Source organism: Lynx canadensis, chromosome B4, assembly GCF_007474595.2.
Source record: "Lynx canadensis isolate LIC74 chromosome B4, mLynCan4.pri.v2, whole genome shotgun sequence".
Classification (NCBI taxonomy): domain Eukaryota; kingdom Metazoa; phylum Chordata; class Mammalia; order Carnivora; family Felidae; genus Lynx; species Lynx canadensis.
The window spans coordinates 115705582-115827477 of NC_044309.1; the positions used below are offsets into that span (position 1 = coordinate 115705582).

The 121896-nt window shown below is 39.2% G+C and overlaps 2 protein-coding genes across 9 annotated transcripts; both read right to left on the reverse strand.

Annotated features, from left to right (window-relative positions):
* Nucleotides 1–28114: 28114 nt before the first annotated feature.
* On the reverse strand, nucleotides 28115–58188 carry NDUFA12 (NADH:ubiquinone oxidoreductase subunit A12). Its single transcript, XM_030323427.1, has 4 exons — nucleotides 58058–58188; nucleotides 56850–56932; nucleotides 53209–53296; nucleotides 28115–28384 (listed from the first exon to the last, which is right to left on the reverse strand). Exons 1-4 carry the CDS (start codon nucleotides 58141–58143, stop codon nucleotides 28204–28206), a joined length of 438 nt encoding a protein of 145 aa, XP_030179287.1. The 5' UTR covers nucleotides 58144–58188; the 3' UTR covers nucleotides 28115–28203.
* Nucleotides 58189–71368: 13180 nt separating this feature from the next.
* Nucleotides 71369–118682, reverse strand: NR2C1 (nuclear receptor subfamily 2 group C member 1). 8 transcript variants are annotated; one of them, XM_030323424.1, is made up of 14 exons: nucleotides 118445–118681; nucleotides 107982–108055; nucleotides 105080–105310; nucleotides 101960–102041; nucleotides 99134–99313; nucleotides 97962–98109; nucleotides 97731–97821; nucleotides 94328–94512; nucleotides 92434–92599; nucleotides 85835–85956; nucleotides 79785–79924; nucleotides 77600–77722; nucleotides 76164–76269; nucleotides 71369–73265 (listed from the first exon to the last, which is right to left on the reverse strand). In XM_030323424.1, exons 2-14 carry the CDS (start codon nucleotides 108033–108035, stop codon nucleotides 73091–73093), a joined length of 1803 nt encoding a protein of 600 aa, XP_030179284.1. In that variant the 5' UTR covers nucleotides 108036–108055; nucleotides 118445–118681; the 3' UTR covers nucleotides 71369–73090. The 8 variants fall into 8 exon arrangements, with proteins under 8 accessions (XP_030179284.1, XP_030179279.1, XP_030179280.1 ...); XM_030323419.1 differs by having other exon boundaries at nucleotides 77600–77737; XM_030323420.1 differs by lacking the exon at nucleotides 118445–118681 and adding an exon at nucleotides 117709–117965 and having other exon boundaries at nucleotides 77600–77737.
* Between the last annotated feature and the right edge of the window lie 3214 nt (nucleotides 118683–121896).

Sequence of the window (121896 nt, forward strand, 5' to 3'; positions counted from 1 at the left end):
GAAGAGTGAAAAAATACAGGGAAAAAAATTTGCCTAACAGGGAATTGAGGAGAATCTCCGAAGACTTCCTTTAATCAGGTTTAAATTAATCTACATTTTGTATTTATAGTGATATTAAATTAACAGAATGTGTTTTGATAATAATGTATTCTGAAGGGTGGAATTGATTGTATTAATTTGAATGCTATATTTTTATTCAGTAAAGGAAAGTTAAGCATTTCTTCTGCTCATTTTATAAACTTGGGTGAGTCTCGTTATAAAATAAAATAGTTTATTAATTAAAAAGTTACTTATGGGGGCTCCTGGCTGGTTCAGTCAATAGAGCACGCAACTCTTGATCTTGGGGTTGTGACTTAGAGTCCCATGTTGGGTGCAGCGATTACTTAAAAATAAAATCTTGGGGCCCCGTTGGTCAAGTGTGACTCTTGATTTAGGCTCAAGGCATGATCTCACAGCTCGTGAGTTTGAACCCCATGTTAGGCTCTGCACTGTCGGCACAGACGATGCTCTGTCTCCCTCTCTCTCTGCTTGGGATTCTCTGTCTCCTTCTCTCTCTGTGTCCCTCCCCCACTTGCTCTCTATCACTCTCTCTCAAAAATAAACATTAAAAAATTTTTGTTTTAATCTTTAAAGAAGAAAAAGAAAAACTAAACAGTTATTTATGAAAACTCTAAAGGTCTGGACTGAAACAGTGGGGCAGTGTGATGGTCAAGTTTATGTGTCAAGTGGACTGAGCTAAGAGATGCCCAGGTAGGCAGTAAAACATTATCTCTGGGTATGTCTATGAGGGTGCTTCTGGAAGAGATTAGTACTTGAATCAGTAGACTGAGTAAAGCAGTCACCAAAGCAGGTGGCATCCAATCCATTGAGGGTCCAAGTAAAACAGAAAGGCAGAGGAAGGGCAAATTTGCTCTTTGCTCGAGCTGGGATGTCTATCTTCTCCTGCCCTCGGACACTGAGGCTCCTGGTTCTTGGGCCTTTGGACTCTGCCCACTGGCTTTCATGGTTCTGTAGCTTGCAGACAGCAGATTAGGGGATTTCTCAGCCTCCATAACTGCATAAACCAATTCCAACAACAAATCTTCTTTTATATATAGGTATCTTTATACATATCCTATTTTTTTCTGTTTCTCTGGAGAACTCTGACTAATACATATGGGAGATGAAAATTTCCAGAATCCATGGGAAGGTGGCAGAGAAATTATCACTGACAGATTTGAACAGAAAAGAAAAAGGAAAAGAAGTTCATACTTTGGGGAGGCATTACTCAATCTAACCAAGAAAACAGAAGCCATTTTGAGTGTTTACACAGGGGGGATTTAATACAGGGAATTGATCACACAAAAAGGAAGAGCTAAGCACCAAACGGCACAATGAAGCAAACCTGAAATTAACAACCGAAGGAGCCACTACTGCCTTAGGCTGGAGCAGGTTTCTCCATATGGGCTCTATTGACAATTTGGGACAGATAATCCTGTTGTGGAGACCTGTCCTGTGCATCATAGAATGTTTAGCCTTCATCTCTGGCCTTTACCCACAAGATGCTTAGAAGCCTTGCCTACACAAGCTGTAACAACCAAAAAGGTTTCTGGACATCGCTAAAGGTCCCTTGAGTTGGGGGAGGGGGGAAGAGAGAGGAGGGGTAGACAGAAATGTTCCTGGTTGAGAACCACTGAGCTAAAGGGACAAAAGGAGGAGGTGGTGTCACCAGAACCTGGGGTCATCCAGCATCACCCAGGAAAAGCTGGAACCATGAGGCAGAGAGGTGTGTCCAATAAGAGAGGCAGGGAAAAGAGGCCCCAAGCAGGAAAGGAAAGGGACAAATACCCTGGCTTCTCTCTTGCCCCCTCGATCTCCTGCAGGCTGGTGCTGCCTTCCTGACATGGAGAGCAAAGGAGAGGCATGGAATGGTTTTGAGAATGCAGGCCCAGGATCAGCACAGGGTCTGACTTTCAAACTGTAGCTCTCAATGAGGACAAGATTTTAAATCTGAGGTCGAACTCTGAGATTAGTGCTCATTCAATGTGCCAGATCACCAAATGATTGCTGCACACTGTCCAGACGCAGCTTATTTGTGACACCAAGAAATCCCTCACTTGTGCTGGTAACTTCCAAGGCCTCGGAAGGGCCCTAGGAAAGTGTTCAACATTCTCTCACTTTTTTGTAAAATTTGTATCATGCTTCCCCTCATGTTGGGTGGAACTGGAGTGGGTGTGGATATTTTGAAGAGCTGGTTAAAGAAAAGTTGAGGTGGGTATCAACCCTACCCTTGGGCTTGGACAACAGGGGCTCCTATCCCGGGCCCGTACTTCAGAGGGCCTCAGTCTGGTTCTTCTGCTGTACCCTTCCCTGGAAATGAGAAGTCTGCAGGGTCAAGGGGATATGTCCACTCAGAATTTATGCCCTCCCATTCTTGCCCATACTTTGAGTACCTAGGACCCTAGAATTTCCTGCCCAAATGGCCCTGAACCTGCTTCCAGAATCTACATGGGCCTCTCTCCTCAGTCCAGCCTTCTGAGAATGGGCCATGATGTAGGAATGCATGCCTCTAGGCCCAAGAGGAGGCTAAGACATGGCTGATTGCTGGAGGTTATGGATAAATCTTGGATGTGTGGACTAGAGTGTCCACAGAAGTTTGTGAGAGGTCTCTCATGGTATGGAATGAAGTTAGGAATGGGAACAGAAGGGGGGGGGTCATAAATAAACAATGATAACATCAATAGAAGACACTCTGACATTGAGACACACATTGTAAGTCAAAATAATAAATTGTTTCAAATTATATCCAAAGTAGGAATTCAATTAAGAGGAAAAAACACATTTTGAGTAGAAGTAAAAAATGGACGTTTATTTTGTTTGATAATCTATTTCTTCTTGATCTAACATGAAATAGTGACATCATAATCCACCATCACAATGGGATTACATTGACAAACTGGTTAATAAGAGTCATCAGTTCAAAAAGTATCTAAGATTAGTTCTTGTGCAAGAAAACATGAAACGTGCATGAAATCTTAACAGCTCATATATGAAAGAAACTCAATATAGGGCTTCCCAAATTTGACAATTTTAAAAAATTAACAAGACTTACCAATAACCAGTTCTGAAGCTGAAAACCCTTTTCTAATATAACAACAATTTCAAAAAATTAGTCAATCATTCTAAGGGAAAAAAGTGATTTATCTTTCTATAGAAAATGCTATTACAAAATCACTGTCATGTAAAGGAGTGTATACAGGTATGTCACCAAAAAATATAGAGATAATGATATTCAAGAGATACGTCAGGCTGTCAAATAATAAAAATATTACTTTTCTAGATTTTTGTAGCATTTGTGAGCTTTTCAAATTCTGTAATTTGCTATCATTTCTCTTTCCATTTTAAGTATATATTCCATTTCATACTTAATTTTATATTCACAATTTTCCATTCTCTTCCCTAAGGAAGGAACCCACCTGTTCCCAAGTTGTATAAGCTTTAGTTTCCACAAAACCCGGAACTTGTCCTGGCGTCTGATTTATCATGTGGTGTTTGGGCGTGGACAGGTAAATCAAGAGTTGTTGCAAAATGACCTCTGTGCTTTTCGGAGCCAAAGACAGTTTGGGATAAAGAGGAACAATAGCTTTATTGCTTTGCCGGGCAAAGGAGGCTGAGCAGGCTAAGGACTTCAAAAACTGCAAGCCAGCGCAGAGGGAGAGGCAGGGGTGGGGTGGGGGTGGGGGGGTTATAGGGAAATACGTGATCAAGCCGGTTTGAACAGGAATTGTGTAAGTGCTGCCAGCCTTGTTAGTCGTTTTCAGGGTGGTCCCGGGTTCCTGAAATAAAAGGTTAAGGGTGGGGGGGCGGGGAGGTTTGTGTTTGTGGAAGAGAGCAAAAAGGTTACTTTAAAATGAAGATTTGGGGCACCTGGATGGTGCAGTTGGCTCAGGGCATGATCTCACAGTTTGTGAGTTCGAGCCCCATGTTGGGCTCTGCCCTGGTGGCTTGGAGCCTGCTTGGAATTCTGTTTCTACTACTCTCTTCCCCTCCCCCTTCTTGTTCTCTCTTTCTCTCTCTCTCTATCTCTCTCTCTCTCTCTCTCTCTCTTTCTCCCTCCCTCTCTCTCTTTCAAAATAAATAATAAAGATAAACTTAAAAAAGTAAAATCAAATGGAGCTTTGCCTTTTGATTTTTGTTCAACTTTATGCTTGTAAGCATAAAGGTTGTAAGGTTTCCAGAGGGGCTTGGTGGTTACGCCAGGAGAAATGTCTAGAAAATTATCCGAGTGGGCAGCTCATCCTAACCCCCAAAATGTCAAGATGTATTATCTTAAGGTAAACGAGTCAGCAACTGGCACTTCCTGAATGCCATTTTCAGATGACTGAATTATGTCCTCGTTTCTCCTTGTTTCTGTTCTGTAGTCTCGGAGGCAGCTGATACAGGAGGGAGAACTGGGCAAGGGGCAGGTGACTGTTGGGCTGTGACGGCACAGCTTCTCTCAAGGTACAGAGCAAAGAAAGACAGTGGTTAAAAAACAAAGCCAAAAAAGTAACCCACAGTCTATCAGAACACGCCATCAATCCTGACAAAGAGCTGGTATGTTTGGGAGTCCCGAGAACAATCCCCAAAGCAGACAAAGGAGTGGGTAGGAGGCACCAGGAGCCACAGCAAACAGGTTTCATTTGCAAGACTATAGGCTGTGGGGCCAGACCCTTCTTCTCCTTGAACAAAGCACAGGGATTAATTCTTACTATGGAATTTATTATTTCCTTTAAAGTAAAGACATTTATGGGGCGCCTGGGTGGCGCAGTCGGTTGAGCGTCCGACTTCAGCCAGGTCACGATCTCGCGGTCCGTGAGTTCGAGCCCCGCGTCGGGCTCCGGGCTGATGGCTCGGAGCCTGGAGCCTGCTTCCGATTCTGTGTCTCCCTCTCTCTCTGCCCCTCCCCCGTTCATGCTCTGTCTCTCTCTGTCCCAAAAATAAATAAACATTTAAAAAAAAAAATTAAAAAAAAAAAAAAAAAAAAAACGTTGAAAAAAAATAAAGTAAAAATATTTAAATCTGAAGTGTGTTAGGTTTCTGAGTGTTCACATTTCCTCAAAAATAGATATCAGGATTTGAGGATGTAACTTCTACCCACATTGGTGTCCTTTAGGGACTGGTAAAAGCCAGGCTGCTCGGGGCAATGCTGCTTGTCCATTTTCCAGCAAAGTTCTTTTAATTCCTCAAAAACCTTATGATTAAATAAAGTGGGTTGAACACAGGCTTTTTATCTCTTCCCCCTTCTGAAATCCCAATAACACGACTGTAAAAGAATAAACTAGGTGTAAGTCCACAAGGACAAAAAGAATGAGAGAGGAGCTGACAGCCAGCTAACGATTCAACAACATCTGGAAGCTGTCGTCCTGAGAAGTGGGACTCGGCAGGACAGAGGGAGCTGGATCAGAAATCCTGGCTCGGCTCCTATCACTTCAAAGCAGAGCAGACAGCTTTCACAAGTTAATCTTGACTTTATTTATTATGGGAGTAATTTTCTTCTATAAAGTGGATCACTTAAATTATAAAATGAGCTTTGAGGGGCCCCTGGGTGGCTCAGTCCGTTAAGCATCTGACTTTGGCTCAAGTCATGACCTCAGGGTTTGTGAGTTCGAGCCCAGCATCTCTGCTATCAGCACGGAGCCTGCATCTGATCCTCTCTGCCCCTGCCTCTCCCCCGCTCGTGTTCTCTCTCTCTCTCTCAAAAATAAATAAACATTAAAAAATAAAATAAAATAAAATAAAATGAGCTTTGATTTACTAAACAGTGGCAGTTAACCAAAGGCAAGTCAACTGGTACCCTGGATCCACTCCCTGGCCAAGTTTTCTTCCCGGGGAGATTGGGCCAGCAAATCCCCCGCTCAGGCAGGGCCCGGGTGCCAGACGGCAGGCCAGGCCGAGGTAAAAGTGAAGCAGCTCTCTCTGAATCACATAGGCTGAGGAAAGAAGGGAAGAGCGGTTTCTCCAGGGGAAAATGGGGGTAACAGTAAGAACAGCTCATACATAAACTGTGTGTCAAGCAGTGTTCAAAACACTTTATACACATTAACTCAGTTAATTCTCATAACAATCATGTGCTGGAGGTACACATATCCCTTCACTTTACGTGTAAAGACCTGAGACACAGCGTTTAGGTACATTCCCCAAGGTCAGTTAGTGAGTGGCAGAGCTGGGGATGAACCCAGTCTGGCTACGGTGAGAAGGAGACGTGGACCCCGGGTGGCAAAACCATAACAGGTCTACCACAGACGGAGCCATGAATTATGTTCCAAAATTTTCATTAAATTGTGTGCACTGTATACAGCGTTATCATATTGCCAACAGTTACAGTGTGGGACAAGAAAATGACATAATGCTAAGCCTGTTCTTCCTGAGCAGCAGCAGGACACCTGCAGACACAAGTCTGTGACAGTCTGAATAATGGCCCCCAAAGATGTGTCCCAATCCCTGGAACCTATTCTCTTATATGATAAAAGGGACTCTGCAGTGTGATTAATTAAGCGTCTTGAGATGGGGATTCTCTCATCCTCACAGAAGACTCTGGGCCCCTTGCACCTTCTACAGCACAGACCACGAGGAGCTCACAGACTAAGACACACTCTTCTGAAAATGCTGCATCACTATTCCAATCACTAGTGAGAACTTGTTCACAAAGGTGAGGGGGACCTCAAACAAATCTGTCCCTGAGCTGTGATACTAAGTGAAAGTTGGCACTCATCATACACTACGTTGGATACCCATATGAGAAATAGTTTATAATCACAAGACAAAGTTCTCCCATTAAAAACAGAACAAATATAGTAAGGCATTTGTAGGGTTCAAACGCCAATAAAAATTGATTTTGTTCAGGGATCAGAATTTCTACACTGCCAAAGACTTTGCTGTGGTTTTGAAGAAAGAATCATGAATAACGTCTGGGTCGGTTATGCCTAGAAAAAGGATGAATCTTGATTAGTCATGGATGGGGGTTGGTGTGTGATAAACAGTCCACATGTTCTCTTGGTGGAAATCATGTCTATTTGTGCTTAAGCTATTTTTATATTGTAAGTTTATAATTCTAAGATGAACTTCGTAGCTGGGAGAAAAGGGGAGGAACCCCACTGGAACACTTGAATGAGCCACCAGGCACTTGAGCAGATGGAAGGAGCAAATAATACAAACCAGGAAGGGTTTGCCTTCGGAAAGGTCAATCATTTCAGTCTGCAAGAGGACTGTGAACTCAAAGTGTTCCTTAGGCAAGGAGCAAAAGCTTATTGGGTGCACCCATAAGAGTCACGAACCCGGAAAGGACACATTTAATCACTGAGAGGCCATGTGACTACTAGAAGAGGAAAACTCAAACCTTGACTAAGAACAGTGATACCCAGGGGCATCCGGGTGGCCCAGTCAGTTGAGCATCCGATTCCTGATATCGGCTCAGGTCGTGATCTCAAGGTTGTGAGATTGAGCCCCTCAACAGGCTCTGCGCTGACAGTGTGGAGCCTGCTTAGGATTCTCTCTCTCTGTCTCTCTCTCTCTCTGTCTCTCTCTCTCCATCTCTCTGTACCCCTCCCCGGATCATGTATGCTCTCTCTCTCAAGAATAAATAAATAAACATTTTTTAAAAAAAGAACAGTGATAGCAAAAATATGAGGTATACATGGTCACTCTCCATTCCACTCACGTGGCAGACATTACTAAGTGATCATCATACCTTTTCTTGCTGAAGCCAGAAGCATCCTCACAATCTTTCTCAGCACAGATCCCAGAGAACGAATACTTATGGATCAGGACCCACGTGATAAAACCTATTTGCTATCCCTGGTTTAGAATAAGAGGTAAAGGAACCAAACGTTAGGCAGAATAGAATCTGCATTAATATCTGTCTTGAGAAAGCACTAGAGGCACACTGAGTAGGACAGAGAGAGATCTGGACATGAAAATAAGGGAGGACTTCCAGGGGCTGAAGTAAAGTTGCATCTGTAAAGTTGCAAGAGTTGATAAAGAACTTCAGCAAATATTTCCTCATGTCTCTTTGGCCTTAATAGGGTCATGCGCCCATCCTGAACCAACCACTGTAGTCCGACGTGTGGGCTTTACTGATTAGTTTAAGTTAATCAGAGCCCACCTATAGAGCTAAGGGCTTTCTTGCCCAAAGCACATGAGTGCACGTTGGAGAGAGGTGTCTCCAGCCGGGTACTCTCACCTTGAAGGAAGAAACTTAAGGCCGAGGAATAAACAATAGGTGTTATTTACACTAGGGTAGGATTTCCAAGGGCCAGAGCTGGAGAGCTCTCCAGAGGGCCGATGAGGTATCTATAATGTAGGTGAAGAGCATGGGGAGGAGGTCGGAAGTGCTTCCGTCCTCTAAGGAGACCTAGAAATCCACACCTGCTGCAAAAATGAGGAGGCAAGTTTAGGTTGCAACTTAATATGTCCCCAGAACTAGTAAAGGCACAAGCTTCCATTATCCTGAACTAATCCATTTAGGACAATTATCTGTTGTCATATAAGGGGAAAAGCTTGGAACCAGCCAGGAACTAGGTCCTACAGCCCAAAGACAAAAATAGCCAAGTGCTTTCTGCAACCCATGCAAACACCCCGTGTTTACAATTTTGTTTCCCCAAATGTTTTCCCCCAGCGGTTAGCAACAAACTCGACTCAGAAAGATCCTGAGTGCTTGCCTTCTAAGGAAAGAAGAAGGAAACTGGGGGATTGTGTCCCATTTCTTTGTTACTTCTGGAAACAGAAGATCTCCCAGGGAGAAGGAGCTGGGGGCTTTGAAAAGAAAAGGAGGCTGGCTGGTTGCTTGGGATGTATGGAAAAAAAGGAGAGGTGCATAAAGGCAGTGATGAGAAGCAGCTCTGTAGGCTTAAGGGGCGGAACCCCATGGGTTACTGAGGAGGAAGAATTTGTAAATAAGAAGAGAGTCAACGGAAAGAAAGCTGGAAACTATACCACCTATAGTTTCTTCACAAATGGCATCAGCTAGTTTAGGGATCTTTCAGCTGTAAACATTTCTAGAAAATCTTTCCCAAACTGGCTTAGACAGAAAAAGAATTTATTGGCTCACAGACTTGAAAGGGACAAATGTAATGTGGACTTGGGGAAGATTTGATCCAGCAGCCCAAAGGAGGAGATGCTTTCTCATTACAGTCTCCTCTTATCAGGAGGGGATATGTTCAGAGACCCCCAGAGGAATGCCTGAAACTGCAGGTGGTGCTGAACCCCTACATATGCTATGTTTTTCCATATACGTACACCCCGTGATAAAGTTTGACTTATAAATTAGGCACCATAAGAGATTAGCAATAATAACCAATAATAAAATAGAACAATTACAACAACATACTGTAATAAAAGCTGTGTGAATGTGGTCCCTCTTTCTCTCAAAATAGCTTACTTTTCTGTGCTCACCCTTCCCCTTGTGATGACGGGAGGTGATAAAAATGCCTATGTGGTAAGATCAGGTGAGGTGAATGACGTAGGTACCATGTTATGTGTGTTATGTTTGGCTACCACTGACCTTATGACAATCCATCAGAAGGAGGATCCTCTACTCTGGGACTGCAGTCTGGAGTAACTGAAACCTGTGAAAGGGAAACCATGGACAAGAGGGGGGACTACTGAACTATCAAATAGGAGAGAATGGACTCTGTACCCCAGAACCCCAGAATCCCAGTCAAAGGACCTCTGATTGGACTAGCTTAGGTGTTGTGACCAACTCTGAGCCAATCACTGTGTCCGGGGGGAAGGAAATCAGGTTCTAATCAGAGGTGGCTGTGGAGTCCCTCACATAAATTCTCCGTGGCTGAGGATGGTGGGGGTGATGGTTTCCTAAGGTAAATAGGATATTATTACTATGAAGGAGGGGGAATAATGGCTGGATAGCCAATAATAGGTCACTGAACATCAGATGTTCAGGAAAAGGAGAAATGTGTGTAATATACATTCTCAATCAAAGAGAAAGGCAAATAGGGAAAGTCTCTCTCCTGAACGTGGCTTTTGCTTAAAAAAAGGGTGAGGTGGGGGGGAGGTGTACTGGAACGGATGACTGGAAGAGAAGGCATGCTCAGCTGGCTAGCAGCTGCTCCATCACATGAAATGAGACATAGGAAAACAACCCCCATGAATAATCTCTGAAGATGGATCTTGATACATATACTTTACCCGGTGTTCTTGGAAGGACTCATGGGGCACACCCCAAAGAGCAAGTTAATGTTCTGTTAAGTTCTTGCTTTATTTATCATCAAGGATGGTTGCTTCCTGAAACCCAGCACTATATTAGCATTCTGCGTGTCACTGTGGTTCAAGTATGCCATGGGAAAATGGATCGCAAATCAAAACCACACTCAGGTATCACCACACGCCAGTCAGAGTGGCCAAAATGAACAAATCAGGAGACTATAGATGCTGGAGAGGATGTGGAGAAACGGGAACCCTCTTGCACTGTTGGTGGGAATGCAAATTGGTGCAGCCGCTCTGGAAAGCAGTGTGGAGGTTCCTCAGAAAATTAAAAATAGACCTACCCTATGACCCAGCAATAGCACTGCTAGGAATTTACCCAAGGGATACAGGAGTACTGATGCATAGGGGCACTTGTACCCCAATGTTCATAGCAGCACTCTCAACAATAGCCAAATTATGGAAAGAGCCTAAATGTCCATCAACTGATGAATGGATAAAGAAATTGTGGTTTATACACACAATGGAATACTACGTGGCAATGAGAAAAAATGAAATATGGCCTTTTGTAGCAACGTGGATGGAACTGGAGAGTGTGATGCTAAGTGAAATAAGCCATACAGAGAAAGACAGATACCATATGGTTTCACTCTTATGTGGATCCTGAGAGACTTAACAGGAACCCATGGGGGAGGGGAAGGAAAAAAAAAAAAAAAAGAGGTTAGAGTGGGAGAGAGCCAAAGCATAAGAGACTGTTAAAAACTGAGAACAAACTGAGGGTTGATGGGGGGTGGGAGGGAGGGGAGGGTGGGTGATGGGTATTGAGGAGGGCACCTTTTGGGATGAGCACTGGGTGTTGTATGGAAACCAATTTGTCAATAAATTTCATATATATAAAAAATAAAAATAAAAATAAAACTATCAAAAAAAAAAAAAAAAAAGAAAATGGATCGCCATTCATTCACTGAAGAATTTCCCAAGTTAGAGATACAATTAATAATGTTAGCATAGCTCAGTTCAAAACTCTAATGTTACATAATATGGAAGATAGAAAATAATGAGAACAATCATTCCTTTGTGCTTGGAAGAGAAAAGTAAAATAGGTTTGGTAGTATGATTGTTCAATAGATTTCTTCTTACTTCCTGAGCTATGTTCTTGATTCATGCCAGGGGTCTGCCAGGCTGACAGAGCCAATATATTTATCTGAAATAAAAGTCTCCAACTAGTATGTCAGAACATAGCAGATTTCAAAATCTTGTCTGGTAATCAGGTTAACGGTTTAAATAAATTATGATATATCTCTATAATAGAATTATTATAATTAATTAATTAATTAATTAATTTTTAAAGTAGGCTCTACACTGGGCTTGAACTCATGACTCTGAGATCAAGACCTGAGCTAAGATCAAGAGCCAGACGCTTGGGGCACCTGGGTGGCTCAGTTGGTTAAGCTTCTGACTCTTGATTTCCGGTCAGGCTGTGAGATTGAACCCTGCAACACACTGAGCGGGGAGCCTGCTTAAGATTTTCTCTCTGACACTCCCCTCCTCACTCTCTCTCAAAAAATAAAAAAATTAAATAAAAAGAGTCGGATGCTTAACCAACTGAGCAACCCAGGTGCCCCTCTATAATAATGGAATATATAATGGAATTCTATTCAGTCATTTAAAATGATGCTGTAGGGGTACCTGGGTGGCTCAGTTGATTAAGTGCCCAACTCTCGATTTTGGCTCAGGTCATGATCTCACAGTTCGTGAAATCGAGCCCACGTCAGGCTCTGTTCTGAGCATGGAGCCTGCTTGGGATTCTCTCTCTCCCTCTCTCTCTGCCCCTCCCTCCTTTGTGCTCTCTCTCTCTAAGATAAATAAATATTAAAAATAAATAAAATAAAACAAAACGATGCTGTAGATGAAAATGTATTTGCATAATGTTCATAATAAATTGTTGAATGAAAAAAGTTATAAAACAACATGGAGGTTATAATTACACTTATAAAATACTAAAATATTTACATTTTTTGCACCAAAAGCATCCCATAAAGTGCTTCTAGTGGTTTTCTCCGGGTGGTGGGATAATGCATATTCTTTTTTTTATTTTTTTATTTTTTATGAATATTCTTTTCGAATATTTCTCTTGTTATATTATCTAAGTTTTATACAACACTCATTTATTGCCTTTGTAATAAGAAAAATACAGTAGAGATATTTTTAATTAAAAAATTATACCCACTGCATCTGTAAACCCTAAGTGTACTTATATTTTACTCCTTAAAAATTTTGGTATTCTTCTTGTAAGCAGCCACAAATCCTCTGTGAAACGAGGTAAGGGAAGAAATGCATACATGCATGTAAAAATGAGTGAATGAATAAACACAGCACCAATTAGATCAGTAAAGGGAACTCTGGGGACTCCCAAGGCTGACTGGTTTTTCCCTTACTTCACATCTAAATGAGATCCCATTGTAGGAGAACAGTCCCAGGCCCAGCCATGTGGGGCATTTTCATGTTTCTGGGTCTGGAGATGGAGTTTCCTTGCTCTCAGGAGTGGCATCTCAAGAGTCTAGGCTCTCCTACTCTAGTAAGGGGGCAGTCACCTTCCCCCTTCACCCCATGTGGAATTTTTCTTCCCACAATCCCTAGATCCTTCCAGTCCTCAACCCCCACCAGGAGGGAATGCTACGCTGAGCTCAGGGGCTCCTTGACCACTCATGCCAGGGTTTCAGGTGCTGTCCATTGCTTCAACCACCTTCTCCAGAACTGCCACCCCTACACAGCCCACATTAGTGGCCACCATCACTGCAGCCACCATGCCCCAGATGTGTTAGAGATCACTCCCTTCTTGAGTTCAGAGCAAAACAGACAAAGAAACTCCCTCTCAACAGACTCCAGAGTGTAGAAATGCAAAGGTCCCCATCACAGGGCTTTTCCCAAGTAGGGAAGGAGGTAAACACATCAAGCTTCTAGCTCAGTCCCCCAATGCCTCTCCTTTCTGCTCACCAGCCTGCTGGACTGGGGGACAAAAAGTAACAAAACGGAGGTGAAAGAGGCTCAAAAGCCTGTAAGTAACACAAATTAGTTATCCACCAGTGGTCGGGCTGTAGCAGATTGTCACCAAGGGTAATATAGGCCCGGGGTTGATAGGTTTGTTTCTCAAGAGAAAGCAGAAATCTAGATTATTATGTATAACCACCCAATTTTTAAATACTGGCAAATAGTTTATTTTTTTAATCCCAGTAGAGGTTAGGAATTCTGTTAGGGATTCCTGGTTAGGAATAGGTTAGGAATTCTGTTCCGCTGCTAGTAAAAGAGATGAGAAATAATATAGCTTAAGACAGAGCCTTGGTACTCTATCTTGGTGAGAACCTGAAAGTAGTTCAAAGGTGGAGAGTCCAGGGCTATGTGCAGCTCCATGAGGCCGTCATGTTCAAATCATGTTTCTTTCTAGTGGTTGCTAGAATGCCCTGGAACTTGAATTCAAAATCAACTAGCTGAGTGTCCCTGGGCACAGCCATTTACCTTGCTATGCCTCTGTTGCCTCATTTTGTGAGATAAGCACCTTGCCTCACAGGGTGGTTTTGAGAATTGAATGAGATACGCAGGGAAAAAGCACTCAGCACAGAGCCTTACAGAACACTTAGCACAGCAAGCTCCCAAAATGTTGACGTGAGACGAAATGAACGCAAACCTGGGCCTTTATACACTCTAATGACAAAGCAAAATTCTTAGATATGCAAAGAGAGTTGGATATAGGATAGATGAAGACTGAATTGCTCTGTATTATGTAAATGAGAACTCATTTTCCTTTTTTTTTTTTTTTTTTTTAGCTCCTCACAGAGCAGGAAATAACAGGAGAAGAGGAAAAGCAAGCAACACAACAGATTTGAGGGGGACATTTACAAATACCTGATGTTAATGTTGAGATTGATAATCTTTTTGAAGAATAAGACCATCGGTCACCCCAAATCGTCTTTTTGAAGTCTGCTGGGCAGAAAAATATCTATTGTGAGTAATTTTTTATGGAAATTAGGAGAAGGGGCTGAGGTCTATATCCATGTTGTTGTAGAATTGCAATGGATAGCATATATAGGACTCTATATTCTATTGAATGGACTAATTCTGAATGGATTAGTTCAACAGAAATAGGAATCTGGAGTCAGAGCTTAATCTGTATGAACATAAACTGTACCCTTATGGATAGATTACTGAATCTTTGGATAGATTACTGGATTTTGTTCAAATGTGAAAGGAACAGGGAGGGTTTAAGTCCATTTTTTTTCAAGTCTGAAGGACCAGGAAGATCCTACCCAACGTTTGAGTCTCAGGGCTAGAGCACCTGCCCTCCCCAAGGCCCCAACAACATTCCTAATGACCCTTCACAAAATCAAAAGGGAATCTTCTGACATTGCCTCTGCTTTTGCAATACTGAGAAGTCAGGAAAAGCCTGAGTTGGCTGTAATTCTAAAGGATGAATGGATGCTGATGGTGTATCCTAGCAACGGCTGAAAAGAAATCAACGTCGAGTGATACAAGCTCCATGAGTGGAAGCAAAAGATCCACTGCAACAGTTACAGTCAGAAGTAACATGGCCTAGGTAGTGACTGTCAGTCCCATACTGGCATTTGGAAGCTGACCTGTCGTTAGGAGGCTGCAAAGATAAAGCAAGAGCAAAAGGCTGAGTTGGGCTAATGGAGGCCTCATACAAATGACCCAAAATAACAATGCTCAATCAAAGTCCAGGTTTGGAGTGACAACTTAGCCAGAGAAAGCCATCTGTAGAAAACTGAAGGTCAGTGAAGGCTGTCAAACACATCCCTTTAATCTAATTACAAATGACATTTATTCCTTTAAAGCCACATAGCATTAAATAAGACACTAATAATCCTATCTCACAAGAATGAAAATAAAAATTACTCTCTTCCATAACCCGCTTTATAAGCTTGGAAAGCACTGATTGTTACCCAAGTACCACTGAAGACTACTAATGCCCTCTTTTATTTGTCAGGGCTGTTTTTCCTGCCAGTAAAAGAAATTCAGCTGGAACTTCATTTGGGCAAAAAGGGACTTGTGGGAAGGAGAAAGTCATAGAATCAAAGGAAGACATCCAGGAATTGGGCAGCCCTAAGGCTCTCCAGAGCTAGGAATCAGGGACTTAACACACCTGGGACTCTTTTCATTCTTTCTTTCTTTAATTTTTTAAACTATTTTTTAAAAAATTGAAGCATAATTGACATACAATACCTTCTTCACTTTAGGTATACATCATAGTGATTCAACATTTTTATACATTATGAAATGACCCCCACCACCTGTCGCCATACAAAATAATTACAAATTATTGATTATATTCCTTATGCTGTACATCACATCCCCATGACTTATTTATTTTATAAGTGGAAGTTTATACCTTTTAATCCCCTTCACCTATTTTGCCTGCTCCCTAACCCCTCCCTGCTCTAGTAACCAACAGTTTATTTCCTGTATCTATGAGTCTGTTTCTGTTTTGTTTTGTTTGTTTTTTGGTTTCGTTTGGATTTTAGATTCCACATATAAGTGAAATCATATGATATTTGTCTTTCTCTGTCTGACTTATTTCACTTAGCAAAATGCCCTCTAGTTTCATCCATGTTGTTGCAAATGGCAAGATTTCACTCTTTTCTATAGCTGAGTAATACTCCATCATATATATATAGTAAATATATATATGTAAATATATACATATATATGTATATATATACATATGTGTTTGTGACCGTGGTCGGACAGAGTAATTTCTCTACCAGTTTCACTTAGAAAAATTCCTAGAGAAGGATTTGATTAGCCTGGTATGGGTCACATGCTTATTTCTGGGCCACTAATTGAGGATGGTCCTAGGATTGGCCCGGCCTCAGTCATATACTCACTCCTGGTGTAAGGATAGGAGGTGGGGTACTCTGGGACTGGGATGGGAAGAACTTCCTCAAAGGAAGGAGATACTATTTTCAAAGAGAAAAAACTGGTGCTGAGCGGATAAAGAACAAATGTACACCACTTTCATTGAATTAGTTATTAAAGTCATTTTCATAACCTGCTACTATCCTAAGCTGGTCTAAGTTGTCTTGGCAAAAGCAAAACATTACAGAATTACAGCTGTCTGGAATGTACTATGGATTTGGTTTGATCTTCCTAAAGCATTTAATTAGCCCCCGAAGGAGGTGGGAAATTAACTGTACATTACTGAAAATATCAAATATAAATTTCCCATAAATTAAAGGAGATACTAAAAGGATAAAAGCTAATATCATAGCTATATTTTGATCTTTATTTCCAAATATAGGTTACATTTATTACGGATTTTTTAATCAGTAAAATAATAATTCAAAATTAAGTTTTTATTAAAACTTAAAGGAGGGGTGCCTGGGTGGTTCTGTTGGTTGGCTGAGTGACAGACTCTTGATTTCAGCTCAGATCGTGACCTCATGGTTGGTGGGTTTGAGCCTGTGTGGGGCTCTGTGCTGCTGGTGCGGAGCCTGCTTGGGATTCTCTCTCTCTCTCTCTCTCTCTCTCTCTCTCTCTTTCCCCCACCCTGTCTGCCCCTCCCCGACTCATGTACAAGCGTGCATGCACACGTTGTCTACCTCTCAAAAGAAATAAAATAAACTTAAAAAAATACTTAAAGGAATATTGCATGAAAAAACTTTCAAAAGTATCTCTAAGTCATTCTTGTATAGGTGACCCATACTTTTTTATTAAGTTTAAAATTTTAATTCCAGGAGAGTTAACCTACAGTGTTATATTAATTTCAGGCGTACAATATAGTGATTCTATACATTACTCAGTGCCATCATGGTAAGTGTACTGCCTAGTGACCTATATTGACAGCTAATATAAGGTTTCGTTGAACTAGTTAGTGTTTATATGATTCTATTTATTAAAAATAAGTAATAGTAAAAAGGCCTAAAATTGGTCATACTTTTGAGAACTATTCATCAGTAAACCAAATTATCATTATTCTAGAATTTTTGTTAGGTGTTTGGATCTTTAGCCTGTGAGCCTATTTTTTTTTTTAACATTGTTTTAGACGTTCATTTATTTTTGAGAAAAAGAGAGTGTGAGAAGGGGAGGGGCAAGAGAGAGGGGGACAGAGGATCTGAGGCGGGCTCTGTGCTGACAGCAGGGTTTAAACTCATGAACCACGAGATCATGACCTGAGCCAGAGCCAGGAGTCGGAGACTTAACCAACTGAGCCACCCAGGCGTCCCTGCCTGTGAGCCGTTTACAATAATTAAGGTATGCCCTCTGGAGATTCACTATACAGCATAATGCCTGTAGCTAACAACGCTAGATTGCATACTTAAAATTTGTTATGAAAGTACATCTTGGGGTACCTGGGTGGCTTGGATGAGCATCTGACTTTGGCTCAGGTCATGATCTCACGGTTCAGTTCATGAGTTTGAGCCCCACCACGGGCTCTGTGCTGACAGCTCAGAGCCTGTTGCCTGCTTCAGACTCTGTGTCTCCCTCTCTCTCTGCCTCTACCCCTCTCTCACTCTATCTCTCTCTCTCTCAAAAACTAAATAAACATTAAAAAAAAACTTAAAAAAAAAGAAAGTACATTCTATGTTAAGCATTGTTACCACAGAAAATTATAATAATAACAATAAAGAGTTGGGAGGTGATGGATATGTTTATAGCCTTGATGATGATGATGGTTTCACGGGTGTATACTTATTGCTAAGTTCATCGAGTAGTATACAATAAATATGTACAGCTTTTTATCTGTCAATCCAACCTCAATAAAGTGGTTTAAAAACAAATAAAATTAAATTACCAAAAAAAAAAAAAAAGGTATGATAATAGCAGTAATGGCTACCATATATCAGGTACTTTACCTGACAACTCCGTGAGGAGGGTTTTATTATTCATGTGTTGTAAATGAGGAAACTGAGTTCCTAGAAGTTAATTGTTCAAAGCTACATGGCTAGTAACCTCTAGGGTGGTCTTAGGTCCACTCTAGAACCGATCGTCCCTCTAATCTGTCACCTTGCTTCCCGGACTAAGCAATGCTGGAGAGAAGAACAAAACCGTGCAGGGTGCTTGTTAATAAAACAGGAATCTAACAACCAAGTGTTCTAAAATAATCATTGAATCATTAATTGTATAAATATGCTATAAAGTTGGGCAAAGAAGTTTATTTCTTAGATTCCAAGATGTTCTCCATAATACGGTGTGCAAAATGAAAGAGTGGTTAATTCTAGGACCCTAAAAGAAATTTCAACATCAAACTCAATCAGCAAACACAGATGAACAAGAAACAAGAAGGCAAGGCAGCCATTACTCAGTCAAAAGTCAGGGAGAAACTGCTCTAAGGGACCATGAGGGAAAATATGAGATCTTTGCTCTTCTTCAACAATGGAAAATTAGTTAAGGGTTTTAATTTACTGTGTGAGGACAATAAGGAACTGGAGCAAGCACAGTCATATGACAGTATTAATGGCCATCTCAATTCTCAAACTGAAACATATCCAGGTCAGCCTGCAGGGCAAGCTGTCTCCAAATGCAACCGCCTTGAGATTCTCTGGTAAAGCCGACCTAAGTAAGGGAGGTCGTCTGAGGTCACCTATAAGTACATAGTTCAAAATAAAAAGGTTTTTGTCAAAAAAGCTTTACATTTTTGGACAAAGCCCCAGAAAAATAGTATTTTTTCCAGCAGACAAGGCTGCTTTTCTCCATTATGACACCACGAGAGCCAGTAGGGCACCACCAAGCTCAGATTAGGATTCTCCATGACAGATATCATTAGAGCAAACCAAGAGTTATTCCTTCAGCCTTTGCTAACAGAACCTTAATTTTGTTTGCCTTTCATGTCTTTCAACAAAGCTGAGTCCTTGTCTGGCCTCTGGGGATGACTGTTGATTAATAAATCAGACTTGGTCATCTCATGATCCTTGTCCAGTGACTGACTGACATGGGCAAGAGGTGCAATTCCGACCAAGAGAATGCTGGAAGTTTCTGGGAAGATTTTTTTGTCCTTTCAAAAAAGGGTAGAAGACATGGGCATCCCCCTTCTTCTGCCTCTGGATGTTGTCATCTGCATGTGACATCCAGAACTGCAGTAGTTAGGACTATGAAAGGAGCCAAACTAAGAGAAGACATCACCATAGTGAGGATGGGTAGAGATGGGAAAAACCAGAGTCCTTGATAATGGTATTAAGCCACTGAACTTAGAAACTACCTATTTGCTAAAGTCTAACTATAGATTCTTTAATATGTGTATTATTAAATATTATTATTATTATTATTAATGGGTTTTTTTTTGAGAGACAGAGTGCGAGTGGGGGAGGGGCAGAGAGAGGGGGGGGGGACACAGAATCTGAAGCAGGCTCCAGGCTCCGAGCTGTCAGCACAGAGCCTGATGCGGGGCTCTAACTCAAGAACCACAAGATCATGACCTGAGCCAAAGTCTGACACTTAACTGTCTGAGCCACCCAGGTGCCCCTAAATGCCTTATTACTGAAGGCACTTTTCAATTGGTTTTCTTTTTTAGCCAAAGTTTCCTGAGAGTCTCTCCTAGCCAGAGGTATCAAAATCTAATATCAGGACATCCTGGTCAGATCAGCATCCAGCCCTCCCCAGTGGCTATCCAACTTCTATATGGTCTTATAATGCTTAGGCATTTGGCATCCTTACTTACCTTTTTCTCGTTCCCTTCCTTTCCGTTCCCCTCCCACACCTTTACTCCATACCTTATCCGGCCCCAAGTCACATTGCACTTGCCTTCAGGTAAGGGAATTTGCAGAAGACTAAACTCAACCTATTGCCAGAAGATGGAATAATCATATGTCTCCTGTCTGCCCTGGAGACAAGTTGATTTTAAGAAGATCTACAGTAGGAGGTGCCTGGGTGGCTCAGTCAGTTAAGCGTCTGACTCTTGATTTCGGCTTGGGTCATGACCTCACTATTCGTGGGATTTGAGCCCCACGCGTCCAGCTCCATGCTGTCAGCGTGGATCCTTCTCGGGATTCTCTCTCTCCTTCTCTCTCTGTCCCTCCCCTGCTCTCTCTCTCAAAATAAATAAACTTTAAAAACATTTCTAAAAAAGAAGATCTATAGTCAGGTAAACATCACTTTTTTTGTGTGCTGAAGATCCTGGATCACTGTCAATAGTCTATTAGAACTAAGTTTCTTACGGGGTGTCTGGGTGGCTCAGTCAGTTAAGCCTCCGACTTCAGCTCAGGTCATGATCTCACAGTTTGTGAGTTCGAGCCCTGCGTCGGGTTCTGTGCTGACAGCTCAGAGCCTGGAGCCTCCTTCGGATTCTGTGTCTACCTCTCTCTCTGCCCCTCCCCCACTCACACTCTGTCTCTCTCCTTCAAAAATAAATAAACATTAAAAAAATTTTAAGAACTAAGTTTCTTAGACCTTTTTTTAAAAATCACATGGCATAAATTTTAAAGTGTATAACTCAGTAGTTCTTAGTATATTCACAATGCTGTGCAACCATTATCACTAACTGATTTTAGGATATTTCCATCACCTTGGAAAGAAACCCTATACCTATTAGCAGTTGATCCTAATTCTCAATTTTCTTTTTAACTCACATGTCTGAACAGCCACGAATTTGACTGAGTTTTATTCCTTGCAAGTTTGTATCATGAAAATAATACGGTGGATTGTTTTATTCATTTTACCAATGCAAAATTATGTTTTAATATTATATATTCATCTTTAAAATATAGATTCCTCCCAGATTCTGAAAACCAACACCCTCCCCCATAGGCATCCTCTCTTAGCCCTTATTGCTGTTTGATTAGATAATACTTGTGAGATAGCATATTTTGTGTGGATGCCTTTTATATAGCAAACTGCTTCTTCTATGAGTAATTTTTGACATTAACATTGTAAATTTATTAATCCTACCTGCAAACAGACAGCTTTTCATGAATGAGAAAATAATTTTTTATGGCAACTTAATTTAAATTTCAAATTAGGATGCAGATTTTCTGGTACATAATTTTTCATCCTCCCATTGCTTTGAAAAGAGCATTATAAATCACTTAAAATTGTGGGGCTGATGCTTAGCCTTATTTAGTGACATAAAAATGATTGTGCATTTAAAAAAATTTTTTTTTACTGTTTATTTATTTTTGAGAGAGTGAGAGAGAGACAGAGCACGAATGGGGAAGGGGCAGAGAGAGAGGGAGACACAGAATCCGAAGCAGGCTCCAGGCTCCGAGCTGTCAGCACAGAGCCCGACGTGGGGCTCCGACCCACCGACTGCGAGATCATGACCTGAGCTGAAGTCGGACACTTCACTGACTGAGCCACCCAGGTGCCCCATGATCGTCCATTTTTTAGCGATTTTATTGTGGCTCAAAGTTCCAATTCCAGACTACATGTAGCTGAATCTGCAAATCCACAGACCTCTCCAACTGGAATCATCCAGTTGAGCCATGACATACAGGAATTTCAAAGACCTGGATATATCCTCAAACGCATATGCAGGAGCCTCACGGAATGTACGTACCCACCTCAGCACAAATTTTAGAAATCTTAAAGCTATTAGTTTACAGTAATAAATCCTAACAACCACTGGCCCACGATATACCCACATTTACGAGTCAGAAAATTCATACTCAGGGCCATATCTGACAAGAAAGACGGTGCATACCAATAACAAATTTCATGACTATAGAGAAGTAATAAAGTCATACAGATGTCATGTCAGTGAGGACAGTCAGTTGCAAGCGGAAGAACCCTACGTCATCTAGATTCAGGAGAAAAGGTTAGGGAAATTTCTTGGTCCACTTTCCTGAGAAGTCTAAGTGAGTTCTAGCTTCAGGCTCATCTGGAGCCAGGTGCTGAACAGTCATCAGGAATCTGTCTCGTTCCTTCTCTTGGCTCCACTTTCCTTCACACTGACTTTCCTTTCAGGCTGCCTTCCTTAGTGGAGTGCCTCCCGGCCCCACCTGGCACATATCTTCAAACCTAGCTTCAAATCTTATAGAATGAAGAATTCTATTTTCCAGTATTTCCAACTAATGTCATGTACTTGAGTTTCATTGGCATGTCTTGGGTCGTGTATTCTTTCCTGAATCAATCACTGAAGCCAGTGGGATACATACAATATTTTGAGAATTGGAGAGTGGGTAAAAATCCACTGATTCATATAGACTAAAAGTAGGGGAAGGATGGTCCCCACGAGAAATCAGGATTCTATGACAGAAGACAAGAAAAGCAATGCTGGGCAAGCACAAACAACAGATGCCCAGACATATGCTTTCCAGGAACTGGATTCTCTCTCTGACACATCCTGGTGAGTAACCCAGAACTAATGCATTGTGCATGCAGGGGGCACCATTCACACCCTATGCACGTAGGTGAGACATGCACGGTGTCCCTTGCTCTGGCACAGGAGGGTTGGACATCAGCCCGGGAAACAACTTTCCTTTCTCATTATTTTTTTTAATGTTTATTTATTTTTGAGAGGATGAGAGCGTGAGCAGGGGAGGGGCAGAGAGAGAGGGAGACACAGAATCTGAAGCCGTCTCCAGCCTCTGAGCGGTCAGCGCAGAGCCGGATGTGGGGTTTGAAACTCACAAGCTGCGAGATCCATGACCTGAGCCGAAGTCGGATGCCCAGCCAACTGAGCCACCCAGGTGCCCCGGGAAACAACTTTTCTAAGGCCTGTTCTATCCCAGCGGATTTGTTAAACAATCCACCACAGGTCCACTTCTGTCATTTCGTTATTTGCTTCAATCTTAGACATTGCCTTGCTGGAGCCAGAGCTGGCAAATGTGGCTTGATTACTGTGCACTTAGGATGCAACAGCATTTCGTACTAGTGCACAGCAGGGTATGGATTCCATTGCATGTGAGGAGAATATTATAGATGGGGTTTCTCCCCATGTAGGAGTGAGATTTAAAGCTGTGAAGCAGGCCTAGAGGTCTTTGCAGGCCGATCACACGAGTGACCACAAATCCTGAAAATAATTACCAGTCTTTCTGGAAATGCGGCACATCATGGCAATGAGTGTACTTTTTTCTTTCTCTTATAAACATTGGTCGATGCGAGTTTTTTGGTTTCCTATTTGTAACTATTTGCATGCTCTGCTGTTATTCTCCACAAGGGTTTTTACCTCCTGAAATCACAGAATTAGCATGCTGTTCAAGGCTGCTGCTACTTAATTTCAGTTGTTATCTCTCCTGTAGCAAACTTATTAAATCTGATCAGTACTAGATTACTTTATTATGTCTATATGTATAGTGCCTTCACAGGTGTATTCAGTAAATGCTTAACACACAGAGTATTTACTGGAATTCTTTACTGGATTTACAGATTATTTACTGGGATAATTTTATTCATGCCTTTTCTCAAAAAGAAACAGTAAGTACTATGAAGAAGGTAAAGCAAGCAAATGTATATAACTGAAACTAAAATAATAGGATGTTTCACGGGAGCTCCTTTAGGTTAGGCAGACCCAGAACATCTTGTTGAGGCGATATAGGTAAACTGAGACATCAATGATAAAAAGGAGGAAGCAGTACAAAGATGTTACTGTTCCAGGCAGGAGGAAGAGCAAAGGCAAAGGCCCTGAGACCAGAGTGAACCTGGCTGTTTTCAGAATAGAAAGGCTGATGTGGCATACAAAATGGGTGATAGAGGGAGAATAGAGAAAGAGGAGGTCTGAGAAAGAGACGAGGGCACCTCATGAACACAAGCGGGGACTCCAGCAGACACGGGTTCATTGCCTCTCGTCTTTTCTGTGAAGAGAGTTTCTTGGCCAGGGGCACTCTCCTGTGTATGATGAAACAGAAGGCTTTTTTTTTGTTTTTTGTTTTGAAGGTTTATTTACTTTGAGAGAGAGAGAGAGAGAGTGCACACATGTGCACGTGTGGGGGAGGGGCAGAGAGAGAGGGCGAGAATCCCAAGACTCTGAGCTAAGCACAGAGCCTGACATAGGACCTGAACTCACAAACTCTTGAGATCATGACCTGAACCGAAATCACGAGTTGGTTGCTTAACCAGCTGAGCCACCAGGCGTCCCAAACAGAAGGCTTTCTAAGCCAAAGAATGTTGGTGCTGACCCAGATATACCAGACAAGGAAAGCAGATCCTCATTTAGAGTAAGTGCCTATTTCCTTGGAAACAAATCAAGCTCCCTCCAAAATGGAAGCAGTCCAATGAAATGAACTTGCCGTGATGAGGCTGCTGGTCTTAGATGTGTGTTTTATGTTGGCTTTCCCCAGAAGCTGGCATAGAGGCAAGGGTTTGTGCTCAGGAGGTGATCCCTATAAACACTTAGCTGCTTTGCTCTAATCTTCCTGGACTGTGGGTCCAATTCTGAAGGTCCATTTGCAAAGCTTGTCCCAAAACCTTCACACCGATTTTCAATGTTGCTTTTTTCAAGTCTTTGACCATATAATCGGTGATTGGTTATGTAACCGGACTCAGATCATGTTTCCTTCAAGTCAAAGTACATGATACAAGGCATTGCTTGAAATCCTGCCTACTGAGTGAGATTTGCCTTCTGCTGTCCTTCGAGATAACTGCTCACAGGGGCTGTGGTATACCAGAGTATGCTTGCAGCTGGCAGTAAATATTGTTCCACAATACCTATAAGCCAGGCTTGACTTTCTGCATTCTCAATTAGCCAACAACTCTCCACAAGAGCAAAGGGACAGATCGGTAGCAGCAGGTGTGGGAATAGGGTGGTTAAAGGCACAGAGTGGGGAGAATTCTGCTCCCACAAACTAGAAGTGCCTTCCTGGCCTGCTCTGTTACCATATGAGGTGACACAGTGCTATGGTAACTTAATCAGTAGGTGGATTAGAGCATACATGGTGTCCCATGGTCTCTAACATACCAGAACAAATGGAAGCTGTTTCTCAAAGGGAAAAGAGTAATCTTCCAAAATGGGGTCATGGCCTTGCTCCGCAGTCCTGTGGGCTTCCACTGTGACTCTTGCGGTTTCTGACTTCAGTGAGCATCCCGATCATCCCAATACTTGGAGAGCTGAGCAGCAGAGCTGCTTGGACTAAAGCCACCGAGAGAGATTATTTTTGCACTGCCAGGTTCTCAGGTCACCCGGTAAATAAGTAAGTGCAAGACACCTGTGTGCTATACGCTGTCCCTAAATTCCAGGGCGCCACAAAGTACCATGCCTTTCTTAGTTGTAGCAATTTGTCCTTAACACTGGAGGGGCCATCTCAACATGTGCCAGGCTACTGAATCCCTGAGGATTTTACTAAGGAGTCAAGTCCCTGCATTTCTGGAAGAATCAGATTCATCTTTTGGTATATGTGTGTCTCACCGAGGCTTTAGGGTTTCCGGTATTGTCTGTTCTGCATCAACACAGTAGACTAACGTAACATCTTATGGTTCGGTGAGGCATTATGTGTCCTTGTGTAGCAGATGGCTGGACTTGACATCCGTGGGACAGATTTATAAAGCTATTTCTGTCCCTGCCATGTAAAAGCAAACAGCTGCTGATGGATTCTACAAACCAAAATGGATAAAAATGCAGTGGTTAGACCCATAGTTACCTCTCCAATGCCAGAGGCTATATTAAGCTGCTCCAATAAAGAAACCATTTCAGGAACAGCAGCTACAGTTTAGATCATCTTAAGATTAGTTTTATCGTACAGCCCACTGTCATTCTCCAAGACGATCACTCTTACTTACCAGTCAAATGGAAGTACACTGTCCCTTTGGGGGTATGACAGGAATGATCCGCATCTTTCTACCCTCTGATGGTTGTACTGACGTTGCACCCCAAAGAGATTCTGCTTTTTCACTTATTCTGGCAGGGAAGGAACAACGCAATGGCTTCTCCTTGTCCTTCTGCCACTGGAGCACTTACTCCTCAGGGCAGAGACCTAATGCTGAGGTTCTGCAAAGGGTGTCCAGCCCATCTACACTTAGGAACTGAGGAAATGAACCAAGGGATGGATGGGGTGAAGACAGAAGAGTTCATGTTCCGGTGAAATGAGGGTCCCATCTGCCTCCCATGGTCTCTATTCTGACCAGTGAGTGGGCTATAGTGTTCTCTCTTCCCCCTAAAGTTGGGGCTAACTTGGAGCAAGTATCCGCGGATCCCTGAAAACTTTAGATATTTCTCCATTCCAAGTATACATCACCTGAAGAAGCAGCTGGGCAGAAGGTTCATAGCACACATATCTACTATTAGGGCACGGCTCTTAAGTCGAGGGTTCTGGTCCTAAGAATTACCTCACGTCTAGGAGTTAAGGGAGAAACTGTGATCTTCTAGTTTGACTCAAGCGCTCCTTACCTAGATCTGTAAAGTTGTTTACACACACACACAAATCAGGTTAAGACCTAAGGTGGCTGCCTGGTGCTCTCCTACTGGGAAGTCCTAAGATTACTTAAACATAGCCAGAGATTGCTGCAGCTCAGGTCATTTCCCAATTATCACCTCTTTCTACCTTTCCCCTCCCCATAAGTACTACACCCATTTTTCTCTAACAGGTGAACCTCCAGCATATCTGATCCATAAAGAATAGCAGCCAGGACAGAATTTCTAATTGCTCACAAGTCTGATGTGTCCCTAATGGCATTAGAAAACAATGTTTTGGGCCCTGACGGAACAGTTAGTGAAGTGGCAGACGGACAGAGCGTAGGAAATCCAATCTAGCACAGGCCAGCTTTTAGTGTTTGGTTCTGCTCTTCATTAATCGGCAAACTGCCCAACATAGCACAATGAATACAGTATCTCCTGAGGGCACCAAATGTAATCTGATCCAGCTAAGTAAGGGATATTGAACAGTGAGGCTGTGAGCAACCTCTAGTGTCTTATGATCGAGAATGTTTCAGAAGAATGTTTGGTGTATTGATTTCTTTAGCTTAGTAATTCACAACCTTGGCTGCAAATGGATTCATCAGGTGGGGGAACACTGTGGGGAATGTTAAAAAATACTGGTGCCTGGATCCCATCTTCAGAGATGATTTAGTAACTTGGATCTCTGTATTAAAAAAAACAAAACCAGAACCAAAACCACCCCAGGTAACCCTAATGTGTAGCCAATGATATCCTAACTTCTTCCAGATGTCCCTATATCAACAGTCAGTCCGTTCTATCCCTTCATTTTCATATAAGAACCTGAGGAGGTTAGCAAGGTCATGTAATTGCCCTGAGTTTTACTCAATGCCTGGAGTTGTGATTTGGGAATTGAGGTTCACTTTCTCCTGTAAGTTCTCCAGTGCTCTTGCAAGCAACCATCTGGTTTCAAATTCCTAGCATTTTTCTCCTCTCACTGTTAAATTGTTCCATGGTGGCTGCTAACCAATATCCAAAGGCCTTCTTAGGGAGCTCATGGAAACTGGTGACTAAAGGCAATAATCTGATAGGCTGTCTGATCACCGAAGCTGCTAGCTTTGCATCCAGAATACAGAAGGGTGTTGCACTGCCTTTCCTAGTACCCAGAGACGACCAATTCCGAAGATTCCACATTTCCCTGAAGGTCTTTTGTCTACAGCCCATTCTCTGGAACCAATCTGGATATTAGCTAAAGTTCTTTTATGTGCAAACAACAAGAAAATCAATGATGCCAGTTAGCTTAAGGAAATCAGAATATATTGGAATGGATCCTGTGATAGTTCACAGGTCCAAATAAACAGTGAAAGAACCAAAACTCAGGAAATAGGAAATCCCTGATAACCTTCCCCTTAGAGAGCTACCATCAAAGCCATTCAGCTCTGGTGACTCAGCCTGTGTCCCACCATGTTTCAGATTCCCACAATAAAGTCTGTTGGACTCAGCTCAGCTTTAGGCCTTCCCCTGTCGGTCAACTATGTGAGGCAATGTCCTGAAGCACAGCCATGCCCGCGGCAGCAAGGGGGTAATACACCCCAACAGAGGTCTACTTCGATTACACATGTTTGTAAGCTTCTATTTTGCAGTTCATGAATGACAAAGGTAAGGGCAAAAAGGCATAAAAGACATTGCTTAATCAAACAATTTTAATCAGTAAAAGTGCAATTACATGAAGAGCCCCATATTATACATGTTTAAATTATTTTCCATCGTCTTTACTTGTAAGGTGTTGAAGGTGGGACCCACTCTTGAATCTTCTTTCTAGTGGTAGAATAAGGTACATATTGTTCTGGAGTGCCACTCACATTGAACTTATGGTTTGTCCAAATGAATTTACAAGCGGTAGGTGGTTTTGTTGTTGGAGGATCATCAGTCATAGAGTGAAGCCAACGATGCCTTGAAGAGGAAAAGAAAGACAGTTATGAAGAGGCAGGATGGTGTGGTGGCAGGCGAGCTAAGCGGGCAGCTCTGGGGCTATTCTGTGGCTTGAGCTCAAATCTCAGCTCCCTCACTTACTAGCTGCACTTCTATGCCTTAGCTTTCTCAACTGAGCATCCTGACTTCTGAAAGATGGCATAAGGATGAAATGAGATAATACACTAAAGCCCCTAGAAAAATTCTTGTGCACAGTAGGTACTCAAAAGATGTTAGCTATTGCTTTTATTGTTACTATATTTCATCGTATCTACGACACTATCAATTTTCAAATATACACCATTATATATGTTATCTCTAACAAGCATGATTTTTTTTTTAATTTTTTTTTTCAACGTTTATTTATTTATTTGGGACAGAGAGAGACAGAGCATGAACGGGGGAGGGGCAGAGAGAGAGGGAGACACAGAATCGGAAACAGGCTCCAGGCCCTGAGCCATCAGCCCAGAGCCCGACGCGGGGCTCGAACTCCCGGACCGCGAGATCGTGACCTGGCTGAAGTCGGATGCTTAACCGACTGCGCCACCCAGGCGCCCCTGTTATCTCTAACAAAAACATGCTGCCAGTTAACTCATGATACTATTGATTATAATATGTACCCTAATTTTAGAGGTAAAAATGTATTTCAGAATTGATGAAATACAGCACTGCTATTAGATGCTAGAGGCTGATCTGGAGTTTCGGTATGCTCAGGCTGCTCTGGCTGATGAAGCTCTAGTTTAAAACTGAGAGGCTCTTGCTGAAGAAGAGATCTCTGCAAGCACCTTAAATTCAAGCTTCAGATGAATACTACAGAACATACAATTTGTTATATTAAAAACATTAAATCACAGCCTAAAGTTCACAAGTATTTCAGTTTTTAAGTGTTTAACAATTTAATTTTAAAGGAAGCTGGGTGCATGGAGTAGAAAGGAAAAAGACAGTGAAGCTGTCGCTAAGGGCAGAAAAGGGAGGGATCAAAGTCCAAGGGACAAATAGAAGAACTGAGCAGGAAGCCACACTGAGTTTATATGGGACAGGAAGTGGAAAGAGGATTCGTACCAGATTCCCCAAGGCTGGAAGCTCACAAGAAAGGATGATGTTATGGGAAAAGGGAATGAGGGGAGGGAACAGGCAGAGAAAGGCAGCTCCAAGAAAAAAAAAAGGGAGGGGGGATTTCCTAGCTATAGAGAAAAGGACAAGTAGAGGAGGTTTCAGTAAAATAAGACTACATTAATGAGAAAAGTTTATGACGCTACTTATGTTTAAGAATATCTGTTAGTAGTAATTGATAGATATAGCTAGGTTTTGGCTAAAACCAAAAAGAGAGGAGATAAATTATTATTACTATTGCTATATTTGTGTCTAAAGACATTGTATCATGATCAGCTAACACAATAAAGAATGAAGACATCTGTACACACTGGGTTGGTGTCTCTCTCACATCCTCCAACAGAAACTGGGGATTAGGGAAAATGACGTGGACCAGTAAACTGCGACTATGAACATGAGCCCCAACTGAGATGCTGGCAGGCAGTGAGACAGGCTCTACTAGCCACTCAAAGGAGGGATTAGTTGTCAAAACTAAGGCTGATACTTGTCAAGGGGCTTTATGTAAGCTTAAGGCACAACAGAAATATTTAACTTTTACCTTGTTGAGGCAGCTTAAGTAACTAATTTATGTGAACAAAATAACAGAAAAATTTTATTTAAATAATTGCTGTCAAGACTCTTGAAGGTTAAAATGATATTTAAGAAAACAGAGTCCAAATCTGATATATGTCTATCCAGTTACTTAAATGAAGGACTGAAGATCTCAGGGAGAAATAGAAAATGCTCAAGAAAACTAAAAAATATTTTTACCACAATACATAAAATCTGAAAATGTTTATCCAGCAAGCCTACAGGCAAGAATCAAGGAATGAGTGAGCAACAATTTATTCTCATGATGGCAGTATAAAGAGCTATAAGAAACAAGAAATGTTTATAATCTGCTAGATTGATGTAACCTTTCTGTTGTTGTTGGTATAGTATTATTAAATAAAGGCTAAATAAATCATACATTCTACATTTCCACACCAAACAGTTTTTGCAAAGCAGATTTTCAGCTGGGTCATTAATTTTTTTTTAGTATTTGTTTGTTCATGCATTCATTTTTTAGAGAAAGAGAGAGAGCACACAAGTGAGGGAGAGGGGGAGAGACAGAGAGAATCCTAAGCAGACTCTGCTGTCAGCACAGAGCCAGACGTGAGGCTCGAACTCCTGAAACGTGAGATCATGACCTGAGCCAAAATCAAGAGTCAGACACTCAACTGACTAAGCCACCCAGGCATTAAATAATGTTTTTTTTTTAATGGATATGAAAGACTAAAGAAAACCATGATTGTTTTTTGAGGTAAAAATGTTCATCATACTAAAACTAGTATTCTCTCCCACTTTAGTTTATGAAGCATATCCACACATACCATTCAGTTACTTACTTCATACTAATCTAAGTATCTCATATTTCAAAACTGAGTAAACAGAATTGAAATGACTTTCCCAAGGTCCCAAAGCACATATGCCACCAAGCTGAGGCTTGAACACAGCTTCTCAATGGTTGAAGAGAACCCTTTGGTCAAGAGACTTAAATTACAATCAAGAGATGAAATAGGGTTAGGATTATGATAGCATCTAAGTATCTGCCAAAATCCTGAGAGCTATCTAAATAACCCCAGGATGGGAATGATAAATCTAACATTTACAAGACAAAAATAGTTCATCACAAGATAGCCAACTCAAACCTTGTTGGCTCAGTAACTGTTATTTCTAAATGCAAGCTGAATCAAAATCCCAACGGGGTTTGACAATTATATTTCTATGGATCAGCTGAAAGCCTACCCAAGAAAATTTTGAAAACCCCTAACAATCAGGAAGATTGGCATTATCAGACATTAAAGTTTGCAAACATTAGAATGGTATAAAAACTGGTAAAAAAAGAACAATAGTATGGAATAAAATTCTCCAAACAGACTAAAGTGTATATATAAGGTAAGGCTGGCATTTCAAATTATTGGGGCAACTAAATATTTTTCAACAAATTATGCTAGAATAATGAATTTTGTTGAAAAGAAATCAAGTTAGATTTCCCTAGGCATACATCAAAATAGATTCCAGACAGATTAATAATGCTCAGATACAACATGAGTGAATATTTATATTCATAAAATATTGGTATCTATAGAATGTGAAGAACCATTTCTAAGATTAACATTAAAAGCAAAAAGGCATAAAGAAAAAGTGTTAATTCTACTACATAAAAACTGAAATGTCTATGTCAAACAAGATTAAAGGATAAAACAAATGGGGAAATATTTGTCATATACAGAAAAGTAGTTCACCTATCATTACAAATCAGAAAGAAAAAGTCAAATGTCCAAAGGAAAAATGGACGAAAGCCATTAAAGGATGAATCATAAAAGAAAAAAGTAAAAATGGCAAACACAAAAAGCTAGCTCAATCAAGGCAATGCAAAATAAAGTCAGATATAGTTATATTTTTATTTGCTGAACTGGCAAAGATTTTAAAAAGTAATAATACCCAACACTGGTGAAATTATAGAGACTAACACTCACATACAACTGAATGTATATACACTAAGAATATAAATCGAGGGCAATTTGGCAAGAAGTACCGAACACTTTCAAAACATGTTCATTCATGGATGCAACAATTTTACCCACAGAAATGTGCCTTAAGGAAATGGAGACGTGTGGGTAAATGTTTAAGAACAAGGTCACTGACCACAGCTTTATTTATATTAGTGAAAAAAATGGAAAGAATAAAACCAAGAATGAAACGGAATACTTAAATAATTCATGACATAGGGGCGCCTGGGTGGCTCAGTCAGTTGAGCATCCAACTTTGGCTCAGGTCACGATCTCACAGTTCCTGAGTTCGAGCCCTGCATCGGGTTCTGTGCTGACAGCTCAGAGCCTGGAGCCTGCTTCGGATTCTGTATCACCCTCTCTCTCAGCCCCACCCCTACTTGTGCTCTGTCTCTCTCTCTCTCTCTGTCTTTCAAAAATGAATAAACATAAAAAAAATTTTTTTTAATAATTCATGACATATACATGACAGAAGACTAAAACATTATTAAAAATTGTATTACAGAGAATATTTTATGACTTTGAGAAAATATTCACCATATGTTAAGTTTAAATGGCAGATCATTCACTTAATTTATTTAACAGTATTTACATAGCATTTATAAGTCATGGATACCATTCTAAATACTTTTTTTTTTTTTTTAATGTTTTATTTATTTTTGAGACAGGGAGAGACAGAGCATGAACAGGGGAGGGTCAGAGAGAGGGAGACATAGAATCTGAAACAGGCTCCAGGTTCTGAGCTGTCAGCACAGAGCCTGACACGGGGCCCGAACTCACGGACCGTGAGATCATGACCTGAGCCAAAGTCGGCCGCTCAACCGACTGAGCCACCCAGGCGCCCGTCTAAATACTTTACAAATATTAACTCCTTTAATCCTTATAACAACTCTATGAGATAGATATTATCCCAATTTAATTAATGAGGAAACTGGGGTACATTATTAAAAACTTGCCCAAGGTAGTAGACCTAGAATTTAAACCCAGGCTACCTCTTCAAAAGTCCTACTTAACATTAAAAACAAAAACAAAAGGATTTGTATGAATAGAAAAAGAGATCAGAAGAATATATATCAAAATGTTGAGGTGCCTGGGTGGCTCAGTCGGTTAAGCTCCAACTCTTGATTTCAACTCAGGTCATGATCTCATGGTTCATGAGCTTGAACCCTGTGTCAGGCTCTGTGCTGACAATGTGGAGCCTGCTTGGGATTCTCTCTTTCCCTCTCTCTCTCTGCCCCTCCCCCACTCATGCTCACTCACTCTGTCTCTCAAAATAAATACTTTAAAAAATATGTCAAGGGGCGCCTGGGTGGCGCAGTCGGTTAAGCGTCCGACTTCAGCCAGGTCACGATCTCGCGGTCCGTGAGTTCGAGCCCCGCGTCAGGCTCTGGGCTGATGGCTCAGGGCCTGGAGCCTGTTTCCGATTCTGTGTCTCCCTCTCTCTCTGCCCCTCCCCCGTTCATGCTCTGTCTCTCTCTGTCCCAAAAATAAATAAACATTGAAAAAAAAAATTAAAAAAAAAAACGTCAAAATGTTAACAGTGATTTGTCTGTGTGAATGGTTTGTCTGTGTGATAGGATAATAGGTTATTTTTGTTTCCTTTGTTACTTTCTGAATTTCCTATAATGAACATGTACTACTTTATAAGAAGAAATTAAGCTATTAAAAAGAAAAATCCTTCTTCTAATTCAGACCAATTAGAGGCAGTTTTAAAATCTTCCCCAAGTCATTTGTCTTTTATTTTGAGACCATAAATAGGTCCTGTCCATTTCTAATCTAACTCCATTTCATACCACTTAAGCCACCATTTCTTTTGTTAAAAAATCACTCAATCTAGGGGCACTTGGGTGGCTCGGTCAGTTAAACATCCAACTTCAGCTCAGGTTATGATCTCACATTTCGTGGATTCAAGCTCCACATCCAGGTCTGTGATGACAGCTCAGAGCCTGGAGCCTGCTTCACATTCTGTGTCCCCTTCTCTCTCTCTGCTCCTTCCCACTCGCACTTTGTCTCTCTCTCCCCCTCAAAAATAATAAACATTAAAAAAAATTTTTTTAATCACTCAATCTAAAGTATTCCCAGATGTTTCAGTGGCAGACAGACTTTCTCTCAGTCTACCCTAATGGAATTTTTTTCTAAGCCAACTCCATCATGCAAAGTCATTCACTGAAATTACATGGGAAAAGTTCAAATAATGAACTTTTAATCTAGAAACCTCAAATTTTCTACATGAGACTATCTCTAGCATGTACTATATACACTGACAACCTTTGAACACAATAAAGATTTATTCTGGAAACTGAAATTAAGAGCAGTTCCTTCTGCCCCAAGACTAATAGGTAGTTTATTTCCTTATTTCCAGCTATGGAAATTGCCAACAACTCATCTTTGAAAAATGTTAGAATCACCAAAAACCATAAAATACCTAGGAATAAATCAAACCAGGAAGGTGAAAAATCTATACACTGAAAACTACTGAAAGCTTATGAAAGAAATTGAATAAGACACAAAAAAAATGGAAAAAAGATTCCATGCTCCTGGATAGGAAGAACAAATATTGTTAAAATGTTGATACTACCCAAAGCAATCTACATATTCAATGCAATCCCTATCAAAATAACACCAGCATTCTTCACAGAACTAGAACAATCCTAAAATTTGTATGGAACCAGAAAAGACCCCAAATAGCCAAAGCAATCTTGAAAAACAAAACCAAAGCAGGAGGCATCACAATCCCGTAATTCAAGCTATACTACAAAGCTGTAATCATCAAGATGGTATAGAACTGGCACAAAAACAGACACTCAGATCATTGGAACAGAACAGAGAACTCAGAAATGGACCCACAAATGTATGGCCAGCTAATCTTTGACAAAGCAGGAAAGAATACCCAATGGAAAAAGACGGTCTCTTCAGCAAGTGACGCTGGGAAAACTGGACAGCAACATACAGAAAAATGAATCTGGACCACTTTCTTACACCATATACAAAAATAAACTCAAAATGGATTAAAGACCTCAATGTAAGACAGGAAGCCATCAAAATCCTCAAGGAGAAAGCAGGCAAAAACCTCTTTGATCTTGGCCGCAGCAACTTCTTACTCAACACGTCTCCAGAGGCAAGGGAAACAAAAGCAAAAATGAAGTACTGGGACCTCATCAAAATAAAAAGCTTCTGCACAGTGAAGGAAACAATCAGCAAAACTAAAAGGCAACCGACGGAATGGGAGAAGATAGTTACAAACAACATATCAGATAAAGGCTTAGTATCTAAAATCTATAAAGAACTTATCCAACTCAACACCCAAAACACAAATAATCCAGCGAAGAAATGGGCAAAAGACATGAATAGACACTTCTCCAAAGACATCCAGATGGCCAACCGACACATGAAAAAATGCTCCACATCACTCATCACCAGGGAAATACAAATCAAAAACACAATGAGATACCACCTCACACCTGTCAGAAGGGCTAACATTAACAACTCAGGCAATGACAGATGTTGGCGAGGATGCAGAGAAAGATCTCTTTTGCATTGTTGGTGGGAATGCAAACTGGTGCAGCCACTCTGGAAAACAGTACAGAGGTTCCTCAAACAATTAAAAATAGAACTACCCTATGACCCAGCAATTGCACTACCAGGTATTTATCCAAGGGACACAGGTATGCTGTTTCGAAGGGACACATGCACCCCAATGTTTATAGCAGCACTATCAACAATAGCCAAAGTATGGGAAGAGCCCACATGTCCATCGATGGATAAATGGATAAAGAAGATGTGGTACACACACACACACACACACACACACACACACACACACACACACAATGGAGTATTATTCGGCAATCAAAAAGAATGAAATCTTGCCATTTGCAGCTAACTATGTGGATGGAACTAGAGGGTATTACGCTAAGCAAAATTAGAGAAAGATAAATATCATATGACTTCACTCATATGAGGACTTTAAGATACAAAACAGATGAACATATGAACATAAGGGAAGGGAGGCAAAAATAATATAAAAACAGGGAGGGGTACAAAACATAAGAGAGTCTTAAATACTGAGAACAAACAGAGGGTTATTGGAGGGGTTGTGGGAGGGGGATGGGCTAAATGGGTAAGTGGCATTAAGGAATCTCTTCCTGAAATCATTGTTGCACTATATGATAACTTGGATGTAAATTAAAAAAATAAATTAAATTTAAAAAAAGTGAGAATTGACCTTAAATGAAGCACTGAATAATAAGTGAAATGTATTCAACAAAAGCTGAACTTTAAAAATCAAAATCTTGTCTTCTGCATATAATTAATACACTTTGACAGAGAAATGTTATAGAGTAACATTCTGTAACACAGGAAAATCTACCTAAGCAGGCAGTCTGCAGTTCTTAGAGCACAGTGGCTTAATATTCTGATTTTCTGGAGCAGAAAATAAAACACTAGGAAGGATCTGTTTTGAAAAGAATCTCGCAGCACAGTGTACTGAATAACACTCATTTTGGTTCAGGTCAAGTAGTATTTTACACAACACCCCTGACCCGAAAGAGGCTAGATTAAGCAGATGTACCCAAAGGAAGACATCCTCTGCTGCTGATAGCTGGCAACTTATTCAGGGGAATATTTTTAAAAGACTATAACAAAACAAATGATTCAGTGGGAAAAGGTATTAGAAAGGTCAGGTTGGGGCACCTGGGTGGCTCAGTTGGTTAAGTGTCTGTCTCTTGATTTTTGGCTCAGATCATGATCTCATGGTTTGTGAGTTCGAGCCCTGCATCAGGCTCCACACTTACAGTGCAACAGCCTGCTTGGGATTCTCTCTCCCTTTAACTCTGCCTCTCCCCTAATCACCTGCAGGCTCATGCAAAGACAGGTTAAAGTCAGAATAGAATTCATATGTAAATCTACCTTCAAATTCAAATACAAGTTGTAAAAGAAGTGACAGACATAGCATTTCTGGATCAACTAGAAGAAGCAAAGACAATTACTGTATTCAAATTACAAAATTAGGGGCGTCTGGGTGGCTCAGCTGGTTAAGTGTCCAACCCTTGATTGCAGCTCAGGTCTTGATAACAGGGTCATGAGTTCAAGCCCTGCATTGGGCTCTGCGCTGGGTGTGAAGTGTACTTTAAAAAAAAAAAACAAAAAACAAAGGTTGTTTCAAGTAAGACAGTATATCTACATTCATTCAACAATTTTTTTTAAATTCTTGAAATGTTTTTATTTATTTTTGGGAGACAGAGAGAGACAGAGACAGAGTGCCGGCAGGGGAGGAGCAGAGAAAGAGGGAGACACAGAATTTCAACCAGGCTCCAGCGTCTGAGATGTTAGCACAGAGCCTGACGCGGGGCTTGAACCCACAAACTGTGAGATCATGACCTGAGCCAAAGTTGAACACTTAACCGAATGAGCCAGCCAGGCACCCCTCATTCAACAAATATTTATTGAGCATCCACTATGTATTAAACACCATTTTAGGCATTAGCAACACAGCAGTGAACAAAGTTGCTATGATCAAGAAGCATGGTAGCTGGGGAAACAATAAATTAAATACTCTATAACAAAACACCAGGCAGAGATAAGTGCTACCAAGGAAAACACTAGAGCAGGGGAAGAGGACACAGTGTGAAAGGAAAGGGCTCTTCTGGATAGGGTAGACTGAGGAGCCACCAGAGGACGCACTTGTATAAGGTAAAGGTGTGACCCATGTTGCATCTGGGAAAACAGCTGGTACAGAGCGACTGAGGTGGGTACGCTCACCATTCAAGGGAAAGTGAGGACAAAGGGGCTACGTCAAGAGTTGGCAGGGCAGTGAGCAGGGCAGTGAACAGGACAGTGTATGCAGAGCCTGGCAGGGCCAACAGCACACAAGGCCTTGTAAGGAGTTGGGGTTTTCACTGTCATCATGACAGGAAACTAATGTAGAGTTCTGAGCAGGGATTTGTAAAATAACCACTCCAATCACTGAGTATGTGGAGAATACTAGTGCGCTGCAAGAATGTAATCAGACCAGTTGGAAGGTTGTGGTAGAAGTTTCCAGCAAGAGTTAACTGTGGTTTGGACCAGGGCAATAATGACAGAAGTAGTGATCAGATGTGGGACATATTCACAAAGTAATCACATGGAACCTGCTGATTGACTGGATATTAGAGAAAAAAGAGCTGGGAGGACGACCCTTAAGTTTCTAGCGTGACTAAACATGAGTCATTTAAGGGCTTAAGAACATTTTGCTTGATAGGTCTGTTCATCTACCTACGTTGGGCATTTGAAGATATTGAAAAAATATATATCCTACATTTATAATTATGACCTAAAATGTTGAAAGGAATGTAATTAACTAAACTGGAAAAAGGAGATAATTGTTTAGGAGATTTTAATCCTTTCCATTTGAGTTTATCAAACAAGAGAAAATAATTGTTCTTTATTTTTATGCAAAAATGTTCAATTTACTAATCTTGTTATCCTATTTATAAATTGGACCTCAAGGCTGAAGAACAAGTAGGTTTTAAAAATTGCAGCTGTAACTCTTAATTACAGAGAACAATCGGATGGTTACCAGAGGGGAGTTGGTCGGGGGATGTGTTGAACAGGTGATGAGGATTAAGGAGTGCATTTGTGATGAGCACAGGCTGGTGCAGGGAGGAGCTGAATCACTGTACTGTGCCCCTGAAACTAACAGTTCACCGTATGCTAACTATACTGGAACTAAAATAAAAAATGATAATAGATTGCAGCTGTAATAAACAGTATATTCATTTTAAATCCAAATTTCCATTGATCTTTATACATCAAAAGCCCCTTAGACGCTAAAAATCTCAAACTGACAAGCAGAATATTTAGTAAAATGGGGAAAATGTTTGTGATTTATTAAGTGAGAAAAGGAGGCCAGCAAACAAAATACTGTTACACACACATATCTATATATAGTTATTTATAATCACAAACCTTCTTCTAAAGAGGGTATGATCAACAAATCGTAATCTGTTCTCCACACTGTGATCCATTTGAAATATTCCTTCTCTTTAAATGCAGATCCTCAGGGGTGCCTGGGTGGCTCAGTGAGTTAAACGTCTGACTTCAGCTCAGGTCATGATCTCATGGCTCATGGGTTCGAGCCCCGTGTTGAGCTCTGTGCTGACAGCTCAGAGCCTGGAGCCTGCTTTGGATTCTGTGTCTCCCTCTTTCTCTGCCCCTCCCCCGTTCATGCTCTGTATCTCTCTCTGTCAAAAATAAATAAACATTAAAAAAAAAAAAAAAATAAAATAAAAAAAAAAGAAATGTTAACAGTGTTTATTTCTAGGCCAAGGAGTTTATTTTTATTTCCACTGCGTGTATCTCTGGGTTTTCCAAGTTTTCTATAACAATTACACATTTTTATAATTAGAAAAAAATTAACAGTAATTGTACTGATTGTTTTAATAACCTGGAAATTTGCTTATAATATTAAGAGAAAAAAAAACTGAATATGATTATGGACACAACAATGACATAAAAAATTATTTAAAAGGACTAAAGGAAATATGCCAAATGTCGACAGTTGTCTCTCAGGGGTTATGTAGATTATCCCTGGCCCCTGCCAGATTCTTTAAACTTTTCTGGTCTCTCACATTCTTAAGAACAGATTCCATTTAGACTCAATGAACTTCATACTGCCAAATCAAATGGATGCTTCTTTGTCCTTACTTATCTCAAGGAATCTCTCAGCATCAATCAATTCAGCTAGCCTTCTCATCTTTGTTGAAACACTAGTCTCTCTTGCCTTCCCTCTTACCTTGCTAGGTACTTCTCATTTTTCTTTGCCAGCTCAACCTCTGTCCTAAACTCCAGATTTATATACCAGCTGGTCACCTGACACATCTATTCTCTTGGATTTCTGATAGGTTATCTCAAATTTACTATATCCAAAGAGAATCTGACCGCAATCCTCCACTCCCCATCCTACTCTTCTCCCAGTCTTCCCATCCCAGTGAATGGTGACACCATCCAACCTCTCAAACCTAAACCTATGAAGCAACTTTGATTCCTATCATGCTCAGTCTCCCTAACTTGCACCCTATTTTTCTACAAAGGCATCTAGAACATCATATGCTAACTGAAAAAAAGCTGACCACAAGGAAAAGGGATCCTCACAAGAGTAAAAACATGTGTTAATTACGCTATGGCTATGGAAAAATCTTCAAGGCAAAAATAATTTTCTGTTAAAAATAGGAAATTTTCAACATACACTATTATTTGGAAAATAGTGTATTTATTGTATTACTTCAGTAATTTAACCATTAATCTTAATAAGAAAAATCAATATACAAGGAGAGACTGGCTGTACTACATTGAGGGAGAAAAGATGTTACTTAGAAATGAACAGAAGGTGCCACCAAGTGGGGAAAAAAGTATACACATAGTAGAGAAAAATCTAGGTAAGCCATATTTGTTTAACTTGATTTAAAGGATTTCAGGGTTCCAACACTTCAAAAAACTCTTGATAGAAGTAGAAACAGTAATTTTATACTATTATGCATAAAAGAGCCCAAATTTTCCACCATTTTACTCTCAACATTTTCCTTTGTCAAATTTTATACAGATACTAACTACTTTCTTGGTTTATCTGTCACTAATTCTTTTGTTTTTAATTTTTTTTAACGTTTATTTATTATTGAGAGACAGAGAGACACACAGCATGAGCAGGGGAGGGGTACAGAGAGGGGGAGACACAGAATCTAAAATAGGCTCCAGGTTCTGAGCTGTCAGCACAGAGCCCGATGTGGGGCTCAAACTCACAAACTGTGAGATCATGACCTGAGCAGAAGTCAGTCACCCAACCAACTGAGCCACCCAGGCACCCCAATCTGTCACTAATTCTATGCAAAAGCTAACAAGCATAAAAATGAAAATAAAGGGGGCACCTGGTGCTCAGTCAGTTGAGTGTTCCACACTTGATTTCAGCTCAGGTCACGATCTCAGGGTCATGGGATCAAGCCCCATGGCTCCGTGCTGAGTGTGGAAGCTGCTTAAGATTTTCTCTGTCTCAAAATAGGAAGGAAGGAAGGAAATGAAGGAAGGATGGAAGGGAGGAAGGAAGAAGGAAGGAAATAAAGACTTTGGTGCATTACTGTATAGCTGGTGGCTATAGAGATAAAATTAAGGATAATCAAAATGGTGTAAGAGTATAATGGCATAAAAGACTATTTGTGATCTACTGAAATACTTTGAGTATTCTGTTCAGTCAGGTTAAGCTCATATAAACTCCTGAAAAAGAAATTAAAATCTCACTGCTGATTCTATAAGAGAATAGAACTTACATAAGAAAATAAACGTATTATAAGGGGCACCTGGGTGGCTCAATCGGTTGAGCATCCAACTTCAGCTCAGGTCATGTTCTCACGGTTCGTGGGTTCAAGCCCTGCATTGGGCTCTGTGCTGACAGCTCGGAGCCGGGAGCCTGCTTCAAATTCTGTGTCTCTCTGTCTGTCCCTCCCCTGCTCATGCTCTTCTGTCTCTCTCTCTCTCAAAAATGAATAAACATTAAAAAAGATTTTTTTAAGAAAATAAAAGTACTGTAACAAAGAAAAATAACAGACACTCAGTTATAGTACAGTCTACCAGCTAGCATTCATTAAATGACTATCAACTCCAAGATAGCAAGGACCATCTATTTTGTTTACCACTGTGAATGTGTAAATCTATAAGTGCATGATACATACTGGGATGCTTAACATTTGTTGAATAGTGATTTGTAAGCTGAGTACTGTGCTAGGTTCTAGGCATTCAGTTTTTTATTTTCAAGGTACATGGAGCTCCACTGCCTATCCAGACATTCACATCAGCACATACACTTTTTGTTTATCTACTGGTAGACCCTACAGCCTCACTAGCTGCTGACAGTGAAAGAAATGAAGGCCTTGCGATGAGATAAAGTGAACTCTTTTTCCCACAAGATTTCTAATGTTCCCACTAGATTAGGGAAAGTATGTGAACCACAGAAGTTTATTGAAGAAATTCCCTGTTTCTAGGATAAACACTTGACCCTTCAGGAGGGAATCCTTCTCTAGTTGAGATTATGCAGCTACCCTACAGATTCATATACTATCACAGGCCATCTCCAGCACCAGACGTCTCAGAAAGAGGACAGAACTACAGCTCACCCCGTAGGCAATATCAGGTGTTCCTCTCATTGGGAGACTTTGCGATAGTTCGTGCAGGTGACAGCTGCTCACCCTGCTGTTCAGGACCCATTTTCTTGGACTCCCTAGGCTCAAGTGAGAGGAGAGCCACATCAGGTGCAGGAGCTGCCGTGACTTAAAGGCTTCATGCTCTACAAAAACTAACACTTCTAATAACAACAACTCCACAGGCGCAGCTTCAGGATTCCCATTCTCACAAGGGACATCCCAGATCTAAGAGCAGCAATACACAAGGAAACTCAAACAGCTAACTCACCAGGCATTTATAATTGCTCTCATCCAGATGCAATGTACCAATCAAGGATCAATTTTGTCTAGCAGTATATAGTAGTCCCCCTCCTTGTTTGCAGGGGTTAAGTTCTAAGATCCCCAGTGCATGCCTGAAACTGTGGATAGTACCAACCCTTATAAATACTATGCTTTTTCCTACATTTACACACCTGGGATAAAGATTAATTTATAAATTAGTCACAGTAAGAGACTAACAACAATAACTAATAGTAAAATAGAACAACTGTAATATAGTAAGTTATGTGAATATAGTTCCCTCCTCTCAAAATATTATTGTACCATTCTCACCCTTCCTCTTGTGATGTGAGATGATAAAACACTTTTCTGATGAGAGGAAGTGCAGTAAATGACGCAGGCATTGTGACATAGTGTTAGGCTACTACTGACCTTCTGACCATACATCAGGAGATCACCTGCTTCTAAACCATGGGTGACCAGGGGTGACTGAAACCATGGAAAGCAAAACCGTGGATAAGAGGGGACTCCTGTAGTTGCTACAATCAAATCTGGTTTCCAGGGAAACAAAGCTAGGCATTTAACTGAAGATCAGATTCACTTAACCCTTTTACCTACAATTCACTAAGTTCCATTGTATACTACACTAGGTAAAATGACAATGAAGTCCTATCTCCATCACCAACCTCTATCCTGACCTAAAGACTAGTGTTTAACTGTCTACCACCATTCCCACTTGGTTTCCTAATAGGCATCTCCTACTTGACATAGACAAAGTAGAATTCTTCATTACCTCTTCCAGTTCTGCTTCCCCCACCCTACCCAATCTTCCTCACCTCAGTTACCACCAGTAGTTCAGGCCAAAAATCTTGAAGTCATCCTTGACTTTTTTCTCTCAAAATTCACTCCATCAGCAAATCCTCCATTTTACTTCAAAATATACCCCTGTGGTAGGCAGTCTCTAGGATGGCCTCTGTGACCACAGCCTCTGGGTATACATACCCTTGTGTAATCCTCTATGGATAACAGAAAATATATATACTGGTCTCTGTACCCAACTCCTGGCACAAAGCTCCTGAGACTTTTGTAACTTCCTGATGATAACACTAGGAGCATCTATTGTTTTAATATTTGTCTTTTTTTTTTTTTTTTTTAAAGATTTTATTTTTTTTGGCTCAGTTGGTTAAGTGTCTGACTTCGGTTCAGGTCATGACCTCTCTGTGAGTTCGAGCCCTGCATCAGGCTCTCTGCTGTCAGCATAGGGCCCACTTTGGATGCTTTGTCTCCCTCTCTCTGCCCCTGCCCCTCTGCCTTGCACAAGTTCTCTCTCTCAAACATAAATATTAAAAAAATATTTTTTTAAACATTTTATTTTTTAAGTAATCTCCACACCTAACATGGGGCTGGAACCCACGACCCTGAAATCAAGAATCACATATTCCACCGACTGAGCCAGCCAGGCGCCCCTTAATATCTGTCTTTGATCTGACCCTGACACAGGGCTCCCAACACTCTCATAAATTCCTGAGTAATAAGAGCAGTAGGAGCATCTCTTGTTCTAATGAGGTGACTCTAGATAGGCTTCAAGACGGTCCTGGATGAGGGTAGTCACCCGGAAGACCAAGCCATGATCAAAAGCTTGGAATTTCCAGCTTCACCCCCTTAACCTCCTGACCAATCTATAGCTGGCTGCTCAGAAGCACTGGGCTTGTGAGTGGCATCAGAGCAAGAGGTAGAGGGGGCAGTCTTGTGGGACTGAAACCTTACCTGTTGTGGGATCTGACACTATCTCCAGATAGACAGGGTCAAAAATGAGTTAAACTGTAGGACACCCAGCTGCTGTCAGAGACTTTCTTGTTGTTGGGGGGGGGGGGGAGTCCCTACACATTTGGTAACCAGAAGTGTCAGAAGTGAAGTGTCTGGTATGTAAAGGAGACTCACAAGAGAAACACACAGCAGGGAAGAGTTTTTCCCTACTAGGGAAGAAAGAAACTGAGGTTTTTTTCCCCCACTTTCATCCACTTTCCATGAGTATGGGCTGTATTTATTGACTCATTTCTAATAAAAAGAACGCAGCATTAAGTGTAGGATGTTACTTCTGAGATTAGGTTTTAAAAGACGGGCCTAATGTAACACCATGTTAACTATACTTCCAAAAAAAAAAAAAAAGGAAAAATACACACGCACACACGCACACGACTGTGGCTTCCATCTCAGGTGTTCTCTTCACTTGCTCTTAAGAAGCCAGCTGCCACAAGAGATGGCCTTGTGGAGAGGCCCACATGAGTGAGCGTGGAAGCAAATCTCTGAAGTCTGTCTACAGCCATGTGAATGAATTTGGCTATGGAGGTGACTGCAGCCTCAAACGATATCTCGAGTGCAGCCTCGTGAAAGACCCTAAACCAGAGGCATCTAGCTAAGTTGCATTCAATTCCTTACCCATAGAAATCATGAGAGATACTGTTTATTGTTTTAAGCTAAATTTAAGATAATCTGTTAACACAGTAATGGATAACTGGTACAGTCCCCAAACTCACAACTCGCAGCACTAGCACGTTAGTCCAGCAATCAGCCTGCTCCAACACTGTCCCCCGCCTTCCTCATTCTTCACAGCAATGACACAGATGCTTTAAAAATGTAAATCACAGGGGGCTCTTGGGTGGCTCAGTCGGTTAAGTGTCTGACTTTGGCTCAGGTCACGATCACCCGGTTCATGGGTTCGAGCCCTGTGTCGGGCTCTGTGTTGACAGCTCAGAGCCTAGAGCCTGCTTTGGATTCTGAGTCTCCCTTTCTCTGCTCCTTCCCCACTCATGCTTTGTCTCTCCCTCTCAAAAATAAAATAAAATGGTCAACAGACACACAAAAAGATGCCCAACATCATTAATCATCAGGAAAATGCAAATCAAAACCAAATGAGATATCATCTTAGAGCTGTCAGAATGGCTAGCAACAAAAAGATGAGAAATAACAAGTGTTAGCGAGGATATGGAGAAAAAGGAACTCTTGTGCACTGTTGGTAGAAATAAAATTGGTACAACTACAGTGGAAAACAGTATGGAGCTTCCTCAAAAAATTAAAAATTAAATTACCATATGATCCAGTAATTCCACTACTGGATACTCACCCAACAAAAACAAAAACACTAAATTGAAAAAGATATATGTACCCCTACGTTAAGTGCAGCATCATTTACAATAGCCAAGACATGGAAGCAACTCAAGTGCCCATCCAAAGATGAATGGATAGGGGCGCCTGGGTGGCGCAGTCGGTTAAGCGTCCGACTTCAGCCAGGTCACGATCTCACGGTCCGTGAGTTCGAGCCCCGCGTCGGGCTCTGGGCTGATGGCTCAGAGCCTGGAGGCTGTTTCCGATTCTGTGTCTCCCTCTCTCTCTGCCCCTCCCCCGTTCATGCTCTGTCTCTCTCTGTCCCAAAAATAAATAAACGTGGAAAAAAAAAATTAAAAAAAAAAAAAAACAAAGATGAATGGATAAAAAAGATGTGGTGTACAAATGCAGTAGAATATTACTCAGTCATAAAAAAAGGAATGTGATTTTACCATCTGTGACAACAGATGGGACGGACCCAGAGGGTATTATGTTCAGCAAAATAAGTCAGACTGGAAAAGACAAATACCATATGATTTCACATATAAGTAACTAAAATATACAAAACATACAAAAAACAAAACAAACAAAAAGCAGAAATGGACCCATAAATACAGAGAACAAACTGATGGTTGCCAGAGAGTATGGGGGTAGGACGATAAGCGACATAGGTGAAGAAGAGCAGGAAAATAAGTTAAGTCAGTAAATAAATAAACAAATGGAACAAGCATAGTAATGAATTATAACTCATTGATTATAACAGGAGTTCATACTGATACAATAAACGAGTAGACTGAAAGTTTGATGAGTAATGGGATACTTAAATAACTTCAAAGTACCTCTACATAAAATGCTAATTAATTGCAAAGGGAAAACTTTAGAAAGGAGAAACTTCACAGATATACCCTATTCAAGTGAGAAGATATCATCAGTAATGGGACTAATCAAAATAGGGTGCCACCTAATGGGACACTGCTTCTGTGAAATTTCTGCCAAAGACATAGTCTGAATCTAGTCATGAGAAAACACTTGACAAACCCACACTGAAGGACTTTCTACAATATAACTGGCCTGTAGGGGCGCCTGGGTAGCTCAGTTGGTTAAGCGTCCAACTTTGGCTCAGGTCACGATCTCAGAGTTCGTATGTTCCAGCCCTGCATCGGGCTTTGTGCTGACAGCTCAGAGCCTGGAGCCTGCTTCGGATTCTGTGTCTCCCTCTCTCTCTGCTCCTCCCCCACTCATGCTCTGTCTCTCTCTCTCTCCTTCAAAAATAAATAAAAACATTAAAAAAATAATAACTGGCCTGTAACTTTCAAAAGTGTGAAGGTCATGAAAATTAAGGAAAAGCAAAGGAACAAATCCAGTGTTAATGAGACTAGAGAGAAATGAGATCCACATGAAATGCACAATTAGACCCTCTGGCTATAAAAGACATTTGTTGGCACAACTGATGAAAACTAAATGGGATCTGAAGATGATACGACTCTTAATTTCCCGACTTTGACAGTTAAATTGTGGTTACATAGGAGAATATCCTTGTTTGTAGGAATTACACACTGGAGTATTCAGGACATCCTTTGGGAACTTACTTTGAAATGATTCATATACTTCCAACTCTTCAGGAAGTTTAGGATTGTTCCCAATTAAAAAAAAATTATAAAACAGATCACATCCTACTTTACCTTCCAGTGACTTTCAAAGAAATTTAGGGAAAAAAAGCCAAAAAAGCATGGCTTACCACATCTACATGATCCAGGCCCTAGCTATTTCTCCTAGTTACCTAAAATCTTCCCTGTGGTCATTCCATTCCAGCCAAACTGGCCACAATGCTGTTCTTTGAATACATGCAAATATATCTCAACAGACAGGCTTTTGCACTGTGGTTTCTACTGCCTGGAGCTCTTTGTCCCCTTCCCTGGTTTGCTCCCTCCCCTCTTCAAATGTCATTTCCTCAAGGAAGCCTTTTCTAACTTCCAGAGAAGACAGCCACTCCATTACTCTTTATCCTTTTATGAATGCCAGCTTCATATTATCTTCCTTGCATTTACCATTACCTAAAATATAGAATACATTTGTTCTTCTGTCTCCATTCAATGAGAGCAAGAACTCTCATTATTTACTATTGTATTCCCAGTGTCTATAACAGTTCTAGGCATCTGGTAGGCATGCAATAGTTATTTGAAGGTCGCCTGGGTGGCTCCGTTGGTTGAGCATCCAAATGCAGCTCAGGTCATGACCTCACAGTTCGTAAGTTCAAGCCTCCGGTCGGGCTCTGTGCTGACAGCTCAGAGCGTGGAGCCTGATTTGGAGTCTGTGTCTCCCATTCTTTCTGCCTCTCCCCTGCTCACACTCTCTCTCTCTCTCTCTCCCTCTCTCAAAAATAAGTAAACATTAAAAACCAAACAAACAAAAATAGTTATTTGAATAACAATGATAAACTGTTTGCTATTCGCTACTTTGTATATAATACCTGTCTCTCTAATTACAACTGAATCGGGGCACCTGGGAGGCTCAGTCAGTTAGGCTCCAACTTTGGCTCAGGTCATGATCTCATGGTTGGTGAGAGCCCACATTGGGCTCTCTAATGTCAGCATAGAGCCTGCTTCAGATCCTCTGTCCCCCTCTCTTTCTGCCCCTCCCCTGCTTGCGCTATTTCTCTTTCAAAAATAAACAAACATTAAAAATTAAAAAAAAAAAATCAACCCAACTATAAATTTACTCATGGATCAAATCAAAGGTAAGACTCCACAAATTTAGAATTCCACAATGTATTACACTTAGCAAAGAGGGGGTCTTCTTGAGAAACAAACAGCTAAACTTGTCCGACAACACTTCTCCCTACATCATAAGCCTTTAAGCTTCCCTTATAAACAAGGGTCATCAAAGGTACTCAGCCATTAGGAGGCTGCTCTCCACAATGAAATTCAGCTTTATATCCTCAATTGTCCTCAGGCACCTGCTGGAATGATGTTATCTTCTACAGCTTTCTACCTCTTTTTCATGTGATCTCAGATCATACAAAAGAACTTGCTTGGCAGAATAGTACCTTTATCTTTTCATAGTTTTTACCACGTTATCATTTCAAATATGTTTCATCACATAATTTAAATCAGTTCCCTCCCACACCTCCCCTCACATCCTCCCAAAATATAGACCATGAGCGCTGAGTAAAGATGAGTGCTTTGAAGGAAATAGATCTCAATCTATCTGAGATCTGAAAGAGATAGCCCACAGGTCTTCTGCATCCTCCTAGGACCAATTCCACCCTGAAACAATCAACCAAACAAATAACCTGGACACCTTACCTCCTAAAGCCAAATTCCACTTTTGAGTCCTGGGTCTCAAATAGTGCCCCTAACATATAAAATGCCCCTCAGTGAAAGTAGACAGCTCTTGATCTAAAATCACAGTCCCTTGGATCGTAAAAGAATGATACGCTATGGTAACATGTAATATCACTGCTGCTTTCTCACAATCAGAGCCAATGAGTATAAAGACAATTCATTACAAGCATACCTTGGAGATATTGCAGGCTTGGTTCCAAACTAACACAATTAAGTAAATATTGCAATAAAACAAGTCAAACGAAGTTTTGTTTTCCAGTGCATATAAAAGTTATGTTTATACTACACTATAGTCTATTAAGTGTACAACAGCAGTATATCTAAAAAAAAACCACAACATATGCCTTGATTAAAAAATACTTTATTGCTTGCTGAAAATACTAACCACCATCTGAGCTTTTAGGGAGTTTTTAATTTTTTGGCTCATGGAGGGTTCTTGCCTTGACGTTGATGGCTGCTGACTGACCAGAGTGGTGGGGGACAGTGGCGATTTTTTAAAATAAGACAACAATGAAGTTTATCACACTGATCCACTCTTCCTTCTCATTAAGGATTTCTCTGTAGCCATATAATGCTATTTGATAGCCTTTACCCACAGTAAAACTTCTTTCAAAATTGGAGTCAATCCTCTCAAGCCTGCGACTACCGTATCAACTAAGTTTATATTATATTCTAAATCCTTTGTCATTTCAACAATCTTCACAGCATCTCTGCCAGGAGTAGATTCTAGATCAACAAACCACTTTCTTTGCTCATCCATGAGAAGGAACTCCTCATCCATTCAAGTTTGATCATAAAACTGCAACAATTCAGTCACGTCTTCAGGCTCCACTTCTCGTTCTCTTGCAATTTCTACATTTACTTCCATAATTACTTTATCCACTGAAGTGATAAACCCCTCAAAATCATCCATGATCAATGGGTTGGAATCAACTTCTTCTAAACTCCTGTTAATGACGGTATTTTGACCTCTTCCCATGAAATCACAAATGTTTTTAATGGCATCTAGAATGATTGAATCCTTTTGAGAGGATTTTCCATTTACTTTGCCCAGATCCAGCAGAGGCAGCTATAGCCTTATGCAAGGTCTCTCTTAAATAACACTTGAAAATCAAAATTACTCCTTCATCTGTGGGCTAAAGATATTGTGTTAGCAGGTATGAAACATGAATCTCACTGTACATCTCCATCAGAGCTGCTGGGTAACCAGGTGCATTGACAATGAGCACTAATATTTTGAAAGGAATCTTTTTTTCGGAGCAGTAGGTCCCAACAGCAGGCTTAAAATATCCAGTAAGCCATGCTGTAAACAGATGTGTGGTCACTCAGGCTTTGTTGTTCCATTGGTAGAGCATAAGATTTAGCATAATTCTTAAGGGCCATGGGATTTTCTGAACAGTGAATGAATATAGGCCTCGATTGAAAATCACCGGCTGCATTAGCCCCTAACAAGAGAGTCAGCCTGTCCTTTGAAGCTCTGAAGCCAGGCACGGACTTTTCTCTAGCTATGAAAGTCCTAGATGGCATCTTCTTCCAATAGAGTGCTGTTTCGTCTACATTGAAAATCTGTTGTTTAGTGTAGCCACCTTCACTAACTATCTTCGCTAGATCTTCTGAATAACTTGCTGCAACTTTCATATCAGCACTTGCTGCTTTACCTTGCACTCTTATGTTATGGAAACAGTGTCTTTCCTTAAACTTTATGAACCAAACTCTGCTAGCTTCACTTTTCTTTTGCAGCTTCCTCACCTCTCAGCCTTCACAGAATTGAAGAGGTAGGGATTTGCTCTAGACTAAGTTTTGGCTTAGGAAATGCTGTGGTTGGTTTGATCTTCTGTCCAGAACACAAAAACTTTCTCCGTATCAGCAATAAGGCTGTTTCACTTTCTCATCATTCTTGTGTTCACTGGAGTAGCACTTTTAACTTCCTTCAAGAACTTTTCTTTTGCATTCACAATGTGGCTAACTGTTTGACACAAGAGGCCTAGCATTCAGCCTATCTTGGCTTTCAACATGCCTTCCTCACTAAGCTTTATCACTTTTAGCTTTTGATTTAAAGTGACAGATGTGTGCTCACTTCAGCAGCACATGTAATAAAGTGACAGATGTGCAACTCTTCCTTTCTCTTGAACACTCAAAGGCCTTTGAAGGGTTATTGATTGGCCTAATTTCAATATTGTGTTTCAGGGAACAGGGAGGCCTGGGGAGAGGAAGACAGGGGAATGGCCAGTTGGTGGAGCAGTCTGAACATAACATTTATTAAGTTCACCACCTTATATAGGTGTGGTTCATGGCACCCCAAAAGAATTACAACAGTAAGCTCAAAGATCACTTGATTACGGGTCACCATAACAAACATAACAACAATGAAAAGTTTGAAATATTGTTGAGAATTACCAAAATGTGATACACAGACACAATGTGAGCATATGGTGTTGGAAAAATGGCGCCAACAGACTTGCTCATGGCAGGGTTGCCTCAAACCTTCAATTTGTAAAAAACTTCTCTGATTTGGGCAGCACAGTAAAGCAAAGCATAATGAAACTAGGTATGTCTGCATCGTGGCCTTCAAACTACATCACTGATATAGGTCAATGCTCCTAATTTGTCCAAGTAGTAGAAGCTGAGAACTGGTTGTAGGTGAAATGTGATATATGTGCTTAATTCACAATATATATATTTTTAAAATTTACTTAAATTCAAGTTAGTTAACAACTCAGTGCAGTACTGGTTTCAGTAGTTCACAATATACTCTTAAAACACCGTTCTGTTCAATCAAGTAGCCTATTTAATTTAAATAAAATAAAAACTTTAATTCGGTCACATTAGCTAAATTTCACAGTGTCCTGGGCCAGATGTGACTAGTGGCTACCTTATTGGACAGCACAAACATATAACATTTCTATGATCATGAAAAGTTCTACTGGATAGTGCCGTATTTAGGGTGACAAATATTTTAAATTAACATTTAAAAAACAAGAAATCTCACCATTGAAATACACATTTCCACTTTCTCTTGAAAAATCCTATCTAGAAACCGCTGACCAAATTCTCAGCTGATGGAACCAGGGAGTGATGAATAGCACTGCCACACTCTTTGATGGAATGTGTGCTTTTCAGTCCTTTACAGTCCCCACTACTCCCTACTGTCTCACACTGTACTTCATTAACTTACGTTATATGCCTGGATTTCTAATTGAGTCTTTATGAATACCCTTGAGATTATTCCAGTTCCTACACAACAGAGCCTCAAGCAGTTTCTGATGATCAAGTTCAATTAAATAAAATGTCACAGGTACCTAATACACTTATTTCTAGTTTTCTGGTGAAATTTTCTAGACAAACTATAACAGATACCTAGAGTTTAATTATGTATCAAACAAGTGGTATTATTTTAGCAATCTATGAAACAGATAGGAGTACTTTGCTTTGAAATATTTTACACAAAATTTGATAATCCACGTAAGACCATTTAGAATTTCATTTCAAAACAGATATATTATAAAATTACTTTTTAGAGACCTAAGGAATTTGAGGGCTCTCATTTTACAGATGAAAAAACTAAGCCCCAGAGAAGTTAAGGAACTTGCTTAAAGTCCAATTGCCAAATATTCAGAGTCAGAATTAGTTTTGCTTTTCCCTTCACCCATAGCCACGTGATAATGTGGCATACTGTTCCTCCCCAAAGACAGCCACACCATCATATACGCCAATGTGTAATGTGATCTTGACATGCCTCCATTAAGACACAGGGTTTATGTTCTCTTTCATTAAGCTTGGGCAGAGTTTTCAAATTGCCTCAACCAACGGAATGCAGAAACGATACAGGATAATTTCCAAGACTAAGTCAGTTAAGGCCACATGGCTTTCTGCCTGGTGCTTTCTCTTAGAGCACTTGCCTGAAGCAGTGCAGGCCACCGGAGGGTGTACCAGCCCAAAGCCCCAGCTGTGCTCCCTGGTGACATCCAGCACCCGCTGCCAGATACCGAATGAACAAGTCTTCAGATGATTCTGGTATCCAGCTTTGAGTCTTCGACCTGACATTCTAGAGCCGAGATAAGCTAGTCTGACTATGACTTGCCTAAACTCCTGACCCATAAGAACTGAGAAATAAATGCTTGTTGTTTTAAGACCCTAAGTTTTAGGGTTATTTGTTACACAGTCACCGTAACTAGGACAGACGCTTTCAGATCACTGACTGGTTTACAAACAGATATTCAATAAATATTTGTGTAATGAAACAAATATTGCCAAGCCAAATAAAATAACATGTTGACTTAGCTTACCATTCAGGGGGGACCATGCTTCCATCCACATCCCAAAACGTGTTCTTGCCATTCATTTCAGTTGTATATATAACCCATCGGTGACGACCTGGGTGGAAAGATCAACATTTATAAAGATGTGAGGAAATAAACACAACCTTAAAAAAAAAAAAAAAATATATATATATATATATATATATATATATATAATTCTATATCAAAGAAGACTTTTTTTTTTTTTTTTAATAAGAGACTTTTATGTGCTTTCACATAAAAGAAACATTAAAGGAATAGCACCCCGGGTTTATCAGTGAGGACAAGCCTCAGGAAGTGTATCGCAAGCTTTCAACAATAGCCCGGCAGCTGCCAGAGCAAAATCCCTACACTGGGACTCAGCCTCACTCTATGGGTGGGACTCAGGCATTTCCCACAGTGGAGAACTCTTGCTTCTCCCCCTGTAACCGCTGCCAAGGGAGTAGAGGAGAAAGTAAAGGAGTGTGTTTCCAACTGTTAAGGGTATTCAGGAAATAAAGTGTTCTTCCTGAGACTGGGGCAGGAGAAATGTATTCACAGCAATCATACTTGAATTATATGTTTCCATATAAATATTTTTAAATGACCACCAGAGATCCTCTTGGAAACTGGTGATCACACATAATAGGCAAACATTATAAATGATGGTTAGATAAATAGGATAGCTCCTGTCATCAAAACAGTATGGCTGCATTTTTTTATTTAACAAATTTCTGTGAAATAGTTGGGGATCTAACTACAATTTACACAACTGTTTCTTGGAGCACCTTGGTGGTTCAGTGAGTTAAGAGTCTGACTCTTAATTTTGGCTCAGGTCATGATTTCATGGTTAGTAAGTTCAAGCCCCACACTGGGCTCTGCACTGACAGCATGGAGCCTGCTTGGGATTCTGTCTCCCTCTCTCTGCCTCTCTCCTATTTGCTATCTCTCTCTCAAAATAAATTTCAAAAATAAACTTTAAATAAATAAATAAATAAATAAATAAATAAATAAATAAATAAATAACTATTTCTATTGGGTCCTTAAGTTAAGCATCAACCTGGATTCTAATCAATACTCTGTCACTTATTATTAATGAGTTTTAGGCAAATTTTATGAGCCTCAGTTTCTTTACCTATTAAAAGTGGATGAATACAGGGCAGTTGGCTGGCTCAGTCAGTACAGCATGAGACTCTTGAACTCAGGGTTGTGAGTTTGAGCCCCAGGATGGGCACAGAGCTTACCTTAAAAAAAAAAAAAAAAAAAAAAGTGGGAGGGTGCTGCCTGGCTGGCTGAGTTGGTGGAGCATGGGACTCTTGATCTCAGGGTTTTAAGTTCAAGATCCTCACTGGATGTAGAGGTTATTGAAAAATAAAATCTTTAGGAGCAACCGGGTGGCTCAGTTGCTTAAGCGTCCAACTCTTGGTTTCAGCTCAAGTCATGATCTCATGGTTCACAGGTTTGAGCCCTGAGTCCAGCTCTGTGCTGACAGGGCACAGCCTGCTTGGGATTCTCTCTCTCCCTCTCTCTCTGCCTGCCCATCCCCTGCTTGAATAAATAAAAAAAACATTAAAAAAATCTTTAAGAAAATGTTTTTTAAAAAAATCTTAAAAAACAAAAGTAGATGATTATACTTACATCTTAAGGTTGCTATGAAAATTAAATATCACACAGACACCTAGTTTAGCATTGGTCAAAAAAGCGCATAATATTAATTCCTTCCACCCCTCCCTTATTGCCCCTAACCCCACAAATAGAAAATACTGAATTCATCCCTATAATGGGTTTTAAGGCAATAAACAAAAAGCAATCTGCATTTACTTTACAGAATTTTCCTGGGTAAATACATAATCAACAAACATCAAGGAATGCTATTTAAATATGACCTCCTCAGGGCGCCTGGGTGGCTCAGTCAGTTAAGTGTCCAACTTCAGCTCAGGTCATGATCTCACAGTTTGTCAGTTCAAGCCCCCAATCTGGCTCTCTGCTATCAGCACAGAGCCCACTTCTATCCCCCTCTCTGCCCCTTTCCAGATCATGCTTGTGCACATGCTCTCTCTCTCAAAAATAAATAAACATTTAAAAAAGATAAAAATAGGGGCACCTGGGTGGCTCAGTTGGTTAGGCGTCCAACTTTGGCTCAGGTCACGGTCTCACGGCTCATGAGTTCAGACCCCGTGTCAGGCTCTATACTGACAGCTCAGAGCCTGGAACCTGCTTCAGATTCTGGGTCTCCCTCTCTCTGCCCCTCCCCACTCATGCTCTGTCTGTCTCTCTCTCAAAAATAAATAAACATGAAAAAAAAAAGTCTTGTTAAAAAAGATCAAAATAAATGTGACCTTATCTATTAAAGGAAATACAGATTTCAAGTGCAACTAAGAGCCTCTGGAGCCCATGCCTTTGAGTGTGCTCCTCTGGCATGCCTGAGCCTCTCCCGGCAACCACTAGGTTGCTTCTACATCATCCTGGAGCCTTCTCCCAAGCCCTGGATCAAATGGAAACAATAGAGCTTTCTGCAGAAAAAAATAAAATTTCAAGATTTGCTTCTTCCATTAGAGAAATCAATTTTAAGAATAAGTAACTAATAGTAAAGTGTAATCCAACGAGGCAGGGGAATGGGAATGTGAAGGCACATGGAGAAACCTTGGAAAAGATTTCACAGTTAGGCCATGATAACAGAGAAGAGCCTTAACAATCTCACAATATATACATCAAAATTTTAAATGTGCATACTTAGACTAAGCAATTCCACTCCTAGGAATTTATTCTTGGAATGTTTAAACAAATGAATGTGGATGTAGTTACCAGCAAGTCACTGCAGCATTGTTTCTAATAGCAAAAGGTTGAAGGCAATCAAGCTAAATGTCTATCAATAGTGAAGTGTTTGAAAAAATAATGATTCTTCCATACAGTTGAGAATTGTGTTGCTATTAAAATGAATATTGCTGGGCGCTTGGGTGGCTCAGTCGGTTGAGCACTGAACTTTGGCTCAGGTCATCATCTCACAGTCTGTGAGTTCAAGCCCAGCGTCAGGCTTTGCCCTGACAGTGAGGAGCCTGTTTGGAACTCTCTGTCCCAATCTCTCTCCACCCCTCCCCTACTCACTCTCTCTCTCTCAAACAAAAACCAACATTAAAAAAAAAAAAAAAAAAAAAAAAGGCGCCTGGGTGGCGCAGTCGGTTAAGCGCCCGACTTCAGCCAGGTCACGATCTCGAGGTCTGTGAGTTCGAGCCCCGCGTCAGGCTCTGGGCTCATGGCTCAGAGCCTGGAGCCTGTTTCCGATTCTGTGTCTCCCTCTCTCTCTGCCCCTCCCCCGTTCATGCTCTGTCTCTGTCCCAAAAATAAACGTTGAAAAAAAAAAATGCTAAATTTTTTTTTAAATGAAAAAACACAAACAAATATCCAAAGAATGTTGTAGATATATCCAACTTAGTAATATGGAGAAACGGGCCATTATTTTTAAGTAAAAATATTTCTGTTTACACACAACATACATAATCCCATGAAATTAAAAAGAAAGTGTATGCTGGTTTATACACTCATTAAAGAAGCTCCTAGTATATTATAGGAATTTCTATATTATAGAAAACAGAGCCAAATCCAGTCTCAATCTCACTCCCATTATTTATATCAAAAAGTATTGTACTCACCAAAAAATTGCTTGTTGTCCTCATAGTATTTGTTTCCATATTTGTCTTCCCCCACTAATGTACCAACCCTCACATCGTTTGCCCTGTTAATATCAAAAGAAAACATATTTTAGAATGATTCTTTGTTCAAAACACAAAATACAGGGAGTATAACAACTTTCAGTCAGTCAAGGCTGCTGCACCAACGAGAAAAATGAAGAAATCTGGGGATGGTCACTAGTTGTTCACTTCTAGCCTTCATCTCCAGGATTAAGCCACCCACTGTTGAAGAATCAAGCTTTCAGGTAAGAGCTCTAGAATCCCTACTCATGTGGCCCCCAGCACCACGTAGACAGGTAAGACAGATCAGAAAAGACAGATCGACCTAACCGATATGCTTACATAACACTAAATATACAGACGCAATATCTTCAAGTTACAAGACTACTTTTTTTTTTTTTTTCAACGTTTATTTATTTTTGGGACAGAGAGAGACAGAACATGAACGGGGGAGGGGCAGAGAGAGAGGGAGACACAGAATCGGAAACAGGCTCCAGGCTCTGAGCCATCAGCCCAGAGCCCGACGCGGGGCTCGAACTCACGGACCGCGAGATCGTGACCTGGCTGAAGTCGGCCGCTTAACCGACTGCGCCACCCAGGCGCCCCAAGACTACTTTTATCTATTATCCCTACTAGACCTTGAGGACTGGAGTTCGCAAAAACCCTCAGGAAATCAGGAAGCCAAAGTATTTCATCTGAAAATGATTCGAATGTCTCCAGGCTTTCATTCGATTGTGGGTCTCCGACTCGGTTTCCGCGAACAATGTTGCTCCCCCAATTCAAAGAATGTGAGGACTAGCAGGGACCATTATGATCTTACTGCACAGAGGAAACTGAAGGCCAGTGAAGGGAAAAACTTTCCCAAGGTCACACTGTGAATACTGGACAAAGCTCGCTCCTCTCCAGGAAGCCGGCCGGGCAGCCCGCACGCCCTCGACTCTTACAGCTCGGTCTCTAAACCTGGTTTTGATCTTGTCTCAAGGAGACAGCTCCATCCCCCCACCCCCCAACACACACTTCGGCTTGGGGAAGCCGGGTAGAGATTGGGTGGATTGTCCTTGACAAAAATTGCGAATTCTCCAAGGGGACCCAAGCCCAGGACTCTTTCCAAGAAACCAGCTAACTCAAGTCCAGTCCCGGAGGCCAAGAGCATGGCTCTGGCCACCCACCTGAAGAAAACTCGTAGATAGCCGCGGAGGCCACCGTGGCCGCTGAGCTGCTGCAGCCCGCGTTTCAGGACCTGCAGGAACTCCATCTTGTCCCGTAGGACCAGCCCCCTGGGTGCTACGCTCAAAGTGCACCGGGAGGAAGCGAACACTGCAGCACCGTGCCGACCACAAAAAATTCCGACTCGCGCACGCGCGCGAGATACGCAGAGATGGTTCTACGCATGTGCGGGGCTGGCGCCCCTCTGCGCGACCACTTTACGGTTTCCGGAAAAACGCTCGGCTAGTTTCCCCGGGAAGCAAGGGCGCGATGAACTTTGAAGAGCCGTCGGGGTCTTTATTTAGAGCGCGGGGCAGCTGGTGGTGAGCTCATGTAGACTAGGCTTCCGCAGATGGAGGTTCTTTCTTTGGGGACCTCAGTTTCCTCATCTAAAATGATTGGCTCAGGCTACTTCAGAAATTCTAGCGCAAAGATTCTTAATTTTTTTTAATGTTTATTTATTTTTGACACAGAGAGAGACAGAGCATGAACGGAGGAGGGGCAGAGAGAGAGGGAGACACAGAATCCTAAGCAGGCTCCAGGCTCTGAGCTGTCAGCACAAAGCCCGACGCGGGGCTCGAACCTACAGACTGTGAGATCAAGACCCAAGCCGAAGTCGGGCGCTCAATCGACTGAGCCACCCAGGCGCCCCATCTAGCGCCAAGATTCTTTAGAAACAAAATACCAATAACGAATTCAATATTGAGCACAAATGATATTGAGTACATTCAATACTAAGTACATATACTAGCGTTGTGTCGTTGTGTAAGCAGGGGAGCGAGGAGAAGGTACAGAAAAGTATAAGGTTAAATCTGCTCTCAAGAATTTAGTTGAAAAGTTAAAATTCGAAACTTAAACACTTATATTAGAAAACTAAATCGTGCATGAGACTTAAAATTGTTAAATAATGGGGCGCCTGGGTGGCTCAGTCGGTTGGGCGTCCGACTTCGGCTCAGGTCGCGATCTCGCGGTCTGTGAGTTCCAGCCCTGCGTCGGGCTCTGGGCTGACAGCTCAGAGCCTGGAGCCTGTTTCAGATTCTGTGTCTCCCTCTCTCTCTGCCCCTCCCCCGTTCATGCTCTGTCTCTCTCTGTCTCAAAAATAAATAAACGTTAAAAAAAATTGTTAAATAATAAGGATATTTAATGAATATTATTTATAATTTTCCAGTGCTGATTTTATGATTTTACATAATATGCTTTTAAACCTGTATTCCCATCAACTAACATTCTCCTTGATTCTCAACTACTTGAGATGAGAAATTTAGTACATGGGCACTTCCTTCACCTCTTCTCATTCTTTCCTCTTCCAGAATCTAGTCTGCCATATCATTTCTTTAAAAAGGTCAAGGTTTGTAAGATTTACATTCAAATCTGTAACTGCAAGCTTTCATAATTGTCTATAAGAATTAAAAAATTGAAACAATATTATTTCTTGAAAGGACCAAGTAACATGACTAGACCCAGAGAAGGGATTTAATTATATGCTATTAAATCTTCAACCTCAAAGCAGAAACTTCCAAATATCAGGATCAGATTTTTTTAGATTCCATCAATTCCTCAAAATCATGTCACATTTGAATTTGTTCAACTGTGACTTTTCATGCACTTTTTTGTTTTCAGAAAAATTCCATGTGATACATTTCTATATACCTATGAGCTTTTTAAAAAATAATCATGGCCAGTTGGGTGGGTTGGAACCATAATCATCTGGGTGCACCTGGGTGGCTGTTGAGGGTGGGACTTCAGCTCAGGTCACCATCTCACAGTTAATGAGTTAGAGCCTATGTCGGGCTTGATGCTGTCAGTGCAAAACCCACTTCAGATCCTCTGTCCCCCTCTCTGCACCTCCTCCACTCACACGCTCTCAAAAATGAATAAACGTTTATAAAAATAAATAACCATCTTACCATTATCTCACCTCAAGAAGTTAATAATTTTTATATAATCAAATATCCTCTGAGGAGTGTTTATATTTCAGCAATTGTTTCATAATATGTATTTTTAAAGATTTTATTTTTTAAGTAATCTCTACATCCAATATGGGCCTTGAACTCACAACCCCAAGATCATGAGTTGCCTGCTCCACTGACTGAGTCAGCCAGGCTCCCCTACAATATTTTTACTTTGTCCAAATAAGGTCCACATATTGTAGCATCTTTTTTTTTCTTTTGTGTCAAAAAAACACAGCATAAAATGGATTACCTTAACCATTCTTTTTTTTTTTTTTTTTTTTGAGAAAGGGTGGGGAGGGGAAGAAAGAGAGGGGGACAGAGGATTGAAACCCTCTCTGTGCTGACAGCAGAGAGCCCTGTGTGGGGCTTGAACTCATGAACCGTGAGCTCATGAGCTGAGCCGAAGTCAGATGCTTAACTGACTAAGCCACCCAGGTGCCCTTTGACCCTTCTTAAGTGTACTGTACTTATGCTTACATACAGTTAACACTATACGCACATTGTTGTTCAGCAGATCTCTAGAAACTTTGCATCCTGCAAAACTGAAACTCTGTGTGCATTGAACAACTCCCCTTTCCCTCTATCTCCAACCCCCAGCAACCACCATTCTATCTTCTGTTTCTGAAAGTTTGGTCACTTCAGATCCCTGCCAAAAGTAGAATCATGTAGTACTCATCTTTCTGCAGCTAGCTTATTTTACTGAGCAAAACGTCCTTAAATTTAATCCATGTTGTAGCATATGTCAGGATTTCCTTCTTTTTAAAGGCTGAATAATATTCTATTGCATGTACGTATCACACTTTCTTTATCCATTCATCTTTTGATGGACATTTCAGGTTACTTCTATTGCTTGGCTAATGTAGATAATGCTGCGATAAACATAGGAGTACAAATATCTCTTCCAGATTCTGTTTTCCAGTCTTTTGGATGGATCCCCAGCATACTACGTGTGTTGTCTGCTCCATACCTAGGGAGCCCTTCCCTAGGGTTTCTTGCTTCTTCAAATCTTGGCTCTGTCACTTACTGGCTATACTGGGCAAGTTGCTTAGCTTCTCTAAGCCCTACTTTACTCATTTACTCATTTGCCTACATTATGGGATCATTGTGAGGATTAAATAAGAGCAGGCACATAAAATACTTAACCCAGTGCCTGTTATTATTTTAAGTACTCAACAAACATTAGTTTGATAAATTACTTTAAAAAAATTTTTTTAGACACAGCACATGAGCAGAGGAGAAGGGCAGAGGCAGAGAAGCAGAGAATCTTAAGTAGGCTTCACACTCAGTGAGGAGCTCGATAAGGGGCTTGATTTCACAACGGTGAGATAATGACCTGAGCTGAAATCAAGAGTTGGACGCTTAACTGAGCCACCCAGGCACCCCTTGAGGCATTAAAAAAAAAATGTATGTAGGAAATAAAATTTCCCTTTTGACTGATCATTTACTTGGACATAGAATTTTAGGCTCAAAATGAATTCTAGGACATGGAATTCTTGTAGAACCTTGGAAATACTGTTCCATTGCCTCCTAATATCTGATATCATTGATAAAAGTCTTTCTGCCAATCTGATGCAGTGACGCTTGAACAACACAGGTCAGAGGTGCTGACCACCTCCCCTCCATGCAGTTGAAAATCCACATGTAACTTTTGACTCCCTAAAAACTTAACTACTAATAACCTACTGTTGACGAAGCCTTACCGATAATATAAACAGCCAGTTAACACAAGCTTATATGTATTATATAATTTATTCTTACACTAAAGTAAGCTAGAGAAAAGAAAATATCAATAAAATCATAAAGAAAATACATTTACAGTACTGTAAAAAATTGGCATTTAGGGCGGCCGGGTGGCTCAGTCAGTTGAGTGTCTGAATTCGGCTCAGGTCATGAACTCATGGTTCATGGGTTCGTTCGATCCCCACATCGGGCTCTGTGCTGACAGCTTGGAGCCTGGAGCCTGCTTTAGATTCTGTGTCTCCTTCTCTCTCTCTGCCCCTCCCCTGCTCACACACACACACTCTCTCTCTCTCAAAAATAAATATTAAAAAAAAATTTTTAATTGGCATTTAAATGGACCCTTGTAGTTTAAACCTGTGTTGTTCAAGGGTCAACGATTATTTATTCCTTTGCAAGAAACTTGTTTTTCAGATTTTTCTGTTTGTCTTTAAAGTTCTGAAATTTCTTGGGGTGCCTGGGTGGCTCAGTTGGTTGAGTGCCCAACTCTTCATTTCTATTCAGGTTGTGATCTCACGGTCCATGAGTTCAAGCCCCACATAGGGCTCAGTGCTGACAGTGCAGAATCTACCTTGGATTCTCTCTCTCTCCTTCTCTCTCTGTTCCCCCCCTGTGTGCACTTGCACGCTGTCTCTCTCACTCTCTCTCTCTCCCTCTCTCAAAATAAGTAAATGAACATTTTTTTTTTTAAGTTCTGAAATTTCATGTAGATGTATCTTGGGCTTTTTCTGGTTGATCCTTGGTGGAATTCAACAGCATCTTTAAATTTGGAGATGTGTCATTGTTAGTTGTAGAAATTGTTCTTTTGATACTTTCCCCTATCCATTTCTGGAATCTGGATATTAGGTGACTATTTGTCCTTCTGGATTGATCTTTTATGTTTTAAATTTTTACCTGCATATTTTCCATTTCTATGTTCGCATTTTACATTCTGAGCCACTCCTTCACCTTTATGTAGCAGTCCACTAATTTGTTCCTTATGTGGGTACAGTCAAGACTGTCTTGGTAGATTTTTTTCTGTTTCAACATTTTTGTATTTGATTTCAAGGACTCTTTCTTAATGTCTGATTGCTTTTTTTTTTGTCATAGTACCCTGTTCTGATTTTTGTCATTAGATTGATATTAGTTTTATTATTACAGAGCCAAAGAAACCTGAAGAGATATGTAGAATCCATTCAAATAATACTTTCCTGCTCATGTGAACAAAAATATTGCCAAAACCCTTCATTCTGTCTTTAACAATCTAATTTGCTGTTTAGCCCTTCCATTTTTTTTCTTTTTAAGAATTGAATACATTGAACATATGTACATGGTCAGAAGAATCATATAGGACTGCTTCCTTATGCAATTTCCAACTCCCAAAATCAATCTGGGAGTCATTTCAACCATTTAGCTGTCTATTTTGCTATTCACTAACATATTGCTAGATTACATTCTTACATTGTTTCTAGATTTTTAAAATTTTAGCTAGAAGATAAGAATTTAGGTCTTTGATAACACCACACACACACACACACACACACACACACACACACCACATATATTCATGTTCCATTCTCCCAATACAATTTACTGAATTTTCTGGTACGTATCTATTTAAGGGCCAATTTGTGCTTAACAATCTCTGAAGGACTTATTCCCCTCCTCTAGATACAGGAAATTGTAGAAATGTCTAAGAGTGCTTCATTTTTTCCCATTTAAGGACTGTTTTTCTATCAAACATTGTGAAATATACATATAAAACTGTCCAATCTTAAAGGTCTACAACCAAGCCTATGAGAACACTATATGTGATGGATTATTTTCCAAAAGTGGCCGCAAAAAAAAATTCTGGTTCCTTACACTGTTCCAGAATTTTGCCACTGTCTCATCAAGAGGTATAGTTTATTTTATCTCCCTCTGAACTTGAGAGGCCTTTGTGTCTGCCTCAATGAATAAAATGACACAGAAGCAATGAGGGTGGAACCCTCATGGATGAGATTAGTATCTCCAGAAGAGGTTCCAGAGAGATCCTTAGCCCCTTCCATTATGTGAGGACACTGTGAGAAGGCAGCAATCTGCAACCCGTGGCAAGAAGTCACTAGAACTTGACCAGACTGGCACCCAGATCTCGGACTTTAAGCCTCCAAAACTGTGAGAAATATATGTTTGTTGTTTATAAGCCACCTGTTGTTGAAAGCCAACCTCTGTGCTCCAGAGCCAAAGCATAACACAAAGACATAATATGGGGACACAGAGGAACGATAGTTTATTACCTTGCCAGGCAAAGGAGGCTGCAGCTGGCTAATGCCTTCAAAAGTGCACACCTGCCCTTTATTATAGGAAAATATAGGATCTGGGCGGTTTTGAGAGGAATCTGGTACATGCTGCCAGCCACATTTGTCATGTCTTTAAGGTGGTTTCATGACCAGTGCTAGTGCTGGCCATCCGAGTCTCGTTACTAAGTATACATTGAGGTCAGCGAGATGCCAATACAGATACTGGGTTCCTGGAACAAAGGATTCTACAGAAAAACAAGTGAAAGGGAGGAGGAGGCTTCAAGAATGAGGAAGAGAAAAGTTTGTTCAGTTTAAAGTCAAGCCTTGCCTGGGACGCCTGGGTCGCTTAGTCGGTTAAGCATCCAACTCTTGATTTGGGCCCAGGTCATGATCTCACAGTTCGTGAGTTCCGGTTCTGTGCTGAAAGTGGGGAGCCTGGTTGGGATTCTCTTTCCCTCTCTCTTTGTCCCTCCCTCACTCACACATGCTCTCTCGTTCATTCTCTTTCTCTCAAAATAAATAAACTTTAAAGTCAAGCCCTGCTAAAGTGTTAGCATGTCCATCTTAATTTCCATCCATCTTTACATCTATAGTGGTTTCACACCCAGTCTTGTATTTTGTTATAGTAGCCCAAACAGAGGAAGACAAGCTAGGTTACAAGACTGTCTGGCTTCTGTCTGTCTCTCCTCTTTCTGTCTCTCTCATCACTTGTGCCAATTGCCACATGGAAATTATCTTTCATTTCTCACAAAGAGAGGAGTCCATGTCTATAGCTGAGTAGTTTTCTTAGCCCTTCCCCCCCCCCCACATAAGTTTAAAGGTTCAAAAGATCTCTTTTGTAATGTTCTGTATCTTTTAGTCCAAAATGATACAATTGTTACAACTTCTTACAATTTATTTTTTTTATTATTACATTTATTTATTTTTAAATGTTTATTTTTGAGAGGGGGTGAGAGAGTGGTGGAAGAACACAGAGAGAGGGAGACAGAGAATCCCAAGCAAGCTCCATGCTGTCAGCATGGAGCCCCATGCGGGGCTGGAACTCATGAACCATGAGATCATGACCTGAGCAGAAACCGAGTCAGAAGCTCAACAGACTGAACCACCCAGGTTCCCCCGTTTATTTTTTTTTTTTAATTTAAATTTTAGTTAACATACAGTGCAATATTGTTTTTAGGAGCAGAATTCAGTGATTCATCACTTACATACAACACCCAGTGCTTATCACAAGTACCCTCCTTAGTATCCATCACCCATCTAGCCCATCTCCCACCGATCTCCCTCCAATAACTCATAGTTTGTTCTCTATTATTAAGAGTCCCTTGTGGTTTGTTTCCCTCTTTCCTGTTTTCTCCCCCCCTTCCCATATGTTCATCTGTCGTTTCTTAAATTCCACATATGAATGTAATCATATGGTATTTGTCTTTCCCTGATTGACTTATTTTGCTTAGCATTATATATTCTACCTCCATCCGTGTCATTGCAAATGGCAAGATTTCATTCTTCTTGATGGCTGAGTAATATTCTATTGTATATATTTATCCATTCATCAGTTGATGGACATTTGGGCTCTCTCCATAGTTTGGCTATTATTGATAATGCTGATAAAAACATTGGGGTGCATATACTCCTTCGAATCTGTATTTTTTTAATCCTTTGGGTTAATATCTAATAGTGCAATTGCTGTAGTTCTATTTTTAGTTTCTTCAGGAAACATCACACTGTTCTCCAGAGTGGCTGCACCAGTTTGCATTCCCACCAACAGTGCAAGAGAGTTCCCTTTTCTCTGCATCCTCACCAAAACCTGTTGTTTGTGTTGTTAATTTCAGCCCTTCTGACAGGTGTGAGGTGATATCACATTGTGGTTTTAATTTGTATTTCCCTGATGATGAGGGATGTTGAGCATCTTTTCATGTGTCTGTTAACTATCTGGATGTCTTCTTTGGGAAAGTGTCTATTCATGTCTTTTGCCCATTTCTTAACTGGACTATTTGTTTTCTGGATGTTGAGTTTGATAAGTTCTTTAAAGATTTTGGATACTCTTTATCAGATATGTCGCTTGCAAATATCTTCTCCCATTTTGTTGGTTGCCTTTGAGTTTTATTGTTTCCTTCACTATGCAGACACTTTTTATCTTGATGAAGTTCCAATAGTTCCTGTTTGCTTTTGTTTCCCTTACCTTGGCAATGTGTCTAATAAGAAGTTCCTGAGGCCGAGGTCAAAGAGGTTGCTGCCCATGTTCTCCCCTAGGATTTTGATGGTTTCATGTCTCACATATAGGTCTTTCATTCATTTTGAATTTATTTTTGTGTATGGTGTTAGCAAGTGGTCCAGTTTCTTTTTTTTTTTAATTTTTTTTTTAACGTTTATTTATTTTTGAGACAGAGAGAGACAGAGCATGAACGAGCGAGGATCAGAGAGAGGGAGACACAGAATCTGAAACAGGCTCCAGGCTCTGAGCTGTCAGCACAGAGCCCGACGCGGGGCTCGAACTCACGGACCGTGAGATCATGACCTGAGCCGAAGTCGGCCGCTTAACCGACTGAGCCACCCAGGCACCCCACAAGTGGTCCAGTTTCATTCTTCTGCATGTCGCTGTCCAGTTTTCCCAACACCATTTTGTTGAAGAGACTTTTTTCCATTGGATATTCTTTCCTTTTTGTCAAAAGTGAGTTGACCATATAGTTGTGGGTCCATTTCTGGGGTTTCTATTCCATTCCATTGATCTATGTGTCTGCTTTTGTGCCAGTACCATACTATCTTGATGACTACAGCTTTGTGATATAGCTTGAAATCTGAAATCATGATGCCTCTAGTTTTTTCTTTTTCAGTGTTGCTTTGGCTATTTGGGGTCTTTTGTGGTTCCACACAGATTTTAGGATTGTTTGTTCTAGCTCTGGTGGTATTTAGAAAGAGATTGCATTAATTACGTAGATTGCTTTGGGTAGTATACACATTTTAACAATGCTCTTTCTTCCAATCCATGACCATGGAATGCTTTTCCATTTCTTTGTGCCCTCTTCAATTTCTTTCTATAGTTTTCAGAATATAGATCTTTTACCTCTTTAGTGGAGTTTATTCCTAGGTATCTTATTGTTTCTTATGTATCAATTTATGAACAACTCTATGAGACAAAGACCCATCAGGAAATCTTGTCAAGATGGGCTCTTCTCTACACTGGGCTTCTGAGGCTGCTGAGCTATATCCTTTCTCAAGAATGGCTGCAACATTTCTGGTTCTGCATGCTCTTCCAGATGTTTGCCACTCCTGCACAACAGCCACTATCAACCTCCAGATGTGTGTGATTCCAAAAATTCCAACCCCTGCCCTTTGAGCTGACCCAGCTGTGATTGTAATGGAGCAGAAAAGTGGTCCATGCCAAGCTCTGACCTCATTGTAGATTCCTAAGCATAACAAGTATTTTAAATCACTAAGTTTGAGCGGTTTGTTACAAAGCAAGAGAATTAAACACTATTAATACTTTGAAAGCCCCTTGTATGTTCCTCGTTTGTATCTTCTTCCTAATCCTCTAGAAGTAACTAGTATTCTAAATTAAGTACTAATAGGGGTGCCTGGGTGGCTCAGTAGGTTAAGCAGCTGGCTCTTGGTTTCAACTCAGGTCATGATTTCACAGTCCGTGAGTTGGAGCCTTGCATCAGGGACTGGGCTGACAGCCAAAACCTGCTTGGGATTCTATCTGCCCCTCCGGTGCTTGTGTTCTCTCTCTCTCTCTCAAAATAAATAAGCTTAAAAAAACTAAGTACTAATAATCCCTCACTTTTTATTGATTTTTAAAAAAGTTTTATTTAAGTAATCTCTACACCCAACATTGAGCTTGAACTGAGGATCCTAAGATCGAGAGTCACAGGGGCGCCTGGGTGGCTCAGTCGGTTAAGCGGCCTACTTCAGCTCAGGTCATGATCTCACGGTTTGTGAGTTCGAGCCCCACGTCGGGCTCTGTGCTGACAGCTCAGAGCCTGGAGCCTGTTTCAGATTCTGTGTCTCCCTCTCTCTGACCCTCCCCTGTTCATGCTCTGTCTCTCTCTGTCTCAAAAATAAATAAACGTTAAAAAAAAAATTAAAAAAAAAAAAAGTCACACGCTCTTCCAACTGAGCCAGCCAGGTGCTCTTCCTTTGTTTTTTAAGTTAATTTCACCACATATATCAGTAACTCTCAACAATGTTATTGTATTTACCTGTTTTCAATAAACAGGTTAAATCATTCTTTTGGGCTTGCTTTTTTGTACATGACTTTTGGGATTCATTGACACTGGTATTTTGTTCCTTTTTGTGTGTTACATAATAGGCCATTGGGTGTTTGCACTTCAATTTACTTATTCATTCTCCTGTCAATAGGTATTTGGACAGTTTTCCTTTTTTTTTTTTTTTTTTTGCTCTTACAGTGCAGACATGAAGACTTTAGTATGCCTCCTGGCACATGTACAAGAGCTTCTGTAGGGTAAATAAGCAGATAGGTGCACATACTTTACAATGTAATGTAAATTTACTTTCTGGAGATGGTTATTATCAACAGACACTCCCACCTTCAACACACATCCTGTTGCTTCACATACTCTGCACTTGGTAATTCAACTTCAAATTCTATCATTCCAGTGTGTTTCTGCCTCTTTAACAGACTTTTAATAATCTCTTATTTCCCCTTCCCAAGCAGATGCTGCAAATCCTAGAGCATTCTGGAGGAGGTGTGGTGCAAATCAGGCTGCTCCTCAGCTTTCTCTACTGTAGGCTAAGTCAGCCTTCTCAGGTTTGCTAAAATGATCACCACTAATGTGTTTTCCAGCTTTCAAAATTTTGTGACTTTCATTTATTTCTCTCCCATTATTTTTGTCTTTATGAGATAATGCCTTGAACAAACTTTTGGCTGTTTTAATGTCTAAGGGAGTTAGAATTAAATGTATGTGTTGGAGGCATGATCTTCCACCATGGATTTAAAAAATTTTTCATTTCTAAATATTGTTTTGGCTTGCTTTTATAATTTACTTGGTCTTTTTTGCTATTCCCTTTTCTTGCTTACTTTTTGATCCTATTTTTTTTCCCCTTAAAACCTATCATAATTATAATCTGGATGTGACAATTTTAGTATCTCACACTTTCAGGGTCTATGTGTGTTGCTTATCTCTGACTTGTTCAAGTGGCTTGTTTCCTTGTGTTTGGTAATTTTGTCATCTCATATATGGGTGAGCTTAATTAGGGGTGAGGTTCTAAATTACGGGTCAGCAAACTATGCCCCAAGGGCCAAGTTTGGTCCATTACCTGCTTTTGTAAGTGTTCTACTACACTACAGCCAGGCCCATTCGTTTATGGACGGTCTATAGCTGCTTTTGCACAATAGAGTTGACTAGTTGCTAGACACAGGATGGCCCACAAAGTAAAACAAATATTTACTTCCTGGCCCTTCCCAAAAAAGTGTGCCAACTTCTGATCTAAATTACGGATATTTTGGGGGGGGCCTGGGTGGCTCAGTTAAGCGTCCAATGTTGGCTCAGGTCATGATCTTGTGGTTGGGGAGTTCATGCCCCCATGTTGGGCTCTGTGCTGAAAGCTCAGAGCCTGGAGCCTGCTTCAGATTCTGTCTCCCTCTCTCTCTGCCCCTCCCCCACTCACACTCTGTCTCTGAAGAATAAATGTTAAAAAAAAAATTACGGATACTTTTTCCAGAAAAGATGTGTATTTGCTTCTGCCAGAACAGGGAGTGGGGTAGGGGGTGAGGGGCAGAACTCAGGACCTGCACCAACTTTAGACTTCTTTGAAAACTCATGTCAGACTCATGAGCCCAGCAACAGATCAAAGGCCTTCATGGTACCTACTGATTCCACTATATTGCTAGAAGCAGCAATATGGTATCTTCTCTGACTATATTGTTCTGATATTAAGACAGTAAGGATCTTTTTCATTTAAAGCGTGGATCCTTTCAACCTAGAGACACATATCCCTTCGTGGACCTTTTCTTGTATTATCTAATAATTTCCTTACCTCAAGCCTTTGTTTTCTTTCTTTAACTCTTGTTATTATAAAATGTTAGGCCTCCTGATTTGATTCTCTTATTTTTTCTTACTTTATCTTTTGGTTATACTTTCAGGGGGAATTTCTCAAAAATTTTATCTTCCAACCCTTCTAATGAATCACTTTGGCTATCATTTTTAATTTCCAGGGACAGTTACTTGCCCCAAATTTCTTTTCTTTAATGTTTATTCATTTTTGAGAGAGAGAGAGTGTGAGCGGGGGAGGGGCAGAGAGAGAGGACACACAGACCAAATTTCCCTTTTCAAAGCATCCTGTTCTCATTTAATGGATACAACACCTGTTCTCATTTAATGGATACAACATCTTTCAAAATATTACCTCTGGAGGTGGATATTTTTCTTTAAAAATTTTTTTTAATGTTTATTTTTGAGAGAGAGAGACAGAGCATGAGCAGGGGAGGGGCAGAGACAGAGGAAGACACAAATCTGAACCAGGTTCCAGGCTCTGAGCTGTCAGCATAGAACTCACAAACAGTGAGATCATGACCTGAGCTGAAGTCAGATGCTTAACCAACTGAGCCACCCAGGCACCCCTGGAGGTGGATATTTTTCTGATCCCTGGATTATATTTGCCTCCCCTGGGACCTAAGAATGTCTGTTCTTTTAGGTACTGGAGATTTTCCTCAATTATCTAGTGATCCTGGTTCTAAATTCATATTTAATAGTAGGCACTAAAGACCTGAACAGAAACCCCACGTATATGTATGTATGTATGTATGTCTGTATATATGTGTGTGTATGTATGTTTATATATATATATATACACATAATATATATATGCTTATATATATACATGTATATATATAATTTGGAAATTAGTTGGCTTCACTGAAGAGTAATAAAGTAGCAAAGAGGCTTTTCATCAAGGTACAACCAAAAGTGAGTACCTGGAGATCTTTTCTCTAAGGCCAATTAATTTCTCTGAAGAAAAAAATCCTGGCAGAGAAGCCTGCTAATAAGTCAGTTAGTCTCTCTCTACCTCCATTTTGTTTTCTAAGAATTTACTGAATTTGCTTTCCTTTGATTTCTTGTTTCCTGTTTCATTTCTCATTGTGTGGTTACACTTTACACATTGTGTTATTTTACTAAGACTTCAGGAGAGAAAATAAATTAATAGTTAATCTGCAGTTTTAGCTGAAAGTCTTCAAACTGAGTTGTAAATAATCCTAAAATACTGGATATGGAAATGTTTTCCATGCATTTCCCTTCCTAGAAGTACTTTAATAAATTCTGTTAGAGATTTCTTAACAGAACAAACAAATGGATGACCAAACACTCTGAAATCAAATAAATCGACATTTTTAATGTAGGTCACATTTTAATAGAGTTTTAAAAATACTTCCAAATATAACTACAAATTTATTCAGGAAAAATACCTGAAAGAAAAATGTATCTTAATTAATCATTAGTATACTATTTTAAAGAATTATTTTCCTGAATCCTTGGCTTACTTCAATGGGTTTATAAAGATATAAACCTACTGATTTTTCCATTTGAATATTTTATACTAAATGTAGCTTTTCCCAGTTGATAATTATAAATAAAACTGTTGATAAAAATTACATTTAAAATAGGGGAAAAAATTTCCCTTAATAAGTTGGTAAAGACTGGAAGTTGATACTTTTAAACTTCTGATTTACTATAAAGTAACAATTAGTAAAATCCACATCCTCCCCTAAATTCAGCTTTTCTTCTGTTGCAAAAATCTTTATAAAAATGTACTCTGAGTGCAATAAAATCTCCATATTTTTAAAAAATCAACAAATAGATAAACCAAAATTCATTATGACAATCAGAGCAAGGAAAGATTTAACAGTTAATCAGGTTTGCTGAGGAAAACATTACTGTGGAAGGCATCCAGGGAGTCTAAAATGGTTTTGTTGTGGCAACAAGGCTTCAGGTTGATGTGCATACTCTTGTTAAAATAGCTTTCCCTCCTTTAGGGTGAAATATCAAATATCAGTGCATATTCCTTTACATGTTAAAAAATGTAAATTTTTGAAAATTACCAATTTGCTTTAAAATAATTGTTTAACTCACCTTGAAAACACAGATTGGCTATGAGAAATCCATTATTTAACAAATTGGGTATTTCTAAGGCCCTAAAAGAAACTGGCTAAAACTCATGGAAGGGTCAGGAAGTTATAATGCAGGTCAGGAAACAGGGAGAGAAGTCAAATGCCGTTTGTGGAATGGAAAAGCAATAATTTTAATATCCAATTTGAAATACTGAAACATTTGGGGCTCAGTCTCTACTACTTTAAAACATAGCAGTAAACCAAAAATATTAAAACATGAACCCTACCTCATTCTCAAAAACAATTTTCTGCTACATACATAAATAAAAAGTGCTTGTAACTAATAACATACAACACTAAAAAAAGTCTTGAGATCATAAATGGCCTATGTCTCATTGCCAGCAATGAGAGTGGTATATGCTAAAGGTACCATAATATTTACAAAAGACAAAAAATATATATATTCAGTTATTATTTCCTATGGTTCTAATGTTATCATTATGCCACTGAGAATAAAAGAATCTTCTTTTACGTGGTAATTAAAACAGATTATATATTAAGAGTAAAATGCAAGGAAATCCTCCTTAGGTATTTCTGACAATTAAGTGTTTGTACTAGTTCATAATGAAAAATATGAATAGAACACAATTCTGGAAAAAAAAAAGACTAATTTATTTGTTTTATAAGATAAAATATAATAAGAGATCTTAGGGTAGATGCCAAGAAGTGACAGCTTAAGGTGTCCTCTTAACCAAGAATAAATTCATAATATTTCTTATTCACTTAAATAAGGCAGGAAAGGAAATTCTGATTCCTGATACCTGCCCAGTCACTTCAAAAATTCTTAAGAAGTTAAAATAAAAACACCTTGGTTTTTGGTTACTCTTTAAAGTCAAAATTTCCAGATACCCTGGAAGTAACTAGTTTAATTTGGTGTCATTTTGTGTTCCAGGAAAGAACAGTAAGTTTACACTGATATCTCAGATTTCAAATGCTGTGACCAATTATTTGTGAGTTATAATCTGCAGGTTCCATTTTTAAAATATGTGGGATGACACTGTCAATTCGTACATTGCCAATGAGGCCTTTGAAAAACAATTCTTCAGTGATAGTAGCATTCATCAATCGCAAAGCTGGTAATCTAAGTAGTAGTCTGGACAACCTGAAAAATAAAGGGGAAGGAAAAAACAAGGGGTAAATAAAAAAGATTTAGTAGAAAACTAGGAGCAATTTCTGCATGTACCTGGTTGAAGTCTAATTTAATAAAGATCTAATTTTCACCAGTTAAAATAAAAACTTAAATAAAATAAAAACTTAAATAACTTAAAATAAAATAAACTTAAAATAAATAACTTAAAATAAAACTTAAATAAAAACTTATTCTCGGGGTGCCTGGGTGGCTCAATTGGTTAAGTGTCCGACTTTAGCTCAAGTCATGATCTCACGGTTTGTGAGTTCGAGCCCCGCGTCAGGCTCTGTGCTGACAACTTGAAGCCTGCTTTGAATTCTGTATCTCCCTCTCTCTTCCCCATCCCTGCTCATGCTCTGTCCTCTTTCTCAAAAATGAATAAAATTAAAACAAAACAAAACAAAACTTAAGTATTCTCAAGCCTCAGAATACATGACAATCATCTGGCTATAAGTGCAGTCTGACAGACTTCACTGGAAAGCCTTGCTCTTAACTGCTACACTGTGTTGCCTCCACTTGGTCATATGGACCATGGAACTAAGTTATTAAAACACAGATCACATTATACATTTAAGGATGGCTTAGAAACTTGGGGCACCTGGGTGGCTCGGTGGGTTAAGCATCCAACTCTTGATCTCGGCTCAGGTCGTGATCTCACAGTTCGTGGGATTGAGCCCCACATTGGGCTCTGTGCTGACAGTACAGAGCCTGCTTGGTATTCTCTCTGTCTCTCCCTCTTTCTCTGCCCCTCCCCTCCATGTGCATGTTCTCTCTCAAAATAAATAAACTTAAAAAAAAAAAAGTGGCTTAGAAACTCAGTTGAGGTTATAAGAACAACAATATTTTGTGTTATGAGGACACATGGGGCTCAATGGTAATCAAAAAGACAAATGGAAATGGTAGAGCAGGCAACAGTTACTACTGGGAAGAGCACAGAATATGGAATCAAGACCACTGGGTTCAAATCTTAATTCACCTGCTCCCCTACCTCTGTGAATGTGTGTTAGCCATCTCTCTGTGTTATGATGAAGATTAATGAAACGATCCCTGCCAGTTTCTATGCTATTGAGGATCTTAAAGGCAGGCCCATACCTTGCATGAAGGCATATTATAAGTTGAAAACTGCTGCTAATTTATTATTATTTTTAAGTCTATTTTTGAGAGAGAGCATATGCATGTAAGTGGGGGAGGGGCAGAGAGAGAGGGAGAGAGAGAGAATCCCAAGCTGACAGCACAGAGCCCCATGTGTGGCTTGATCTCCTGACTGTGAGATCATGACCTGAACTGAAATCAAGAGTCAGACACTTAACTGACCAAACCACCCAGGTGCTCTGATAATTTATTTTTAAATAAATCAGAATGTAAGAAACTGAGAAAGAGTTCCAGCGATCAGTCAAAGCACCTGGAACCTAATGGAAGAGAGGTCAGCAAAAACTATATGTCAAAGAGGAGGAACAATTTAATTTGTATAATGAGGTATAAAACAAGTTTTGAAACATTAAAAAACTGAAAGCAATCACAACAAAACCAACAACAACAATAAAAACCATTCCAAAAAGCTTGGGTATGTTTATCCCGCCATAGTCTAAGGTCTTGTACCCAAACATTTGAGACCAACTGAAACCAGGATTAAGTCACCTTCCTGTAGCCAATACTCTCCTCCTCAAATTACTCAGTTCCTGTTTGTTCCCAACAGCTGAGCTGCAGCAATAAAGCTGGTAGGAAGCAGGGTAGGAAAACCGGTTAGATAAACTAAGGCTGATGTTTCAAGGTGGAACTGGCTTATAAATCTATTACATACTACCTATAAAATGTTATTTTATTTTTTTAAAATGTCTATTTTTGAGAGACAGAGCACAAGTGGAAGAGGCGCAGAGAGAGAGGGATACACAGACTCCGAAGCAAGCTCCAGGCTCTGAGCTGTCAGCAGAGTCTGATGTGGGGCTTGAACCCTGGACCGCAAGATCATGACCCGAGCTGAAGTTGGACACTTAACCAACTAAGCCACCCAGGCACCCCTGTAAAAAATTATTTTATGCAAAACATTCTTTTATTAGTTTGAAGCATGTAAAATTAAGAATAATATTAGTAAACACATTTATATAGCCCTTACTATAAATATATATACTATATATTACATAGATGTATACTATATATGTAACATACTATGTAGTAGGCACTGTCCTAGGCTATTTACATATATGAACTGATTCAACCACTATACCAATTGTAAAAGGTGGGTACTGTCTACATTTAATAGAGAAACTGAAACACAGAAGTTGAATAACTTGCCCAAGGTCACACAGCTAGGGTCAAGAGTCAAACCCTGCCTGGTATTCTGGCTCTGAAAGCCATGTGCTTCACTACTACTCTCCAAGATGGTTTCCTCTTCAAAAACGGAGTTGGATCTTCCAAAAATTTTTTTCAAAGGACGTTATCAAGAAATACCTTGGTAGAAATATCATAAACCAAATTTCTAAATTACCTATAAAATAGCCGAATGGTGTTTTTATTCATTCATTCCTATTTTTTCCCTTTTACTAATAAAATCCCTTATTTCAGTTGAAGAAAACAGAGTTTGGGCACTAGAGTTATACAACCTGGGTTCACAGGCAGGCCCTGCCATTTATGTGTAACCTTGAGTAAGTTATTTAACCTCTCTCTTCAGTTTCCTTATAGCATTGTAAGAATTGTGTGAAATACTACCTGTTAATCACTCACAACAATGCACTATTGCTTTTAAAAGCATTAGCTATTTCAAAGGTCCATGGTGACCAAAACACTGAATTACTCTTGGGATGGAAAAAAAAAATAACAGATTCACAAAAAATTTTAGTATGTATTTAATTAACTAATTTAACTTGTAGATACCTGTAGGTGTCATCTGGGTATGTTTTGGTTATATAATCTTGGAATTCCACATATGCCTTTTCCTGAAATTTCTCAATTTGTTCCATGTTTTCTAGGCCTGGATGATCTGAAACATCGAAGAATATATTGTTACCCTACTTCTAAATGCTCATTTAGTAAGGTACAGAGTGGGGCACCTGGGTGGCTCAGTCAGTTAAGTGTCTGACTCCTGGTTTTGGCTCAGGTCATGTTCTCAAGGTTTGTGAGTGTGAGCCCTACCTCAGGCTCTGTGCTGACAGTGTGTAGAACCTGCTTAGGATTCTCTCTCTGCCCCTCCCGCATGTGCTCTCTCCCTCAAAATAAATAAAAAAAAAATATTGAGAATATTTAATAAAATAAAATTACATTGTATCAAATCTGTGTTCTCTCAAACTTAAGGAAAATGAAGGTGGCAAATTGGTTGTGATTAAAATGTAGATATATGTTATTAACTTACGTGAAACATTATAAGAAACGGTTAAAAAAAAAAAAAGCTTTAATCATCTTATTGGAATCACTGAGTGTAAAAAGCAGGTTTTCTCAGATAATTTTATTATGATGCACAGGAACAGAAATACATACCAAAATAAAAAACAGAGTCTAAAAGAACAGTCAATTTTCCTTATTCAGAAACTGATCATTGAACTTACTGTCATTTTACCATATGTGAAAGCTACAAACTGTCAGGAAAACAGGAGACATTTTTCTACCTGTTGGTAACTCTAATCAGATGTTTAGAAGTTTAACCCATTAACAAAACAATACTCATCTTTCATTTGCCTATTAGCGATGCCTAGCAAAATATGCCGAAGAATTCAAATGCTGATGTGACCATAACTATGTCATTTCGATGATTTCTTCAACTTTCTTTCTCATACTTAGATAAATGTCTAACATCCATAAAATTCACTGATTTAAAGTGTATAATTCAATAGTTTTTAGTATATTCACAGTTACGCAACCATCATCCCAAAACATTTAGAACACTTTAGATTTTTGTTACCCCAAAAGAAACTCTGTGCCTGTTAGTGGTCACTTTCCATGCTCCTCACTCCTTAGTCCCTGGTAACCACCAATCTATTTTATGTCTCTACGGACTTGCTTATTCTAGACATTTCATAGAAATGGAATCATATAAAATGTGATCTTTTGTAACTGGCCTCTTTCACTTAGGATACTGTTTTCAACCATGGTGTAGCATGCATCAGAATTTCATTCCTTTTAATGGCGCAATGATATTCTGCTGTATGTGGATATGTAGATGTTACATTTTGTTTATTCATTTGTTGATGGACACTTGGGCTGTTTCCACTTTAACTGCATCATTTTACATTCCCATCAGCAATGTGTGAGGGTTCCCATTTCCCCATACCCCCAGCCACTGTATGGTAAATAAGAAGTAAATGTTTATGTAGTACCTGGACTGAAGAGTACTATTGCCTTCAGGTAGGCATATTCATATCCATCAATGCAGAGTTTAACCATGCTGTTGCAGAACTCCTGTAGTTTAAAGATGTGCTCCATCAATAATTTTCTTCTTTCTGTTGACATTTTATCTTTAATTAAAAACAAACAGACAAAAGCTTCTAGTTTTTGGCTAAAATGTGTATCTATTTTTACCCAAGACATTTCTTTCTCAATAATTTCCAGTTTTGAATACAGCCAATCTATAAATGTTTAAAATTCTGTATCACTGCAAAGATGAAACTAATTAATGATCTTCAGATAGTGCTCATTCAAGAAAAAAAGCTGTTAGTAAACAAAACAAAAACCTCAACAAATTTAGTGTTTCCTTTCAAGATACATCTTTGAGAAGATAAGCTGTAAAGATAACCTCCTGAAAAACTGGCCTACAAGACTCAGATCTTGATAACAAGATTTAATTTAAGCTTAGAGTTTTTAAAAATTACCAACACTACTAAAGTAGAAACAAATACTTAGCAAAAAACACTACTAAGACCAAAAGAAAAGTTGAATAGTTTTATAAGAACTTTTAAAATTTATAGTGTTTAAAACACATCTGATTAGTCAACCATAGCTTTAGTCAAAGTAGGCTGTGTATAACTCATTACAAATTCATGAGAAATGAATCAAGACCAGGAGTCCATAAGTAAGATAGGAATGTAGTGCTACCTTCTAGCAGGATCTACTGTTGATGACATTAAGGTGATTTTTCTGCCCTCAAACAGGAAATGGAAGATGACTTAAAAATAATGTATGGGAATGCAAGCTGCTGCAGCCACTCTGGAAAAGAGTATGGAGGTTCCTCAAAAAACTAAAAATAGAACTACCCTACGACCCAGCAATTGCACTACTAGGCATTTATCCATGGGATACAGGTGTGCTGTTTTGAAGGGACACATGCACCCCCATGTTTATAGCAGAACTATCAACAACAGCCAAAGTATGGAAAGAGCCCAAATGTCCATCGATGGATGAATGGATAAAGAAAATGTGGCATTGGGGCGCCTGGGTGGCGCAGTCGGTTAAGCGTCTGACTTCAGCCAGGTCACGATCTCACGGTCCGGGAGTTCGAGCCCCGCGTCAGGCTCTGGGCTGATGGCTCAGAGCCTGGAGCCTGTTTCCGATTCTGTGTCTCCCTCTCTCTCTGCCCCTCCCCCGTTCATGCTCTGTCTCTCTCTGTCCCAAAAATAAATAAACGTTGAAAAAAAAAAATTAAAAAAAAAAAAAAAAGAAAATGTGGCATATATATATACACAATGGAGTATTACTCGGCAATCAAAAAGAATGAAATCTTGCCATTTGCAACTATGCAGATGGAACTGGAGGGTATTATGCTAAGTGAAATTAGGGAAAGACAAAAACCATATGACTTCACTCATATGAGGACTTTAAGAGACAAAACAGATGAACATAAGGGAGGGGAAACAAAAATAATATAAAAACAGGGAGGGGGACAAAACAGAAGAGACTCAAATATGGAGAACAAACTGAGGGTTACTGGAGGGATTGTGGGAGGGGGGATGGGCTAAATAGGTAAGGGGCACTAAGGAATCTATTCCTGAAATCATTGTTGCACTATATGCTAATTTGGATGTAAATTTTAAAAACTAAAAAATAAAAATTAAAAAACAAAAAGTACACACGCACAAAAGAGTTGGCACTCAAAAAAAAATAACTAAATAAAAATAATGTAAAACATGCTAAGGAAATATCACATGACTCCCAATTTGTAAATTATTCCTGAATTCAAAAAGCAGTTCTTCCCATTTGAGGATGGGGCACGCTTGTGGTTAGTCACAAGCCAACCTGAAGTTAAACATTTGTAAATCAATGACTGCCTATCTCCTCAAATAAATGAAAGCTGTAATCATCTTGGCATCAAGAAAAGGAAAGAGAGTCAAGATTGTTCTGGGACTGTTTAAGTGAGAGAATATATCCCAATGAACAATTTTGTTGTGCTGATTTGAAAATATTTTTGGGTGATTAATGGATGAATTTATCAAAATGTAGAAATTATCTCAAGCAAAAAGGGTGCTGGTACCTAAAACATTAATCAGATATTTAACTTCTACTTTATAAAACTGATGCTCTCCCCTCCTCTTATCTCCTAGAAAAGGAAATAAATAAAATGCTCCTTACCTTGCTGAAGGCTACCGTGAAGACAATTGACAAACGTTGCTAATATAGTTGCCACATTCATCACTTGCCAGCACTGGGCAAGACCAAGAGTAAAAAGTTCATTCCAATACGCTTTCACCAAAGATATGCTATTTTCTTGCCTATTAAAACAAACACAACACATATCAGATATTAATATGTATTTTATAAACTTTACAACTGATTCATCTATTTAAAAATAAAATATTACTTAACTAAAATTATTCTAGAAGGACCAATTGGGCATGGACCTGGGTCAATTCTGTCTTATATAATGAATAGCAACTGATGAGGAAGGCTTATAAATTTAAATATTAGCTAGCTTACTAATTAATCAGCCAGTTTATAAGAACAGTTGTAGGTAGTATTGCAAACTAAAAGTTAGGGCTTTAACCCCACATTTCATGGAAACAGATGGAATATAGATTATTTTAAAAAATATTAAAAGCAAAAGCATACATTTAAAAACTCTCCCAAGTTTTCTTTCGGTTTAAATTCAGGTAAGTGCTTTTTTATGTAAGGGTAACTAGAATGATTTGATGATAGGTAAGCAACCAACTTCCTGGGAGAAATGGTTTGTTCTGTATGTTTCAGATAGGATATTAGTATCCCTATAAATGAGATACCTAGGGGTGCCTGCTCATTCATGCTCTGTCTCTCTGTCTCTCAAAAATAAATGTTAAAAAAATTTTTTATTTTTAATTTAGTTTTATTTACTTAAAAACAATTTTTTTTTAGTATTTATTTATTTATTTGTGAGAGAGAGAGAGAGAGTGTGAGTGGGGGAGGAGCAGAGAGAGAGAGGGAGACAAAGAATCCGAAAGCAGGCTCCAGGCTCTGAACTGTCAGCACAGAGCCTGATGCGGGGCTCAAACTCACAAACCACAAGATCATGACCTGAGCCAAAGTTGGATGCTTACTGACTGAGCCACCCAGGTGCCCCCCAACTGCAACTTTTTTTTTAAATGAGATAACGAGGATTTTACTAGGAATAATGAAAATAAGGTCCTTTCCTGAACTTCTGAATAAGAAATTTCAAGAGCATGAGGGAGTAGAAAAAAATATTGGAATAGAAGTCAACCAAGGTTTTTAAACCTACATCATCCACTGATTATCCATTTGAAATCTGGCTAATAAGATTCTCAGGTCTCAGCTGCTTAACTATATAAAATGAAGAGACACTGTATGTCCTACACCCTGCTCAATTACTACAAGATGCAAACTTAAGAGTTAGGTGAGTAGGGCATAAAATAAAGTATATGCCAGGTAGTATTCAAGGCACTGGAAAAATAGCAATACATAGGATGGATTAAGTCTGCCTCCACGAAAAAGATAAACATAGTAAAGAAATATTATTTCACATATTTTATATAAATATTATACACACATGCATATAGTTATACACACATTAAGTTAGTTTCAGGTAATAAAAATTCTCATTATAATAGGATGATGCATCAAAAAATGGGGAGTGTTCAGATAAGGTGGCTAGAGAAGGTCTGTCTGAAGGGCTGACATGTGAGTAGAGAAAGCTGGGAAAGAACTTAAAAAGCAAAAACACGTAGGGCAGTGCCAATTTGTTTTGCAAATCAAAATTTATTTGAAAGTGAAGTTTAAATAAAAAGAAAATCAGTATTTTCAAATGTCCATATAAAAAATGATGTAAAATTTCAATCTTAAAATCGAACAAAATAAAAGAGAACAAAATACTATTTTCATGTATCAGAAAACAAGGATAAAAATCCAGAATTGAGGAGGGTGTGAGAAAATAAGAATTCATTCTCACACAAGCACTGCTGATGTATTAACTGGCTCAACATCTTTTTGGAGGACAATTTAATAGTACCTATCTTTCAAAAAAATAGAACCTATTTTTCTATAGGTTCAGCAACCTCTTCGACTCAGCAACTCCTTTTGTAAGAACATATTTTATAGAACTACTCAAAGTAGGCAAAAGTATACATACAATGCAACAATGCTTATTGTAGCAGTGGATAGAATAACAAAGAAAACAAGCAAGAACCTAAATGTCTACTAATAAGGAATAAGTACGTAAATAATAAATCCTGTAAAAGGGAATACTAGGCAACCACTAAGAATAAATTTACATGTGTTGACATAGGAAGAAATCCATCATCTAAGTGTAAAAAGAAAGGCAAAGAATATGATATGTAAGTATATATATGATTATTATTTCCGCACGGAAAAGATGCAGTAGGATGCCAAACTGTTAATATTGGGGTTAGTTATCTCTGGAGAATGAAATTTTACTTTATGTTTCTATACTCCAGTATTTATTTTTTTGTTCATTTATTGATTTTGAGAGAGGGAAAGAATCCCAACCAGGCTTTGTGCTGTTAGCACAGAGCCTGACATGAGGCTTGATCTTGATCCCACGAACCATGACATTATGACCTGAGCTGAAATCAAGAGTCTGATGCTTAACCAACAGAGCTACCCAGGCACCCCCTGAAGTTTTATCTTTATTTATTTATTTTTTAAATATTTATTTTGTGAGAGAGTGCATGTGGGGGAGGGGCAGAAAGACAGGGAGAGAATCCCAAGGAGGCTCTGTGCTCTCAGCAGAGCCCAATAGGGGGGTTGATCCCACATGCCATGTGGAGTTGGATGCTTAACTGACTGAGTCACCAAGTGCGCCTGATTCTGAAGTTTCCAAGAGGAAACAGTTAACCAAAGTAATTAGTGGACACAAGAAAGGAAAATGAATACAGCCAATAGACCAAAAAAAAAAAAAAAAATCAAAGCTCTTACTGGCCTGTGCTACACCTAGTACTAAGAAAGTACTTTGACATTGTCGTAGGAGATTCAGAGAAAAGGTTAAGGAGTAACTTTGCAGAGGGTGAGAAATAACAAAATTGTTTTGAATACCTTAAGGGAAAAATGATGAAAAGTGGCAATTGAGAAATAAGCCACATTATTTTGTTTCCAAAGGAAAAGTAAAAGAGCTAAATATGGAGATTAATTCTGGAAAGATATCTATATTTACATCTTCATCCAAAACAAAACCCAAAATATCCTTGTATTATATATAGTTAGCCATGCTTTTCAAATACGTTTTCAGAAAGTTCATTAGGAAAGGAAAACAGCAAGTCCAGTACTGCAAAGTACTGGGTCAGGTAATTTACATTCATCATTCTCAGCTAAGTAGCCTATCCAGCAAGAAAGCATTTCTGCTTCTAATTTACAGATGTAGAAATGGAGCTGTTAATTAAGTAGCAAAGCTAGCAGATAAATAAATCCAGCATTTGAACCCAGGTGTTCAGGTGTTCATAGTCTATGTTTTTGTGTAATTCACAACAAATTTTAGCAAGTAAGATGCTAAAGTGCAATTTCACAGTAGACTCCCCATTTATAGCTAATATTTTGTGATGGTAACGGCATGTTTGCTGTCAACTTTCTTCAGTTAAAAACAAATGATTATTATAATCACATAATAGTACCTATTTTCAAAACATCTTTCCTTTGAAAAGCAAAAGGAGCTGGACAGAAGTAATTAATGTATCAGGTACACCAAAAGCAATGCCCGTGTTGATAAATAAAAACACTAGGTTGCATAACAGTAAGTGGGTCAACTTCTTTTACAAATAGGTAGAGGTACTTGTCTCTAACTATTGTACTATACTGTTAAGTTCATTAAAATATGTACATAGTACTCATAATTAGAGATCAGATCATCGTTTACACTATTTATTTTGATAAAGTAACAGGACTTTGGAAGTCACTTATGCCCGGGGATAACATAACCATTTGTCTTCTTCACAAATAAACCCAAGGCATTGTACTTTACCTAGCAGCATTTGTTTGAAAGGAAGGCATGGTCCTTAGAGAAAAGTAGTCAGTGATAGGGCAATAGAGCTGGTTTTAAATCCACAGCTATAGTAAACATTACTTTGTTTCAGTGGGATTTAAAAAGATTCAACTTTAAGGCTCAGCATTTAATGGAAGGTTTCTTGAGTTACTCAGCAAATAAAATCTCCTACAGCAAATAGTGATGGTTTAGAACTTTTGGTTATATGACAAGAATCTAGGTAGACGGGACTGCTGACAAATCATGCCAAGTGCCCATAACTGAACCTACTACTGTGTAGTCATCTAAATTATGCAGACAGAAGTGAAAAACAACTGAATTCCTGTAAGTACTGAGACTTCAAATCTTGTAACAGAAAAGTAATATCCTTGTAAAGCATAAAGTACTATAAAATACAAACAGTATTAACCACCTACTGTTTAAGATTCTTGAAACTACTGTTCCCTTCCATTCAAGTAAGTTATCAACACAAACTCAACTTTTAGAAAATGATTAATGTTGCTTATCTGTTTCTGTCTGTATAATTAGGGCTTTGTTTCCAAATTTTGTGTCTATAAATAAAAATGCAACGAATGTCAGTTTCTAGGAGATTCAGAGTAGTGTTTATTACCACACAACAGGATTCTCCACCATTAGTACTTAGCCTTCTTCCATCTGATTAAATCAAATTACAAATTATCTAGATGCGTATAGTTAAGAGTTTCTGTAGCAATTAATGGCCTCAAATACTATACCAATGGTTAATTCTAATTGCAAGGAATCCTGTGGCTGTTACATTGAAACCAATTTTCAGTACAGGTCACAGGGAAATGTGGCTGCCAATATAAAATTGTATTATGATTGGAAATCTCAGGCTTTATTTTTGGTTTCTTTAACATTTGGAGAATGTTTCCATAGGATAATCAAACTTAATTTAACAGAAGTACTTAAGATCAACAGTGTTATAAGATCAATGGTGTTATATGTAAATTTATATATTTTAATTTTTTGTTAAAAAAGACTGAAGTAATTCTGAAAACTCTGTTATTTTGAGAGAAAGGGCTAACAATAGTTTTAAAGGTTAACCATTTAAATCCAGCTTTCAATCTATGTAATTGTATTAGTTAAGTACTGTGATTTAACTTATGGTATATCCAACACTAAATTATAAACCAAATTATGGTGGGGTTTCTATGTATGCTTTTTTTTTTTTAAATCTTTATTTATTTTTGAGAGAGAGACAGCTTGTGAGCAGGGGAGGAGCAGAGAGAGAGAGGGAGACACAGAATTGGAAGCAGGCTCCAGGCTCCAAGCTGTCAGCACAGAGCCTGACGCGGGGCTCAAACTCATGAGATGTGAGATCATGACCTGAGCTGAAGTTGGACGCCCAAACGACTGAGCCACCCAGGTGCCCCTCTATGTATGTTTTTTAAAGTCATGACTGAGATATGCTTCTTAGTTATATTAAAAAAATATTCTTTAAGAATAAAGGATGGGAAGTCATTGCTCCTATTTGGCAAATGGGAGAACAGATGTATAGGATATGAAAGTGTATTGTTTACGAAATCATATTGGTGAGTAAGGTCCTGTGACTAGAAAAACACTTTTTTAACTATGAGCTTATTTTTCCATGGTCTCTTTGTCTCTTCATACTAGTTACTTTAAAGTAATCTAAATAAGCCTGGCAAATTTTAGGTAATATTGATGGAATACAGATTATTGATATGTTCCTCAGTGGTAGGTACTTCTAAATTATCAGAGTGGTACTATGGGGTTTACATTTTCTTCCCCTTCCCCACTTTTTGTAACCACAGTTGGAAAACAACTTTTTCTACTTTTAAACATATTCAGCTCCTTATTAACATGCCTGAGATGAACACTAAACAGGGGGTGGGAGGGAAACAACAGCCCAAGACATACCTACAGCCTCCCAATCTTCAGGTCAAAGATGGCCTATTTCAAATGCTGGCCATGATTTATCAGCTCCACTGCACACATTTCATTTGAATTATTAACTCAAATTATGAAACATGGATACCGTTCCTACATAAAAAATAATATAATACTAATTGCCATAATTTGTCATATAAATAACAAAACTTTAAGTTATAATGTTATACCATTTTCTTCCTTTAATGCAAATCCATCCAATAAAAAAGTTCTTGCTTAGTGTATATTTGTGCTATAAAACCACATTTATACTCAAGGACTTTAAAACACTTACCCTAGAGCCTGGAAGGAAGGAATCGAAAGTGCCCAATGCATTGATAAGAACAGCAGTCTGGAAGCAGACTCCCCAATGTAGTGCACATTCAGGTACTCAGGCATAGGAGAAGGCATGGTGAGCTAGCGTGAACAGGGACTGAGGTAAATGATCTTATGACAGTTCTAAATTATAATTTCTTTGAAAAATATCAACATATCACATAAGTTTGATATAGTCACCAAAGGCAAATCTTGAAATAATCCAAGTCACTGAATTTTACAGCTAAAAACAGGATTAAGAATGAGTAGATCATAGCTGCTAACAAAGCAATATTTAGACAAGCAGAATCCTACTTAATATCAATCGTGATATTCTTCGGTTGTGTTTTTATTAAAAAAAATTTTTTTAATGTTTATTTTTGAGAGAGAGAGGGACAGAGTGTGAGCAGGGGAGGGGCAGAGAGAGGGAGACACAGAATCCCAAGGAGGCTCTAGGCTCTGAGCTATCAGCACAGAGCCTGACATCCTGATGTGGGGCTCGAACTCATGAACCGCAAGATCATGACCTGAGCAGAAGTCGGACGCTTAACTGACTAAGCCACCCAGGCGCCCTTCTGGTTGCGTTTTTAAAAGTTACTTTCTGTCTTGGTCTACCAATGTGTTTTTTTTTTTTTCTTCTCTTCCTTTATTAATAATGATATACCACAAATTCAGTTGAATGAGCAATCTTGTATGTTAAATATTCCTTTCATTCAGGCTGTGGGGAATAACAAATTTAAATCTTACACAATCAGGAGAATAATAAGTGAACTGGGCCTGCTGGTGCCATCTGGGCAGTGCCTACTCCCAGATAAAGGGCAAGCTGTGACTCGAATTCCATACACTGAAAACATATGTCAGTTTGGGCTAAAGACTGCCTGCTCTATTTTTCAAAGAGCAGGTTCTGTGTGAAATCTCCCCACTTAATAACTACAGGTAAAACAAAATGTGTCTGTGGCTATAATACAGTCAGTTTGTACTGCTGACCTCAGGTAGTGATTTTATTTCATTTTTTAAAGTTTATTTATTTATGAGAGAGAGAAAGAGAGCGAGTGAGAGTGCATGAGCAGGGGAGGATCAGAGAGAGAGGGAGAGAGAGAATCCCACGCAGGCCCTGCACTGATAGTGCATGACCTGAGCCAAAGTCAGATGCTTAACCAACTGAGCCACCCAGGTGCCCCTCAGGTAGTTATTTTAAATGCACGCCAACTGTTGAAAATAAAGATCCCACATTAAAACACTTCTAGGGGCGCCTGGGTGGCTCAGTTGGTTAAGCATCTGACTTCGGCTCAGGTCATGATCTCACGGTCTGTAAGTTCGAGCCCAGCGTCAGGCTCTGTACTGGCAGCTCAGAGCCTGGAGCCTGCTTCAGATTATGTGTCTCCCTCTCTCTCTGACCCTCCCCCATTCATGCTCTGTCTCTCTCTCTCTGTCTCAAAAATAAACGTTAAAAACACACACACACATTTAAAACACTTCTAAAAGTATTTTTGAAAATCTTGTTAAAGAGCACTTTTGGGGCTCCTGGGTCACTCAGTTGAGTGTCTGACTCTTGATCTTGATTCAGGTCATGATCTCACGGTTTGTGGGTTCAAGCCCCATGTCAGGTTCCGTGCTGACAGTACAGAGAATGCTTGGGATTCACTCTCTCCCTCTCTCTCTGCTCCTTCCCCACTAGGGCTCTCTCAAAATAAACTTAGAAAAAAAAAGCACTTTCACTGCTATAAATGAAATGTAATTTCACCCATAAGAAACACTAACCTAAATTTCTATTACTAAGGAAAATCCTCTATGCTATAGACAGTCTACTCTGTAGACAATTAAAATTAGTGAGATAAACTGAGATGTAATAGCATTGAAAAAAAAATACCTCACAGACATCTAAGTAGAAACAACTGTGAAACAATCTCTAGGTGACCCAATATATGTTAAAGAGAGAGGGACAGTGTGTGTGTGTGCGCACATACATACATATGTATATACACAAAGGACAGGAGGAAATCTACCACACACTTAACAGTGGCTACCTTGGCAGGGGTGGGGTAGGTGGATGTACCCATATGTATTTTTCTGGGGAATGGATATATAACTTTAATCAGATTCTCAAAGTTGTCTGTGATCACAAATGATCAAAAAGTTTTCATTAAAATGATATAAAAGTTCTCCATTTTTATAAAAATGTAAAAATATGAACTGCCTTTATTAGTATCAACAATTGTCTTACCTATTTATAAATGGTGCCAACTAATAAAACAAGAGAAATTAACAGTTGAAATTCTATGCATGGGAAGAATGAATTCATGTATGTATGTATGTATGCATGTCTGTCTGTCTGTGTTTATTAAAAAAATATTTTAAAGTAATCTCTATACCCAACATGGGGCTCAAACTCACAACCTTGAGATCAAGAATTGCATGCTCCATTGACTGAGTCAGCCAGGAACCCCAAGAATATTTTTTAAATGCTTGAGAAATGTTTACTGGAGTAGTCAATTAAAATGCCATTATTTAAGACAATTCTTAAGAGAACTGTAGGCAAGCAGATATTAAACATTTTAAATGTAATTATTAGGATGCAACTGTTTCTACACATAAGTATATAAAACACAAACTGGGAACTATCATACCTTTTCAGAATTGCCCAAGGTGATTAGGGGGGGAAAAAGCCTGAAAGATTAGGGGAATTACCAATGATTACTAGTTTTAGGGGGGGAGGTGTAAGATGCAAAACAGTAATTGTTTAAACAAAACAAATAGATTAAAATCACTTTAAAAAAGGTAAAATAGTTACAGTATTAAAATCAGATATAAGGGCAAAAAGATACAGATGTACCTCGATTGATACAATAGTGGTGGTAATGTTGAGAATTTTCTGTGCTTTAATCAGAAAATTGAAATCATTTGCAATATAAACTAGAGGAATTCACTATTTAAAGTACTGCCATGTTGTGTCATAAAGAGAAGACATATCTTCTATCTGTTTCACATACTTAATTTTCTTAAAGCAAGATATACCTCTAGCATTATGAATCAGTCAGTTATGGCTGAAGAAACAAGAATTTATTTGACAAGTCTTTTAAATTGCAAAGACAAAGATATCTTCCTCTATATAGAGAAGATAAGTTTCTACTATAAAGATGTTAAAGAGATTCCCAAAAATGCCTGTGAAATTTTAGGTTTATAAATGAATCATACACATTGAATTTATTCACATTTAATATATTGAGATGATTTTTAAAAGTGTTGACATCAACTAGGCTACTCATTTTAGAAGTTCCTTGTCTACAATTATGTTTCTAGTAGTTTCTGTAATTCTGATAATAGGCTAAATGATAGCTTTTAAAACATCGTTTGAATTGAGTTAGGAGATCTGAATTCTACTTCCCAGCAGTCACTAATTAGTTGTGTGACCCTGGATGACACATTATAATATTATAATTCAGCAACCACTCACTGAGATCTTGACAACCCCAAGATCAAGAGTCACATACACTACCAATTGAGCCAGCCAGGCACCCCAACTGAGATTTCATTGTGAGGTATGAAGTTAAGTGCTCAAGTCTCAATATAAGAATAAAATGGAAACAAAATGAGCTATAGAAAGGGCTAAAAAAGGGATGGCACGCCTAAGAAATGACAGGCAACAGAATCAGAATGTGGAACGTCCTAAAATGTCATGAGTGTGGCTCTCAAACGGGTAATGGGAAGCTAAAGAAGGCTTGCTGGGTAGCAGAGTAACATAACCGGACTGATTTTTAACACACATCACTTTGCTACCAGGGCACAGGACAAGATGAAGAGACTGGAAGCAGAAATATTACTGTAACAGTTTAAATAAGAAATTTTAAAAGGCCTTGAAATATGGTGATAAAAATGAAGAGGAAGGGAGAAATTAAAACAAAAGAATAGTTAGGATTCAACTAGGGAATGGAGGGGAGTAGGATGGGGGGGAGAATGATGATGACTCCTAAACATCAAACATGGTGACCAGAAGGATTGTGATTTTCATACTGAGATGATACAGAGAACAGTTTTGAAAATCACCTACCTCTGCCTCACACACTTATTTCTAACTGCAAATTCTATCCACCTTGATTCTTTGTGTAATCACAATGCAAGAATCAAGAATAAAGTACACGACGGGCGCCTGGGTGGCTTGGTCGGTTGGGCGTCCGACTTCGGCTCAGGTCATGATCTCACAGTCTGTGAGTTCGAGCCCCGCGTTGGGCTCTGTGCTGACAGCTCAGAGCCTGGAGCCTGTTTCAGATTCTGTGTCTCCCTCTCTCTCTGCCCCTCCCCTGTTCATGCTCTGTCTCTCTCTGTCTCAAAAATAAATAAATGTTAAAAAAATTAAAAACAAAAACAAAAACAAACAAAAAAAAGAATGAAGTACACGAAATCACACCAAAAACTGAGTTTAATAAAAATGTTAAATATTTCTATAGTCTTAGATTCTCTGGAACCAAAATCCAAGTTGCATTATTAGACTATTTCTCCTTTCTGTTTTGATTGCTTTGAATAAGACTCTGAAAACCTCCAAATCGTTTTTCATTCACAAAATGACAATAAAAATCCGAACCTTCACAAGGGACTGTGGTCAAATTTAACAATGCACACATAAAAGCACGCTGCAAACTACACAGTACATAAAAATGCAAGACAGGAACAAAATGTTACTTAGCCCAGATATTAAGAGATTAAGTGAGTTTCTGATTACAGATGTCAGGTTTTGAAACTCATGACCATAAAACCTCAATGAGAAAGCCAACCATGACAAAGTGCTGAGCTGGGAAGTGTGGGAAAACGGAAAATCTGCAAACAAGACTTTCACAAAGTCTGCAAACAAGAATCAGAGAAAAAAGGAGCTGTTTTTTGTCTGGGGAGCAAGAAATTTAACAGTGCTTATTCTGAGGATACTGAGCACAGCAGGTCAAAAACTGCACAGAAAAAAACCGATTCTGGAGAGAGGAAAAAAAAGTTCTAATTTGCCTAATTTGTCTGTCCATATCAAATATTTGAAAGAAAAATTTTGAGGACCAACAACAGTAAAAAAAAGGACTACTTCTACATTTCTATAAACTTTTTCCTTGTAATCTTCTTCCTTTTACCCCCCCTTTCTTCCCATTTAAATCCAAAGGTAGAAAATAAAACTAAGATGACAAAAGCAGGTATTTTATTTAGAATAAGAAAGAGCAATGGGGGGGGGGGGGCTGGGTGGCTCAGTTGCTTAGGCATCAGATCCTTGATCTCAGCTCACTTCATTATCTCATGGTTTGTGAGATGGAGCCCCAAGTCAGGCTCTGTGCTGACAGCGTGGAGCCTGCTCTCTCTCTCAAAAAAAAAAAAAAAAAAAAAAAAAAAAAGAGCAATGTGGAAAAAATCAGTTTTGCTTTGCTCCACCTTTGTCCATAGCTCCTACCATAATTTTTTAAGGATAGCATTGATTATTCCTATTGTAATTTTTAATAGTCCCCATAAAAAGTTTTTCTTTACAGTACAAATAAAGCATTTCTAATTTTTTTCATATAGATTATCTTTGGTAAAATTTTACATGAAGATTGGTTTCACTGATATGTTTTACTGATTATATAAAGTTACAGCAATTATTAAGTCACTGTGAGTTTTCTCTGTGGCTATTTCTACCAAATCAAATTTTATAAATGTAAATTTTAAAATATGCAGTTTTAGCCAATGCTAGATTTGTGTTATTTCTACCAGTCACACAAACATTTATTTGATAACTGTGTATATTTTCATTAGAAATCCATGGAAACTTATAATCTACAGTAAAGTTAGTAGCAATTTCCTTCAGATATTCCAGGACTTGCTATGACTGCTTTAAATCACTTTGCATATGATTTTCTAACAGTACTCATAGCTAGTAAAGATAAAGAATGGTTAAAATGGAGGGATCAAAACATCAAGATCTTAATGTAGGGCCTCAATGGTTAGTATTGCTATAGCTGTAGTCCCAACATTATTTGCATGACAAATCAAACACTACAAAATTATTTTCTAACATTCTACATGTATTGTTTCCATCCTACATGTATTTAGGAGAGTAAAAAAGGAACTACAAATGTACCTCCTCCAAAATGGTTAAAAGCCAAAAGTTAAAATGTGTTAACTAATTTTTACCTTCTTAAAATAATACTGAAAGCTAGCTAATTGGGGCAATACATAATAATGGAGTTCTCTCTGGGTCTTACATATGGCTTTGCACTAAAGTAGTAGGAGGTGGGCACTGAACAAAACCAGGGTATTCAATACATCATGAATGACAATACTAGTGTTAACAACAACAGCAACATCCAAAATTTATGTCTAAATGTTCTAAAACCTAGCTCTTATAGACTTAAAATCATGAAACGATATTATAACCATGATTTATAAACAGGATGCTTTAATGAGCTATTATTTTATATAGTCAGATGTGTATGTTTTAGCTGCTATTCTGAATTTTATCAGGAATATTTCTGACTTTAAAAGCACAACAAATATACTTTGATTTTTGAAAGGAAGATTAAAATCAAAATGGTAACACAACATAAAAATTACATAAAAAATATATGGAAATACCCTGAAAGCTACGTGTGAATCGCTGAGAAGTGGCCCCTCTTTTTCGATGTAATTTATGTTTGAGTCTCCGGCAATTAGGTGTACGCTTCCTTCCATGCCTTCTACTGCGTTCTGACAGGCTGTGCTCTCTCCAGGATTCAATGCTTTTGCAAGAGTATCAAATGCCCTGTAAGGAAACATCAGATGCTGTGAGCCTGGCCAATCTCCACAATAAAATAAAAATTCTACATAAAATTCTGGAATTAAGATTTAGGCCTTAAAAAAATTGTTTAGAAAACAAACCTTTGGAGTAGCACTGAGTACTCTATTTCAGTGATAGCTATGACTGTCTCCAAAAGCAACAAATTAAACTTCAATATATATACTATGAAAAACTATATTAATGTATTATCAGAGAACTAAAGTCTTTAAGAAATCTTATGTAATTATGAGGAAAAACCCTTATACTTTGGTCTAAAAATATGCTTTTATGTTATATGTTATGTTATACATTTGATAGTACAAGATATTAGCCCGTTTACAGTACTTACAGAAGTTATTTAGAAAGAACAAGGGCAAGAACTTATGTCAACTTTACTATATTCTACACGACACAAAGTTATATTTTATTTAAAAATTCAGAGAATATTTTAAAATTGTGTTAACACAGCTACATCTGAACTGTAAGAATTTGAGATTACGATGGCAAATAATGAACTAATGTTAGCAAATAATTACTTAAAATAGCCCTCCATATTTTTCAACGAGAGGCCTTTTAGTTTCTTAAGATTTCAGGTTCAACAAAGTACTTATTGAGACTCTTAAGTGCAATTTCCTCAACATTTACATAACGAGCAGTGTAAAAAAGCCTGAAGAGATCTGGGTTCTACATCTCATGTATTAATATCAAGAGAATGAAAACCAGAATTCTGATACAAGTTTCCTGAAGCATAACTTAAAACTGTAGTTTATTCAATGAAGTCATTTATTTATTTATTTTTAAGTAAGCTCCATGCCCAGCGTGGAGTTCAATGCAGGGCCTGAACTCACAACTCTGAGATCAAGACCTGAGCCACCCATGCACCCCTCAATCAAGTCTTTTAAATCTATTTTCATCATTAGAAAGTGGTGGGGAAAATGAACATGACTGCCTGGGGTAAGACAAATGTTTAAATACACAGAAAATAAAATAACTGAAATGTCAGACCCAGATTATCATCTTTAGTAAGAGAAAAATTCCTAAATTTTATGATTACATTTCTAATCTTATAATATTCATTTACTGCTCATTATTTAGAATGCAACCTGCTAGATAACATTTTACACTGAATGTAGTTCATTCAGTTAAAACTTACTATGCTTTAAATTTTCTAAGTCTAATAGAAATATCTGTTTTCTGAAACTTCTGTAAACAGTATTCAACATAAAAATATTGTGGGGTGCCTGGGGAGCTCAGTCCATTAACTGCCCGACTCCCGTCTTCAGCTCAGGTCATGACCTCGTGGTTCGTGAGTCTGAGCCCCACATTGGGCTCCATGCTGACAGTGCAGAGCCTGCTTGGGATTCTCTCTCTCCTCTCTCTGCCTATCTCTTCCTCTCAAAATAAATAAATAGACTTAAAGAAAAACATAAAAATACTGTAAGAAATACTAATAATTAAGATCAAAACAGGGGCGCCTGGGTGGCTCAGTCGTTGGGCGTCCGACTTCGGCTCAGGTCATGATCTCGTGGTCCGTGAGTTCGAGCCCCGCATCGGGCTCTGGGCTGACAGCTCAGAGCCTGGAGCCTGTTTCAGATTCTGTGTCTCCCTCTCTCTCTGATCCTCCCCTGCTCATGCTCTGTCTCTCTCTGTCTCAAAAATAAATAAATGTTAAAAAAAAAAAAAATGTTTTTAAAAGATCAAAACAGACCTTACCTTGAAACATCACCATTAGTCTGCATTTCTTGATGAAATTCACACAAAGAGGTATCACCATTACTTAAGCTTTCAATCATAGATATTTCATTACTATTCTGAGAAAGATCTTTACTTTTTCCAAGGTTTGCTAATGATGTAACCACACTGGCCAATGTACTTAAGTCTCCCTGACATGATTCAGCCTTAAAAAAACAAAAAACAAAAAACAAAAACAAAAGATTAAAATCTGCAAACTGGTATTGGTGAACATTTGAGTCTGAAATACCCAATTCTAGATTATAAAGTGCCAAAAGTAAAGAACTCTAATTAAGATGAATGAAACCTAGAAAGTAAAACCAAAGAGCTTTGAGGTTTTAGAAACTTTTGAGGAAAATATAAATTTAAAAACATCAGGTACATTCCCTAGGAAATGTTTATACACAAAAATTACATTAAAACCAAAAACTGTACTTAATGACTAATCTATTCACACCAACAATCCCTTCCTCTGTAAAAGGATATTAGATGATCTTTTAAGTTCTTTTTAGTATTAAAATTCTGACAATTTCCAGAATTTAAACTATATAAACAAAAAGTGTATAGAATGTATTAAAATTATTACTGAAAAGAGAAAAAAAAGTAAATGTATTATTGAACAGAATTCCTAGAATACCAACTATTACCAGCCACTTTGTTAAATGTGTTAAATACCAGGGACCAGGTAGGTGAAAAATCTCTTTACTAAGATAATATTGGCTTTTGGTATACATTGCATATTTTCCCATTTGTCTTTACTTTTTATTTTTGTTAATGACATATATATTCTTTATTCACTAATTAGCTATAATTATTTTGTCAAAAAGAATTTTCTTTCCTTAACTCTTTGACTATCCAGAGATATAATTTCTGTACGAAAAGCAGGTAAGTGCTTGATTGTTCTTCCTTTTATCAATTTTTAGAGCAATGAATCAATGCCCTTAGTAACCTCTAATGGTGACAGATGAATTTTAAGTATCATTTTAAATTCAGAGATTTTTATATATTTGCTATGTTTAAATGCATTATTTTTTCCAATGTTCAAATTATCCCATCCTAACCTAATGAGAGTCCTTTCAATTGCCTTCTATGGCCTATTGACAGAATCCTTTAATGAAATTTTAATTCTTCTTTTATGGTTTTTAGTTTTAGCGTTTTAATCCTAAGAAAAGACAGGTTTCCTTGATGTTTCATGTTATATCAATTCTTTATGTAAAATTGATTTTGGTGAACAGAATGACACAATTTTTGTGTTCCCTAAATTAATGAATGGTCCCAGAATCATTCAGAGTAACCTACCAGTTGCAGAGTTCTTAAATGGTTATTACTCATATATGTATTTTATTTAAACCTCAAAACAACCCTGTGAAATAGGAATCATCATCCCTTTATTACAGACAAGAAGAATTATCCACGGTCACTCCAGTCTGATGGAGAAGACTATGCTCTAACCACTGTTCCAGGCTTCTTAGAACATAAGTAAAAAGAGTTAACATTTTTAAGTGTTTTTTCAACTAAAACTTCAACAATTATACATTCTCTTGTATTTCATTACATGTCTATCGAGCTAGATTTTTAAGTTTTTGCCACTGCAGACTCTTAGGCAATGTGAAAAGACCTCATCTTGTGACTTGCCGGTTTTGAGACTGCTTGTCAGAAACTTCCCACAGAAGGTTGTTATTACAATTTTAATACAAAGACATACAGAGAAGTAGTGTCTGGGCAAATAGTAATTTCTCAACAAAACTTAGTTCCCTTCTTCTCCTAAAAGAGTTAATCATGTCAGTGCAATGGTAACTACCATCCTAAGCTTGAATCATGTGTACAAGGCTAAGTGCAAAATATATGGTAAAAGGCCAAATCTCCCCAGTCAATAACAACATGCTATAAACCCCAACCTGTAAGGTCGACACTCCTATTGGCCCTATTTTACAGATGAGGAAGGAAAGTAAAACACTTGAGAGGTCAAATAACTTGCCCAAGGTTATGCACCTACTAAGTGGCAGATGAAATTTGATTCTAGAGCTCAAGTATGAAGAGTGCCTTAAAAGTATCAAATAATAAAGGGGCCCCTAGGTGGCTGAGTCAGTTAAGCGTCTGACTTTGGCTCAGGTTCTGATCTCCTGGCTTGTAGGTTGGAGCCCGGGTGTTGGGAGTCTGTGCTGACAGCAGGGAGCCTGGAGCCTGCTACGTCCTGTCTCCCTCTCTCCGTGCCCCCTCCTGCGCTCAGGCCCTGAGCTCTCTCAAAAGTAAATGAATGTTTAAAAAAAAATTTTGATACTTTTTAGTATCAAACAACAAATGTATGATAAATCTGGCCATAATTAGGATGACCAGATCACATTACAGGCTGAGAGAAATACTAGTTGTAGGCTCCCTAAAATCTGTTTATAGACATGAGTCTTCAGGAGAAATTCTTGATTTTTGTTCTCAGAAGGGTTTCTGAACACTACAGAAACTCTACATGTTCCATCTAAATACACAAACTTTTTTTCCTTTAGACCTCTTGCTCAATAAAGAGGCGTCCCAACCTCTAAGAGAACCCAGATAACTTAGATATATAATGAGTGCTCTTGGACTTCTATTCCTACTCTTGACTCAAGTCAATGTTTTGAATAACGCGTGCTAGAAATTTCCCTTTACTTGAAATATTTTAAGTATTTTGTTACTATAAAATCTATAGGGCAACATAAAAGGAATATTACGAATTTTGTACTTAATATAAATTATTCTTCTGAGGCTTTCTATTTCAAGGTGAAAGAAGCCTAGAAGACTTTTGTCTGTCACTCTCACATTGAAGCTGTACTTGTCCTCCTGGAATAACGAACATTTCTACTGATAGTTATTCGTATACGAGGACCCACAAAATGGAGGCCATACTGGTCACAAATCTAAACCCAAGTCAGCATGCACATATAGGAAACACCTGTCAAGGAAACCTAACATACACCAATCACGATCCTGCAACTCTGCCAAGTTAGCTCTCCTCACCCTAGAAAACAAGACCCACTAGCCTTAGTAGGAAACCTTCAACTTCCTAGGCAATAAGGCCATTTCCACATTCTGCTTCTAATGCTCTGTAAAACTCTTTCTTGTCCAAAATCCCTTGGCAAGAGTGTTCCACTGTTTATGAGGCACTGTGCTCTGCTGATCTATGGATTCTTTTGCCTTGAATAAAGGCATCAAACTTGTTCCTAAATTGTTTTAGTTTTGTCATTTGACACTATCAAATAGTTGATAATTTATGTTAAAAAAAAAAAAACAATTTGTAATAGGGAATATTTAAGACCAGATCAACTGACCAAATTAATGGAAATTAAGAAAAGGAAAAAATATTAAAAGCTTAAAAAAAATTTAAGCTTTAAATTAATTGCACTACACACACCTTATCTGGTGTCATCAGCACAGTTGACTCAGTTTTTATTCCAGACTGGTGAATATTCACAAACATTCCTGAATCTAACAGTCCTGCTGACCTGTAACAAACAAGTATAAATTTTAGCCTTAGTTTCACTGGGAAGAAAAACAAATGACCAGCTACTTAATGTGGTTGTTTTGTGTGTGTGTGTGTGTGTGTGTGTGTGTTTTTCTGTTTGTTTTTTTTTTTTTACTATACCTTGCAGTTTCACTATCTGTTACAAAAGTTGGAGTTGCAGCTAATGGGCTTCGAAGGTCTTTTCGGATGTAGATTTTTTCTGTTGAAGCGGCACAGTTGGAAGATTTTTCTCGAGATACTTCAATGGGTTTTCTTTCACACTGAACAGCTACAAAAATGCATTAAACTATTACATCACAATGCAGAATTTATAGGCAATTTTAAATGTAACCTTTCGGTCAGCAATTCTGCTCATGGGAGACAGTTACCATAACTGAACTCTAAAGACAATCATAATCTTTAGAAATTCTTTCCAAGCCCAACAAAGTTGCTTCAGAATAGTAATTTGCATCTCTCATTCTCTTTTCTCTTCCTGATCCAGCTGTGGTAGAAATGTAGAGAAACTCTTATTTTTTAAAAGCTCACTGTCAAGAAGGAAAAACTGAAGTCAGGAGTCTCTCATCTATCTATATGAGAGTTAAAAATATTTAATTAAAAACAAGACTAATAGAGAGCCACAAAAGACTAAAATTAAATCTTATTTTAGTTAAGGGCAGGGAGATTTTTGAGAACTAATTCAACTGTTTAATCTTAATTTATAAAATATAGGTAATATATTTCACTTATTTATAGGAATTTTATTTCATAATACTTAAGAGACAGTATAATGTAGTTGTTAAATGTGTATTTTCTGAGGGAAAAAACTGCCAAGATTCAGATCCAAGTTTTGCCACTTATTAGTTGTGTGACCTTGGGCAAGTTATTAAATCTGTTTACTCTGATCAAATGTAAAATGCGTAACAGTCATACGTACTGCAGAGAGTTCTGCTATGAGAATAAATAAGTTAACTCATATGTTATACATAGAGTTAGGCATGGTAGGAGCTCAATCAATATCAGCTATCCTTTTTATCATTTTAGGAGTTTAATCAAAAGCTAGACTGGTATCTAGTTAGTTGTGCTTTTTTTTAAAAAAACCATATTCAAACATACATACATACATGCAAAGCGGATAGGAACTCAACATCTGTTGAACGAATAAATATTGCATGCATATGTACACATTTCTATGTTGTTAGTTGGAAAACTGTAAATGAAAAAGCACATATATTTGACATACTGTGTTAATTTTGACATACTTCTAGTTTGCCTGAATCCTTAAAATTATTCTCTCCTTTAAAGCTAATACATACAGTCTTGTCTCATTCCAAACGCAATACATCTCTGTAACCTGCAGTATTGACAGCGATTTCGATGGTGTTTATTAATAATACAGTCCTTTGATCCTCGACATGAATAAACTAAATTTTTTCGGATGCTTCTTTTAAAAAATCCTTTGCAGCCTTCACAGGTTACTGCTCCATAATGACGCCCTAGAAACAAGATGTTTAAGAAAACACAAAAGTCACATATTTTAGAACAGAAATGGAAGTAAGCCCATTTCTTCCCTTTAAATAACAATATATGTGATGAGACAGAGATTTTTGAGTTTCTGACATGAAAAAAAATTTTAAGGAGTTACTAAACAGAATGAAACCACCATATTCTTTGATAAATATATTAACCAGTATGAATTTTTAATTTTGGTATTTTTTTAAGTTTATTTATTTTGAGAGAGAGAAAAGAGAGCATGAGTGGGGTAAAGGCAGAGAGAGAGAGGGAGAGAAAGAAAGCCAAGCAAGCTCCGCCCTGTCAGTGCGGAGCCTGATGTGGGGCTTGAACCCACAAACCGTGAGATCATGACCTGAGCTAAAATCAAGAGTCAGATGCTTAACTGACTGAGCCAACCATATGCCCTATGAATTTTTATTTTGTAAGTAACCTTAACAACAGTATGGAAAATTTCACAAAGAAAAGAAGCAAAACCATCCATAACACCATGATATGTAAAAACTATTTTCACTTCTGAGATCACTTACAAATTATAATTCTCATATATTATATTAGGATATTTTATTCTGAAAACTATGCTCTAAAACATGCACACTAAGTAGTATTTGAGCTAATCTCTTCTCATTGTGGGTTCCACTTTTTAAATTTCTGGAGAAATGTTATACTTTGCTTAACCTACCATTTTATAAACAATTTCTTTGGCACAACATTTATTTATTTTTATTTATTTTTGCAGAGAGAGAGAGTGAGAGAGCGAGGGAGCATGAGTGGGGGAGGGGCAGAGAGAGAGGGAGACACAGAATCTGAAACAGGCTCTAGCCTCTGAGCTGTCAACACAGAGCCCGATGAGGGGCTCGAACTCACGGACTGCGAGATCATGACCTAAGCCAAAGTCGGATGCTCAACCGACGGAGCTACCCAGGCGCCCCTGGCACGACATTTATTAAATTGAACATACTCTTGGGAAAAGGTGTAGTGGAGACTTTTGTAATGACGCTATGGAAAAGATCAAAGATTACAAAAAACAAACGAGGCCCTTAAAGTATATCCCACTGGCACATGGGTGCTTTCCTAGCATAAAGTAACAATAAACATAACTAAAATGACATAACCCTGATATTAGACTTGGAGAAATGTCCGCTCAGCTGTGCACAAAATTAAATAAAGGGTAACCAGAAATTTTTCATCTCAGTAATTCAAGTTACTCTCTATCCCTGGACTAGCAACAGGACTCAACAGGTAAGTTAACAACTTAACATTTATATTATTAAGGACCACAACTCATTTTTTTTTTTTTTTTTGCTCAAGAAAGATCTTTATTTCCTTCATTTTTTTTCTTTATTACAGAATATTTATTTATTTATTTATTTATTTATTTATTTTTAGAGTTTCTGGTGCTTTTTTTTTATATATATATATATATATATCAAATTTATTGACAAATTGGTTTCCATACAACACCCAGTGCTCATCCCAAAAGGTGCCCTCCTCAATACCCACCACCCACCCTCCCCTCCCTCCCACCCCCCATCAACCCTCAGTTTGTTCTCAGTTTTTAACAGTCTCTTATGCTTTGGCTCTCTCCCACTCTAACCTCTTTTTTTTTTTTTTCCTTCCCCTTCCCCATGGGTTCCCGTTAAGTCTCTCAGGATCCACATAAGAGTGAAACCATATGGTATCTGTCTTTCTCTGTATGGCTTATTTCACTTAGCATAACACTCTCCAGTTCCATCCACGTTGCTACAAAAGGCCATATTTCATTTTTTCTCATTGCCACGTAGTATTCCATTGTGTGTATAAACCACAATTTCTTTATCCATTCATCAGTTGATGGACATTTAGGCTCTTTCCATAATTTGGCTATTGTTGAGAGTGCTGCTATGAACATTGGGGTACAAGTGCCCCTATGCATCAGTACTCCTGTATCCCTTGGGTAAATTCCTAGCAGTGCTATTGCTGGGTCATAGGGTAGGTCTATTTTTAATTTTCTGAGGAACCTCCACACTGCTTTCCAGAGCGGCTGCACCAATTTGCATTCCCACCAACAGTGCAAGAGGGTTAAGGACCACAACTCATTTTTAAGCAATTCCTTTGACAAATCGGTTTTATATTTAAAAAAAAATTCCACTTATTCATTCAGTTTACATTTTAAAGGAAAAACTGCTTTTCCTAATTCTTCAAAATATGCATTTTATGTCATTGCAAGACCAAGTCAAACTGCATTCAAGTGAAAAAAAACCTTAGGTGAATAAAAAACTTGGGGATAAAATCGGTTACATTTCATAGGCTTCAAATATGGACCATAACAATGACATCCTCTTGGGGCGCCTGGGTGACTCAGTCTGTTAAGTGTCCGACTTCAGTGCAGGTCATGATCTCTCCATTAGTGGGTTCAACGCCCACATCAGGCTCTGTGCTGACAGCTCAAAGCCTGGAGCCTGCTAAGTAAGGTTCTGTGTCTCCCTCTCTCTCTGCCCCTCCCCTGCTCAGCTCTGTCTCTCTCTCTCTCTCAATAGTAAACATTAAAAAAAAAAAAAAAAATGACATGCTCTTTTTACTTTCAGAAGAAGAAACATGGCAGTGTGGTAGTTACAACACAATATATATAGGTTATTTTTAAATGTTACCTGATGCTTTGTCTCCACATACTACGCAAAGATCAAAAACCTTATTTGGTCCTTGGTCTGGAGAAGAATTATCTGTTAAGAGCTAAAGAAAGCCCCCCAAAACAAAAAACAAAACAATAGTGTGTTAATAATGCTCGTAAGTAAAAAGTAGAAGAATATTCAGTCTTAATTATTGCTTTCTTTCAAGTTATTCTGAAACTTTGAACTCTATTATACATATATATCAATTAAACTATTCTTATTTTTCTTTATGTAAGTAAAAATATCAATGTTATTAGACACAAAGATAGGAAGAATACCTTTTAAATTTACTCTATAACACTCTAATTTAACACACTATTAAACACACAAATAAATGCATGAGTATTTAACGTATCTTACCCATTAAGCACTTATTATTCATTCAACACATCAAATGATTGCAGAAGCTATCAGCCCCATCATGACATCTGTCTTTGAACAGCTCAAAAATTTCCCATATGACTGACTAAAATAAGCTATAATAGCATAAAAAAGATAACTGATTTTTAATAAATATTTATTTTGAGAGAGAGAAAGAGAAAGGGACAGAAAGAATCCCAAGGAGATTCCATGCTCTCAGCACAGAGCCGGATGTGGAGCTTGATCCCGTGAACCCTGAGATCATGACCTGAGCCAATCTTCTTTTAGATTTATTTTCTAGTATTTTCATCATTTTCTTTCAATCTTTTGGAATGTGAATGAATTAATTTAATCCCAAAAATGTGATAGGGCATTCCCTATGATAGTGGCATCATTCTTTTAAAAAAATTTCTTTAATGTTTATTTTTGAGAGAGAGAGAGAGAGAAAGAGAGAGAGAGAGAGAGAGAAAGAGAGAGAATGAGTGGGGGAGGGGCAGAGAGAGAGACAGACAGAGGATTCAAAGCAGGCTGGGCACTGACAGCAGAGAGCCCCATGTAGGGCTCAAACTCACAAACCGCAAGATCGTGACCTGAGCCAAAGTCGGATGCTTAACTAACTGGGCCACTCAAGTGCCCTGGCATTATTCCTTCTTATATCACTATAAAAATTAGTCTTCAACAGAAACGTAAGAAAAAACCTTCTGGTACTAGCTGTACCTTGAAAACATCTATGAAAAGTATCACTCCTTTCCTTAATAGCACATCTACAGCAAATGGTGTTAATCTTTTATCCTCTATTATTCTTATGGGTAGAAGAAATATTGAGAGATTAAGGGACACTAGATCACTGGATCAGAAATCCAATCTTTTTGGCCCAGGGGAATTCTATCCTATACCTGTTTCTCTTTCTCTGCCCTGAGAGGTGCTCCATAAAGTAAGCAAAGTACCAATATTATCTTTTCTTCTGGAAACAGAATTTTTCTTTTAAGAGTAACTTTACAGTGGAGAAAAGTGACACACACTACTTCAGCCAGGTGGTCAAGATCAATGTCACCAGTTATCAAACATGATGATACTAAGTACACTAATACAATGTGATGAAAATGGCACTCTGTGATCCTCCTTACCCAAACCAACAAGCCCAGTCTAACCATGAGATGTCGAAGTCCCATAGCAGGGTCACCTATAATATACCTGAACAGTATACCTCAAAACTGTCAAGGTCATCAAATACAAGAAAAGTTTGAGAAACTGTTACTGCTAACAGTAATCTAAGGAGACATGATGATTAAATGTAATATGGTATCCTGGAATCAAAAAGAATATTAGGTAAAAATCAGGGAAAGCTAAAAACATTTATGGATTTTAGTTAATTATCAAAATTAGTTCATTATCAAAATAAAGGTATCATATTAATATAAAATGTTAATAGGAGAAATTGTGTGTTGAGAGGTTATAAGAGAACCCTGTACTTCCTGATATTTCTTTAACTATTGGGGAGTCTGGGTGGCTCAGTTGGTTAAGCATCCGACTCTTGATTTCAGCTCAGGTCATGATCTTACAGTTGTGAGATGGAGCCCTATACCCAGCAAAGAGCCTGCTTAAGATTCTCTCTCTCCCTCTGCCCCTCCCTGCTTGTGTTCTCTTAAAAAAAAAAAATCTGTTAACTATAAAACTTGTAAAAAATCAATTCTGTTAATAAGGAAAAAAAAAAGGTATTTATAATGTTATAAACTTTTTGGGACTTCTGTCTTGTTGATAAAATAACTTCTTGTAAATCCCATCTATTTTTTACCTTAGCCATTCCTAAAAATAATACAGATGATGTAATCAGAAGAATAATAGAATCAGGCAAAATTTTGTATTTTATGAATTAGTTTCTCAATCCTAAAAGGAACTTTCCTTGATCAGGTTTTCAGCACAAAACATGGAATTCAATTTTAAGTGGGTACTCCACCAAAAAGTCTCCAAAGGCAAACTTAGGGGGTTGCTGAATTTGTATTCAATCATAGCAACCAGCAGTGAAAACATCTATGTAACCACAGGTATGCATTGTGTATAAGCCTTAACTGGCTCTTTGAAAAACAGTGCATAACTTGCAAAAATTAAAATGATGTGAAGTTAATCTAGACTACTGACTGACTTCCAGCGTTAAAGCAGACCATGAGGGTAAACCACCTGTTACATCAAGGAAGACATCGATGACAACCAAGGAGGCACAGTAACAAAGCTGCAGCCATAAAACCACGTTCTTGATCTGGCAGCTTGTTTGAGGCCTCGGCAGTGTGCTCCTGGGAAGTGCTGCTACCACAGAAGAGGCTCTTGATTTGGCAGTTTCCTAACCGAGCAGAAGCAGCAGGTCTCTGAGAAGCCAGTTCTGCAGCACATCCAAGTGGTTATTCTTGGAAACTGACCTAGAGCTGTTTCTTCAGCCTTCCCGACAATTCTATGAGTTCTCCATATCCTTTATTAAACCCCTCCCTGGACAAACTAGCCAGAGTGAATCTTGCTGTATGTAAGAGCCCTCCAAAATACACGGAAGGGAGGGTGTGTGAGGAAAAGTACAGTGGCATATAGGAGAGGGCAGTCACCACAGATAATGTGCACACCGTGTAATTTTATGCAAGATTTTTTTTTCTATGGACCATGCAGGATATAAAGTCTTAACACCAGGACTTACACTTATGACATGCTTTTTAATTCTTTCAAGTGTGATGAAGACACTGTAAAGTTATTTACCTGGAGATGTTGTGCAGACAGATCAGGAGTTGTAAAAAATAACTGATTAACACCTGCTGCATCTGGAGTAGTGAGGAATACTTTCCCTGGAGTGGAATCTTGCCTGGCCAGAATGACTTTGCTTGGAGTAGAGCCATCATGGTTTGTCAGAATGAACTGCTTCCCTTGTGTACTATGATCAAGTGCTGTCACGATCTGGATTTTCTGGCCAGTTTGCTGCTCGGTAACAATCTAACACAACCATGTCATATCAGTAATTGATTCGACTTAATCTTTTTTTTTTTTTTTAAACTCTAAGGACACAATTTTCTCCTACCTTCGGACAAAGTTAGAAAAGTGTAACATTACTTATATATTCAATACATTACACATAGACACACACCTTTTAAACTAGCAATTCTACTCCCACAAAATCCTATCCTATAGAAAAACAAATGTGCAAATGAAGGTACAATCACTATTCCGATTCGTTCCTTCCTTCTTCCCACCCACCTTCCATTTACACAAACCTATACTGGGTGCCTTCTATTTGCCAAGCACTATTTGTTCTGGTCCTGGAATACAGCAATAAATAAAACAAAACCTTTTTTCTCATCAAGCTTTTATTTTAGTGAGGAAAGGCAGATAAAAAACAAGCAAATACTGTTGTCAAACAGTATTAAGTGCTATAAAGAACAGATAAAACAGGGTAGAGATGGTGAGAGTCACTGATAGAATAAAAGCCATGAGGAGATGACATTTTTGCACAGACCTAAGTGCAGTAACAGACCAAAGCTTAGGACTAGCTACGAGTAATGCATCCCAGGTAGAGAAAAAGAAACATGAAAGAAGGCTGTGGGGCAGGAGGAGTGTGTCTGAGGCAAGAGGCACTACAAGAGAGCTATGTGAGTGAAAGAGTGGCAGAAAGGATTATGGTAAAAGACAGGATCTGAGAGACAGCAGGAGTCAGATGGTATAGGGCTACACAGGGACTACAAAGTCTGGATTTCCTCCTGTGTGAAATGGAGATCCACCTTCCTCTGGAAGGTCAGAGAGCAGAGTGGCAAGATCTTTTTCAAAGAGGGTGTTCTAGATTTAGTATGTAGACTAGCCTGTGAATGTTGAAGAGAAGAATACTCAGACACCGGCAATATCTGGGAATTAAATATGGGCAGAGATGCTGGTGGGGAACAGGGTAGCAGCCATGCCAGAGGAGAAAAATAATTGGATTTGGGATATTTTATGAAGGGAAATGTGACAGGATATGCCAACTGCCTGGATGTGGAATATGAGGAGAGAAGAGTAAAGGATGACTATCAAATTTTGGTCTGAGCACATGAGAGGACAGAAATGCCATCCACTTAGTTGGAGGAGTCTGGAGAAGTGCAAGTTCATGACTAAAGAGAACTAGCCAGTGCTGAGGGCTTTGGTTGTTGAGCAAATATTTTACAGAGTAAACTCATTAAAGCAATTTAATCCCTTGATTCAAATTTAAAATGGCAAATTTGGTTTGTTTCGAACTTTTTCTCCATTTCCCTGAAATTATTTTCATCAAGATTCTTTTCTATGCAAAATTTACAACAAAATGCTGAATTACTAATCAGTTTTTGTCTAGGGCAGATTGTACTGACTATAGCTGCTACCAACTCAAGTTTTCTTTGTTGACCATTATTTCTAGCATGTCCTATTTTTCTGGGTATACTTTTCACCATTGTCAATTTTATTTTACACACAGATTATTTATACCAAGTCTAGTCTCCATCTTCCCTAACAATTTTTGCAATTTCCTTAAAAAAACTTTTTTTGGGGGGTGCTTGGGTGGCTCAGTCCGTTAAGTGGCCGACTTTGGCTCAGGTCATGATCTCGCCATTCGTGAGTTCCAGTCCCGCATTGGGCTCTGTGCTGACAGCTCAGAGCCTGGAGCCCACTTCAGATTCTGTGTCTCCCTCTCTCTCTGCCCCTCCCCTGCTTGTGCTCTGTCTCTCTCACTCTCAATAATAAATAATAAAACAAAAAAAAATTTTTTTTTTTTTTGAGAGAGAGAGAGACAGAGAAAGAACACAAGAGAAGAGAGACAGAGAAAGTATGGGGTAGAGGGAGGGAGGGGGAGAGGGAGAGGAAGAGGGAGAGGGGGGGAGAGAGAGAGAGAGAGAGAGAGAGAGAGAGAATATGAATCTTAAGCAGGCCCCACAGTCAGTGCTGAGCCTGATGCAAGGCTCAATCACACAACCCTGGGATCGTGACCCGAGCTCAAATCAGACGCTCAACCAACTGAGCCACCCAAGCTCCCCAAGAAACTGTATTAAGATCTATTGGTCTATCCTGCAATTTGAATGGATCCTTTACTTATCAGTAATTTTGTAACATCACACATTGGTCCACTGATTTATATACATCTTTTATATGTTGACATGTTTCATCATACAGTATCATCACATGTCATGTAGCCTCTGGGGAAGAAAAGGTAACTAATGTTCCAGTATTATTATGAAAACAGTTTTGACCTTGCTGACTCTCTGAAAGAATCCCTAGATGATACTTTGAAAACCTCTGGGTTATGGTACCTCTTCCTAAGAAATAGGGCATAAGATCTGTTATTTGACATGGATCTCCTCCCACTGGTCCATTAAGACTGGCCTCAGATTCTGTACCTCCAAAAATATTCCATGACCAGATCTCCACAACCCTCTGTGACTCTTCATTAGCTGTTTTTCTTCTGTGCTCCCATAACACCGTATACAATAATCTATTACAGCCCTTACCCACTGTATTGTGACTGTCAGATGATTCAACTATCTCTTACTAGATTTAAAAATATCTTAATGTTGAGGGTATCTTTTATCTCTGTACCTCCAGAACCTAGCATATACATTTGATGTAAATAGGTTGATGGATCAGCAAATGAACTGTAAATCAAACATACCTCTCCCACTTGTTGTTCAATAATTTGATGTGCAATTTCTTCTATGGTTGCCATGTTCTAACTGCCAGAATGTCCTGCCAAGATAAAAAGACACTTTTCACAAAATAAAACATATTTACTGAAGAATTTACAAATGAAATCACATGCTGGTGCCTGGGTAGCTCAGTCGGTTAAGCATCAAAGACTCTTGATTTCCGTTCGGGTCATGATCTCACAGTCATGAGATCAAGCCCCTTAAGATTCTCTGCCCCTCCCCGGCGTGTGGTTCTCTCTCTCAAAAAAATAAACTAAAAACGCAACCCTCCCAAACAAATGAAATCACATGATAGCTAAGATCTGCTTCAAAATAATCCAGTTGGGGTGGGTGGTGGTAGGAGGGAATAAACAAAACAAGGTTGGCGATGAACTGACAGTTGCTAAAAACTGTTGTTTATACAGGGGTTCATAACAGTATTTTCTGTTTTTATATATTTTGAAAATATCTACTTAGAAAAATCATTCAGGGTGACTGGGTTAAGTGTCCAACTCTTCATTCTCAGCTCAGGTCATGATCTCATGATTCATGAGATTAAGAACTGACTTGGGCTCTGCGCTGACAGTGTGGAGCCTGCTTGGGGATTCCTCTCTGTCCCTTACCTGTTTGCTCGTACATGCACATTCTCTCTCTCAAAATAACAAACTTAAAAAAAAAAAAAAAGATTCAATACCAAACAATTTCACTTTTCAAAGATATTGAAGCCTAACCAGGACAACTCTACAGATTAGGAGTAGTTTATTAATTTAAATAAGGGTAACCCTATCTGTAAACAAATACATCATGGTAACCACTTAACATACTCTTTTTACCAATACATTGTAATAACTGGCATTCGTTCAAAAGGAAAGAAGATTTCTCTAGAATCTTGTAACTGTTCTTCATTAGTGGAAGTTTTTTATATATTAAGGTTAATTTGAATTTAATGTAAAACTTTCTCCAAATGGATCTGAGAGCCTGAAAGATCAGTGGGTTGACTCTGATTTTTGCTTTTTTTCTGTATCAGTAGATAAGAACACAAAAATGATTTCTGACTTTATCACATTATATAATGTCTGTCATAAATTCACTAATAGTCTACAATTATAAATAACATTAATTGCCAAATTATCTGAATTGTTTTTCTTTCAATTACTTTAAAAATTTTAAATGTTTCAATTAGTTGTGCCAAAAGCACTATTTAATATTTAGCTTCATTATTCAACTATCTCTTACTAGATTGAAAAGCAGTGGCCTCAACCATTCTGGGACCAACTGAGGAAACAGAGCTGCTCCTCAGGTTTGTGTCCTCTGGGGCCAGGGTAGCAGTGACAGCCCTGACGACCTCTGACCCATCTTTGAGGTCTTCCTTCCTTTTCCCTGAAGGATAACTTATGTTTAAAACTGAATAGCTCTACTGGCCCATCCAGGAGAATCCCACAAGTTCGACAGCTTTTCTTCATTTCATCCCATATATGTCCCCCTCGGTCCAAGCTGGCAACATTTCTGCTGATATAAAATTCTCAGAAATCTTGCTGCCTTCCTTGCAATTCATGGGGCTTTAGGCCATCAGATATAAGAGTCCTATACAGATCTCTCCCGAATAACCCCATCTCTATTCCTGGCTTCTGTTGAGATGGCTGCCTGGATCCATAAATCACACGTCCCTAATTCTCTTTAGCAAATTGTTGGTTGTCCAGTCATACCCAAGAGAGTCTCTTAAGAACACACTTTCTCTTTTTTTGCAATATGGATAGGTTATTTTTCAAATCTTTAAGTCCTGATTCCATTTTTCTAAACGATTCCTTCTTCAATTTACCTCTTTGCTCTCACATTTTACTGTACGCAGCAAGGAGAAATGGCCATGTCTCTAACTAACACTTTGCTTAGAAATCTCCACAGAAAAATAGCTTACAAGTTCTGCTTTCCACAGAACGCTGGAACACAAGGACAAGTTCTTTGCCTTTCATCATAAGGTTCATTTTCCTCTAGTTACCAAAACTGTAACATGTTCCTCATTTCTGAGCCCTCACCAGAAGCATTGTTAATGTCTATTATTTCTATCAACATTCTATTTATGAAACTATATGTGTATCTCTAAGATGATGGCAGCTTTTTCTACAGTTCTCTTTTCTTTCTGAACCCGCACCAAAATTGCCTTTGGTATTCGTATTTCTATCAACGATCTCTTCAAAGCAATCTAGGCTTTTTCTAGCATGCATCTCAAAACTCTTCCAGCCTCTACCCATTTTCCAGTTCCAAATTTTTAGGTATTTGTTATAGCAGTACTCCACTTCCCAGTACCAAAATCTGCACTGGTTTGCTAGGGCTGACTTAACCAAGACTAACAGGGCTAATTTTGGCTGGGTGGTTCAAACAACAAAAATTAATTTTCTCACAATTCTGGAGGCTAGACATCTGAGACAAGCTGTCAGTAGAGTTGATTTTTTCTGAGACCTCTCTCCTTGTCTTCTCTTTGTCTCTTCACAAGTCTTCCTTTTGTTTGTGCCTGTGTTGTAATCTCTTTTAATAGGGACAACACTCATATTGGATTAGGGCCTACCCTAATGACCTCATTCTAACTCAATTACAAAGGCCTCATGGCCAAATATGGTCACATTCTGAGGTACTGGGGGCAGGACTTCAATATGAATTTTGGGGGGAGACAATCCAGCCCATAACACTTAGACACAAATCTAACAAGAAATGTGCATGCTATATGTAAGGAAATCTTTAAAATGACACCTAGAGGGGCGCCTGGTGGCTCAGTCAGTTAACCATCTGACTTCAGCTCAGGCCATGATCTCAAAGTTGGTGGGTCTGAGCCCAGCTTCGGGCTCTATGCTGACAGCTTGGAGCCTGGAGCCTGATTCAGATTCTGTGTCTGTCTGTCTGTCTGTCTGTCTGTCTGTCTCTGCCCCTTCCCTGCTTGTGCTGTGTCTTTTTCTCTTAAAAATAAACAAACGTTAAAAAAATATATTAAAATGATACCTAGAGAGAGGAAAAACTAGCTGAAAGAACACAAAAGAAAATGTTTATAGTGACTGTCTCCAGGGAGAACTGGAAGTTTGGGAACAGGGATGGAATGCAGACTTTTCAGTGAGTAAGTGTCTGTTCTTTTTAAGTTTTACTTATTATTATCATTTGAGTGAGAGAGCAAGCATGTGTGCTAACACAAGTGGGGAAGGGGAAGTGGGAGAGGGAGAGAGAGAATCTCAAGCAGGCTCCATGTGCTGCACTGAGCAGGGCTCAATCTCAGGACTGTGAGATCATGACCAGAGCAGAAATCAAAGAGTCAAACACTTAACTGACTGAACCCACCCAGGCACCCCAGTGTGTATTCCTTTCAAATTTTAAGTATTACCACAAAAAAATGAATTGTAAGTAGGAAAAAAAAAAAAAGCCAAGCAGTTCAAAGGAATCTTGTCTAGAAATCCTAAAATCAAGCAGCATTATCGGCACATCAGACCCAAAGAAGCTAATTCATAATGAAAATTTACCGTGATATCATGACCGGAGCCAAAATCAAGAGTTGGACACTCAACCGACTGAGCCACCCAGGTGCCACTAAATCAACTATTATTTTAGCCAAAAAGACCAAAGACTATGAGGGTATATGTGATACACATATATGCCTGGTATATATGCCTGTAAAGGTTCATGCTTAATTGTATACTTTGTCATTAGCAGCGTTACAGGTAATACAATGTTAAAGGATTTGAATGCTGATACTCTTGAAACAGAATTCTTGAATACTGAATTCAGGGATATTTGGATTTTTTTTCTGTTTCAGAAGAAAAGAGCAGGAAATGGCAATGGATTCCTAATTTTTGGAGTTAAAAACTTCTAGGAGAATCTGACTAAAGCTACACAACCTCTTCAGAAAAATATACACACACATATATATTTGGTAGATTCCGATTTGTGATTCACCATATCAATTTTCTACTTCTTTCTATATAAACTCTCTGCGTTACTGTAGTAGCCTAGAACCCTTATCTCCTACCGTTCTATAGATCCATATAATCCAAACTGGTTTGCAAAAGAATGCTTAGGGGAAGTTTTTAGAATACTTACCTCAGTGATCATACACCTTAATTTGTATGGAATGAAACACAAATGAGAGGAATTTAGGGAATAGATTTGACCAGAAAGGTGGAGTAAGAACAACTTTTTCCCTCTGGACCCTCTCCAACCAACCATATCTTCCACTGCAATCTCAAACTATTTACCTTATCCTACTTGTAAAGCCTGTTAGGTGTCTGTCAAGCTGGTTCATTAAGATTTAAGTCTAGAAAGGCACAGACACAGGATATAAAGTCAAATCCATAATCCCATTTTCCTTATTACTTACTTCTCTCATTAAACTATCCACTAATATAATACATCTTTATATGCAAATAAATCCGTGAAATAATTCACGTACATCCTACAATCTTGTTGATCAAAATTTTTTTTCCACCATTTACAAAAAGGATGCAGACTATCTAAATTAATTACATAATTACAAATCATATCTAAGTGTATTAAGTTTTACTAAAATTCAGAGATTCCCAGAGGTTAGTATTTTATTCACTCTGATAAACAAAAGTATTAGCAAGGGGGAAATGATGAAAATTCGTAAGAATGAAATAGTTATTTAGCATCAAAGCAAGGATTTATGACAATGTATTAGTCACTTTGGTTGTGATAAAAGCTCAACTACTGCTAGTTTAAGCAAAAAGGAAATGGCTGGGGGGGGGGGGGAACAGGACAGACAATGCCAGGATCCAAGTGGAGCTGACCTTGGGAAAAACTGGAGTTAGTTTTCTGATGTTGTCAGGAATCTCCTTATCTCTATTTTTTCCCCCTTATTGCTGTCCTTATTCTCCCTATGTGGCTTCTTATTTTCTACTTTGTAGTAAAGCACCAGGAAAGTAAAAGTAGTCTTCTCTAATTTCAATTTTAAAATGCTGGTAATAGATTCTGATTGGGCCAGCTTAGGTTATATGCTAATCTCTGGAATTAATCACTGTTGGCGGGCCAGGAAGAAGGAAAGGAAGGCTAATATGATTCTAGCATTGGCAGCTTCTACTTTCGGAAGGTCTAGTTATCAAAAGATGAAGACTAGTTGGGGTGCCTGGGTGGCTCAGTCGGTTAGGCGTCTGACTTCGGCCCAGGTCATGATCACGTACTTCGTGGGTTCAAGCCCTGTGTCAGGCTCTGTGCTGACAGCTCAGAGCCTGGAGCCTGCTTCCGATTCTGTCTCCCTCTCTCTCTGCTCCTCCCTCCTTGCACTCTGTCCCCGTTTCCCAAGAAATAAATACTAAATAAATAAATTAAATAAATAAATAAAGACTAGCATAGACATGGCTCCTGATAAAATCACCATGAGCCAGGCAACCACCTCAATTTGTTTCTACTACAGACACACAGAATTCTTCAACCAGAAGTCCACTGAACACTACACTACTCAAAACATTTAATTCAGCATTGACTCCAATTTTCTGTTGTCAGTTGGATAAATCCCAAAAAGGAGAAAGAATACTTACTCTAATAACGTATTGTCAAAAGTTTTCCTTTCGGCTACTTCCAGATTAAAGTCCTTCTAATTTCTTGCTCTGTGAGTTCTTCAGTAAAAGACAAATTTAGTTTTATAGCCATTTCTTTTTTTTAATCTTAAAAAAAATGTTTTTAAGTTTATTCACTTTTGAGAGAGAGCATGAGTGGGGGAGAGGCAAAGAGAGAGGGAGACACAGAATCCCAAGCAGGCTCCGGGTTCTGAGCTATCAGTACAGAGTCAGATGTGGGGCTCAAACCCATAAACTGTGAAGATCATGACGGTTTCATGAGCTGAAGCTGGATGCTTAACTAAGCCACCCAAACGCCCCTACGGCCATATTGTTTTAAACAATCTCCAGAGTTTCTAGAGAATTCATAAAATTTTTGTTGAATTTTTTCCCAACATCCCCAATTTTTTTTTGTTTGTTTGTGTTAAGCTGGTAAAAAGGCATAAGGAGTGAGGGCAGGGCAGCCTTTGAATCCTTAATATTAAAAACGTGAGGCCTGGAGTCTTCAGGACTGGAGGGTGTTAGACTAATGAAACAAAAAGATAACAGGAGTTACCGGTTACCCTGATGTACTGATAAACGGAATCTTTCTGATGAGAGACTACTGACAGAGTTATGAAAAGAATCAAATTAGTTTTGGATTACCAGTCCAGATTTTATTCCCAGACTTATTTTTTTAAACAATTTTTTAAAGTTTATTTATTTATTTTTGATAGAACGAGAGTGAGCAAGGGAGGGACACAAAGAGACGGAGAGAGAATCCCAAGCAGGCTCTGCACTATCAGCATGGAGTCCATAAACTGTGATATGAATCAACAGTTGGATGTGTGGTGCCTGGGTGGCTCAGTCAGTTTAAGTGGCCGACTTCAGCTCAGGTCATGATCTCACGGTTTATGAGTTTGACCCCACATTGGGCTGTGTGCTGACAGCTCAGAGCCTGGAACCTGCTTTGGATTCTATGTCTTCCTCTCTCTCTGCCCCTCCCCCGCTCTCTCGGTCTCTATCAAAAATAAACATTAAGAATTTACGTAAGAAACAAAATTTTATTTACAACTGATTTTAACTATGCAAAAACACACAAGGACTAAAAAGAAACATTCTCATATGTTTAGGTGAGATTTATAGGCCACTTATTTTCTTCTGCTTTTTGAATGGGTATCTATGGTTGTAATCGGAAGTAAGCATTCTCTCATTTTTAGCCCATCGTATCTTGTGCCTATTTACCTTCTACAGCACCCTGTCCTTACTTGCATAGACGACCCATCTCTAATAGACTTCTAAGGAAAAGAACCGTAGTTTCCCTTGATTTCGGCTCAGGTCATGATCTCAAGCGTTCATGAGTTCGAGCCCCACATTGGGCTCCACGTTGACAGTGCAGAGACTCCTTGGGATTCTCTATCTGACTCTCCCCACTCTCTCTCAGAATAAATAAATAAACTTAAAAAAAAAAAAAAAGAAAAATGGTAGCTTTCAATGAACTAATTTTTTCAGTGAACCTCTAGTATTTAACAGTGCCCAGTATTCACATCTAACTTCAGAAAGTATTTACTGAAACACATTTACCAGGCACTATGAGACTTTGGGACTCAACAGTGAACAAGCCTGAAAAGATCTCTGCCCCACAGAGCTTATATTTTAGTGAGAAAACAGATTTTAAAAAATTATCATGAACTAAATGCTATGAAGCGAACTAGGAAAAAGTGATAAAGAGAAAAACAAACAAACAGGAGCAGGAAGTTTATATAGGTAATAGTGTCCTAGACCGCAAATCAATAGATCAGAGCTTCAATCCCATTACTACTATTTATTAAATGCATTACTAAATGTCAGTCACTGTGAGGCTCAGTTTCCTCACAAATGAAATAGATTCAATACAATCTACTTCAAAAGGTTGTAAAACGTCAGTGTCAGGGAAAATATCTATACCAATGGTTAACAGTTTCTTTAAAGGTAATAGGTATTTCCTGAAAGTTAGCTGAATGAACAAAGTGCTCCATAAATGAACAAGAGGAGCTCAGAACCACTGCAACTAGAGATGGAGTCTCTGGAAAAACCTTATCGAAGAGACATCCGAGTTAGGCACTGATGGTTAGGTTTGTTCACCAGCCCAAGGGACAAAGCAAGAAGCTTGAGGATGGGTCTTCACTTCTCTAGAGCTAATTAACATACAAAAGACAAAACAGTCTTACATTTTTGGCCCTGATTTTTTTTTCAATTTACCATGATCTCACTTCAACTTATCTTCACCACAGAAGAAAGCAAAACATGAATGGTGCTATCCTTCTTCCATTCAGATTCAAAATTTTTAGTGTGTGCTCTCTGACTACATCAGAAACAGTTCATTCTCTCCTCACCAGCCCCACTACCATCAACTGAATGTTAGGCTGCTGTCATCCAAAGCACACTTTGTGTTGTGAGCCACTTATGGATGGGGAAATTAATTTGGTAGGTCAGACTTTAAGTTAAATAGAAAACAGTGCATCAGATATAGTGAGGGTAACAATGGTCTCAGGAAGACTTGATTTCAGTTTAATCTCTGAGTGTGCTGAGCTATGGAGCAAAATGTATTTCCTTCTGGGGGATGCGAAATTTGAAAATATGATATAAAACAACGATTTTTTTTCCTGTGGAGTAGATCTTTGAAAAATTTTGGAAGTTCAGGTTTCTCTCACCAGAAAACACATATTCACATTCACCCACACTACAAAGAAGTATGCTGAATTTCAAGGGGGTCATAAAACTTCAGTAGCGTGACGGCCTTCAAGTTAACCCTTCTGGTAAAATTGCAGCTACTGTGGAGTTTCCTGAACACATATTTAATATATATGATTTTGGGGCGCCTGGGTGGCTCAGTCGGTTAAGCGTCCGACTTCGGCTCAGGTCATGATCTCACGGTTTGTGAGTTCGAGCCCCGCGTCGGGCTCTGTGCTGACCTCTCAGAGCCTGGAGCCTGCTTCAGATTCTGTGTCTCCCTCTCTCTCTGCCCCTCCCCTGCTCATGCTCTGCCTCTCTCTGTCTCAAAAATAAATAAAAACATTAAAAAAAATTAATATACATGACTTTGTGTACATTAGGCAAGAACCATCTTTGTGTAGATTTGAAGTGCCAATAAGGCATAAACTATCTGTGGGTCAGCACCTCTGACAAGCAGCAATATTAAATATCTCAAAGCTCACAGAACTGAAATATCCTTATTCTCCTGCTTCGGAACCATCAACGTCTCTTTAATGGCCAAAGGATGAAGTTTCGGTCCTTCTATTTTTTCAATATTTATTACACCTCTGAAGCATGCCTGCCACTGTGGACGTAGAGGGTTCCTTTATAGTCTGACTTCCTCATCTTCCCACTTTAGCCCCTATCCTCCCAAGAGGGCCTCTCTTCAAGTCAAAGTGGGATGTTCTTTATACCCACCATTCCAAGTTCCTCTTCCCTCACTTAAATACCACCTGGCCTTTCAGACTCGGTTGAAATTTTTAAAAATCCAATCCTTTGAGATGGGTTCAGCATCGATTTTGAATGCTAAAGCTCTTAATTACAATTTACTAACAGACTTTTTTTAACTTCTGATATCATATTCAAAATTTATGTAAAGATGCATTTTTCCAGCGCTTTCATAAAAGATTTCCAGATTGCAAAGGGTACTACGAATCAAAAAAAAAGGTAATGATATTTATATTGTCAATTCTTTATGCTGCTTCTTTTGTCTTTTCTATTCCCCAAGGGCAGGAATTAAACTCGTCGGGTGACAGAAACACCAACGGTACCATATCTTGGGAATGTTTGGTGCCTTTGATTTGTGTCTCCCTCAAAACCCTTCCAGAAGACTGAAATGCTCCTACCAAAAAAAAAAAAAAAAAAAAAAAAAGAAATTTGTTACATTTATATGCGATCCACCTTTTTTATAAGAATGGAATGATCTACCAACTGGGCACAAGCAAAATTTTAAAACTGTCATCGTGTACCAACCAACCATACAACAGACACTGATGAAAAATGATCAAAATCAAAGGCCTATTTACAACATCCAGAGGAACAAAAGCCCCAAAGGCCTTAATTTCCAGTCTTTTTTGCTTTTCCTTCCCATTTATTTATTTTTTTAAAACAGGCCGACCTACTTAGTGAAGGTTACGAGACAACTTGGCAACAAGGTTATGAGACAACCAACCTGGCAACATTTGTAATTGTAATCATAAAACGGTACGTGCGGGAGTCGGAGGCAGGGGTTCTCAACAAAAGAACTTAGAAGTTTAGACTTGCCCAGGGCAGTGAGGCCCCTGGACCGTTCCATTTTTCTCAAAAGATACGAGTCCAAAGACAGCGGCTGCTGTCGCCCGATTTGTCGTGAAAGTTGAGCAACCCGTTGCTCGTCCCGTGTAGCCACGAGAATTACTAAGCGTCCTCCGAAAGGAACGGAGGCCTCGGCTTGCAGGCGCTCGAGCCCCTGCTGCGACCCCCGGGCCCCGCCGCGCCGCGCGGCTCTCCGAGGCGGGGGGGAGCGGCGGCGGCAACGCCAAGACGGAAGCTTTTCCTGTAGGTGAAAGGTCAGAGGCGCCGCAGGAGGCGCCGCGGGAGAGGCTGCCGTGCTCGCCGAGCCGCTCGCGTACTTGCCTTTCGCGCCCCGACCCCGCTCCGGGCTCCGCGCTCCCGCGCCGCACCCCGGCCCCGGCTACTGCCTCAGCCTCCCGCAGGGACCCACACGTTCGGCCATTCTGCGCGCCCCGAGCCCAACCCGAACAGCCTGCCGCCGCGCTGCCGGGCGGGCCGGCCCTGCCGGCCGAGGTCAGCGGGCTGTCGGGGGAACAAGGGGTGCGTCCGTTGGCTGTTGGGAAGAAGGGACACCCCATCCACCCCCGTCCCAGGCGCGGCCACGGCTGCTTTTCTCCCCACCCGGGACTTCTTACCGGTGCTTCTCCGACGAGCTACGTCCCGCGTCGGGCTTAGACCGGACAGTCCCGTTGCGTTGGTTGCTTGGGGTTCCGGGAAGAGACAGGTTAGAGAAAGCTGAAAGGGATGGGGTAAAGAAAAGTGGGGGCAGGGAGCTTTCTGGGTTTGTGTATTTGGGGGGGGGTCAGAGTTCGTGACCCCTCCCTCGGCTCTGTGGTGCGTGCTCCCATCCGCGCCTGCGCATTACTAGTGGAGCAGCAGTAAGGAGGTCGTGACGTTCCCTGGGTGGAGGAATGAGAAAACCGAGCCTCTGAAAGTCCACTGCCCTCTATCAGCTGGGAGGGAAACTGCCCCGCCAGAGCGGCCCTATCAGGGACCTTCCGAAACCGTGTGCCCTTAGCATCCCAGTTTGCCAAAGGCGGTCTTAAAGGAAGTTTTGAGACTTTTCAGATTTGAGTAATACTAGATAACCTTATCAGTTTTAGGCGGCTAGAAACTTGTGGAAAATTGGACTCTGTTTTAGGGTATCTCTTACCTTAGACTAAAGTTTATTGGAAGAGTTAAGTCTGGGTAGGTTCCAATAAAATATTTAAAATTCCCTTAAATAAAGGAAGCTAGGGTAGAATTCTCCACAGTAAGGCAGAGATTTACTATGAACTCTTGTGGGTAAATAGGTACAGTGGCTAAATGGAGCAAGAATTATCACTTAGAATGTAAACTTCTTGAAGGCTGGCTTTTTTGTTCGGTGGTGTATTTCCAAGCATTTAGGACAATAGCTGGTGGTCAATAAAGATTCATGAAACAAAGAGGCATTGACAGAACATCATGACAGTGACCACCTGTGGCACTGAAGTGTGGCAGAAGAGCTGTCCTGTGTGTAAAGCACTGTATGGTTTGGACTTGAGAGAAAGGGTCCTTGAAATTTCTTTAGTACCGACCAACATTAGAAAAGCAGTCATGGGGGCGCCTGGGTGGCTCAGTCGGTTAAGCCTCCGGCTTCGGCTCAGGTCATGATCTCACGGTCCGTGGGCTCGAGTCCCGCGTGGGGCTCTGTGCTGACAGCTCAGAGCCTGGAGCCTGCTTCGGATTCTGTGTCTCCCTCTCTCTCTGCCCCTCCCCTGCGCATAGTCTGTCTCTGTCTCAAAAATAAATAAAAACATTAAAAAAAAATTAAAAAAGAAAAGAAAAGCAGTCATGGATTCAGGCCAGAAACCCAAGTCAGGAAAAACAAAAGTGCGCTGGGAAGAACATTTCCTCTATCATTTCCCTCTGGAACTAGGCAGCTGGACACAGAAAAATTCCCCAAGAAGAGGAATATGCTTCATGTCTCAGTCTCTGAAAACAGGTCTGTGTGGTTCATCTTTAAATATGTGACTCTAAAAATACATATGGCTTAGGGGTGCCTGGGTGGCTCAGTCGGTTGGGCGTCTGACTTCAGCTCAGGTCATGATCTCACAGTGAGTTCGAGCCCCGCCGTCAGGCTCTGTGCTGACATTTCAGAGCCTGGAGCCTGCTTCAGATTCTGTGTCTCCCTCTCTCTCTGCTCCTCCCCTGCTCATGCTCTCTGTCTCAAAAAAAAAAACAAAAAAAAAAAAAACAAAAAACATAAAAAAAAAAATTAAAGGATTTAAAAAAAAATACATATGGCTTAAAAGACATCATCACACCAAAAGTAGATACAGTAAATTTATTTTGTATAAATACATATTGACATTATTTACAATACTAATATTTATTTATAAGGGATCTATATGTGGACGATAAGATACAAACTATTACCACTTTAAGTAAAACATGTTTCTAGAAACTCATGTTATTTAAAAAAACAATATAGTATTTCAAGATTGGTTCTTAACATGCTATGACCGACTCATATAAAAGAGAAAGTTGTCCCTTTCTCTCCCCTCACCATGGGAATTTGATATTGAGACTTCTTGAAAATTTTCTATTATATAATATCTTAAAAAAAAATAAAATCCTACTAGAAATTATCTTTCTTATAAAAGGGAAAGTCATAGATGATTTTCCTTTACAGAATATTAAATGTGGCATAGGCCCCAGAACATTTGTGTTTTGAAAGCACTTAAAAAAATAAAAACCAGAAGGGATCCATTTGGAGTAATTTAATTCACCAAACAAATGCTGAGTGTCCAGAGCATGCAAGGTACTCTGCCAGATGCTGAGGAGTCTCAAAATCTCAAGAATAGAATGTTATAGGCACCATAAAAAAGTGTTTCTTAGTTAAAAGGCTATAGAGGCATAGGAAAAGGAGAGACTAGATGTCGTCTGGAGGAATGGGGGGGGGGGGGAATATGGGAGAGAAGGACTAGGACCAACTGTTGCAAAAAGAAAAGTCTTGGATAAATAGGCAGAAGTGGGTTGGGAAGAGAATGAGAAGTAAACCTTATAAACAGAGAAGGGTTGGGGTAGGTTTAGCTGGAGTGTGTGATACCTGAGGAAAAATATTCTATGCCAAGCCACTGGAAAGCCATTGGAAGTTGCAAAGAGCACGGATGAAACTAGGTCAGAGCTCCGCTTAGAAGATGGCTCTGGCAGAGTTGAAAATGGGACCATGCAAAGATGGCACTGGAATTAGAGGAAGAGTTGCTCTAATCATTGGGAAGAGGTAACAAGGACTTGAGCCAGGATCTGTGCAATAAAAGTGATGAAGATGGAAAGGACCCAAGAGCAAAAGCAGAGGGTCTTGTTGAGACTTAGAAGCAGATTCTAGAGCCTAGAATGGTGTTTTCCATTACAGAAGAAGATAAACAGATCTGAATGAAAAGAAAATGAAGTCTTGTAAAGTTTAAAATGCCTAAAAAGGACTCATGTGTAGATGTCCAGCAGGTAGTTGCAAATATGGCCTTGCAGGATGGGGGAAAAGGTAGGTCTAAGATCTGAGTTATAATGAGGCCATTGGGAGGGCTGTGTTTGAGTTGCAGATGACAAGAATCCAGTCCTCACATTCTGTGTATTTCAACAAATATTTTGTCTTAAAAGACACAGGATAGGTATTTTGTGAGGCCTAACAGGAGAAATAGGATTTCTCTCTCTGAAAATCTCAATGACTAAATTTGACTATGGTAGATCTCAGACTTCAAAAATGGGAGTGCAAATGGATGCATATTCCCAAGACATATCAACATATGTTGTAGTAACATTTACATTTTAACTAAATTTCTAAATAGCAGGCTTTCCCTATTTCCTGCCAACACCTGGCTAACAAAACTATACTGTGTGTATTTTTCTACTGTTTATTTATTTTTGAGAGAGAGACACAGAGTGTGAGCAGGGGAGGGGCAGAGAGAGAGAGACACAGAATCGGAAGCAGGCTCCAGGCTCTGAGCCATCAGCCCAGAGCCCGACGCGGGGCTCGAAATCACGGACTGTGAGATCATGACCTGGGCTGAAGTTGGATGCTTAACCAACTGAGCCACCCACGTGCGCCAAAACTACACTTTAAAGTTAT

What these genes read in the sequence shown, in the direction of transcription:
- NDUFA12 (XM_030323427.1), bottom strand. Translation starts at nt 58,143, where the DNA reads ATGGAGTTCCTGCAGGTCCTGAAACGCGGGCTGCAGCAGCTCAGCGGC. An exon ending in TATCTACGAGTTTTCTTCAG is followed by an intron (nt 56,933 to 58,057) that starts GTGGGTGGCCAG and finishes TGATATTAACAG; the next exon opens with GGCAAACGATGTGAGGGTTG. An exon ending in AGCATGGTCCCCCCTGAATG is followed by an intron (nt 28,385 to 53,208) that starts GTAAGCTAAGTC and finishes TTCCTCTTCAAG; the next exon opens with GCATCGTTGGCTTCACTCTA.
- NR2C1 (XM_030323419.1), bottom strand. Translation starts at nt 108,035, where the DNA reads ATGGCAACCATAGAAGAAATTGCACATCAAATTATTGAACAACAAGTG. An exon ending in ATGTGGAGACAAAGCATCAG is followed by an intron (nt 99,314 to 101,959) that starts GTAACATTTAAA and finishes TCTTGTTTCTAG; the next exon opens with GGCGTCATTATGGAGCAGTA. An exon ending in GTTTGGAATGAGACAAGACT is followed by an intron (nt 98,110 to 99,133) that starts GTATGTATTAGC and finishes GCATTTTTGTAG; the next exon opens with CTGTTCAGTGTGAAAGAAAA.